This window comes from Erpetoichthys calabaricus, chromosome 6 (assembly GCF_900747795.2).
Source record: "Erpetoichthys calabaricus chromosome 6, fErpCal1.3, whole genome shotgun sequence".
Taxonomy (NCBI): Eukaryota; Metazoa; Chordata; class Cladistia; order Polypteriformes; family Polypteridae; genus Erpetoichthys; species Erpetoichthys calabaricus.
The window spans coordinates 23,784,445-23,928,623 of NC_041399.2; the positions used below are offsets into that span (position 1 = coordinate 23,784,445).

Below are 144,179 nucleotides of genomic sequence, written 5' to 3' on the forward strand. Positions count from 1 at the left end.
CCGGAGGAGGTCCCGGGGGAGGTACTGAAACGCCCATGGTTGCTTCCCCGGAACATATGTAGAAGGGGCGTCCCGGCCGGGCATGGGACCCAGCCGCCCACCACAACACACAAACAAGGATTTACTGCTCCCCCAAACGCTCACAAGTAGCTCACTGTACTTCTCTCTTTCATGGCCCTTATTTGGCCCACAGTTCCTAAATATGAATTGCAAGATGGGCCTGTCAATCCTTGATCTTGTCAACCACTATTAACCTATCGAGGTGAACATAGGTTAATTCATGCCACGCTCTGTGACACACTCTCAGATTTTCTTTTTAAATCCTATAACCTCCAACGGGTGTGAGAACCCTCACCAGTGGACAGTGGCCGTGCATATGTCAAGCACATGGAGATCTTCTTAATCGTAAGTTAAACTTTACTCCTGCAGTTTACAGCTAACCACTAACCATTTTCAGGATTTCTTTTACTCAGACTAAAGTGATTAATAAAGCCAGTTTTCCTTCTCTAGGTGCTGTGCACCTCTTTCTAGAAGCAGCAATCGACTGCGAGGATGCTGGCACGGAACCTGAGTGTTGCAGGATTCCACACATGGCTTTGCATGTGGACTTGAACACGCCACGCCTCACCCTGCATTACCTCCAAGACTGAAGCACACACTCACAACAGCACTTCAAATTAAAAAAAAGGTATGTGTTGGTTCTTTATTTACACTTTTTGACTAATAGTTAAACTACACCTTCTTCTTCTCCTTCTGGCTGCTCCCGTTAGGGGTTGCCACAGTGGATCATCTTTTTCAATCTCTTCCTGTCTTTGTCATCTTGTTCTGTTACACCCATCACCTGCATGTCCTCTCTCACCACATCAATAAACCTTCTCTTATGCCTTCCTCTTTTCTTCTTCCCTGGCAGCTCTATCCTTAGCATCCTTCTCCCAATATACTCAGCATCTCTCCTCTGCACATGTCCAAACCAACGCAATCTCTCCTCTCTGACTTTGTCTCCCAACCGTCCAACTTGAGCTGACCCTTTAATGTACTCATTTCTAATCCTGTCCATCCTCATCATGTCCAATGCAAATCTTAGCATCTTTAACTCCGCCACCTCCAGCTCTGTCTCCTGCTTTCTGGTCAGTGCCACCGTCTCCAACCCATATAACATAGCTGGTCTCACTACCGTCCTGTAGACCTTCCCTTTCACTCTTGCTAATACCCGTCTGTCACAAATCACTCCTGATGCTCTTCTCCTCCCATTCCACCCTGCCTGCACTCTCTTTTTCAAGTACACCGAGTTACTTTAATTACTAAATGATGGTGCTTGTGGGTGTGCATTACCACAGTATTATTACTGCTATAAGAGAAAGCAAAATAGGAGTGTGGCAATCCACACCATACACCATACAACTTGTGTTATCCTCACATTTGAAAGCAAATGAAGATCAGCAACACATTCAATATTATTTAAGTGGCTCTCAATTGTTTGTTTATTTTGCATCTCGGCAGCAGCTCCTCTTATTTCTCTTTTAGATTTTATCCAGTCCTCTTCTTGGAGAGGCTCAAAAAATATAAAAAACTGTGTGCCCCATACCCTTGGAAAAGCCAGAGATAATGAATATTTATATGAATGAGAGATTTTAATACATTTGCAAACTTTTGTGAAAACATGTTTTCAATTTGTCATTATGTGTTATTGAATGTAGATTGATGGACTCAAATGACAAATTTATCTATTTAAAATAAAATCTACAATACATCTTGCAGAAAGTGAAGCATCTGAATACTTTTTACATCCACTGTATATCGACAGGTGCATTTCTTCTGTTGTTCAGCCACATATAACACACACAAGCAGGTTACTGCATTGTTTGGTCATAATTATTTCTAGCTTTCTTTACGGTTGTTTTTTTTCAGATGGTTTAATTAATGGTCATATATAAAAACCCACGTCATGGTGTAATAGACATACAAAGTTGTGTGCATAAATCTAGAAACAGTTCAGTAAAATTGTATAACTGCTGACAAGGCCATGTAAACATCACAAGAATGATGTATCTGGACGGTTGGGCCGCCAGGGATTCTTTAATTAAAACCTGGCAGCAGACATATTCATGTGGCATGCTGTGTGCAAACACCACTGAAGTGTGACAAGGTAGGCAATTAAAATGGTTATGTTAGCAATGATAAAGAAAGGTTATTTTCATGCATAGCTAGATTTTCCTTATCCACTTTGATATACTGGAGTACTGTACTTGCCATTCCTAATGTTAAAAAAAAACACACTCAAGAGACATCCTTGACAAATGTCTTTCTTTTTACCCTTTGAATTCAAAAAAGCACTTAAACATTTAGTGCTATTCAGTTGTTGCTACAGAACAATATGAAGAATGTCAATTGCACTTGAATTAAACTCTGAGCGTTTTGTGCTTAGATTTAAAGCAATAAATTCATTGAGAAATTTTTGCATTATTTCATTAAATTTGGAAATTGCAATGTAGGACAGGAGTAGGGATAATCGGGAGCTATTAGTCTACATTCTGCATCAAGTGGGCTCTCGTTTACATGCTGCCCCACAGAGAACAAGAACTAAAAACTGTGATGGCTGTGTAAGTAGCATTATACAGTAAGTGTGTTAGGAAGTGCTTGAACAAATCGTACAAAAGGCAAAATCTGTGAGGCTAGCTAACACTTATTATTATATTATGTAAAGCTTTTGTGTAATACAAGTTCATTATAAGTGTGTTACTCTATCAATGATTATATTGCTGTCTGAATTTCTGTGTATTTTATATTTTATTGTTATTATTTGTAAATATTTTTTATGTCTTTATGTAGTTATGTACTGTAAGTTTGCCTCAATTCCATGTACTTTTGCGGGTGGAGCCAAAGGAGGCAGGGCCACCCTGATGTCACACCCCCAAGTCCTCACTGCAGGTACTTAAGGCAACAGAAGAGGATGCTCAGTTAGCAGGTCACTGAGTTTGCATTTGAAGTTGTGTGACTATTGCTGTCTCTTTGGATTTTCTCGTTTTGTGATATTATGTTGGTCTGTTATCTTGATCTGATTTCAGCCTTTCTGTGACTTGTTTGCTGCTGATTGCCTTTTTAGGAAAATCCTTTTTGTTCCTTTGAGCAGTTTCCTGTATTGTTATTTTTTAATCTCTCCGTTTATAAAGATTCTTTGGAAGACTTGTCTCTGCACAAAAGAGTTTCACAGGATCTCTCTTTTTAGTGAGACACTTTGATATACAGTAATCCCTCGCTATATTGCGCTTCGACTTTCGCGGCTTCACTCTATCGTGGATTTTATATGTAAACATATTTAAATATATATCGCAGATTTTTTGCTGGTTCGCGGATTTCTGCGGACAATGGGTCTTTTAATTTCTGGTACATGCTTCCTCAGGTGGTTTGCCCAGTTGATTTCATACCAGGGATACTATTGGCAGATGGCTGAGAAGCTACCCAACCAGAGCGCGTATTACGTATTAAATAAAACTCCTCAAATATATTGTGAGCACGGGGGCTGTTCGCACCCCTAGAGGATATGGCCGCTCCTCAAAAAATGCTGAAAGATTACCTTCACATTGCTCCCTTCCTTGCTGGGCTTACATATGGCTGCTTTATCAAGCGATATGCTTCCTGCACGGTGCTTCGCATACTTAAAAGATCAAACAGCGCGTATTGATTTTTGATTGTTTGTTTTTCTCGGTCTCTCTCACTCTCTCTGACATTCTCTGCTCCTGACAGAGGGAGTGTGAGCAGAGGGGCTATTCGCACACTGGCCTAGAGGATATGGACACTTCTCTAAAAAATGCTGAAAGACTACCTTCACATTGCTCCCTTCCTTGCAGCTGCTTTGTCCGGCGGTGCTTCGCACACTTAAAAGCCAAACAGCACCTATTGATTTTTGATTGTTTTCTTTTCTCTCTCTCTCTGACATTCTCTGCTCCTGACGCGCACTTCTTTGAAGAGGAAGATATGTTTGCATTCTTTTAATTGTGAGACGGAACTGTGATCTCTGTCTTGTCATGGAGCACAGTTTAAAGTTTTGAAAAAGAGACAAATGTTTGTTTGCAGTGTTTGAATAACGTTCCTGTCTCTCTACAACCTCCTGTGTTTCTGTGCAAATCTGTGACTCAAGCATGACAATATAAAAATAACCATATAAACATATGGTTTCTACTTCGCGGATTTTCACCTTTCGCGGGGGGTTCTGGAACGCAACCCCCGCTATCGAGGAAGGATTACTGTATTGTGGGACTTTCTTTGTATTTCGAACTTTTAAAGCCAGATCCCCATTTTTGGGGTCTGTTTCAGCCGAAGCCAGCAATTAGTAGTTGGGGCTTGGCTGATATAATATGTGGAGGAATATATGTTCAATTTGTAATGTATTTATGTGGATGTATGTCTCTATTCAGGGTATGTATTCTGCTCTGTTCACTTTAAATCCTATCACTAGCCAAATTAAATTTGTTGTTTAACAATAAATAATGAACTGGATTTCATGTATGTTAAATAGTTTCATACTAGTTTCTTTCTTTATGTTTTAACCAAATCTGTATCTTTGAAGGTACATATTAAATATATCAAACCCCTAAAATATTTCCACTGGCAGTCATTATTGTTATGTGAAGGTGATGTGACTTAGGTCCTGCTTTTGATAATGGAGTATCTCAGAGATTTAAAGATAGACCGTTACTGATAAGACAATTAATGATCTTTGAAAGCAACAAAGCTGGTAATATGTTTACTATCTAAGTATCACCACAAAGTCACCAGGCATGGCCTAACTCCTGTTTTATATAAACTAAGTAGTTTGGGATTCATTTATGACATGCCTAAGAGAAGGGGGTGCAATTTTTAACCTATATAGAGTGCACACTGTGCTAATTGGATATTCAGGACTTTAATGTTAAAGTTCTGGATCAGCATTAATGCTAATAAAGATCTCCTTTTGCACAACTAAAATATTGTGGCTTATTTTTTTCCACAAAGATAAGTCTCTTCTGGGCAGGTCAGTAGAAGTCTTGGCCTGCTTTACAGGTCTTTTGGAGACCTCACACAATGTATCGTTATGCTAATGACTGCAATTGACAACATCATTATTACAAAGTACATTATTATTACTTTATATTTGTTACAGGCAAACTGTTATGAATGCGGGTCTCATCGTTCATGACCTTAGGGGCAAGCTGGTTGGGAGGGAGAGAGGGCGTACCGCACAGATGGGTTCCATCCTGGGAGCGAGCAAAGGAAATGATCTATGAGCAGCAAGTGGAGGATATCACAAACCATTTCTTTTATAAGCCTCATACCATTCGTTTACTATTGTGAGTCTGATGCCTTTTGCATTTACGAGAAATGATTTAGCACCAGAAGATAATCTTTGAATCGTCACAATCTTAGTTATGTTCTTCTTTTTCTTTTTAGTTTTCTTGCTTTTCCAAAGGGTCCATTCACAAGACTGCAATTCAGTAATATGGCATATGGATTTTGGTCTGAGTTTTTTGTATTCCCTTTTCCTACTGTTTGTTGTCTTTCGAAAACTGGGAATAGGTGAAATGTGTGATGTACCTGAATTTTAAATCACATATTAATCAGATTACTAGGACAGCATTTTTTTTCACTTAAGGAAATATAGCAAAAGTTAGACCTCTTATAACAGTGCAAGATGGTGAAAAATTAGTTCACGCTTTTGTTTTCAGTCGACTAGATTACTGTAACGCACTCCTCTCAGGACTACCCAAAAAAGACATCAATCGATTGCAACTAGTGCAGAGTGCAGCTGCTAGAATCTTAACTAGGAAAAGAAAATCCCAGCAAATCTCTCCAGTTTTAATGTCACTACATTGGTTACCTGTGCCATTTAGAACTGACTTTAAAATACTGCTTATAGTTTACAAAGCCTTAAATAATCTGATCCATCTTATATTTCAGAATGTCTTTCACCTCACACTGCAAATCGTAACCTTAGACCTTCAAATGAGTGTCTGCTTAGAATTCCAAGAGCTAAACTTAAAAGAAGTGGTGAGGCGGCCTTCTGCTGTTATGCACCTAAAATCTGGAATAGCTTACCGATAGAAATTCACCAGGCTGATAAGGTGGAGCACTTTAAAAATTTGCTGAAAACCCATTACTTTAACATGGCTTTCTCATAGCTTCATTTTAGTTTACTCCTGATGCTGTGTATATTCAATTATTTATCATTATCATTTTTGGATGGCTCCGAAATCTGTACTAACCCCTACTTTCTCTGCTGTTCTTTTTCTGTGGTGACAATCTGTGTCACCACCACCTGATCAAAGCACCGTGCTGTCCCTACACTGATGGATTAAAGGCCAGAAGTCTACATGACCGTCATCATCAAGTTCTTCCATGTGAACCCTGAATACAATGAGGACTGATTGAGGTCATTTATGTTGGTTAGAATGCCTAGAGGGGGCTGGGTGGTCTCGTGGCCTCGGAACCCGTGCAGATTTTATTTTTTTTCTCCAGCCATCTGGAGTTTTTTTCTGTCCTCCCTTCCCATCGGACCTAACTTTTATTGTATGTTAATTAGTATTGCTTAACTTTATTATCTTATATATTTTGTCTTTTTTCTTTTTCTTAATCCTGTAAAGCACTTTGAACTGCATCATTTGTATGAAAATGTGCTACAGAAATAAATGTTGTTGTTGTATGTACTGGCTGAGTTCTAACCTGTGTTATACTACTTGTGAGGCTAACATAATCGAGTACGCAGACACCTCAGCAGTTCATATAATGTTGCTGATTAACAGTCTGTTCACAGAGAACAAATTATTAACAAGTAAAGTGGAACCTCGGTTTGCGAGTAACTTGGTTTACGAGTGTTTTGCAAGACGAGCAAAAATTTTTAATACATTTTCACTTGATAAACGAGCAAGGTCTTGCAGTACGAGTAGTTTGTCTGCTGAGCGTCATGTGATCACAACTGAGCTGATGGTTCTTCTCTCTCTCTCACTGCGGGATTGTGGGCAATCGTCTCCTATTCTCCGTCTGAGTCGGCCTGCCTCACTCATATAGTCAACATCTGTACGAGCGTATAGTGTTTACTACAGCATTAGCATTGTGACTGTGTGCACGCGCGCACTCGTGTGTGTGTGTGTATGTGTGCTCACGCACGCGTCTGTGCTGTGACGTGCAGGTCCCCGTCTTGCACCCTAAAACACGAAGCTGAGTCTCAGTACTTTAGCAACACAAGCTTTATTCAGCTTGAAACAGCAACAGCGTGATTATTTATACACAGACACAGCAGTCAGGCAGGGCCCTGTGCATTTATAACGTTCCTTGTTCCTTGTATCACCCATTGACGGCAGGCGTTTATAGCATGTCCGCAATCTTTTCGGATTCGCTTTTACAGAGAACTGCTACAGCGCTGGGAGACTGCGATTGCTTTGGGATGCTCTTCCGCGTGTCGTCCCATTGGGTGCAATCCCACAAGAGTTTAGAAACTCACTCACACCAGCCATGATTCTTTTCAAAGGTAAAGTGCAAGTTAATTTGTTTTATGTATTTTTACTTTAAATTTTTTTATTAATCATTTTTATATGAATAGTTTTGGGTTGTGGAACAAATCATCAGAGTTTCCATTATTTCTTATGGGGAAATTCACTTTGATATACGAGTACTTTGGACTACGAGCACGTTTCCGGAACGAATTATGCTCGCAAACCGAAGTTCCACTTGTATGTTAATGTCAAGAAACGTGATCATTGTCTTGATGTTCGATATGACCTGACTTGCTTTTTTCGGCCAAAGTCAAGTGTAAAATTGTAGAATACATGTCAGAAATATGAACTAGATAATCTCTGCGAACTGATTAACAAGACTGTAGGCATCCAATACCTAGCAGCATAGTCGATAACTGATCTTTCAGCAGGCTTCAAAAATATTCCCATGTAATTGTTCATGGTCAAGTCACAAATAACCGAAACTGCTAATATCTAAATTTATGAATCTGGAGAGGCAACTCCATGGGTGAGTATAATTGAGATCAAGGTATAAAATAATATCAAATGAAAATGAAATCCTCAAGTCACAGCTGTGGGAGGGTCCCTATGAATACATTTTTAAAAACATGTTATGGTGTTATAAATCATTCAGTGTGCATTACAAAGTTTACATTTAGAATAAAGAGTATTGTTAGGGTGTTTCCTTTTATTTTAACCTGCTTTACCCTCAAAATGACTTCCTTCAACCTTCTGAGCTCTTAACTAACTTGAGCTGAAGTGTTGTTCTTTGACAGGGTGGCGTTGTAGCAAAATGGTTCATGGCAGGCAATTACCTTGAAGCAAAATTCTCTGCTCAGTCAGGGGTGGGGGTTGATTTGTTTTCAATCTTATGTTTGTAAAAATTGATTTATTTCTATGGAATGTTGTGTGATTTTAATAAAAAAAAAAATAAAAAAAATTCTCTGCTCATTAATTTTGGATGCACTTCTTAAAAAAAGTCAAACAGAACAATGAAAATATTCCAAACAACATTTTCCAAACATCCAGAAGATCTTTCATAGTTCCTGGCGGTTCATTTCAAAGGTGCTGAGGAGTGGTGAGTTCTTGTGCTTTTGTGAATTCAATGTGCTTTGTGGTTGCTGGATTTTTGACTTTTCCCTCTGAATTTTGACTATCTGGTGAATTTTGTATTAGGGCTACTGTATGTATTGGATTGCCATATTGTTTTGGGCAAATCCTTTTGCCTTTGTGATCCACAGAGCTTTATTGCAGTTGGAGAACATTTTTTGTGAAGAATAAATCCTTTATTTTATCATTTTTCTACAAGGCCCCTTTAGTGAAGTTTTGTGAATTTAGTTTTGTGAATTTCCCCTTGGGATTAATAAAGTATCTATCTAATCTAATCTAGTGTTTAGCTGGGGTTTTTGATGGGATTTCTTTCTGTAGTGGACATTCTTAGGAGGGGCGGCACAGTGGCACAGTGGGTAGCGCTGCTGCCTCGCAGTTGGGAGACCTGGGGACCTGGGTTCGCTTCCCGGGTCCTCCCTGCGTGGAGTTTGCATGTTCTCCCCGTGTCTGTGTGGGTTTCCTCCCGGCGCTCCGGTTTCCTCTCACAGTCCAAAGACATGCAGGTTAGGTGGATTGGCGATTCTAAATTGGCCCTAGTATGTGCTTGGTGTGTGGGTGTGTTTGTGTGTGTCCTGCGGTGGGTTGGCACCCTGCCCAGGATTGGTTCCTGCCTTGTGCCCTGTGTTGGCTGGGATTGGTTCCAGCAGACGCCTGTGACCCTGTGTTCGGATTCAGCGGGTTGGAAAATGGATGGATGGACATTCTTAGGAGTGTCTTTCAGACTTACAGTACCTGCCTTGGGACTCCAAGTTCACGACAGATAGAAAGATTCTGTCATCAGATTAGATGTCCCAGCTTTGACTGTGTTGTTAATATAATTATGCTGTGAAAAACAGAATCGGTGTAGTGTACAAGTGATAGGTGGGGATGTTTTCTGTGCAGAGCAAGAACGCATTTGGATTGATAACGAAACAAAATTATAAATTGTAAATATCTTTCTAGAAATTATTATCGATGTAATGTTTATGTTTATTTTTGTTTTTGCCTCATACATTTCAACTGCTGTGTCTGATGCCGTCACAGAAGGACAGTCTGAAAATTATTTTTGAAGCATTTGTGGATAAAAATCCGAGAATTTTACTCTTTTCATTCATGAGTGATATTTTTCTGAACCCTGCTGCTTACGAATTGTACTGAGCCTTTTGGCCAATAATGCCACCCCCAAAAATGTGCCGCCCAGGGCAGACCACCAACTCCTCCCACCCCTGGCTACATCACTGCACCAGGCTAACCCATGGATCATTTAAAAAAAACTCTTAAAAGTCCATTTTTAAATTTGGCTTTTACATAGCTACATTTATTTCTACCCTTAATAAATTAAACATGTATGGAATCATCAGACTCTTCAATGAATCTGCAGTCATTATTAATCTTTACTTTTGTCTGTTGTCTATTCTGGTTTTTCTGTGCCATCACCACCTGATCAAAGTCCTGTGCAAATGCCTGTGAAGTAGGAATGAAAGTGGATACCCCAACTTGCCGTGAGACGCACTGCGCCAAATCCTCTAAGACGAAGCCTAAAAAAACCAATAAGGTTTTACTTAAGAACATTTATGTTAGGTAGAATGCCCAATGGGGTCTGAGTGGTCCTCTGGCCTGGAACCCTAACAGATTTTGTTTTTTCCTTCAGCTTAAATGGAATTTTTTCAACTTATTTTCTGCCCACCCTGGCCATCTGACCATATCATTGAACTCACTTTGAGAGACACATAAAAACTTTTTAGAGGGTATACTTCTCTTAATTACATATATATCTTATGAAAGTGTGCATTATTTATTTAGGTATACTATTTATTCATTATTACTCTTATATAATTTAAATTTGTTTTTTTTATTTTCTTGTATCAGTTTCTTTGAAATCTTGTAAAGCACTTTGAGCTACATCCTTTGCATAAAAAAGTGCAATAGAAATTAAAATTGTTGTTGTTGCTTTTTGTCTTTATGTACTCATTATGGCGCTCTGCAGCTGCACTCAGTGAAGAGCGCTATACAAAAATAAACTAATTTGGATAGAAATTGAACTGAATTTTGTGCCCAGGCCATGACGCAGCCCTCGACAATCACTACAACTGAGCATATCACCTTCTTCTTCTGCTGGTTCTATAAGCTGCTCCTATCATTACCCCCTGCAACTTTCCAACAGAGCCAAAAATGTCTTCATTGAAGAGTGCCTTATAAGAAAAAAGGGAATTGAATTTTAAAAAAGTACAGGTCTCAGGGGTTTGCGCTTTGATAGCAGTTGCTTAGTAACATGTGCCACAGCTGGTGGGAAAAGAGGTTTGGTGAGAGGAGAATTGGCTCTTTACCTTACAAGAATAGCACCGCAATCACAGTGCCACACATTTCAAGGTGCTTGTCCTCACCTTGGCCACTGCACATTTGGTCATGGAATTCAGAGGAGGCCTTCCGTTACAAGCCTTTGTCTTTCTGAAGTGGCCCCTTCCCACTCCAGTTATATCAGACTACAGCAGTTTATCATCTGAAGTAGTTTCCTTTTCAGCTTGAAAAGACTTGCAGTCCTCCCTAATTAGAAGACTCATTGCATCAACTCACAATCTTTATGATAAAGAATGGCATTGACTGTGTGATCCTTCGTATTGGGTCTCTACCAACACTTTGCATTTAGACCAGAAATGTAAAGCTTTGTCTCGATGAATTTGAAAAGAGGCTTAAAGAATGATTTTATTGTTATGAATTTGCCATTCAGAACATGTTGATCTGTGGAGATTGTGTCCATCTTAGAAGTTTACAATTTGGCTTTATGGAGTGTTGCACACGTGCGCTTGGGAGTCAACCAAAGGGACCAGGAATCGCTAATTCCACACCAGACCAGGGGTCGGTGGGGTGCACTAAACCTCTCTCTTTTCTCTCGGCAGACCAAACACGACAAATCCTTCCTGTCCCAGCCCTGAGAACATCACTTCCTGTGAACCACCTTTAAAAAACCCTCATCCTCCAAAGTTAAACAGTTCTGTTTTGGACTCTAACCTGTACACATTGTACTCTACTTTAAAGCCTTTTGCAGCCAGGTGAACTATACGGGTGTCTGCCCCAAACTTTTGTTGTGTATCCGGCTGTGTCTCTCACAGGAGTTAATCTTGAACTGTATTCTTCATTTTCTGCAGCTCCCTTTGGACTGATGTGTATCTCTTGGTTGTGTGGTAGGATGCACTGGGATTTGCGGCCTGTTCTTTCTGTACAAGTGTGGTGTCCTGTACAATGGTAGCGTTGCACAATTTCAGACCCAGGGCACCTAAAGCCGTAACCAGACGACCAGACACTGATGTTGATGACTGTTCCAAAAACAGAATTCTGGTTTATTCCAAATGTGCAAAAAATTATTTACAATAATGACTTCCAATTATATATACAGTAACATTAACAAAAACAAGAAAAATAACTGCAGGTGTTTATACAATAATGTGACTCTACAGCAAAACATGATGAGAATAAAAATCCAACAAAAAGCCTTTTCTTCCTCCTATACACAAATCATAATTAAATTATCCTTACGAATATTTACAAACTTAAATGCTCTTCTCTTTACTCTACCTGCTCAGCAGCAAAGAAGTGCCTGCAAGCCTGAAGACCAGTCAAAGAAGACCCCTGGCGATCTGGACTTCGGTTTTATATCGCCAGCCCTCTATAACTGCATAACTGAATGTGATAAGCTATAAATCCATCCATCCATTGTCCAACCCGCTGAATCCGAACACAGGGTCACGGGGGTCTGCTGGAGCCAATCCCAGCCAACACAGGGCACAAGGCAGGGAACCAATCCCGGGCAGGGTGCCAACCCACCGCAGATAAGCTATAAATATCTGTAATAAATACTAGTTTGAATTTGTCTTCAGGCTCGGCTTATCACAACAAGGCAGAAAGTGGAGACTAACCTTGGAAGGGCCCCAGTCGATCACAGGACACACTCATAGACAACCCCAGACTAATCCACAGAGATAGATTTATTATCACCAATTAGTCATGTCTGCCTCTCACACAGAATACATGAACACACAGTGGTTTGTAAGATAGCACAGCAGAGTAATGTACCACCTTGCACTCCTTGTCCTCAAATAATTTCTACTGATGTTCCCAAATACATGATTGCTGCCCAAGGGATAGATCATTCTTATTGATGTCTTTTAAAGGTTTAGTTTAGAGTTCTGCACAAGGTATCCCCTTAACCTTAACCTCTAGTTAAGACTAAAAGGGTTTAATTTCCTTAGGCTGTGCGTACATCATGTGATTTTTAGAAATCTTGGCCATGCAACTACTCCCCAGTCATATAGTATATTTGCTCAAACTGCACAATCACATGCTATGATGACTGACATGCTACCAATGACGTGAGTGACTCAAATTATACATGTACATGGTCACAATGGTCAGTTTTACCCTTTGCCATTTTATAATAAAGCTCTACCCATTCAGAAAACAATACTTCTCAAAATGTTAACAAAGAAGTGAGCCATGTTGCTGACTCTTGCTGTACTGTGCTCTAAAAATGCAACATAAAAGAAAAAAATTAATTAAACATGCAAATGGTTGGGAATAATGGATAATATGGAATATCTGTTTTACAAACAGAACTCGTGGAACATAAACTATGTAATTTACCCAGTGTGTGTATATCTACTAATTCTTTTGTCATTAGCCATTTTGCTGTATGTGTGTTGCTATATGATAGTTAGCTTTAATTAGCTTTTTGAAGTCAAAAAGGTGAAAATGAGCATAACAGTGGCAACTATATCTATCTAATATATAGCACCTTTCCTATCTATCTATCTATCTATCTATCTATCTATCTATCTATCTATCTATCTATCTATCTATCTATCTATCTATCTATCTATCTATCTATCTATCTATCTATCTATCTATCTATCCCACAATACTGAAATACAATACTCATCATTTCTGACTGCTGTTATAAGCATTCTCTTCAAAGTCAAATTCACTATGAGTTTTGCTGCCAGAGCTTGGTTAACCTGGCCTCCATGCTCTTCGTACACACAATGCATTCTCTTTTTGTCATTTCTATTGTCACCATTGTTGCCATGCACAAAGTCACTGTGAAGTTCAGGAAATTCAATGGCAACATAATAAAATTGGCTAATGAGACCGCTTACACTACAAGAAGACAACCACCTGAAAGTTTTTGATGTGCCAGCAATTCTCTGATTATAAGATGCAATCGGCCATCGCCACCCTTTTCATACTGTGCATGAACTGACAGCCAATGAAGTTGAAATTTGGGCCGACTCAGAAAATCAGTCGGCAACTTGAAATTGGGCTTAACATTGTGCCAAAATGGCAAGAGTGTATGCCCAATTTTAGCACTGTCAGAATTGAATTTGACCTTTCTTCTAGTGATCATTTGTTCCATTGTTTTGTACAAGCACTTCTCCAAATGTAGTCTGTGGAGTCCATTATGGAGTTTGAGCAAACAATCTCTTGGTTTATATTTAAAAGCGTTTACATTATAGCCTGGTATTTTCACCAGATCAAACTCAGTTCAACTGACATTACTACAGTAATAAAGTAACTGATTTGTTAGACTTCTGAACTGGTCCTGCAAATTGCCTAGAAGATCAGCCAAGATAAAACCCAAAATTATTTTCACCGCCACCCCGCTGCATGGCTTTCACACGCAATCATACATTTAAACACATATGAGAATTAGATTATAGCCAAGGGTCAGGTTCACACTCAGTGCCCACAGTGATCTGTGTTTCAAGCCTTGGGGGTCATAGTCCAAGCCGAGACAGGACATAGGCAGTGCTCCTCTAGGCCACTGTGCTAAAGGAGCGTCAATTATATCCACTAGGGTGGTCCACAAACCATTGTAAAGAGTTGATGTTTGAAGAATTTTTTTCCCACATGACTTACTGTTGTCTATTAGGGACAACTTACTTACTGTGAAATTTCGGCCTGACTGTAAAACATTTAATGGTCGCTCCATTCTGAACATTTTATTTGTATTGCCACTATGGATGCACTCTTAAGTGTGGTTCTTAATCGGTGTCATAATTAGTAAACAATTAATAAAAATGAAACTGAGAACATTCTAGTATTAAGGTGAAGATCCCAGAACATTCTAGCAGGAAGTGGAAGTGACCAGAACATTCTAATATTAAGTACTGGTTTCAAGAACATTCTAGTAGTAAGTAAGAGTTTCCATTTTTTCTTTAATTGCAGTCTACACAGAATTTTTTAGAAGCATCTGGTAATGACCATTGTCTGTATAAAGTCATTACATGTATTAGTCATAACAGTACAAGGGTGTTACTTTAATATAGGAGGTTTTGAACTATTATGGCTTAATCTTGTTTAGGATCTGACCCTGAGAATTGGTTGCTGGGATGCCTGGCCAACCCATGTTTCAGTTACAATGATATTACTTGCAGCAACAGATTTTTATTTTTAACTACAGTATATGCAGGAGTTTTAGGGAACAGTCAACAACAACAACATTTATTTCTATAGCACATTTTCATACAAATAATGTTACTCAAAGTGCTTTACAAGATATCAAAGAGAAAGTTATAACAAAAGAAAAAACAAATAGGACTAGGTACGAATAATGAATAAGTAACAAAGGGAAAATAATTAAATAAATCTATACAGTCTTATAAAACATAAGATATTTAATTAGTATAAGGGTGGCATAAGCATGACTTCAGACTAGGAAGGTCATGTTTTACTAATATGCTGGAATTCTATGAGGAAACAATGAAAGGGTGAGATCCAAGTGGTACATAGAATTTTATTTATCTTGACTTACAGAAAGGTGCCACATGATAGGATGGGCAACAAACTAAAAGAAGTGGGAGTTCAAGGCGATGTTTTTAGATGGGTGCAGAATTGGCTCAGACACAGGAAGCAGAGGGTGATGGTGCGAGGAACCTCATCAGAACTGGCTGATGTTAAGAGTGCTGTTCACAGGAGTCAGTGCTGGGGCCTTTCCTATTTTTAATTCATATAAATTAATTCGTAATTGTTTGTGATTCCATGTAGTTTCTTGCCTGGTTTCCCAGTTCTGATCACCTCGGCAGGGTGACCACCCTCGTCATTTTTCAGCGGGGTTTGGGACTGTCCTTGGCGGAGTTCGATAACCAACCTACAATTGAAGAACTGATCATAAAGCTCAGACGGCAATGGTTTGGCCTCGTCTGCAGGATGAACGTCACTAGGCTGCCATACAACCTTTTACGGTGACAGCAACTTGTCTCCTGGAAGGTTCAACGAACTACACCACAGAAAATGTGGCTCAAAATATCAAAGAAGACCTAAAGAACCAGTGACTGACCATTGACACGGCCCGAAACACCGTCATTGATCGCCAAAGACAGAAGTGTATCATAAGTGAAGCGCTGAATCCAGCAGCACCTACAGCACCGTATTGGTTGAGAGGACATCCCTCTCCCTCAGGCACCAGCTAAAGTACCCTAAGACCTAAGAACTAAGACATATAAATGATTTGGATAGGAATATAAGTAACAAGCTGGTTAAGTTTGCAGATGATACCAAGACAGGTGGATTAGCAGATAATTTGGAATCTGTTATATCATTAAAGAAGGACTTGGATAGCAGACAGGCTCGGGCAGATTTGTGGCAGATGAAATTTAATATCAGTAAATGTAAAATATTACACATAGGAAGTAAAAATGTTAGGTTTGAATACACAATGGAAGGTCTAAAAATCAAAAGTACACCTTATGAGAACTTTTATATATTAAATTGGATGAATTTCCACATTTTGAATTGCAGTAATGCACTTGAACCCTGTAAATGTGTCACTCTTTAACTTATACACTCTTAAGGGCTTGCAGTGGCTAATTTTATGTTATCTCCAGAGGAGAGATGCTAAAGAAGATTTACAACTCTAAGGTAGAAAAGGTTAAGGTGAAAAAGAAAATGAGAAAAGGTACCAAGAATATTTGTTGGAGTTTTCATCTTTTATAACCACCCTTTTTACAATACTTTTTTTGTTTATTTTACTAAAAATCCAAGTTGGAACTGTGCTATAGCTGGCAGAAATAGCCACATGGGGAGACAAAACTCTAAAGAAGACTTTGTAATGAGGATTCAGAATTATTTCAAACTAGCTGTAATATTTAGACAATGTACTGTATATATGTATGATAGGCTAAAATAAAAAAGCAAACTGTTTCTGTCAAACTGCTGTTTCTCTGTCATTCAAACAGATGGCGCATCAAAAACATTTATAATGTGGAAGGAAAACAACAGGCTTAATAATTTGACTCACAGAATCAAGAATCTATTTATAATTCTACATTCGGGATTGAGACACTAGATAGATAGATAGATAGATAGATAGATAGATAGATAGATAGATAGATAGATAGATAGATAGATAGATAGATAGATAGATAGATAGATAGATAGATAGATAGATAGATAGATAGATAGGCAGCCTTTGGGGGAGGCGACTAAGGCAATCGCCCCAGGCCCCGGGCCTGAGGAGGGCCCCACGATAGGAGATTCTTTTGTCACTGTCAGCTCATCATACAAATATGCGGGGCCTCTGCAAGACATTCAAATCCGTTATAGACTGAAATACGGTACTTGGTGTATTTCTTCTAATTCCTGTGACCGTTGCGAGCACGGAAAGAAGCTTTTCAAAGTTGAAACTTATCAAAAATTATCTACGATCAACAATGTCGCAAAACAGACTGTGCAGTTTAGCTATTTTGTCAATCGAAAAGGAACTTGCCTCAACATTGGACTACGAGGATCTTATCAGCGATTTTGCTTAGCGAAAAGCTAGAAAAGTGGACTTCCGTCTGTGACTGTCAAAGGAGCTGTTTGGTAAGTGTTCGTTTTATTACAAGTGTTCTGGTTCTCCGTAATTAAATAAATTTGCCGACTCCAGCAGGTTCGGCAGAAACGACTGTTATCTAGTTTGTTAATTTTGCGTGCAAAATGTTTCTGAATCATTAAATAAGTTGGTTAAAGGCCACTAAACCAATATAAGAACAATTACAATACGTAATGTAATCAAACGGCCAATGGTACCTACATAAGGCACCATGTTTTTTAACAATAATATGGCATACAGCATTAGAGGCGGACAAGCCCGTGAGCGTGGTGGTATGGTATATAGCCTACACTTATGGCTCTCGGCCCCGCATATGACACTCGCCCAAGGCCCCACGTACTCCTAAGGCAGCCTCTGATAGATAGATAGATAGATAGATAGATAGATAGATAGATAGATAGATAGATAGATAGATAGATAGATAGATAGATAGATAGATAGATAGATAGATAGATAGATAGACTCTACACAGAATCATTTGACAAATTCCCAGCAGACAGCAGAATTGATGTTATATAAAGCCATGAAAATGATAAATGATTTTGTCTGTGCAATAGACAAACAAGAAAGAAAGTCATACAGTAGACAGATTGACAGAAAAAAAGAAACTATAAAATAGATAGATGGGAAAATCACTATATAGAAATAGACATACATGAACGGTGTTACACACATAAATAAAACTGAAAAGTACTATGCTTTAGATCATTTGACATGAAAAGTGCTATATAGATCAATATGTAGGAAAAGGCACTATATAACAAAACAACTTGAAATTCAAAGTGTAAAAGATATGAATGCTCTAAATGATAATAGTCAGAGATACACAGACAGTTAAAAATGAAAGGCATTATATAATAGGTAGTAATAAAAAGGCACATCAAAAGACAGCATAATAAACAGAAATGGAAGACAGTAATACAGTAGACAGAGAGAAATAAAATGAACTCTAAAATAGATAGGAGAAGGCACTATATAACACAGACTTGGCTAAAGATTAAAAGTTCAGTCCCAGTCCCAGTGAGACACTATAAAGGCGTTTTGCTGTACATGTGAAGGAGCCCCAGGAGCTTCTTGATGCACTTCTGCTGTAATATTCATTGGCTGAAAGTACTAAAACAAGAAAACTTCTGATTTGGCTAAAGATTAGAGAGCGGTCACAGTGAGACATCATGTAGGTGTGTTGCCGTTGGTATGAAGGAGCCCCAGTAGCCTTTCTTTATAAACCTTTGCTGAATATTCTTTGTTTGTCCCAGAAGAAATTTGGCTTTTTACAGAATCTATTGTACTAGGGTGTTGTACCGTGTTAGCCATTATGAATGTAGAGAAAAGCCAAGCAAAATGACACCTTTTATTGGCTAACTAGAAAGATTACAATATGCAAGCTTTCGAGGCAACTCAGGCCCCTTCTTCGGGGCCTGAGTTGCCTCGAAAGCTTGCATATTGTAATCTTTCTAGTTAGCCAATAAAAGGTGTCATTTTGCTTGGCTTTTCTCTACATACAGAATCTATTGAAATAAATAAATAAGGAGGTAAATACGTAAATAAATAAATAAGCATACACACGCACACACTTTCGTCTGAACACACACCAGAATGACTACAAAGCAAGAAAATGAAAAAGAAAGAAAAATCCTGACTTGATGGTACCAGTCCCAGTGTGGCATTATGCAGATGTATTGCTGTTGGTATGAGGGAGCCCCATTGCATTTCCTGACACACTTCTGATGAATAATTAGTTGGCTGAAAGTCATCAGTGCTGGTGTGTCAGAGAGTGGATGTGCCGCATTGTTAATAATTGCACTCAGTTTAGTTTTAATTCTCTCCTTCGCTGCAGCCTCCAGGGGTTCCAGAGTTCATCATAACTGATCCTTGCCCTTGTAATTACTCTGTTGATTTGGTAGGCTTCTTGAAGTGATGTTACCAACCCAGCACACTACAGTATAGAAAATCACACTGGCCTTCACAGAGTCAGAGAAGATGTGAAGGATGTCACTTCTCACATTGTCCCCTGTGTTCTGAGGCCAGTCCAAGCTGTCACTTATGTGTACCCCCAAGTACCTGTAGGACTGGACCACTTCAGCTTAGATTCGTTTGGCATACTCACAGTCAAACATGCAGTTTAGATGGTATGATGTGGGTGAGTGAGCCCTGCTAAGGTTTGAACTCCCATCTCGGTCTAATTTCTGCTTCAACAATCCCACCCTGGAAACAGTGGACTTAGAAAACGAATGAAAATTGGCTTTAAAATTATAAGTGATTGTATTCTAAATATGAGAAACTTAATTAATTATTGGGATGGATCAAAGTAAAAAAATAAAAGCTAAAAGTAAAAAGTTTGAATTCATCTCCTGGCATAACCTTGAGTAAATTAAGAATTCATTTAATTCAAAGAACTCTTCAGGAATCTAAATTCATGAATAAATATTTAACTTTTAATTAATCTTTTCATTTAATATTTTATACAGAAGTTGAGAATTTCATGTGTGATTGAATTGACTCTTTGTTCCATAGTTAATAGAGTTTTAGTTGTTCTGAAATTTTCATTTTCTAATTTAGAAATCTTCATAATAGTCACATAGTGTGTGCCATTCACAACTAATGGCATACACACAGCAAAGTTGCCGTATCAAAAGTTAAACCTAACAGTAGAGCGATATTAATTAACACTAGGAGAGCTTATCTGACCCTGGCACATCACTTGTGTTTTGCATGTTTCAGGTTATTACTGTGCCCAGCAGTGGCACTCAAGCTGAATTGTATATATTGTATATGACTGTCTTTTCAGTGTTGTATTCTAACAACTTCACTACAACCAGTATATTGCTTTCCAGTAACCACAGAAGAGATATTAAACAAAAGATGTATCTAATGCTTTTAAATGTGGCTTTCTCCATCATAAACATTGGATTCAGAATGTATTCAGACCCCAACACTTTTTATCCATTGTATTATGTTGTAGTCTTGTGCAAAAAAACATTTCAATTATTTTTTCCCAATTCATGCAACACTTAATACTTCATAATTGTTTTTTTTTATTTTTAATAAACTTGTGAATATCTCTAAAGTCCTGTTTTTGATTTGTTATTCTGTGGAATTGATGAATTGAAATGATTTTTATCTTATGTCTAAGCAGCATAGCAAAATATAAAAAAAAGTGAAAAAGTCTATATGCTTTCTGAATCCACTGTGTTTAGCTGACTTACTGACTGTGCCAATTTAACTTTGTTTGATATAAGTGCTTCTTTTGATAGAATTGACCATACCACTCTGCTAAATTGTTTGGAGCGTTTCGAAGGCATCAAGGGTGCTGCTCCACTCTGGTTCATATCTTATTTTAATAACAGATCTCTTTTTGTCTCCATTGTTTCCTCCTCCTCTGCTACTGTTTCTTGTGGAGATGCCCAAGGGGACATTCTGGTCCCATCACTCTTTGCCATATACAGTGCCCTCCATAATATTAGGGACAAATACACCTTTTTCCTTGATTTCCCCCTCTGATTCACAGATTAAAATTATAAATCAAGCATTTCAGATGTGATTAAAGTGTACATTGCAGACTCTTATTTACGGGTATTTGCATAGATGTCGGTCACGTTTTCTACATGATCCTCTCATTTCAGGGCATCATAATGTTTTGAACAACTGGTGTCACAGGTGTTTTATGATTCCTCAGGTGTGTTTCATTGCTTTATAAGTTACCACGGCTTGCTTCTACCCTTTGGAATTTGTAGATGCCATTGTTCAACATGAAAACAAGAGCTGTGCAAATGAAAGTCAAAGGAGCCATTATGAGGCTGAAAAACAAGAATCAAGCTATTAGACACATTGGCCAAACCTTAGGGTAACCTAAAACAACTGTCTGGAATATCATTAAGAAGAAAAAACACACTGGTGAGCTCAGTTATCACAAAGGGACTGGGATGCCAAGGAAGACGTCCCTACTGATAACAGAAGAAAGTTCACAATGTTAAAGAGAAAGCCCTAAACGGCTGTCTGACAGATCAGAAACAGTCTTCAGGAGGGACTAGACTGTTAGAGACGACTATCATCAGAAGACCTCATGAACAGAAACACAGAGGCCACTCTACAAGATGCAAACCACTAGTTAACCACAAAAACAGAATGACCAGAGTACAGTTTGTGAAAAAGGACTTAAAAGAGCTTGCAGACTTCAAGAAAAAGGTCTTGTGGACAAACGAGATGAAGTTGAACCTGATCAGAGTGATGGAGTGTGGAGATCAAAAGGAACCTCATCTGTTAAACACGGTGATGAGTGTGTTATGGCCTGGCCATAAATGGCTGCCACAGGTCCTGGCACACTTCTCATCTTTGATGATGGAACTGCTGACGGCAGTGGTACAGTGAATTCAGAGGTGTATAGAAACATCTGAGCTGCTTAAGTTCCAGTAAATCCTCCAAACTCATTGTAGTTGACAACAATATGATGATCTAAACATACAGTTGATGCAACACAGGTGTTTTTCAAAGCTACAAAATGGAAAATTCTTGAATGGCCAAGCAAGTCACCCGATTTAAATAAAGGGAGGTGCATGAAAACCCGAACCATCTCCGATCGGCTGGCTCGTGTTATTTTACAGCCGGGTGCCGTCGCGATCGTGGAGCCTCGATGTCACAATGGGGCCAGCAGCCCCAACTGTGCATTAGTAAGGAAGTTGTGAGCCAGTAGGTACAGACGTGTGTGAAAGAGATTCAGAAGATGTATTCTCTGCAACAGGGGATTGGAATAATGGAGGTGTATGTGTCTACCGGTTCTTTTCAGGAAATGCAGGACATTTTTGCACAGAAGTTTCCTAGCGTAAACCCACCAGCAAAGAGCAGTATTCACGAATTGGTGAAGAAGTGGCGTAAGACTGGGTCAGTTGCAAACTGCAAAAAGAATCGGGCCCCGTTGTTCGTTTCATGTATGGGCTAAGAAAAGTATGTCGACGTTGGAGTTGGAGATGGTTTGGTTTTTCATGTGCCACCCTGTACAATCTGAGTAGGACCTCCATGTGCTGAAGAGATAACCTAAGCAGACAAGCCCCCAGAACAAGCAGGAGCTGAAGATGGCTGCATGAGAGGCTTGGCAGAGCATCACCAAGAAGAACCCCAGCACCTGCTGATGTCTATGAATCACAAACTTCAAGCTGTCATTGCATGCAAGGTTTGATTTGTAATTTTAAACTGTGGAGCAGGTGGGTATATAAAGGAAAAAGTTAAATTGGGTACCGTTGCTAACTGTATTTCCTCACTTTGCCCTGCCAACAGCATGCCTCTATAATTCTTCTACTCAGGGTGCCATAAAAATGGCACATAAACAACAGATAATTAATTTTGTCTAAGATAATACATTTAGTTTATCTCCTGCACAAGTTGAGTCTTTTATTGCATTGATAATCCTCCTATAAATAAACAAGAAAATTACACTCACAGAAGAAGAAACTGTAAGACCTAAATTAAGAAATAAGACCTAAATTATGAAATGATCTGACCACTGGTATACTTTGGGGTACAATTAGATGGCTAATGGTGCTCAATAGTAAGAGAGCAGACTTTGACCAATTTTATTTTATACCCTAAAAGTGATTTATAGGTTGAAAAAATGGAGAGTATCTCTGAAAAGTCAGTAAAAACATTGCCAAAATATAGAAGTGTATCATTAGCTTGTAATGAGATGTTATGCTCTGAGGTGCCCAGTTATAGGTGTAAAAGAAGAACTCAGATGTGATTTATTGATAGCTCATACTTTTTTGGCTTCTCTGTGAATGCCTATGGTGGTGTACCAGAATAGAGGCTACCACCCATTTTAGAACTTTAGATCCAGGAGAAGCAAAGTAGAGTTTACCCTTGTCCTTACTTGGATATTATAGTGATTGTGGAAGTTTGACAGTTCCGTCTAATTTTTTCAGGCATTTATAATGCTCATGATCATGTACTTCATTAATATCCTCATAGAAGTCCTACAAGAGGTTTGTAATTAGTCAACAGAAATAATGAACATGATGAAAAGGTTCTGAGGCCTCCGAAAATACCCATAATGCAGGCCAAGACCTTCTCTGGTCTGCTAAGAAGAGGCTCACTCCAATCCACCTAGTTCAATAACTTCTACCTGCAGGCTTAGGCCTATGTGGTCCTTTATTAAAGTCCCAAAATAAAAAAAAATGCCTCGCAAGATGGGGAAACCATGCCAACTCCATCTTGAAGAGACAATTCAAAGTGAAGATTCTTTATAAAATGAGAAATCTTATTAAAAAAGGAAAAAAATATAACAACAATCCTCGAAAATCCTAAAGAAAAACAGTTATCATATTCTTTTTGAAATTCATCTTTCTTTAAAGTCAGAGTTTTACTGAAACCATAGGCTGTTAAATAGGCCGCGTCTGATATGCCACAAGTTGAAGCACTCAGAATGAAATGCTGCAGTAAGAAAGCTTCACTGGATGCGAACATGAGGTGCAGAACACAGCATGACTTTGACAACAAAGGAAGATTAACCATAAATAAAATTAATTTTTCAAGAAATAAAATTTTTTTAAACATCCCAAAAAAGCACCATAATAGATTTAGCTTATTAAGTTAAGAAGGTTAGATTGTTTGTTGTTTTCATGAACAGGGCATTAAAGCACGACTAAGGCTTTGGAATAGTTATTCAAATATCAGTATTCTGCCAATCTCTGGTGCAACAGACAGTCCCACCATTGAAATCTTAGAATAAGAATATCATATTACATTGTTCAAAAAATCAAGGGAACACTTAATCATCCCAGTCTAACACCAAGTCAATTAAACTTCAGGGATATCAGTCTGTCCAGTTAGCCAGCATAAGCAATTATGAATCATCTTCACCTGCTCTGGTGTAAATGAAAGTGACAAGAGGTGACCTGGAGAGGCAGCAGCAAGATAACCCCCATAAAAGGGAATGGTTTTACAGGTTGTGACCACATACTATTGCTCTCTCCTTATCCTTCCTGACTAATTGTCTAGTTTTGCATTTTGCTAGTGTTCTTTTCGCTACTGGTAACATGAGTCAGTACCTGCAGCCAATTCAGGTTGCACAGGTAATTCAGCTCCTCTAGGATGGCACATCTATATGTGCTGGGGAATGTATGGGCCAGTCAATGACATCAATGACTTCATCATCCAGGAACTGCATACACACTCTGGCCACACGAGGTAAAGCATTATCCTGCAGCAGGAGGATCCCATGACCCACTGCACCAGCATAAGGTCTGACAATGGCAATGGCAGTCAGGGTACCGTTGCCTAGCACATGGACCCTCCAAGGATATGCTTCCCCAGACCATCACTGACCTACTGCCAAACAAATCATGCTGATGAGGTTATAGGCTGCATAACGTTGACCACACCATCTCCAGACACTTTCAACTGGCACATCTATATGTGCCATTGCAAGAAGGTTGGCTGTGTCTCTCAGCACAGTCTTGAGAGCATGAAGGAGATACCAGGAGACGGGTCGTTACATGAGGAGAGATGGATAGGGCTATAGTAGAGCATCAACCCAGCAGCAGGACCATCATCTGATACTACTCCATGAGGGTGGCACGAGGAAAGCCCATCATTATGCACCTCAATTGGCTTTCGACAGAGAATACTACAATTGGCATCTCCACCCTTGGCGTCCCATTCTCTTCACAGATGAGAGCACATGTGACAGACATGAAAGTGTCTGGAGATGGTGTGGTCAACGTTATGCAGCCTATAACCTCATCAGCATGATTTGTTTGGCAGTAGGTCAGTGATGGTCTGAGGAAGCATATCCTTGGAGGGTCCATGTGCTAGTCAACAGTTTTTATGATGTAACCTAACATTTTAGTTGCTTCTGTACATTGCTTAGTTGAAGAAAATGTTGTGTCAACATAAACCCTAAATTCATTTCAGTTAAACAGTTATTGCCCTTCAGGTTTTGGGGTGGATTTTTACAATATCTGTTTAATTGTTTTTGCTTCATTCACTATTTTTTTAATTCATTTTTTTTTTATTTCGATTGAACTGCCATTTGCGTGTCTCTGTGCATGGGTATACACGCCAAATCAAGGCTGGGTGTGTTCCTGGGGTCCCCAAAAGTTAATAAACAAAACACCATAATAAAATAGTGTGAATTTAAGCACCTTACAACCACAACAATTTTTCTTTTTTATGAAAGATGATTAGGTGAGCTGATGGACCACCTGACATATGCAAACAAATCACATTTTGAAAACCACTGGGCTAGATGATGAAGACAGGATATCCAAAATCCCAGATTTCAAATGTTCTGCCCCTTTACTTGCAGTTCACAAAGCTATACAGCATCCACTCATGCTGACAACTGCCCAAGTGTGCCAGTGGTGTTTCTCTTATCTATTGTCTGATGTTGCTTTTACAATGTGGCTTTGTGTTAACTGTCCATTATTTCTGTTGTGTGTCTTTCAGTACTGTCTGGCAGACATGATAATAACAATAAACTTGAACAATGGAGTTTCTTAGGAGATGAATTTCATTATGGAGCAGCACTTTGCTGAAATTACTAAAGAGGCACTGGAAAGCACTGCCATTTCACAGAATAGCTTACATGGGTTCAAAAGTCAGAAATGGCCATTGTCAATGTGAAATCTGTATCCTCTAGGGTTTTCATCTGACATCCTCAAAGGTTAATTGGCAATTTCAAGTTAGACTGTTGTGATTCCAGCACCATACCAAAGCAGTAAGGGTGAGGCCTTCTAAACTATCCACAAAAAAACAAGCCAGAATCCTAACTGGCCTGCTGAAAAATAGGTTTCACTCCAGGGGAGCCTGACCCTAGGAAACTGGGAGGCTTTGGCCTACAATATCTCAAACAAGGAGAACTGGAAAAAGAATTAGCAATGTCCTGAGATATATCAAGAATATAAAAAATAACAAATATGCCTCACAAGAGGGCGAATTATAAAACTCTTTCTTTATAAATGAAAATATTTATTAACAAACAAAAAAAAACAAAAGGTTCAAACAAAGGAGCAATAAGGAGTTGCCTAAAAGACAATCCAAAACATATAAGTAAAAAACTGAAATCGAGAGGAATAATTCAATAAATAGAAACAAAAGAAACAGGAACACAGCAAAAGCAAAGAAATAGCAATACTCACATAACCCTCTGCCACAGAACATTCAATGAACCGCAAGGAACTCAGTGTCTCAGTCTGGTTTTATGGGCTGGAGGGCGGTCCCTTAGCAGTGAGGTAAGGGAGACCCCGCCTCTTGGGGATTCACCCACAAAATACAAGGAACACAGTAGATCCCAGTTCCACACATAGAAAGTAGGTAATTGATAAATAAAAAATAAAAATAATAATACACTAAAAATATCTACTAAGTAATAAATAGGCAGAATGTTATTAAAATAAATTACCATATTGAACAATACTGTAAATTGAATGGAAAAAAAAATATATAAACATAAACTAGGGGAGGAACTCTGGCTAAAGTGCAACAGAGACCTGTGCAGATGAGTGTGCAATGAGAGGCCCGAGTTCAGAGCTGCCCACATGGGCTCTGTCCACTATTATAATAAACTGAGCTAAATGTGTTTGAGTGTCTAAGTAAGTACATGACTATATTGGCTCAATACTGATACAGAGGGCAGCAAGGCTGGACAGAAGTGAGGTACATGGTAAGCAATGCAGCTTCCATTCTTCTTTGTAAGATTCTTTTAATTTATTGTGATATTCTTCTAGTTTACTGTGATTTTACAGGTTCAAGAAATACAGGAAGATTTGCTAGAAGCACACACTTCTTTCTTTGACCGGATAATTATAATAGCATCTGATCAGTCTAGTTGCCATGTCAACTGGAAGAGCAAAGCACATTGGTCAATAGATACACTGGATGAAGAATCATTATTGTAAGACCTTCCTGATTCATAAACTGCCTCCCTTCAATACGTGTTTTGTTTATTTATACTTAGATCTTGTTAAATGAAACCTAAAAGAGAGTTTTTTTTTTATTTTACATGTATTATATCAAATTGCTTCCATATGCTACACATATTTGGGGTCCACATCAATGATATGCTGGATCAGTCTCGTAACACAGAGGAACTATATAAGAAAGGGCAGAGCAGATTCCATTTTTCTCAGGAGACTGTGCTCCTTTAATGAGGTTAGTGACATAGTTAACATTTCTATGATGTGAATTGTATACATTTAATTTGACTTGGTGTATGCTTTTTAGGTCCAGGATTATTTTTTAGTCTGGTTTTTATCTCTCTATTATAGAAAAATGGAAGGAGATGAAACCATGATTTTCTCAGGGAGACATTTTCACGTCCCACGAGATGAGTCTTTGAGCCAAAAGATTTAACCAAAAATAAAAGACAAACAGTAGATGACAAAGTAGAACATCGTAAAGCGGTACACATGCAGAGCAGGTTAGAGATAATGGAAGTACGAAAATTCGAAAGTCTCAAAAAAAGGATAGTAAAGATCACATTAGCGCAAACAAACAGAAATTATTATTCGGTGAAATAATGGAACAGTGAAAAGAGATTGAATACATTGTTCGGATTTAAACTTTAATTTGTGTTGGCATCAGGGAAAAAAAAGTAGTGTTTCTTCCCAATGAAGAGGCATATCCGCAAGAATTAAAAGATTTGTTGTTTGGTGAAAGTGAAATCCCACGAGAGAAATTCAAGCCCCGCGAGACAAGAATTTGAAAACGTCCTGCCCACATAACTACGCACACAGTTCAATCATTTCTCATTTGTGTGAACGCTATTGTCAGACACATTTCTTGTAGAGAGAAAGAAATGATATTCACTCACGGGCAGTTATACATTGCGTTGTCACAATGTAATTCCAAACACGGAATCAAAATTTAATGCAATATTGATGAAAAGGTAAAAGTGAACAGAAGTATGTAGCCATTGTTTGGCTTTAAACTTTAAGTAGGAGACTTGTAGACCGTCTAATTTGTTTTGCCATCAGGGAAAAGGAGTGTTTCTTCCCTATCAGCGAGAATTAAAAGTTTTGTTGTTTGGTGAAAATGAAATCCACATACGCGATCGATAGAGACGCGGGTTGGTGAACGAAGTGAGCGGGGGCAAAGCCCCCTAATTTTAATTTCATTCTGACTTTTTTTTTGTTTGTTTATGCAAGCTTCAAATAGCATTGCATGACCATGTCTGTTGTGTTACCTATGACATGGGAAGTGATGTTATAAATATAGCAGCGGTCACAAAATTTCCTGTCCCTCTGGACACACGTCCTATTCTTCTCAAATCTTACTGACAGTTAGCTTCTAAACGTGTAGGCCATAACCCTTAGCTTTTGAACTCAGTTTTGCTCTTTCTGGTTTTGTCCCTGGTCTTGTTCTGGGTTACAACATTTACTTGTCCTCGACTACGATTTTTGCTTCATCTTCTGATTCTTGCTTTGCTCACAATAATCTCTATTATTAAACTATGAGATCTGTAACACTAGGCTGAGGTGTACTAGGCAGGTACTGTAACATCACTTCAAGAGAAGCCCACAAAATCAACAAGCTTATTACTACAATAGGTAGTAGTGAAGGAGAGAATGAGGACAACACTGAGGGTGGTCATGTACAATGCAACACATCCACTCACCGGCATTGAGGACTTTCAGCCAAAACAAAATACAGTGGAACCTTGGTTCACGACCATAATTCGTTCCAAAACTCTGGTCGTAAACCGATTTGGTCGTGAACCGAAGCAATTTCCCCCATAGAATTGTATGTAAATACAATTAATCTGTTCCAGACCATATGAACTATATGTAAATATATATATTTTGTTAAGTTTTTAAGCACAAATATAGTAAATTAAACCATAGAATGTGCAGTGCAATAGTAAACTAAATGTAAAAACATTGAATAACACTGAGAAAACCTTGAACAGCAGAGAAAACTAGCACTGCAATAGTTCGCGCTATAGCGCTACCAACCGCTGGCTAAAAACACTTTTTTTTAATGAGTTTTAAGCACAGGGAAAAAAATGAACATTTGAAAAAATCTGTAATTTAATAAACCACCAAGAAAAGTAACTTTGCAACAATGCACACTACGAACCAATCGCTGTAAACAGAAGTGAAAACAAAATCAAGCCCAGTGCATTCTTTAACTGCCTTCCTACCTTATGAGTCCAGCCCTCTCTCTCGCTCGCGCTGCCTGTGTGTGTGCGTCTCTCTCTCTCTCGCTCTGCCTCTGTGTGTGTGTGTGTCGCACGCTCTCTTGCTCTCTCTCTTGCTCGCTGCACAGGAAATGCACAGGGAGAGACTGAACATGTACAAACCGAAAGGGAAACTGGCTTGTTCGTATACCGAGTGTGTGGTCGTGAACCGAGGCAAAAGTTTGGCGAACTTTCTGGTCGTAAACCGATTTGTACGTGTACCGAGACGTTTGTGAACCGAGGTTCCACTGTATTCAGAAAAGGTTTATAAAGAAAGGCTACTGGGGCTCCCTCATACCAATTGCAATATGCCTACAGTCGTGGCCAAAAGTTTTGAGAATGACCCAAGTATCGGTTTTCACAAAGTTTCCTGCTTCAGCATTTTTAGATCTTTTTGTCTGATGTTTCTATGGTATACTGAAGTATAATTACACTCATTTCATAAGTTTCAAAGGCTTTTATTGACAATTGTATTAAGTTTCTGCAAAGAGTCAATATTTGCAGTGCTGGCCCTTCTTTCCTTTCCAAGACCTCTGCAATTCGCCCTGGCAGGCTGTCAATCAACTTCTGGGCCCAATCCTGACTGATGGCAGCCCATTCTTGCATAATCAATGCTTGGAGTTTGTCAGAATTTGTGGGTTTTTGTTTGACCACAAGTTCTCAATGGGATTAAGGTCTGGGGAGTTTCCTGGCCATGGACGCCAAATTTCAATGTTTTGTTCCCCGAGCCACTTAGTTATCACTTTTGCCTTATGGCCCGGTGCTCCATCATGCTGGAAAAGGCACTGTTGGTCACCAAACTGTTCTTGGATGGAGAAGTTGCTCTCAGGATTAATTTTTAAGTTTTTTTAAACTTATTTTGTGGATCTTTATATACTGTATGTTTTTCTGGGTCGCAGAATTCATTTCTGACATAGTTTACTTTTGTTTTTATGTCTTATTTTGACACTAACTTTCATGCAAGTCCCCTTTATTTAGTAGTCCTGCTGTTAAGGTGCACTCTGAGTTGCTGGCCTTGCATAGTGCAACACCAAACTTGTCTGAGTTTGCAGATAATTGAAAACAAATCTCTATGGGTTTGTTGTTTTGCTCTTTAATAATATTAATAGACCCCTTGTTTGGGTCGACTATCATTTTTTCATTAAGAATTACACTTTGACAACAGGAGGCACGGATTCTCAGTTACAGTCTTTTTGCTTGTAATTTTTTGTAATTCTTCTCCTGGTCACCTCTGTTATTCAGAGTTTGCCTCCTTTAACAACAAACATAACAACTGCAGTTGTGATGTAGCACTAACTCAGACTATCAAAAAAGTGCTTAATCGTATTGGATATTTAATTTTAGATGGAAAAATGTATCATTTTTGCCTATCGATCTACACTAAATAACCCATAATGATTAAGTGAAAACATGTTTATCGAAACAAATTTTACTAAAATCAAAAAGCTTAAATCCCTCATTCATATAAAACATTCAGACCCTTTGCTGTGGCACTCCAAATTTTGATCAGGCACACCCTGTTTGTTTTAATTGTCTTTGAGATGTGTCTAGAACTTTTTTTTTTTAAATGGAGGAAAATAAAATTCCATAAAATCAAGTCAAACATAACAAAACAGAACTCATCCCCACCTGAGAGAAACAGAGGACAGCCAACAGCATGGACAAAAATTTAAAAAATTGAAAAAAACAACAAAAAGGAAGAGAGAATATCCTTTTCCCCAATATAAATACTTACTCTAAAAATTTATTAATTAGACGTTGCCATATTTTTAAAAATTTTTAAACAGATCCTGTAAGTGAAAAATTGATTTTTCCCAATTTCAAATAATGTAGAACATCAGTTACCCCCTGACCTATAACAGGTGGGCTGGGATTCTTCCAGTTAAGCTGGATAAGTCTACCTGCTAGTAGTGTGGTGTAGGCAATTACAATCAAGTTGTGCTTCTCCACTTTAAGTCCATCCGGGAGTCCACCAAACATGGCTGTTGATGGGTTAGGAGTGATTGTGACCCCAAGGCTGTCTGGTAGGCATTCAAAGGTTTGTGTCCAACATGATGTTAATTTGGTGCACGTCCAAAACATGTGGCCCAGTCAGGCTGGAGCTCGACTGCAACATTTGCAGGTTGGGTCTTGCCCTGGATTCATTTTGGACAATTTTAATCAAGATAAATATAATCGATTAAATATTTTATTATGAAAGATTGAATGCTAACATGTATTCTATTCATGGCTGCCTTCCACTCCTTCTGTAAGATGTTAAGTGAAAGGTCCTTTCCCCACTGTACACTTGGATCTTTAAAAGGAAGAGACTTTAAAAGTTTTTATATAATGTTGAGATGCTTGTCTGAGTCTTCAAGACTGTTCAGTGCTTTTCTGGAATAGAAATGGGTGGGAGGTGTGGAAAATTAGGTAGGGTTTTTCTGATTTGAAATTAGTGGAAAAATTGTGAAGCTGGGAAGTTAAATTTGAAGTGTAATTGTTCACAAGATGCAAAAACATTACCTATATACAGTTCTCTAAGTGTTTCAATCCTGGACGTTTTCCAAAGATTAAGTACTGTGTATGTTGAAGAGGGTAGAAAAAAGTGATTATCATGAGGAGGTGATATACAGTACCTTCTGCAAAGCACTGAATTAAGGGCCTGAATCATCGTAAAGGTCTACAGAGTTCCCTGGACTTTAAAGCTTTGTCTTTGTCCTGACATGCAGTGTGAATTGTAGGACCTGATATGCACGTACATCCATGACCAGTGTCAGTGCTAGGTTATTTTGCACCCTAGGCCAAGCTAATTAGTGCACCAACTGACTGTCTGGTAGCTAATCCATGCAGCTGGATTTGCGATTAGAAAGACACAAACCCAGTTAATGCAGTGAAGATTGCTGGTACCCAAAATGTTTTGCTTCACCACTGCATGTCATGACGCATGAGTTGCTGTCTTGCACCCCAAAACATGAGGCTGAGTCTCAGTCCTTTAGCAAAACCAGCTTTATTCAGCTTGAAACAGGAACAGCGCGGTTATTTATTTTAATGTGATCTGCCACTCTCCTATACACAAACACAGCAATCAGGCAGGATCAGGCCAAGTTAGTGGCCAAATAATCCTGTTCCCTGCATTTATAATGTTCCTTGCATCACCCATCGACGACAGGCGTTTATAGCTCTACCGCGGTAGGCTCAGATTTGCTTTAGCGGCAGGCCGCTAAAGCACTGGGAGCCTGACGTTGCCCCGGCAAAGGAGAAGCTGTCTTCCACAGACACAGCAATCGCACTTCGGGATGCTCTTCAGCGTGTCGCTCCGTTGGGGAAAGTCCCAAAAGAGTTTAGAAACCTTACAATTTAAAATTAAATCTACAAAACAATAAAGTGTGCAGAAATCAAAGGGGTCTGAATATTTTTGGATTCCACTGTACTTGTGAGAATTGTCTGCTTCCATCAAGCACATGTTTTGGGATGCCCCAGGCTTAAATCTTATAAAATGCTCACTTCTTTAGCCAGTAGTACTTGGATCATAATAAGTCCTAAGATCTGAGCAGCTCTGTTTAGGAGTAACACGTGGTCGAGCTCGATAAACAGCCCAGTGATAGATTGTAAGCCACAGAGTACGCAAGCCAATTCATCTTCCTCAGATGAAAGAATCCTAATTTGTCTATAATAATACAATGAAAAAATGATGTTCTGTTTTACTTAAAATTAGAAAAATTTAAGACATGAATTTTTTTAAAATAATCTGATTACTCTTTGTCAATATTTTCCTCAGTTGACTGAATATACTAAACTGCTGCTAGCCTCCTGGCAATTTCAAATTTATTTTTCACATTTTTGCGCTGCCTCTTCCTCCCAGTGAGTTAGTACAGTCAGAGGTGAAAACCAAGCAGTGGTCTGTGTGCCCAGTTGCTATTAATGCACCTTTGCTTAGCTCACATACTGCATAATTACGGTTTTACCAAATCAATAAATGTTTGCTAATTGAGGCCACAAACACAAATAAACAGGTACAGTGTTGGTCAGCACTCAATGTGTAGAAATGGACAGCTTATGGTTAATTGGTGTAGTTTGGAGCTAATAAAAAATTTTACTAGAATTGGTATGCAGAAAATTAATTTCCATGTGTAATAATGGTGAGAAAAAATTGTTTTCTTAATTAATTGGTTACTTTTTAGAGCAAAAGACTGTCATAAGGGTACAAACTGGCTGTCACAGCATTAAAAAGTGAAACCTACTTAACAAGTGGACTGAAGGCTGTCTGTGCTTAAGAGAAGACCCCGGTTTCCCTGAAGATGAATATTCAATCATTGAAGGCCCCCACTTATGAACTCTAGGACAATTGTACTGTCTTATGGTGTTCTCGAGCTGTTTGTATACAGTGGATTTAGAAAGTGTTTTGCAATAGTGCAGCCTAACAAATTGAATTTTAGAAGTTTTTAGCAGATATATTAAAAACTAGCCTCTTTGCCTGTCGAAGACAGGCTATAGAATACATTAAAAATTATTTGGTATTTCAAGTCTCTTGCCTTCACCATTATTCGTGTCTGAACTTCTCTTGACCGGCACTCCTGCTTCTCAGACTCTCTCATTTCAACGTGCCCTGCTTGTCTCCTGTCCTCTTTTTAACTACTAACAATGGCAGACAGGCCCGTATTATGCACTGTGAAAACATCATTTGTATTCCTGCGAATACTCCAGTCTTTGAAGGCGACTCTCAGCATGCCTCCTACACCTTTACCTCTCCTCATGTGTCTGAACCTCTCTTGACCTGCACTCCCTCTGTCAAACGCATTCTTGTAAAGCTTGCTTCTCAGACACTTTCATCTCTAGGCACTCTGATCACCTCCTGTTCACTTTTTGACTACCAGTAATGGCAGACGGGCCCTGTGAAAACATCATTTGCATTCCTGCGCATACTTCCAATCTTTGTAGGCGACTCTCAGAATGCCTCCTATGCCTTTACTCCTCCTCATGTAACTCAGCCTTTGAGGCCTGGCATTTCTTCTGTTGATCACGTCATCAAAGTTAAATCGACCAGTCAAATTACTTGCAGGGTATTGTGCATGCGCACAGACGATAGTATTTTATTATATTGCAGATAAAAAACTAAAATATCACATTGGCAGAAGTATTCAGACCGTTTGCTGTGACACTTTAAATTTGGTTCAGGTGCATTCCATTGCATTGATCATCATAAAGATTCTTCTGTATATTGAGGAGATCTCATAAAATGTTCTATGCTTTTCCAACCAAATTCTTAATTTTGACACCTTTTCTCTCAGTTGTATTTCATATCTCCTTTGTGTTTAAACATCTGTCATAAAGTTGATTCTTAAATGAAATATGAAATGAGAAGCTCTTTCAAGTCTCATAAGGCTTCAAAGGTCAATCTTTGAACAGTAAAGTTTTCCTGTGAGAGATGGTTTATAGACTGGTTTCTCCTTCGCTATGCTAATGATACCCCTGGTGTTCACGGTTTTGATTACTAGACATGTCTTAACATCAAGGGAATAAATACCTTACTAGTAAATTCATTACAAGATGCCCGTGTACAGTATCTAGGATCAGGCCATATCTGTCAGAGTGTGCAGAATGACTTATATTCCATGTATTGGTCCAGTCACATCTTCACTACTATAACTCTGTACCGGTAAAAGCACCTGTATGTGCAACCATGCCACTAAAGATGATCTTCTTATATAATACGCTACTGTGGCTGTTCGTTTGTCTGTCCACCTCTACATGACACCAAATCTCAATCCAGACTCTTTTCATGTGTAGAGCCTAGCTAGAGGAATGAGCTCTCCATGTTCACTTGAATTATTGACTTCCTCACTGTACTCTCTTATTCCATAAATATCTGCATCATTCATAATGGCTTTGATGAAAGATGAACCAGTCTTGTGTTGTTTGGTTTGTTTCAGAACTTTTCACTCGTGATGATCAATTTTGCAATGCCCTGTAGTACTTATTTCAAGATAGTCCCCACCCAGACTGATGTTCACTCGATTATGTTGACTTCTTTTGTAAGTCACTTTGGATGAAAGAGTCTACTAAGTGAGAAAATATAAAATGGAAATGGAAATTCATTTCAGGAATGCATATCAGCATTTGCTATATTCACAAAAAAAGTTGTGCTATTGACTTTGTTAGAAACCTTAAAAAGTCTTCTTTGCTTCTTTCTAATAAATTATATTTTGCTGAAACCTGACCTTCGGGAATTCAGTTTGATGAAAGAGAGAATTTTGCTGTTCCCTTTAATTTTCCTATAGGTGTATGGGGTCATTATCATCATGTGTACAGAGCAGAGTGAAATTCTTACTTGCATGTGGTAATCAATTTTCTTTGAGTAAGTTGTCATCTTTTGGCGGGGTAGTTTTAATTGGTCACTGCATCTGTGTGATGCTTTATGGTACTTTCAGTTTCTAGCAGCAGTATGTTTCTTTTTGAGATGGCATGGTTGGTGTTCTGTGATTTCAGGTTTGAAGATCGCTATTAACATTTGTGCCCTTTATTTACAACGATCCGCCCACCAGGTCCAATTCTAATTGCACTTTGTCTGTTGGTCACGGAATTACAATATTGTCAGGTACTACTACAGGTACTATACTTATGTTATTGTACAATACCCAGAAGGTTTAGCCAAGGTCCTCTGAACTACGAGTGTTTATGGCTTTGACTATCATTTTGTCTGCCGTAATCAACTGTGGAACCCCGAGAGATTAGTTTTCTACAGGAATGCTGCTGACAAGTGTGTTTTCTGCCTGATATTCATATCTCAGTTATGAAGGGCATTATATTGTCGTAATTTATTAATGTTAGAGAATGAAATTGCTATTTTTAATGTGTTTTTAATTTTTCTGTTTATGTATCTAAATGTTGTATGGCTTAGTAATTTATAATTGAAAAATCATAGTTGTAAATTTCAAAGCACTCCAAGCCTGAACTTACTGAAAAGCAATATATAAAAATAAATGGTTTTGAACTGAATTGAGCTTCTGGCTTGTTATTGTCACCTATTAGTTAGAAAGAGATCTTTGTGTAATCTGATACTTTATCCATTGATCCTAGGTCCATTTTATTTTGCCTGTAATACTAAATTAAACTTCTTGGATGACCCCATCAATGGCCCAAAACTTAAAAGTCATGATGGGCTGCTACATTTCCAGGAAACTTGAGTCATTAACACTGACTGATGTTTCACGAGGTCTAGAACATTAGAACAATCGTCACGAGAACAGGCCATTCAGCCCAACAAGCTTGTCCATCCTTCTTGCCCAGATTCTCTACAAAAATAACAAGTTGAGATCTGAAGGTCCCCAAGGTCCTACTGTCCACCACACTTCTTGGTATTTTATCCCATGTGTCTACAGACTGCTGTCACTGTCCTGCTCCACTGACAGACTGAGGAGATCATACCTCCCCCACACTATGCGACTCTTCAATTCCACCCGGGGGGGTAAACATTAACATTATACAAAGTTATTGTCTGTTTTTACCTGCATTTTTATTACTCTTTAATTTAATATTGCTTTTTGTATCAGTATGCTGCTGCTGGAGTATGTGAATTTCCCCTTGGGATTAATAAAGTATCTATCTATCTATCTATCTATCTATCTATCTATCTATCTATCTATCTATCTATCTATCTATCTATCTATCTATCTATCTATGATGTCTATGACATCTGCAAAAGAGAAGGTCTGAAAATTGAAAGTACACCTAATGAGGATTTAGGAGTCATACTGGACTTGACACTATCAGCTTCCAGACAGCGTGCAGAAGCCATTAAGAAGGCTAACAGAATGTTAGGTTATATAGCATCTTTATTTGTAGAGTACAATTCCAAGGAGGTTATGCACTGGTGAAGCCTCTTCTGTAGTACTGCGTACAGTAGGCTACAAAAATGACATAGCAGCGCTATATAAAGTCCAGTGATGAGTGACGAGGCTCATTCCAGGGCTACAGGGTATGAATTATGAGGAAACATTAAAAGAGGTGAGCCTTTTCAGTTTAAGCAAAAGGAGATTAAGAGGAGACATGACCGAAGTGTTTAAAATTATGAAGGGAATTACTGTAGTCCAGTGGACTGAGACTGTTAGTTTCAAATGAGTTTATCAAAAACACTGGGACACAGTTGGAAACTTAAGGGTATATTTTGCACAAAAATTAGTAAGTTTTTCTTTACACAGAGAATCACCGAAACATGGAATAAGCTACCAAGTAGTGTGGTAGACAGAAGGACTTTACGGACCTTCAATGCTCTATGTTATTTTAGAAGAAGTAAGTGGAAAGGACTGGCAAGCTCTTTGGGGCTGAATGACCTGTTTTCGTCTAGGTTGTTCTATTGTTCTAATATATTAATGTAAATGTGCAAACTAATCTGCCCTTTAGTGCCCAACCATGTCCATATGTTCTAATTTATTTTAAAGTAACAGCCTGGATCTCCTCTTCTAATTTCAATCATGATTGTAATCACTTCAATCACGTCAATCATCTCTATTTGCTCAAACTAAAAAGTTTAAATTCCTTCAAACTTTCCTCATAGCTCATATCTCTCAGTATGAGAAACGGCCTTGTTGCTTTCTTCTAGACTTTCTCTTGCGTTACCACTGTATGTCTTTTTAGTAACATGGAGACAACGCATTCTAGGTGAGGTCTTTATATAATGTAAGTGTAACCACTCTTGACTCCACACATCGTGATATGTATCTTAACATTGTTTCTGTACACCGTCTTGATGTGGAGAGTGATGAGTCTACCATGATTCCTAGGTCCTTCTCATAACTTTACCTTTAAGTTATAGATCTACGACACATCCACTCTACGACAAATCTCTCCAAGCTTGAATCTTGTCCAAGTCCTTCTCTATCAATTTAGATGATTCCAGATTATCTGCTCTTCCATCTGCAGACTAAACCAGCTTATTGAGTATATTCATGTCCAGATTGTTTATGTACATTAAAAAGAGCATCGGCCCCAGCAATGACCTATCAGGGATAACTACTTCTGAAAAAGTTCCCCCTAACCATAACACATTACTTTTTGTGTTTGAGCTAATTTTGTACCCACCTACACACCTTAAATTCCCACTTCTAGTATACAAAACTTCTGAGACTGATTAAGAATGCTAGGAGTTGGACATTAAAAGTCAGTTTCAAAAACCATGACCAATTCAAAAGTGCGCTGATCAATGGTAAATTCAGTTGGGTAATGGAAAGTCTTCTGTGAAGAGAGCTTCTAGGGGGTTTTAAAGCAAAGTGCAATTTCTGCAAAACACATTTAAAAATGTAAAGAAAAACAGTGTATAAGTTAGTCAAAGACACCCAAGAACTCTTGCTCAGAACCATGAACATGCAGTTGGATAAGTACTGCACTCGGCTCCAATTTCATAAAAATCTGAATTGATAAGAATCTGAGCATCAAATGTTTCTTGAGACAGTACCATACATCAGTTATGTGTCCTAACATTTGTAAAAAATCAATTTTTGTCCCTGTTGTGGTGTGAAATTTTCCATGCAAGTTGATAAATATTTTGTATGTCTTTATTTGTAACTTAGGCAAAGCAATAATATTAGTATTTCATTAGTGAGAAGCAGTCATGTTTACCCCGTAGGACTAAGTGAGGAGAGTGAATTTTATGACAGGGTTGGGGGAAGTGCCTCAAACAAGTTTGGTAAATGATTCTCCGCAGGGCGCTCTCAGTCAACCACAACAGGAAAGCCAGACTGCCTAGCTGGCAAACTTCACACCTTAACAAATGGTTTTTGGGGACAGGTGTGAAGGTATTCTTTGCCCCATTGGTCTGAAGTATGGCTGTTTGGAATTGGCTAATATCAGAAGCCTTTAAGTACCATGATGCCCTATTGCCTGCAGGGTTTGGATAGAAAAATCTATAAATTTGCTTGCTTTACCCCTCTCTCTCTCTCAGTCTGAACTACTGAGGAAAGACCATCTCACACACCATGAACTGAAAAGGACAACACAATGAAGAGCACAGCTCGGCAGCCATATTGAGACAGGCATGTAGCCTGTTCTGAAGAAGGCTGACCGAAAATGGTGCCTTAGCTAGAGACACTTTAAGTAACAAACAAGTCTGTGTGCCGCCTGAAACTACACATCAGCATTTATCAGGTTGTATGGTTGCCAATTTTCAAATGAACTTTGCATATTGTTATCATTATGAATATTATCAATAATACATTATTTAAATTGTAGCTTAACTCCTGTTTGTGTTTTACTACACCTAATTGCCTGAGGTTATAAATGTAGAAGGGAAGATGGGGAGAATTATTTATGCTACAATACCTTATAAACAGTGGTAAGTCTGGGAGATTTGAGGTATTCTCACAAAGAACTTGTCGTCCCTATCTGGAAAGGGAAGGGTGATCCACCAGATTGCAGTAACTACAGGGGGATAACACTGCTCTCGGTGCCGGGTAAGGACCTTGCTAGGGTCGTCCTCAATAGGATCCATGATCACCTGCTCACCTATCAGTGACCAGAACAGTCTGGTTTTACACCTAAAAAGTCTACCATCGACCGCATCCTGGCACTGAGGGTTCTCATGGAGCGCAAACACAAATATCGTCAGAGTTTCTTTTCAGCCTTTGTTGATTTTCGCTAAGTGTTCAACTCAGTTGATCGAGCTGCCCTGTGGGACATCCTGAGGGTTCGCGGGAACCCCTCGAGGTTGCTAGATATCATGGCTGGCCTGTACACTGGTACTGTGAGTGCTGTGCAGAGTGAAGGCAGGACCTCTGCGCTTTTACCAGTTGATTCTGGGGTTCGTCAGGGGTGTGTTCTTGCTCCTACTCTGTTCAATGCTTGTATGGACTGCGTGTTGGGCAAGGTCGTGGGGTCCAGCAGCTGTGGGGCATCTGTTGGTAAAGAAAGATTCACGGATCTTGACTTTGCTGATGATGCTGTGATCTTCGCGGAGTCAATGGAGGCTCTGATTGGGGCATTCGAGAGACTGAGTGAGGAGTCTGAGCGTCTGGGCTTACGAGTGTCCTGGATAAAAACCAAGATCCAGGCCTTTAATGACCTCTTGGGCACAGCCATCAGCAGTGTGTCTGTTTGCGGAGAGAGTTTCGACCTTGTTGAGAGGTTTACTTACCTTGGCAGTGACATTCATGTCTCTGGTGACTCTTCCTATGAAGTCAGTAGACATTGGGAGAACATGGGGGTGATGAGGTCGCCCCCAGGCCATGGGGTCACCCACGTAACACCTGGCTGTGACAGATGGAGGGTCATTTCCGGAGGGTGCGACTGGACCGTGTATCTGCTTTGGGGGTTGCAAATTGGGATCCCGAGTTGTTTCGTCATGTAGTGGGTGCAGCAACGCACTGTACCAGTGCATGCTCCCCAACTTGACTTGATAAAGGCTACACATTAATAATGCAAAAGGGGAAAGTAGAGTAATATATTACTCTACCAAGACAAAACAGTTCCATATTTTAGATGTGATTGGTTTTTCATTGCAGTGCATTATGCAGCCAACTACTTTGCACATTCTTGTAGAGAGCACCTCGATGCTGTATATACATTGATGGGCTATACTTAATTATTAGTCACATCATCTGTATTGGTCTGACAAATCGGGTGTCCTGTGTCTGTGAAGCTCATACCTATTTCAGTGTGAATGCTGGCCAAATAATTTGCTTCTGTAAATCTGCTTCTGTAAATTATAATGTAGCTGTCAGTAGCAAAAGTATTAGCACTGTCAGCAGAGGCTCAGGTCTAAGGCACCTCTCCCTCCTCAGGTTAACTAATGACTGGAAACTGACTGAAACCTCTCTGCCCCTTCATCTTGCCAGCAGGTCATAGAGATGTCTTTGTTTTTGAAGACTCGGTTGTTTTGCGCCATAAACTTTCTGCCATCTGACTGGATAGTCTCTGTGTCACTTTCCCTTGCACTTTTAGATTTAGATAATAAATGGAGAGTTCCATAGGTGTCTGAGAAGCACAAGAAGAGGATATTTGGGAAGGCAGTGAAGCATGCTGGGGTAAATGACATTCCTACTACACAGTATGTAAGCCCAAGAAGGATGGTCAGCCATTACTATTACTATTTTTTTGACACCAGATTATTTTGTAAAAAGCTTCACCATGTCATGGTTCTTTAACCTCTGATTGCTTTAATAAGGGCATGAAGGTGTGTGTTGTCTTTGTGACATGGTAAAAAAGTCATTCAAGACTGAAAAGAATTTCCTTTATTGTGCAGTATGCTTTTCTTTATTTTTGACCTCCGGTATAAAGTCTTCTCGCTTTAATTTTTTAACAAGACCTGGTTTCTGATTTAGGCTTTGGTAAAACACAGGCCTGATTCTTGGTTGCAAACTTTGGCTCAATTTCAGATTATGTCTCATCTCCGAATTCCTATTTAAATAAATCTTTGTGCTTATCTCTTTAAAGGCACAGCAGTTGCACTTAGTTCTTACATTCACTAAATTAGAGAGAAAAGTATTCTGAAAAGTATCTCCAACAGCAAATCATTTTATAAGCATAGTTGTGGCCAATATATATAGACAAAGCCTTGGAGTTAGTGGCCCAAAACTTGTTTTTACACTACGAATATATATATATATATATATATATATATATATATATATATATATATATATATATATATATATATATATATATATATGGTAATATAATGGTATATATATAAACCATTAGTCTGTGTTTGTTTTAAAAATGACTAAATAAATACAATACACCTTGCCAGTTTTATGTAAGGGTCTTAAACTGAAAACCACATTGTAGAAGACTTTTGCTTATCTGTAGAAGGCAGATAATTATATAAACGTAAAAATAGTGTTACTCCTGCACCTCTCCTCAGTATCTTTACATGACTTCAGCACTCTTTCCATACTTGCTTCTGTAACGTTCCTTCAACGTCTCTTCTCGGTATCCTCGCATATCTCAACTTCTTTTGCCTTATGTGCTCCCTCAGCATTCCTCCTACGTGTTTCCTTGGTATCCATATGTGTTTCAACCTCTCTTACCTAGTACTTCCTCTCGTGATTGTGTTACCGGAAAACCTGTTTTTTAGGCTCTGTTACTTCAGGGTGCCTTGCTCTCCTCCTGTCTGAATTTTGATGACCTGCAATGGTAGACCAATCCCCCCATTTCTCACTGTGAAAACATCATTCATATTCTTGCAAATACTTCCCGTCCTTGAAGGTGACTCGTTAGTATTTAGAGATCCAATGTCGCTCGGTAAGTAATTAGCTTTGTTGATGTTGTTGAAATGCTCAATTATAACTCCTTTTTTGTAAAAATGAAAAAAAAAATCACAATCAGGAATTCATCTTTGCACCTCTAATGTATCGTGTCATCTCCCCTACCACTGAGCAACCACAGACAAAGTGACCAATCAGATCAAAACCACACTGACTAATCAGACCAAAGCAAAACTGACCAGTCAGGTTGCTCGGAGAGACTAAACACATACACACACACAGAGTAGCATTTTATTATATTAGATAGATAGATAGATAGATAGATAGATAGATAGATAGATAGATAGATAGATAGATAGATAGATAGATAGATAGATATTTGACTTTTTATGGAAACTCAAAAAATATGTAAATAAACAAATGCATAGATATTACAAGAATCAAACATACTCAAGAATTACTTTAAAAAAATGAAAGTCTCTGACTTGGCTAAAGATAAAAAGAGCAGTCACAGTCACAGTGAGGAATTACAAAGGTGTAGCTTCAGTATAAAGGGTCTCCAGTAGATCATCAGATCCTACTGCTTTGTACTGCTGGACAGTGAGGGTAATCTTATGTTCTTTTATATATACTTACCTCTTTTTTTCATTACTTCAGTGCTATGTGTAGCATTTTCATAACAATAAAACATGGACTCACTGAATTAATTGACCCATTGTGCCCAGGTCAGAATTTTGGGAGGACTATCCCCAAAACTGGCCTCATTCTTTGACAGTGCTGACAAGCGCGTACACACTGATAGGATAGCTTGAACGTCCAGAGAAAAACCTGGAAAAATACCTGGAGCCCATGCCACTTCCACACAAACAGTGCCCAGGACAAGATTCAAACCCAAGACTTTGTTGGACCACAGGGGAAAATTTGGCTTCTTGCAAAATCTCAATAAATAAATAAATAAATAGCTGAGTCTGCCCTTTTAATTAGCTTGTTAATTTGGTGGGCCTCTCTTGAAGTGACGTTACCAGCCCAGCACACCACAGCGTACATTGCACTGGCCACAGACTTGCAGATTATGTAAAGGATATCCCTACCCACATTATAGAAGTGCAGTCTTCTAAGAAAAAAATAAGTCCACTCTGCTCTTTCTTATATAATTCCTCTGTGTTATGTGTCATATCAGCTGCAATTAAAAATAGTGCAGAAGCGCGGTGGACGCTGTGGGGGCATAGGGGAGAAGCCGCTTATGTGACGCCCTGTCTCTTTTTTTCCTTTTGTTTTGGAAAGTTTCTTGGAGAGAAAAATAAAAGCTTCTGTTTTGACCCTAAGTGCCTCTGATTTGACAATTATTTACACAATGCAGAGAAAGGCGGATTGCAGTCGATTACATTTGCAATATGTCACTGTTATAAATACTATTCACACATCTAGTATATACTGTATATATATATATATATATATATATATATATATATATATATATATATACACAGTAAATATAAAGAGTGCTTTTCAGCCAATGAGACGTTTCTGAAGACACGAGTCTAAAACTAGACTGACCAAGATGACGACACTTTCAATTAAATATAGGCCAGGCAGGAAGAGGTGGGACCAGGTGAATGGACACTGGAAGTGACGTCAGAGGTGGTATGGTTGACAGTTATCTGGTCCACAGAGGGGAGAACAGAAGAAGCCTTACTGTACAGTGCCACCCTTTGCATTGGCAAGGAATCACCACCACCAGAGCCTTTAAGCTGTCCCCAATGCACATGTGTGACAATTGATGCATGTGTGTGTGTTAAATCTAAATAGTTAAATCTAATGTTACTAATGAGAGTTTTTCAATTTTTACTGAGCTACTTTTACTGGAATAGAGACTTTTTTGTGTTTCTATTGTTTATTTTACAGCAATTTACTAGCAACATGGATATTTATAGTGCTGTACTGTAAATTATACACAGTATACAGTACATTACTGTATTTATGGACCATTTCTTATTGTAGTATTCAGTATTTACTGCAGCTTCGCTGCCAGTTATTTACTGTAAAACATACATTGAATTTTTTATAGTGTACAGACTGCAGAGGTTCTTGGTTTATCCTACTTTAAAAACTATTTTTGTAATGAACATAAACAGAATTGCTAATTAGTGAGTAACATAGCTTGAAATATCTATTCCGGGGCACAAGAAACAAAGAAAGATTGTACGTTTAATGAGATTACAATTAACGATGTGATAAAAACTTCAGATTTTGCATCAAAAAGATGGTGTAATGGGGATTAGAAAATAATGAATAGTTCTCGACTGAGAATTAAGGAAAACGTTAAGTTTATTGGATAAAAAGTTAACTACAAGGGCTGATTGTAAAGTAATGAGATCTGATATACTGTACCTCTCACCTTTTGGGGTCAGAGCGCAGCTCAGCCATTGGAGCAAATTTCAGGTCAAGGGCCCAACAGAGTAGGATCCCTTCCCTGCAGTAACAGGATTAACCCTAACCCTAATTGTTATCTCTGACCATGCCCCTCTAGTCTTGGAGCTAAAATCATTAAGCCCCTCACACTCACCTCGCAGATGGCGTCTTAACCCTCTTTAATTGGCAGACGAGAACTGCACAGAATTTATATCCAAACAAATCAGCTTCTTCCTAGAGACAAACACGTCCACAGAGGTTTCTGCAGGAACACTCTGGGAAACTTTAAAGGCCTTCTTAAGAGGCCAGATTATTTCATATCTTTCCCATAGAAATAAATTAGAAACCAAGAAAGTGTCAGAGCTAAGAAATGAAATTACTAGAATAGATGAAGAACAAGCCAGGCGTCCAAGTGAAGCTCTTCACAGGAAAAGGCAGGCCCTGAATACAGAACTTAACATCTTAACAACTAAAGAAACTGAACAACTTATTTATAAGTCTAGACAGCATTACTATGAACACGGAGAAAAAGCTAATAAGCTTTTAGCTCAACAAATTCATAAACAAGAAGTTCACAATGCAATACCAGTAATCACCAACAAGAATGGAGAAGAAATCATCGACCATAATAAAATAATGCACACATTTAGAGATTACTATAAGTCTTTATATTCCACCGAGCCCAAAGAAGACAACACGCAATCTAATGCATTTCTGGATAATTCACAAATACCACAAATAGATGCTTTAAGTGCTGAGGAACTGGATAAACCTCTAACGCTAACAGAATTACTAGACGCTATAAAGTCACTACAAAGCGGGAAATCATCAGGCCCTGATGGTTACCCCGTAGAGTTTTATAAGAAATTCTCCACTCAGCTAGCTCCACTCTTATTGGTAACATTTACAGAAGCTAAAGACCACCAAATACTACCTCAAACATTTCGACAAGCATTAATCACCGTCTTTCCTAAACAAAATAAGGACTTGTTACAATGTGCATCATATAGACCAATTTCACTCCTGAATAATGATGTTAAGATACTCTCAAAAATCCTAGCTAGAAGGATGGAGAAAGTGCTGCCCTCGGTAATATCACAAGATCAAACTTGATTTATTAAAGGCCGACATCTATCTTCAAATCTCCGACGCTTGTTTAATGTTATATATTCACTAGCAAAATCAAACACCCCAGAGATATTACTATCATTAGACGCAGAAAAGGCATTTGACATGATCGAATGGAATTACCTTTTCACTGCATTGGAGAAATTTGGGTTTGGCCCGAATATTTGTGCTTGGATCAAACTACTGTATACCAGTCCAGAAGCTTCAGTTTGTATTAATAACATTTGCTCAGACTACTTTAAACTAGAACGTGGTACCAGACAAGGATGTCCCTTGTCGCCACTGTTGTTTGCAATCGCTATTGAACCACTGGCGGTTCACTGCCGAAATTCTTATCAGATAAAGGGGATTGTCAGAGAAGGACTGGAACAGAAAATTTCTCTATATGCAGATGATATGGTCTTATATATATCGGACCCAGAAAACACTGTCCCTGCTGTTTTAACAGCACTAACAGAATTTCAAAAGATATCTGGTCTTAGAATTAATCTGAATAAAAGTATACTCTTTCCAGTGAATTCACAAGCATATAATATTAAATTAGACACCCTACCTTTTACCATAGCAGATCAGTTTAAATACCTAGGGGTAAATATCACAAGTAAACATAAAGCTCTTTATCAACAAAATTTTGGCGTCTGTATGGAAAAAATTAAGCAAGACTTGCATAGATGGTCAACCCTTCATCTCACTCTAGCCGGAAGAATTAACATTGTTAAGATGAATATCCTTCCTAAACTTCTCTTTTTATTTCAAAACATTTCAATATATATCAATAAATCGTTTTTTAAACAGTTAGATTCAATAATAACCTCATTCATTTGGAACTCAAAACACCCACGTATCCGAAGAGCGACCCTACAAAGACCTCAGGCAGAAGGTGGCATGGCTTTACCTAATTTTCAGTTTTATTACTGGGCAGCAAACATACTAGCCATAAAAACCTGGACACAAATAAATGCACATACACAGGCTTGGTCCGCAATAGAAGTAAAATCCTGTAGTACTTCTTTATATTCCCTGCTCTGCTCTCCAATAAATGAAAGTTATCGCAAATATACTAATAACCCAATTGTGCTTTACTCACTCAGAATATGGAACCAAATTAGGAAGCATTTTAAGATGGAAAATCTTTTATCAGTGGCACCTCTGCAAGAGAACCACCTCTTTCAACCTTCGCAAGTATATTCAGTTTTTAATACCTGGAAAAGTTTTGGGATTAAAATGCTCAGAGATCTTTGTATAGACAACATATTTACATCTTTTGAACAATTACGTTCAAAATTTAACCTCCCAGCTACACATTTCTTTTACTATCTTCAAATTAGAAATTTTGTTAAACAGAAATTGCCCGATTTCCCCCACCTTGCACCCTCCACAATGCTGGAAAAAATACTGCTCAATTCTGAGGAAACAAACACTATTTCCGCAATATATAAAATCTTATTAGAGTCCCTACTTTTCAAAGATCCAAGAGGACATTGGGAAGAAGATCTCTTAATCAATATATCAGAAAAGGAGTGGAAGGTAGCAAAGCAGAGAATTCACTCGAGTTCTATATGCGCAAAGCATAGAATTATTCAACTAAAAATTATATATCGAGCTCATCTGTCTCGCTTAAAACTGTCCAAAATGTTTCCAGGCCAGGATCCAACCTGCGAGCGCTGCAACAAAGCTCCTGCATCACTGGGTCACATGTTCTGGGCCTGCACCAAACTAACATCATTTTGGACAAAAATTTTTAAGTGCCTTTCAGACAGCCTTAGTATCACAATCCCTCCTAACCCACTAACAGCTGTGTTTGGTGTCCTTCCAGATGGACTGGAATTGGAGAAGGACAAGCAAACGGTGATTGCATTCACTACACTCTTGGCACGCAGACTTATTTTGTTAAATTGGAAGAATCCTAATTCTCCTCTTATAAGTCAGTGGGAAACCGATGTTTTATATTATTTGAAATTGGAAAAAATCAAATTTTCAGTTAGAGGATCTGTACAAAATTTTTTCAAAACATGGCAGAATTTAATCAATATTATTTTAGAATAAGAGAAATAACTATTATTGCATTTAACTCCCTTCTCCATCTCTTATTTATATAGATATTTACTTCTCCCCTTCTTTTGTCTAATGTTGCCTTATTAAAAAGCTTAAAGAAATTTTCCTTTAGCTAAGCTCTCCTTCTCGGGGTGGGGTTTGATTTGTTTTCAAATTTGTTGGGTTATAAATTGATCTGTTTGTATGGAATGATAACAATGAAAATTAATAAAATAAAAATATTAAAGGATTTGAACCGGCAACCTTCCAGACATCAGCGTAGATCATTAGCCGCCACTCTGCCTTACAAAAAACATGGGACTGCTGTGCAGGTGACTGTGAACGGCATACATTGACGTGTGTGAATCTGTGAACCTGCAGTTGCTCCGCCATTTTCTTCAGTATTCTGTCACAGCAAGTGGAAGCACCTTGTATGTGTCATCATGGTGGATGAAGAAAATGTTCCTGTGAGGGTAGAGCAGAGGTGTGTGATTGAATTTTGCATTAAGCTTGGGAAGAGCGGTAATAAAACTCTTGAAATGTTACGGCAAGCATACAGTGATGAAACAGTTAGCCGACTTTAAGGTCAGCAACATGCAAGTGAATAACAATATGCCTTTGGGGATTAAAGATTTCTGTGAAATTTCTAGGCTCCCATATGGCATTTATAACACCTGTAGTTGCCATAGGAAGCTAGATGTAATTAAAGGCTTGGACAAAATTCATATCTTGGAATTATTTTCACATAACTCATTGCACAGCTACTCATGAAGAGGGGTTCCCTCTCAGGCAGGATAGAGGGCAACACAGAGCTTATAGTAGACACAGAAACGCTAAGAGATTGGAGTTCAAACTGAATAAATATCCAATGTTCCAACAAATTTAAGCAATCTCCTGAAATTATAAATAATGTATCATAATTTCCTGTAATTTACAGTTGGAATAAATAGATAATGATGATTGGTAGCACTTAAAATCTGTTGTGGGTTAGAAAGGTTGCTTCTAATTAACTTTAATATTTTCTTTGTATAGTTCATTCTCTAGCTTTCATATTAAAATGAACGGGTCTAGGCAAATTTAATAAAATAAAATAGGTAGATTTTTCTTGTGTGTTGCCGACCTTAAAGTGCTTCTTGACCAAAATACAGCAGCGTAGCTAATCATTTCATCACCGTATGCTTGCTGCAACATTTCAGGAGTTTCATTACCGCTCTTCCGAAGTTTACAGCAGGATTCAGTCACACACCTCCACCCTACTATCACAGGAGCGCCTTCATCTGCCATGATGACACATAAGAGGTGCTTCCACTCGCTGTGTCAGAACGCTGAGGAATACGAAGGTCCAACTGCAGGCCATTCACAAACACCTGCACAGCGTTCCTATGTGTACCTCCCTGTAAAAGAAACAAGGACAGTCTCAGTACTTTTCAATCAGCCTTACCCTAACCCTAACCCTAATTTTTTCTACAAGAAGTGGTACAGGTGTGACAGTTAGGACTACATATTGGGTTAAAAAGGAAGGATTCACATTGCCACCAACATTTATGAACCTTATACCTAAGGCCAATGCCACCATTAAGGCGAATTAGGCATTCACCCAATTGCAGATCATAAGGAGGGGAAATCCCAGTTGCACGGGTTGGTTGGCGCACTAATAAGCCTGGCTCAGGATGCAAAATAACCTCACACCGGAACTGCTTATACTCCAAGTGTGTAAGCGTGCTTTCTGTAAAGTGTGTATTAGTGTTACAGTGAAAGGTTCAGGTGTCCATGATGGTTCAATAATACAAATAATGGGGCTATAGACTGCACATGTTTATACCTCAAAAAATGTTCCATAGTCCCTCAACATTTTGCCATTTATTACTCCTTAAATTAACTCAGATATAAAATGTGCCCAAACCCGCTCATTTTAATATGAATCAACTGTATAAAGAAAAGATTAAAGTTAATTAAAAGTAACCTTTCTAACCCGCAACAGATTTTAAGTGCTCCCCATGATTATCTATTTATTCCAACTGTAAATTACAGGAAATTATGATACATTATTTATAATTTCATAAGATTGCTTAAATTCTTCGGAACATTGGATATTTATTCAGTTTGAACTGCAACCTCTTAATGTTTCTGTGTAATGTAACCTGTAAATGTTATAATTTATATATTAGAAGCTTAGCCCTCTATCCTGCTTGACAGGGAACCCCTCTTCATGAATAGCTGTGCAATTAGTTATGTAAAAATAATTCCAAGATTTGAATTTTGTGCAAGCATTTAATTACATCTAGCTTCCTATGGAGACTACAGGTGTTAAACCGTGACATTAAACTTTAATGTATCTCAAATATGCAGGTTTCAAGAAAGTATTTAATTTAGATTTTAAATGTATCCCCCAGGTCCCATCTCAGCTCACTCTTATCAAGGTTACACAGCCATGCTTTTTAATTTTTTTCTAATGCAATTTAATCCATTCAGCATAGGAAATTACCTCATTGCACTTTTCTGAACTTTTTTTTCACAAAGACACAGTATTTGTCTTGTACTACAGCATGATGGCCAGGGCTTCACACAGTAATGAGAAACGGTCTCACAAATCTTTCATACAGGTTCAGCCTTAGCACTTATGATTTATAATCTGTGGCAGTGGTCACAGAGCGTATGGTCAAATACCCTCTGCTTTGAATCACGTAATGTCTGCATGCTTTTATTTGGTGGGAGGGAAGATTAGAAAAATATTTTGGAAGATTTATACAATACCATCTCAATTAAAATATTTTGCAGCTCTTCGAGGCATGATTATAATAAAAAAAATGATAAAAGTAGGATGTAACAAAATGCATTAAGATTGAAGAAATAAAAATGCAACGTGTGTGTGCAGTGCAGTAGCAGCTGTGAAAGGAAAAGTAACAAGGAAGCTTTTTGGCAATGGCAATGTGTGAAGGCAGAGGGCTACGGAGAGTAAAGGAAACCAAGAAGAGCGAAGGGTGATAAGCAATATTACCAAAAAAATAAAGTATAAGGGGAAAAGATTAAATCATTTTCCAGTTACAAATATTTAGATCAGTCGCTCTTCTGATCACAATCATTTCAAGTCATGCATTTATTGGCAGGCCTGGACTTGCTTCTCGTGTAGGTCAGTAACTTTTGTTCGTAGATTCTTCATTGCTGTTGTGTCACTATCATGCGCATTGTATGAGGCACCTCGTTCTGACCATTCTCACTTCACACATTTGTTTGTCATTGATTCATATTACTTTGGAAATTTGTTTGTGTTATTACTCCTGAGTTTTATTGAAAAAGATATTATTTATTGAACATTTGTCATGTTTCTGATGGTGTGAAAGTCCTGAAATAACCATAACATTTCATCCTGTTCATAGTTAAGCCTGAAGAAATTTAAATTAGCAAGGAAGGTGTGACAGGTAAGGGAGCTAAAAAGGGCCTAAAGTTGACTACTTAGGCCACCCCACCCCACTTCCCCTTTTTTAGAATATTTTACTCATCATTATTCTTATTCTTATTGCCCAGTAGTGTGGGCAAGTCTGTTACAATTCCAAGCACTTTACCAATGCTCCCTCGCCAAGTCAGTGGTGGTCTACAGAAGGTATGGAATAAAACACAGCTGGTATGCCAGTCTGTCTGTTATCTTCTTTCCTTTCTGCTTTTCCAGCCACAGATCTTTCCCTAAGCACTGTCTTTGATGATGACACCCTCTTGTCAATGGTCACTACTGGAAAATTGGTGTAACCTTCGATGATTCCCATTTTTTAATCAACAGTCCTGTCATTTCTTTATTCATAAAATTCACAAGATATAACTCTTCCTCACAACTTGTATCAGTCAATCCATTGTTTAACCTCTTGTTCCATGGTGATTGGACTACTCTTACTGTCTCCTGGCAGGACTGCTAACCATTGATCTTCAACCATTCCAGATCATGCTACGTTCAGCTTCTCATTTGACTCACAATACTCCTCTTCTTTGCTCCAATCCATTAGCTTCCAATTTCAGCAGTGATCCAATTTCTAAACTCTTGTCTTGACCTACAGGACTCTCTACAATTTCCTTCCGCAACACTTCCAGTCTCATCTTTGTTGTGCTTCAGCAGTCTGCTGACTGTACAGTACTTTCTCTCACCATATGCGCTAAGATTGGGTGATGCAAGCTCTTGATCCCAAGGTACAGATGGAGTTTCCCAAGACCAAGTCACACAGAAGTCATGTACAGTTAAGTTTAAGTTATATAACTCACTACTTAGGCCTGGAGTACTTTGTACACTTTTGGTCTCCATATTTCAAAAAACACATAGCACTAGAGAAAGACCAATGAAGAGTGAGTTGGCTGATTCCAGAACTACAAGGTAGCTGTGAGGCAAGGTTGAAGGATATGAATCCTTTCAGTTTAACCAAAAGAAGTGAAGAGGTGATATGATTGAAGTGTTTGAAATTATGATGGGAAATAGTATAGCGGATTTCAGCTATTACTTTAGCATAAGTTCTTCACGAAAACAATTGGACATGGATGGAAACCTGATAAGTGGAAACTTGGCACAAATGTTAGAAACTTTTCCTTCACAAAAACAACAATAGACACATGGAATATGTTACCAAGTAGAGTGACAGGGACCTTCAAAACTATTTTGCAAAACTTAGTGGAAGAGGATTGTCAAGCATTGTTAAGTTATCAAAATTGTTGAAATGTTCCAATATACACTTCTTGTTCTTCTTCTTCCTCGTCATCTTCTATGTGGAGTCAATGTGCATGATCAATTTTCTCCAAACAACTGTTTCCTGCATCTTCTCCATGAAACAGATCTTCTTTTACTTTATCCATCCACCTCCACTTTGGCTTCCATCGCTTTCTCTTACCTTGTAGTTGTACTCCCATCACTCTTTTCCACACATATTCATTGTCTGTCCTCATCACATGTCCACACCACTTCAGTCTATATTCCTGTACTTTCTTTGATATCTCTCTTACTTTTGCTGTACCTCTGTCTCATTTCTTGTTCTTTTAAGTAACTCCACACATCCCTCTCAACATTCTCATTTCTGCTACATCTAATGTCTTCTCCTGCACTCCCATTACTGCCCATGTCTCAGCTCCATGTCATTGCTGGTCTTACCACTGTCTTAGAAACCTACCTCTAACCTTTGCCTTAATTCTTCGAACACGCCATACTCCTGATACCTTTTTCCAATTGTTTCATCCACACTGCACTCTTTGGTTATCTCTGCATCTAATATTCCATCTTGGGCTACCACTGATCCTAGATATTTAAACTTATCCACTCTTTTTCAATGGCTCTGCCTATGGGTTAACTTGGTGGGGAGAGCTATGCAAGAACAAAGTAGTTTATACTGTTGTATTGTATTTCTAAGGTGGCCATGATAGATTGGCCGTCTAACTCTGTGAAGAGGATTACTTGTGTTCTGTTTTGTGTATTGTATTAAGTCCATTTTTTGACACCCATTGCATGCCCAACCTATCTGGAAGGGGGTCTCTTTCTAGATTGCCTTTACTAAGATTTTTTTCCCCAACAAGGTATTTTTTTGGGAGTTTTTTCTTATCTTCTGAGAGAGTCAAAAAACACGGCCTGTTAAAGCCCATTAAGGCATTCCTTGTGTGAATCTGGCTATACAAGAAAAAAATGTTGCCGTTTTTGCTATGTTTCTTCATTCTTAGATTTTTAACACTTGTAGAATATAACTATATTGTTAATATATGGTTTGTTCTGTTTGCTTTTTCTGTTTTGTAATTGTATTTGTTTCTGGCTTCTTATGTTTTTAAATATTTTGTAAAGTGTCCTTGAGTTTGAGAAAGATGATTAATAAATAAAAATTATTACTATCATTTACTATTATTATTTACTTTTATTCAGTTCAGTTTATTTTATTATGTAGACTTCAATTTAGAAGCCTGATCTTTGTGTAGTTTTTATTATAAGAAATGCATAATACAATTAAAAATCAACCACTCATCCTAAGGGTGGACTATAAATGATAAGGTTGGGGATTTATAGGGCGAGGAGAAACCAAAACAGATAATAAATCCAAGGTCAGGAAAATAAGGATGATTATTTATAATGGAATTGCATGTTATATAAAACAGAATGCGGGGGGATTAAGAAGAAATGGGTGAAGAAACAGTTTAATACACAACACAAAAAAAGTAACCAATGTCAAGAAAGTCAAGGAGGTGCAACCAGGTTACTGCCAACCTGGGAAATAAATCTAAAGACTTCAGTAGCAGCAACAAGCTGAACAAACAAAGGAGGCCACCCTGGAGAAAAATAGAAGGATATACAAGTCATGAAGCACAATTTAATGTTGTGAGAAGTTAATAAATAAAATTCACTTATCAAACATTTCATATATTGTAAGGAAAATCTCTCTACAGTAAATTAAAGAGTGCACCAAATTGGATTAAATTTAATGTGGAAGTTGACAAAAGAGTAAAAAAAGAAAAAAAGTAGTGATGATTAATTTATGAATATACATGATGGAGCATTCATTGTCAAAGTTTACTGCCAAGTAAGTAAAAATGGTGTCTCAGCACTAATTTACTTTGTGGTCAATGAGCAAGTGAGTGTCTCGCACATCATTAGTTTAGGCTGTTACATTAATTGCTTAATCAAGGCTAATGTGCAGAAATGCTAAACATCAGGAAACTAGCACAATAAAAAAATGTGATCTTAATAAAGACATTAACTCCCAGGATTCCCTGAACACATGATGATCAAATGACCATTGTCTGTCTGACAAGGTTGGGACAAACTTAAGTTATTTTAGATGAAGTACTGTGTCTCTCATTCAACTTCCATGTTCAGCTTTTTGAAATTTGTTGTTCTTCGATGTTTCTTTGGATTCAGTGTCAGCTTTTGTCACTTCATTGCTGTTGTTACATGAAAGGTCATTATAGTTTTGCCTTTGTATATTAGTTTTTATTTCTATATTTCTTCTGACCTTACTTGGAAATTCAGTTTAGTTTTAGTTTTCCTTCATTGTGTATTTTTAGTTTTAATTTTACAAAGATATTTCAATTTTATTTTTATATATATTAGTTTCAGTTTTAGTTTTAGTAATTATGGAGCTACTATGGAGTTTAGTTTTTGTGTCATAATGAGACATATCTATACACTTAACGGGTTTGGTTATAATATGAGCTTAATGTTAGTGGAAGCTTACTACACTTCACGACACAGTTTACTATTTGGTTTTGTTTTTGTCTGATAAAAACAAGCATAATCAATATCAGGTACTGAATATGGACAATTGTACACAATTTTATAATTTTTAATGTATTTTCTATGTCATTTGTGCTGAACAAATCTGTGCTGACTGTTGGCACTTTTTTCCTTTTGCTTTTATTGCTCAGAATGGGCCAATTTGTAATGAAATTTAGGTGAATTTTAAGGTGTGAGGGTTTTTTTTACTCTAAATGTCTACAGCACACAACATATCCTGCTCCAACGACAATGTGCTTATAATGAATGCCTTCAATATTGCATTCAAAAATCTCAAATACTGGGCTTTGGTATTTTCTACCATACATATTAATCTCTGATTCCATCTCAGGCACAAACAATTTATAGATAGAATTTTGCCACCTGCAGGCCTGAAAAGATATCAAAAATCAGAAAACAGATTCTACTGTGTTGTGACAGGTATAACCATGAAAATCACAGGGACTTAGGAAGAACAGGGGGGTATTTTTTGTACGTGGATTACTCATTTAGCCGGATGTAATTGTTGACGATTTGGCATGTTCCTGGATCTGTCGGGTTTTCGAAACTCTTGCTGGATGTGTTGTCATAGCAACACATCCAAATCCTCAAACCTGCTCGGAGCAGGTTTCTTCTATGTAAACAAGGATTAGCTCACACACTTAATCAGTGTGGAATTCATTCAGCCATGACTTCGCCGTACATGAATGAGCGACCAATTGATATCGGTACGCAAATTATAAGAAGAGAATTTCATATAGAGAGGGTTTTGCACGATCAGCAAGATCCTTTATTGCTCCCGGAGGAAATTCTTTTCGAAAGATAATGCTTTAGCCGAGGGGGAATATTGTACCTCAAAAATTTATTAGGACCTTATTTTCGAAGTCAAAGTCGGCGAACTCGGGCTCTCACAACAACACAGACAGTAGGCATTGCTTTGAGGTTTTTTGCAAGCGGCACTTTTTTATATACTGTAGGCGATGTGGAACATCTATCTAAAAGTGCAGTTTGCCAGGCAATTCGTAAAGTCTGTTTGGCTCTGAAATATTTCCTTCGGGTTTTCATTGTGTTTCCTGGACGCCTGCGTGTGCAGACAATAAAAGAGGCGTTTCATGCCATTGCAGGTAGGTAATACACAGGCTAAAACACCCACAGTTCCATAAAGAATCTCACAATCAGCCTAACATTCTCATTACCCAGGATTTCCAAATGTGATTGGGGCACATGGGACTGATCAGAATGGAGTTTGATTTGGAAAATGTACCTCTCCTCCTTATGAATAATCAGACACAGTGGCTTCATCAAATATTTGACCTTTGTCAATATCTCGTTGGTCAGACACAGGTTCTAGGGATATGACATTCCATGCAACTGACCCAACAAAAAAAGAGGGCTGTATGGAACATACATATGGCACACATTGAGGACAAATATATGCAATGACCATCCTTTACCTGAAATGAAGTGACCACTGCATCCTGCCACTGGTTCTGAGGAGGAGCTTCCCCCTGGAATGTCCTCAGAAACAGGGCGATGGGCATTTTGCTGGAGAGCCAACTCTTCTGCAGGGGTTAGGTCTGGACCGCGTGGACCTCCACCTGTTTTTTTGCTTGTCTGCCATCTTATTAGCTTTAAAATTAATTTTCTTTACATTATATATGATTCTTTATGTCAACAATTCTTTAAATAGTTATATACCAATATTTACCAGTTTGAAGTATATTCTTGTACTTCACTTTAACCTGTTCCCGTGTTCTCCTTGTGCTCACGTTTGATCTGGAATTATGACATATTAAATAATAATTAATCTGACACATAGGAAATGAAACGCTGCTTTCAGTAAGTACAATGCACACGCGTTTAATTTGTCGGCCACTTTTTGCCAGCCGTCTTTTCTGGTTTGGGCTGCTTTTGCAGTGTTAACCCTTGTGCATATTAAATCTTGAAATCCTTCTAGTAACTAACTAACTAACTAATTAACTAGCTAACACCCACACCCACACACACACACACACACACACACACACAGCTTGTGTGAAAAAAAAATGCGCCCGTTCTTTCGTCATTTTGTTGCAGCCTATCAAAGACTTGCTGATCATGTTTTCTAGACTCAATATATGTGGGCTTTTCACTCAGCGTGGGCGCGCACATTCATCTAATTCATGATTAGATCCAGCTAGACTAATCTACTGCTCAGCTGCGTTTGAAAATCTGACTTATCCCAGATGAGTTTCACCGGCATTAACTCATCCAAGATCAGGCATCTGATCTCAGATGATTTAAGCGCCGCACGGAAAATACCCCCCAGGGCTGTTAGGCTTGAATCAGTTTGCTGACCCCAACTAGCTGTATTGAGGGAAACAAAGAAAAACAAACATGTAGTGTGAAGGTTAGGGGAAGTGAGACTCGAATAGCCCATGCATAAGAACAGTAAACCCATAATGAGCAGAGCAAGAGTAGGTAATAAGAGTATGGACAGCCACAAAATGACAGACAGCATCTGAGATTAAGAACAATATACTGTATACATTATCTAAACCTGTTTATCCAGAGCAGGATCACAGGAAACCTGGAGCCTACCAAAGCAGGTTTGGATGCATGGTAGGAAAAATCCTTGGTATCCAATAGGTATGATATGGCTAATGTTAAGAACAAAAAGAATATGATATTTCAACTATCTATTTTGAGAGAGAGAGAAACATTGAAAAAATGGGGAAAGATATTTTAAAACATAATTCTGTTATTAGATTATTTTCACAATATCTGGTATTAAGAGTGATGTAAGTTAACTAAAAAAGATAAATTGATAAATAATAGCATAAATACAAAACATACTATTATGTTTAGCTTTTCATCACTTGGCAGACTGTCTTTGCCTACCTACCTGTAGTTCAATAGAGACATTGCCGCCTCAGGAATTTCACAAAGTTTGTATTGCTTCATTAAGTGATGTTTTTAAAGCAAAAGTGATTGGTCAGCACCAATATGCTGATCTTGTATGATGACCTTGTCAGTCTCTCAATCAGTGCCATTTTATTTTCAAAAATCGATAGTGGTCTGCCCTACACTTTCTCGTGTACTCAGATATGGGGATGGATATTTGAGGAATAAACCACAAGACAATGATTATATTATGTACATTAAAGAACCATCAACAACAAATCAAGTATATTGAGCAATTATTATAAAAGTAAAGTAAATTTTTCTTTTTAGATTCTATTATCCATCCATCCTTCCTCTTCTGCTTATCCGAGGTCGGGTTGCAGGGGCAGCAGCTTGAGCAGAGATGCCCAGACTTCCCTCTCCCCGGCCACTTCTTCTAGCTCTTCCGGGAGAATCCCGAGGTGTTCCCAGGCCAGCCGGGAGACATAGTCCCTCCAGCATGTCCTGGGTCTTCCCCGGGGCCTCCTCCCGGTTGGACGTGCCCAGAACACCTCACCAGGGAGGCGTCCAGGAGGCATCCTGATCAGATGCCCGAGCCACCTCATCTGACTCCTCTCGATGCGGAGGAGCAGCGGCTCTACTCTGAGCCCCTCCCGAATGACTGAGCTTCTCACCCTATCTTTAAGGGAGAGCCCAGACACCCTGCGGAGAAAACTCATTTCAGCCGCTTGTATTCGCGATCTCGTTCTTTCGGTCACTACCCATAGCTCATGACCATAGGTGAGGGTAGGAACATAGATCGACTGGTAAATTGAGAGCTTTGCCTTACGGCTCAGCTCCTTTTTCACCACAACAGACCGGTGCAGAGCCCGCATCACTGCAGAAGCTGCACCAATCCGCCTGTCGATCTCACGCTCCATTCTTCCCTCACTCGTGAACAAGACCCCGAGATACTTGAACTCCTCCACTTGGGGCAGGATCTCGCTCCCAACCCTGAGAGGGCACTCCACCCTTTTCCGGCTGAGGACCATGGTCTCGGATTTGGAGGTGCTGATTCCCATCACAGCCGCTTCACACTCAGCTGTGAACCGATCCAGAGAGAGCTGAAGATCACGGCCTGATGAAGCAAACAGGACAACATCATCTGCAAAAAGCAGTGACCCAATCCTGAGTCCACCAAGCCGGACCCCCTCAACACCCTGGCTGCGCCTAGAAATTCTGTCCATAAAAGTTATGAACAGAATTGGTGACAAAGGGCAGCCCTGGCGGAGTCCAACTCTCACTGGAAACGGGTTCGACTTACTGCCGGCAATGCGGACCAAGCTCCGGTTGTACAGGGACCGAACCGCCCTTATCAGGGGGTCTGGTACTCCATACTCCCGGAGCATCCCCCACAGGATTCCCCGAGGGACATGGTCGAACGCCTTTTCCAAGTCCACAAAACACATGTAGACTGGTTGGGCAAACTCCCATGCACCGTCCAGGACCCTGCTAAGGGTGTAGAGCTGGTCCACTGTTCCACGACCAAGACGAAAACCATACTGTTCCTCCTGAATCCGAGGTTCGACTATCTGACGGACCCTCCTCTCCAGAACCCCCGAATAGACTTTTCCAAGGAGGCTGAGGAGTGTGATTACTCTATAGTTGGAACACACCTTCTTAAAGAGTGGGACCACCACCCCGATCTGCCAATCCAGAGGCACTGTCCCTGATGTCCATGCGATGTTGCAGAGACGTGTCAACCAAGACAGTCCTACAACATCCAGAGCCTCAAGGAACTCCGGGAGTATCTCATCCACCCCCGGGGCCCTGCCACCAAGGTGTTTTTTGACCACCTCGGTGACCTCAGTCCCAGAGATGGGGGGGCCCACCTCCGAGTCCCCAGGCTCTGCTTCCTCATTGGAAGGCATGTTAGTGGGATTGAGGAGGTCTTCGAAGTACTAACTTATTTATTAGATTCATGCAATTTTTTTAATTAAGTCTTGCCATGTTTTAAAGTTTTGGACAGATCATCTAAGTGAGAATTCAACTTTTTTCCAATTTGAAATAATACAGAATGTCAGTTACCCATTTGAGTTAGTGAAGGTCGGTTGGGATATTTCCATTTAAGTGAGATATGCTAGTAGTGTCATTTAGGCAATTACAATCAATTTGTCCGTATCTAGTGTCACACACGTGCGAATAGGAGGCAGCTGAAGGGCCTAAAGGCTAGTGGTAACACATCTGCCCAGGGGGCGGCGGGGTGCACTAACTCTCTTTCTAAGTCTTCTGCAGACATTTCCTGGGAAATCCCACCAGGAACTGCTGGCTCAACTTGGGACACGTCGCTTCCGGCCCCGGCCCTGAGGACGAAATCACTTCCGGCCCCAAGGACGACATCATTTCCTCCAGACTTCCTATAAAGCTTCACTCCCTTCCTCTGGAGTTCAGTTCTGTTTTGGACTCTGACTTGTAACCATTACTTGCTTGAAAAACCTTACTCTTTTTTGCAGTCAGGAACATATTATACAGGTGGCTGCTCTAGACCTTTGCGATGTCCGGTGTCTCTTCTTCTCACACTAGTTTAAATTCATTGGGCAGTCCACCATCTATAGCTATTTGTTTAATTGTTTGCCTAGGCTTTTTGATATGCATTTAAAGATTTTCACCCATAATGATGTTAATTTGATGATTTCCTCGAACATATGGCTTAGTGATGCTGGAGCTAGATAGATAGATAGATAGATAGATAGATAGATAGATAGATAGATAGATAGATAGATAGATAGATAGATAGATAGATAGATAGATACTTTATTAATCCCAATGGGAAATTCACATAGATGGTAACATTCACAAATTGGATTTTACCCTGGATATATTTTTGGTCAATTTTCAATGATATGTGTGACCAATTAAAGATTTTAAGGTGAATTATTGAGTAGTGCTTATCGAGATAAAGTGTATTCAGTGTATGGCTGACTTCCCCACTTCCTTTTCTCACCGTACTCTAGGATCATTGAAGGGAAATTTCTTTGAGATGTTTTTAAACATTCTGGAGATGCTGTTTGAGTCTTTAAGACTGACCAGTATTGCCTCAGGAATAGAAACAAGTGGAACATTTCTTTTAGGTTTAAGTTGTCTAGGTTTCTTTAAAAATTCTAATTTGAAAATAAAGAAAAAACTGTGTTACTGGAAAGTTAAATTTGAAGTGTAACTTCAACTGATAAGATGCAAATATGTTATTTAAATACAGTTCTCTAAGTGTCTTAGTCCCGAGTGTGCAAGAGAGCAGATTGAAGGGCCACCAACCAGTTATCTGGTTAACTTTTTTAATGCATGAGGGGTTGCTCTTACTAAAGGTATGGTAATAAGTGACTGCACGGTGGAAGACCAGGTCAGTTGGTTACAACAGGCCCTGCAGCAGGATTTTAAAAAAGTCCTGTTTGTCACTGGAGACACCATTCCATCCATATGGCAGATTTGTGACAAAAGATGCATAAAGAAAGCACTTCTATTATCTCAGACCTTAAACCCATAAAATAAACTGTTTATCCTCCTCAGCATTGAGAAAGCAATATAGTAACATGCAATACTGTATTGGGGATGCTTTAACATTTTCTGCTGACAGATGTAAGATTAAACATCTGAAGCCTGACAAACTCGTTGATCTGGATAAGAGTGAAGTTTATTCTGGGCAAGCTGAAAGGCTAAGCAGGACCTTAGAATGTTTCATATAGCCAGTCTGTTTGCAGCTTATTCTTCCCATGGGAATCAACCATAAGCTTGTGTGTTTTGAGAAACTGTAAAAGTGTTAGCCGTTTTGCTAATGGACAGTAAGCCAGGTGTGTATGCTTAATTTGGGCAAGAAGTGAGGAGGGAATGGCTGCCTTTTGTTAGAATTTTTTCCAAAAACAATTCAATTTTCAGTTCAGTCTTGTGTTTAGTTTTAGTTCATTTAGTACTTTCATGCAAAAATGGAGTGCTTGGATGCTGCCTTTCTGACACATTGAGAAAATCTGCTGACACTTAAATGCAGTTGCTGTCTGCTTTGCTGCTGGACACTAACCAAGGAACTCTGCCTCCAGCAAGAAATCTTTCTTTTCACGTTATGATTTAGGATATATACTCTGTAACTAAAGAACTATCATCTTGGAAATATCATAAAGACTGCATGAACCCACCCGGGTTGTATGCAGCAACTTTTTACATTGCTTATATTTGCTACTATTGGTGATTATGTAAATGAATATAATTTTTAATTTAAAGCTTAAACTCAATGTCTCTGTCTATCACTACTCTTTCCAAGTGCTGATTGATCATTGTTTGTCTAGCTGCGGTCCCTTAAGGGCATGAAGTACGCTTTCTGAAACTGTTTGTTGGAGGTAAACTGGATTGAAGTAAAGGAGTAAAAATAAAAGGCAGCCCGCCATTAGGGCTGAATACAAGGGGTACAATAAGAAAAAATAAGACGGGTAAATTGTTTCGGTTAATAATTACACAGCTGGCTTTGACGTTTCTCCCAATCCCACATTAAGAACAGAACTTTTTCTGTTAGGTGCATATGTCTTGGGTGATCTGATAAAACAGATGCTTTACTTGCAGAGTTGCAAATCTTTTCTTGTCCACAGACTTTGAACCGTTAAATCACAAACAATAATCCGCTCAGACTGTGACCAACACTCCGTTACTTAAGTTCCAGCAAAATCCATAGCTTGCCCTGCGTTGGGCTGGCGCCCTGCCCGAGGTTAGTTACCTGCCTTGTTGGCTGGGATTGGCTCCAGAAGACCCCTGTGACCCTGTAGTTAGGATATAGCAGGTTGGATAATGGATGGATGGAAAATCCATAGCCTAGTCACTTTTATTGTCGGTCACTGCAGTAGTTCTGTGTAGTGCATGCTGAGTGTTGTTTCCTTAGCCAATGCTGTATGCTGATGAGCACTGCTAGAATACTAGAATCTCTTTACACAGAGAACCATAAGAACGCAAGTAGTGTGGTAGACGTTAGGACTTTAGGGACCTTCGAAACTAGATTTGATGTTATTTTGGAGGAATCAGGTGGATAGGACTGGCACACTTTGTTGGGCTGACTAGTCTGTTCTTGTCTAGATTGTTCTAATTAGAGAAAGCTTTTACTGTTGGTTTTTAAAAGTCAAGAATAACAAATTAATGATATTTTCCCCAGATGAATACAACCTTATCAGATTCGCTTACAAATTTCAAATTTGATTTTTTAGTGCTAGCCAACACACAGTACTTTTTAATTAGTAGAGTTCTGAAAGGTGCTCTGAAATACTGATCATTTTTTTTTCATACTTGTGCTCAAAGAAATCAAAGAGAAACTGGCACCAGTCCAGATGAGGGAATGCATATGTGTAATTTTGTTAACGTTGACTTTTAAATTGCTATTGCTATTCTGTTCTTCTCTGACTTATATTAATAATGAGTAGCTTATCAACACACTAAGTAATTCTTAGTATGTCAATATGCAAAACATTTCCCAAGTGCAAATAACTACATTTTGTAGGTAATTACTTTTTCTTACAGCAGTAATCTGTTTGAATAATGCAACTGAGTGAAATAAATCTGATATGTTGTTAAATATGGGAGCTTAGAAGATAATAATGCACAATTCCTCACATATACTTAAGGTGTTTTGTTTTCAGCTGCTGGAGATGTTTTTGCTGTTCTAGCATGATTAGATACTCTTCATTTAAAGGCAGTATGATTCAGAGCTCATTTTACTTTAAATCAGGTATGGCTGGCTCTTTTCGAGCCAGAATTAATAATATCAGTTTCTAGTGGCGCCATGGTCAATGTTGTCTTATAGAACATTTTCAGAGGTACTGCAGTTTCCCCTCATATCTCAGAGATATGCTCATTACATTCATTAATATTTTTAATTGCAGCTGATGTGACACATAACACAGAGGAATTATATAAGAAAGAGCAGAGTGGACTTTTTTTTTTTTCTTACAAGACTGCACTTCTATAATGTGGGTAGGGATATCCTTTACGTAATCTGCAAGTCTGTGGCCAGTGCAATCTACACTGCGGTGAGCTGGGCTGGTAACATCACTTCAAGAGAGGCCCACCGAATTAACAAGCTAATTAAAAGGGCAGGCTCAGCTATTTATTTATTTATTGAGGTTTTGCAAGAAGCCAAATTTTTCCCTGTGGACCAACAAAGTCCTGGGTTTGAATCTTGTCCTGGGCACTGTTTGTGTGGAGGTGGCATGGGCTCCAGGTATTTTTCCAGGTTTTTCTCTAGACGTTCAAGCTATCCTATCAGTGTGTGCGTGCTTGAGAGCACTGTCAAGGAATGAGGCCAGGTTTGGGGATAGTCCTCCCAAAATCCTGACCTGGGCACAATGGGTCAATTGATTCAATGAGTCCATGATTTATTGTTATGAAAATGCTACACACAGCACTGAAATAATGAAAAAAAGATGTAAGTATATGTAAAAGAACATAAGATTACCCTCACTCTCCAGCAGTACAAAGTAGTGAGAGCTGATGATCTACTGGAGACCCTTTATACTGAAGCTACACCTTTGTAATTCCTCATTGTGACTGTCACTGCTCTTTTTATCTTTAGCCAAGTCAGAGGCTTTCATTCTTTTAAAGTAATTCTGGAGTACGTTTGATTCTTATATCAATGCATTTGTTTATTTACATATTTTTTTGAGTTTCTGTAAAAAGTCAAATTTCTATCTATCTATCTATCTATCTATCTATCTATCTATCTATCTATCTATCTATCTATCTATCTATCTATCTATCTATCTATCATGCATATCTTGCTCCATTCAAGTTCCCCTCCAATGCCTACACAACAGTAAATTTGGTAAGTTGTTACTTGATAGCCGCTTGTTAGCGTTACCTTTTTTTTATTCGTAAAATTTAAAGTCAATCTTATTTTCTAAACTTTGTTTCATAGACATACACCATGAAACCTCTATCCAGATATTTTAAGAGTTATAGTAAATTAACTGCTATAGTGATAAGGTTAACACTGGCCAATTTGCTGTGTAAGTTTACAATTGACTGACATTTTAATCAAGGAAGATGTGTATTTAAATGACTGTATGCAATACTGGCTAATTTTCATTTAAAAAATGTAAAAAGCTAAGCTACAAAATAGGGTGGGCCAGTGAAAATAGTGGGTGTACACAGGGCTACCTGGCCCTATAATGGAGTCATGCCTGATGTCATGGCTGCTGGGTCCTGCTTCTAGCTTCATATTCCCAACAGTCATGCATTAAGGTTGTGTAGGAGTTTTGTGACAATCACAATTTCTTTGTCACCAAACAATGAAAAAAATAGGTGGGAAGAAAAGCCAAAAATTGCAATAGGCCAAAAGTTAATTTATAATAGAATATCTATAATAATCAAATCCCTATTGTGGAAATTCTCTTAAATAACAGACAGGGTCACCATTCTGTTTCCAAGATGGGCGTCCTTTATTACAACTGCTATGTATCTATCTGAAGTTACATGTATTCAATTATTATTTTTCATGTCTATGTGATTTTAGTTGATTTCATATGTGATTGTGTAACTGTGTACTGCCCCTTTAAATGTAGTTATGTTCCTTCTTCTTTGTGACTGGATCTCCAGGAGGTGGGGCCACCCTGACAACTCCACTCATGAGGCTTCCAGCTGGGTATTTAAATTAGCTGAGAAGGCTCGGTAGTTGGGAATCATTCATTTGTAGATGTTTCTGGGAGTATTGTTTTCTATGTTAGATTTTTGTTAAATGCTTTTTTGTTAAAGGATTCAGATTTTTGACTTTCATTTTGTGACTTGCTTGCTTAGAATTTCTCTTTTGAGCTTTTCTTTGCATTTTTGTATTTTTGCAATATACATCCTTGATTTTAAAGTGCCTGTTTGCCCTTTAATCATTTAATAAGTCAAAGGTTTATGATTTTCCCTCCTCTTGTAGGGTTTTTGTCATATATTTTTGGGATATTTATACTTGTTTTGCCAGTTTCATTTGAAGCCAGCTGGTAGACGTAGGGGACTAGTTAAAGTCAGGTGATTTCTAGTCTAGGATTCTAGTCTTCTCCTTGGCTTGTTTTCAGAGTCTTCACATCTGTTTTACTTGATGGAAACTGCATTTCATAACAAGAACAATTTTTTTCACTATGACTAGGCTGCATAATATGGAGAAGAACTGTTGCTGATCAAAGTTAGGATCATTTCCATAATATCCTTTTGAAAGACCTTTGTTTAAACCAATCCACATAATGATAAAATAGTACAATCCATAACACACCCTATATCTTTTTAGATCTAAATATCCCAAAAGAGTTATATAGATTAGATCTTTGGCAAACATCTTATCATTAGGAACTATCCATCCAACCCGCTATATCCTAACTACAGGGTCCCCGGGGTCTGCTGGAGCCAATCCCAGCCAACACAGGGCGCAAGGCAGGAAACAAACCCCAGGCAGGACACCAGCCCACCGTGGGGCGCGCACACACATACCCACACACCAAGCACACACACTAGGGCCAATTTAGAATCACCAATGCACCTAACCTGCATGTCTTTGGACTGTAGGAGGAAACCCACGCAGACACGGTGAGAACATCCAAACTCCACACAGGGAGGACCCGGGAAGCGAACCCAGGTCTCCTAACTTCCAGGCAGCAGCGCTACCCACTGCGCCCATTAGGAACTACATACATATATATAATACTGCAGTTAAAATTTTTAAATCATTATGATTTCATCATCTCTATGGTAAACAAATAGAGAGAAATGCTACAGAAAGTACAGTAAAGGTGAATTCAGAAACACTTTACACTCTCACACAGAGTTTTTCCTAATATGATCAAATCTTGATTGGAATCTCTGAACACATTGTTGCTACCTGACATTCCTCTTGCCCAGAGTAGGTATTCAAGAAAATACAGGACGCAATGAATACTCTTTTTACAGTTCAGTCCAAGTTTGGAGTAAATTTGGACATAGGTTTTGGGAAGCACTTTCCTCTTCATTTCAGACCATATATATATATACTGTACAGTATATATAAAATGCTAAGATTTGTGTCCGTCTGTCACATGATTACTTGAAAATCACTGGAGCTAGAAGCTTGATCTTGGTCTTAATCAAAAGCTTATCACATGACATTGTGAGGTTTCTGAACTCTTTTGGGATACCACCACCCCAACGGGACGACACCCCGAAGCACAATTGCCATGTCTGTGGAAGACTGCTTGTCCGTCGCCGAGGCAACCACAGGTTTGCAGCGCTGTAGAATAGCACCATGGAAATAACTACGAGCCGGTCGAGATCACGCTATAAGCATCTGCTGCCGATGGGTGATGCAAGGAACATTATAAATGCTGGGAACAGTATAACTTGGCCACTAGCTTGGCCCCAAACCTGCCTGACTGCTGTGTCTGTGTATAGGTGAGTGGTGGATCCCGCAACAATAAATGACTGTGCTGTTCCTGTTTCAAATGGAATAAATCTGGTTTTGCTAAAGCACCGAGACTTAGCCTCATGTTTTGGGGTGCAAGACAACAACTCATGCGTCATGACCTGCACTGGTGAAGCAAAACATTTTAGGTACCGACAATCTTCACTGCGTTAACTGGGTTTGTGTCTTTCCAATGGCAAACTGCTAAAGGGTGACATTGCTGAAAGAAAAAGAACAGCAGTGGCAACTGCCGAGTGTGAAACACATTGCTGTGGCCACTCATAGGAAGAAGAAGAAGAACTCAGCAAGATCTGCTGAGTGTCAAATAGGGGATAATGTAAGCATGTACGACCAAGACAGACAAATGCCTATGCTAACTGACCTGTGCTCCTGCCATTACATTAAATTGATCGTTCTGATCGCCAAATACAGTGCTACACACTATGATGGCACAACATTTCCTGAGCTCTGTCAAACACAGGAGATTTGTCATTGACAAAGAATGGGAAACAACATAAAAAGACGCTGAAGCATATAGTAAAGTGAGACGTATGACTGAATATACAGCTATTGAGTAGCTGGTTGTGATAGTCTGGGTCGGTTCCACTCTTCCTGGTTGCTTCCAGAGGCCTCTTGAACCCAGAACTGTTGATAGAAATAAACCAAGATGAGCTGTGGCAAAAGAGAACACACGCAGCCAGCTAAGACTTGGTGCAAAGTGTTCAGTGCTCTTATTAAAACAATAAAATAGTGTCTAAAAGTGTAATGCAAGTTCTTCAATGAATACATCTACTAATATATAAAAAATCCTAAGCCTAAAAGTGCAACAATTTTGTGCAATGATTTTATGTGATGTTTTTATGTCACTATTTTGTCAGGCTTTAAATCAGGCTTATTTTAAAACCTACATATATATGTTTGGTATCATTCTTTTCAGAATTTATCAAACTTTAATGTGATGTTGTTAGATTTTCAGATTCTTATTCTGTTTTTAAGTTATAAACTAAAATATCAAGAAAGTCATGGTTTTTGTCAGTTAAAACGAATGGATCGTTTATTTAGTCTTTTATAAATACTCATCGAGCATAGTAGACCTCAGTTTAACAGAAATACTCCAATCGGTTAAGAGAGTAAATATTTTATTCTAATTTCATGATTTTTACTCCGTTAAATAATAATTAATTTGTCTTTTACATATTTATAGAATTTCGTGATTTTTGACTCTAATAAAAATTTTTCTTTTGTACATTTACAGATTTTACTAATATTCTGGCCACAACTGGGGGTTGGGCGCCAAAGGCACCAGGGGGCTTGACCCCCCTAGTTAATCCAATAAAATGTAAAAACATGGAAGTTAAAATGTCCATAAATACATTCAGTAAAAACAACATTAAAATTAAGGGCAAACATCTTCTTGAAACTTCCAGCCTTGGTGCCTTCTTTCTAAAACCAACGTCTTCTCAGCTTGGATTCCTCAGAATGAGGAGATGTCGACCAGCAAGCGCAGACAACCCATCACTGTTCACAGAGCGCCGTGCTGAGTTTTGCTTCTTGCTCCCTCCATTCTGCAGTCCATCAGACTTGCACTGGAGCCTCCTGGATCATTTGGTCACTCTTGCTTCAATGAGTGCTAAGGAAGAGTGGCCACACATCCTTCCTCTAGAGCGTCTGGCCACTCTGCTCACGAGGTTTACATTCCTGACTACCTGCTTTACCTCTTATATTACACTAACTCTGTCCCATTTCTTCTCTTCTCTTTTTTTAACCTTCATTCCTTCCTTTTCTTTATTTATTTTTGTCCTCCCTTCTCTGGGCGGAGTGGTGGCTCTGAGTCTAGGGATCTGTGCCAGCAATCGGAAGGTTGTCGATTCGAATTCCATAAATGCCAGGAATGACTACTCCATTGGGCACCTGAGCAAGGCCCTCAACCTGCAATTGCTCCGTCCTGGGTATGACGTTAATCTGCATCCAGCCCTGCAAGCAAGTCCTCCTTGCAACTTGCAGGGAAAATTTGAGGATTGGAGGCAGGATTGGCACTCCAGCCACTGTAAAAACCCTCACACTGTTCAGTGTTGTGCTGAGGTATCACCTTTTGCACGGCTGCACTCGGATCTCAATCAGGGTGGTTCACCGTGTGGTGGGCTGTAATCAGCACATGCTTCCATCCCACTCTGCCGTTCAGGCTCCCTATGTACTGTTTGATAACGGGCAGGTACTGTCCTTCACCTACTCCGAGGTGTGAATGAGGCACCTGACTGATCCACTCACATTTTACGCATGGACTCCCAATCAGCCAAGCAACCCAATCAACCCTGAAGTGGCTCCATGATACAGAATGCAAGAAAGATAGCAAAAGAGAAATGCATGTTGACAATCAAGAAGATCATCACATACTGAGAACGTCTGCCCATATGCAAACATTGCTTCTACATTCTTCAATGTTTGGTTGAAGAGCACTTATTACAAAATTTAGATTGACAATGTGATCACTGTGTGGCAGCATGTTTTCATTCTAAACACAAAATAAAATTCTGCTTGCTCTGTATGAACTACCAGAACTAATAAAATGCATTGTAGCTTCAACAGGATCTGCCAGAAGAAACTCCTTACAGCACATATGACGTATCGACAGCTCCTTATCTTCAACGTTGAAGGGAGCTTCTACTGATAGTCCCAAGGATACGTTGTATACGTTTTCACTTGTTTTATTTTAGCAAGGGAGCTCTGCATTTCCCACTAGAAATATAATAATAATGCTAAAGTTATAAATGATATACTGTGTACTGTGTCAAATGAGGGCGGTGCAGTGGTAGCGCTGCTGCCTCACAGTTAGGAGACCCGGGTTTGCTTCCCGGGTCCTCCCTATGTGGAGTTTGCATGTTCTCCCCGTGTCTGCGTGGGTTTCCTCCGGGCGCTCCGGTTTCCTCCCACAGTCCAAAGACATGCAGGTTAGGTGGACTGGCGATCCTAAATTGTCCCCAGTGTGTGCTTGGTGTGTGGGTGCATGCCCTGCGGTGGGCTGGCTCTCTGCCCGGGGTTTGTTCCCTGCCTTGGCTGGGATTGGCTCCAGCAGACCCCCGTGACCCTGTAGTTAGGTTGTAGTGGGTTGGATGATGGATGGATGTGTCAAATGAACACTCCTCTCGTTCAACACTGATAAAGAAAAAATAGAGCAGATGCAAACTTAATAAATGGTCAAGTAAAGAAGACACGTGTACATTAAAGGGTCAGACTGGTGCTCTTGAAACCTTAACTTCTAATGTGTAAGAGCACATTTTAGACTTTTTTTATTTCATGCTATATGTTATATCCTGTAGAGATTTTTACACTTGAGAAAGTGAAAAATTGCTTCTTACAGTTAACAATATATCTAAGAATCTATTGATTGTGTCACTCGAATTTTGATCGAGAGTAATGTAGACATTATGAAAAGTCATCCTCAATGCACAGACTGTTCTAATGATGCACTGTAGTGTGTCCCACAGGACTTCCCTCAAGAGATGAAATAATGCAGACATAACTCAAAAGTGGACAGCTGTTACTCAGCAAAATATGGCTGATTAAAAGAGTGCTGGGATTATTTTTATACTTTTTATTGTACACTTGTAAGATGCAGTTCTGCTGTAAATTAGCAAAAACTGCCCATGCAGTCTCTCTCATCTCCAAAGTGTGTGTAGTATTCAGAAGAAGGTTCTAGGTGGGCATTACGTTTTAGCTAATTAAATTAACATTTTTCTCTTGGACGTTTATGGGGAGCTAAAGCCTTTCATGGCCATGCCAGATGTAGTATAAATATCAGTCAGAGTATGCCTAGTGTGATGGACTGCCACCCACTAAAATGTAGAGTAAAATTATTTATGTGTGTATATCTTTCACAAAAAAAAGAACAATTAACAGCTTAATTGAAAATGAGAAATTAATAAATATTGACAGTTTTAGTTAAACTTGGTGTGATAAATGCTGGTTAATCAAGAAGACAGAAGGAATTTCAGTAGACTGTGTAATCCAATTTGGAAGTCAATGAAATCTTCAAGCAAGAACACTTTAACAAGTGCCGTTTAAAAGGCACTCAATTATTCCATCTTCTGTCAAGACTACCGTCAACCCAATCAATCACACTGATTGACTGTGGTAACTAAATATTATGAAGTGAAGGTTTTTTTTTTTATTATTGCAATAAGGATACCTGCATATTTATGATATATATGACTATAAATGACAGCACTCAGCAATTGACAGCATCCTTGTCCTCCATAGGTCACTATTCATTGCTGTGAAATCAGTTTTACTGGGGCTCAGCTTCTCATCTTTGTAGCACTTAGGCATGTTCTTTGTGAAAGACTCCAACATTGGAAGTGTATATTGAGTACTTGGAAGTGTTAGTTCCTGACAAATATGCATTTAAATAGACTACCAATGATCATATGGGGGGCGTTAAAGAGTAAAAGAAAGAGGGATCTTGATCTGTTCTTAAGGCTGGCACCAAACTGTGCATGAAAAAGAGATTTGTTGTGGGTTCCAGGTTACAGATAAGGCCAAAAAATTCTTGTATGTACCCACCATTGTTGGTTTTGTTCTGAATTTGGCAGGGAGGACAAAGACAGAGCTCGGTAAACATGATTATTAACTTTGTGGACTTCCAGAAAACATTGGATGGTGTCCAATGGCCATTGACATTGGATTCAGGAAGTATTCATACCCCTTCAGTTTCTGCACACTTTATTGTGTAGTAGATTTAATTTTAAATGATTACATTTGCTATGTTTTCCCGTCAATCTGCACTCAATACCCCATAATGACAAAGTGAAAGTGTGTTTTCAGAAACGTCTAATGATGTATTACAACTCAAACTGAAATCTCTCATTCATATCATTTTTATTTTTTAGAAAATTTGCCGTGGCACTCCAGATTGTGGTCAGGTGTGTCCTCTTTGTTTTAAATCTCCTTGAGATGCATTTAGAACTTGAATGGAGTCCAACTGGGCCAAACTGAATTGATTAAACCTCATTTAGAAAGGCAGAGACCTGTGTATATAAGGTCCCACAATACACTGCATGTCAGGGAAAAACCAATCCATGAAGTCTAAGGAACTCATGGTAGACATCAGCAGGCAAATTGTGATGAGGAGTGGATCAGGGTGAGAGCAGAAAACCATTTCTAAAGCTTTGAGTGTTCCCAGGAGCACAGTGGCCTCACCACTACAATTGTGAAATACAGTAGAAAACGTTTCAAACCACCAGGACTCTTCCTAGAGTTGGCCATCTAGCTAAACTGAGCACTTGAGCAAGAAGAACCGTGGTCAGGGAGGTGACCAAGAACCAAGTAGTCACTCAAACAGAGATGGGAGGACCTGTTAGAAGGACAATGATCTCAGCAGTGTTCCATCAGTCTTGTGTTTCTGGTGAAATGGAGAGACAGAAGCATATGACAGCTTTTAAAGGAATCTGAGAGCTTGAGATAAAAGATTCTCTTGGTCTGATGTGACAAAAATTGAACTCTTTGGGCGGAACACCAAGCACTATATCTGGTGAAGACCAAGCACTGCTTATCACCTGCCTTGTACCATCCCTAGGTTGAAGCATGGGGTGCTTCTCATCGGTAGGGACAGGGAGACTGGTCAGAATTCAAGGGAGGATGAATGCAGCCAAATACGGAGAAGTCCTTGAAGAAAACCTGGTCCAGAGGAGTGCCTCATATTGACCGGACATTGTTTGGAGTTTGCCCAAAGAGATCAATTTTTGTCTCATAAAACAAGAGAATATTTATCTTGATGCTGCCAGAGTTCTTTAAATATTGTCAAAAGCATTTACTCAAGAAAGGCTTCTGTCTGCAGGTAAAGCATTGTGGTGGCAGGGCAGCGACAGGGACAAGGAGACTGGTCAGAATTGATAGAATGATAAATGCAGCCAAGTACAGAGATTATTGAAGAATCCTGCTTCAGAGTGCAGATGACCTTAGACTGCGGCAATGGCTCACCTTTTATCACGACAATGACCTGAAGCATATAGCCAAGACAATGCTGGAGTGGCTTCAGTTCAAATCTCTGTCTTTCCTTGAGTGGCCCGGCAATAAAGCTCACAGAACATCTGTGTAGAGGCCTGAAGATGGCAGTGTACAGACTCTTCCCATGCAGTCTAACAGAGGATCTTCTAAGAAGACTGGAATAATCTGCTCAAATCCAAATGTGCAAAGCTTGTAGAGACTTGCCCATGATAGATAGACAGATAAATACTTTATTAATCCCAAGGGGAAATTCACATACTCCAGCAGCAGCATACTAATCCTGGGAGCGAGTCCACATAAAAGAAAGTGATAGGAGTTAACAGTGAAATAGAAGACATAAAGCTGGAATTGCTCCCAAATGGGCTTTTCCAAAGTAGTGAATTAAGGGTCTGAACACTGATATTGTAAGAGCCAATCTTAGAAAGTTAAAGTTTTGAGTTAAACTCATATTAGTGTTTGCTTAATTTGAACAGAATATAATTTTCTTTCATAGTCATAGACAATGGTATACCCTTTTACCCCCTGTAAGTTAATAAGAGATAGAACTTTCTTGCTATAAATAAGATACAGTGTGTTAACACTAGAATTACCAGAGCCTATGAAAAAACTTATAGATCCGTCCAACCTTAAATCACTTTGCATCTTTCCATCAGCGTCTTTTGTCCTGTAAATGTGTCGATAAGCAGCAAGCAGCCTGCTATCACATCCCCCACCGCCGCACATACTTGTTCTGGTATATTTGTACCTTTTGTGAAAGTGTTTATTTGATATTTGGAATTCAGGCTTAATACATTATACACTTCATGTCTACATTTTGTCAATTATTACTAAAACATGAAAAAAGTTTATGTTTTAACGATGTGTTTACTATACATAGTTTGTTGTAGACACGGAACACACATGAAATGCATGTGTTCCAAATAACGATATAGTATTTATAAAAGGTGTCATTTTGCTTGACTTCTCACTCTATACAACTCCAAGCAACTGACACGCAGGTAAACAGACTTGAGCTGAGAAAACTGTGCGGCGGTGGGGGATGTGATAGCAGGCTGCTTGCTGCTTATCGACACATTTGCAGGACAAAAGATGCTGATGGAGAGGTGCTAAGCGATTTAAGGTGGGATGGATCTATGAGTTTAGCTTTAAACAGAACTTTTCTTAAACAGGAACTTTTTTACTGCAGTAAAACCTTGAATTGCGAGTAACTTAGTTTACAAGCATTTTAAAAAACAAGCTAAATTTTTAAATAAATTTTAACTTGATAAACAAGCGAGGTCTTGCAATACGTATAGTCTTTATACACTTTGTCAGCCGAGCGTCACGTGATCACAACTGAGCCTATGTTTCTTCTCTCTCTCTCTTGCCACAGGATTGTGGGTAATCGTCTCCCATGCTCGGTCTCAGTCAGCGTGCCTCATTCATATAGTCAACATCCGTATGAGCATATACTGTTTACTATAGCATTGTGACCACGTGTGTGTGCGCTGTGACATGTGAGTCCCTGCCATGCACCCCAAAACACGAGGCTGAGTCTCAGTACTTTAGCAAAACCATCTTTATTCAGTGTGAAACAGGAACAGCACGGTTATTTATTGTAGCGGGATCTGCCACTCTCCTATACACAGACACGGCAATCAGGCAGGGTCATGACCAGGTTAGTGGCCAAGTAATATTGTTCCCTTGCATTTATAATGTTCCTTGCATCACCCATCAACAGCGGGTGCTTATAGCTTGACTGCAATCTTTTCAGATTCGCTTTTACAGCAAACTGCTACAGTGCTGGGAGACTGCGGTTGTTTCGGGACGCTCTTCCGTGTGTCATCCCCTTTGTGGGGGAATCCCAAAAGAGTTTAGAATCCTTACAGTACGTAAAGCATTTTTTAAAATTTTGTGTCCATTTGTATAGGTTTGTATTGGATAGGTTTCCTTGTTAAATTTGCAAAAAAGGAAAAAGATTCTAGTGAGCTAACAGATAGCAGGGATTCCGTTAGTTAGAGTGAAAGTTGTCCTATACAATAACCCTCCTCTCTCTCGTCTCCCTCATACCAGCCACGATTCTTTTCAAAGGTAAAGTGCATGTTGATTTGTTTTACATATTTTTACTTTTTATTTTGTACTTATAATTTTTATATGAATATTTTTGGGTTGTAGAACAAATCATCTGAGTTTCCATTATTTCTTATGAGGAAATTCGCTTTGATATACGAGTGCTTTGGATTACAAGCATGTTTCTGGAACAAATTATGCTCGCAAACCAAGGCACCACTGTATATCAGTTTTCTCCTTTTCGTGTGAACTGTTTTACTTTGAATTTTTACTAAAGCTTTTAAAAACGAAGATATTTTGTCTGTGGAATCATTTTAACATGTCAAGCTTTTGCTGAATCCCATTTGCAAACTGGAGCTGCTGAACTTTGGTAGTTTTGGGTAAATGCAGCTATAGATATGAGAGATTTCAGTTTCTAAATTTGCATTTAACTTTGTCTGTATGTGTTATTAAATGCAGATTGATGGGCAAAAGTGACAGCATTATCCAATTAAATCAACAACTCAATAAAGTATGCAGAAAGCAAACAGGTCTGGATACTTTCTGAATCCACTTTAAGCAAAAGAAGATTAAGAGGTGACATGATTGAAGTGTTTAAAATTATGAAGGGAATTAGTACAGTGGATTGAGACTGTCTGTGGTGGGTTGGCACCCTGCCCGGGATTGGTTCCTGCCTTGTGCCCTGTGTTGGCTGGGATTGGCTCCAGCATACCCCCGTGACCCTGTGTTCGGATTCAGCGGGTTGGAAAATGGATGGATGGATTGAGACTGTTATTTTAAAATGAGTTCATCAAGAACACGGGGACACAATTGGAAACTTGTTAAGGGTAAATTTCGCACAAACATTAGGACATTTTTCTTTACACAAAGAACGATAGAAACTTAAGCTACCAAGTAGTGTGGTTGACAGTAAGACTTTAGGGACTTTCAAAACTCAACTTGATGTTTTCTTGGAAGAAATAAGTGGATAGGACTGATGAGCTTTGTTGGGCTGAATGGCCTGTTCTCGTCTAGAGTGTTCTAAAACATTCTAGAATCCCTGTTTGTGTTTCAACTTTCCCAGCATGCACTGCACTGAACTTTACAAGATTCAGAGGTTTGGAGTGAGCTTCTGGGAAGAGGCCTGTCTGTTACTGTGAGGAGCCAAGTGACCTTCAAGTGCTTCTGGGGTGTGTATACTCCTGATGTGCATGAAATACCTCCCCAGGTTCATCTTAAAATGGAGCTTCGTCTCCTCAACCAGGAGAACAGGAAGTCAGGTACATAGGAACAGCTCTCTTGAATTAGCGGAGGAGGAGAAGGTCAACAACTTGAGAGAAGACAATTGTATTCAAGACTGTTTGGTCGATTGACACCTTAACACTTGATCTGTACAACTTTGTTCTTAGCCGGGGGTGTGAAATGTTACCTCCCGTTAATCATGCACAATTAAATTTCAGAAACTCCAGCAGCATGTAATCACAGCAGTTTGTTTTTTTTTTTATTTTAATAAATAATGACATTATGGGATGCTCTCTAATCTTTATTCCACATATGAAGCTGCAAAGCCATAGAAATGTAGAGAGCTTGGATGTGATTGCTCAGAAAGAACTTCATTATGTTTGGGCTTGTGATGAACTGGAGCCTGAACCAGGCAGAAAATGAGATTCTGTGAAGGCTCATAAATACAACTCAGGTTTTGTTTTAACAGATTGCCTCTGTCAGTCCCCTAAAAAAAACGTAAAGTTCAGTTGCATGGACAAATGTCATCCTTTTTTTATGAAGTAGGATACCCAGTCATTTATTTTAATTTCCTCTGTCAACCTGCAAATTGCGTAATTCAAATTTATTCATCTTACTTTTTTGGCCAAAGGTTGATTTACACTCTCATGGAAAATTACAAATAAATGTAGGCATCCACATCATTTTTCAAAATTTTCATTATAAAAATTACACTGCCAACATTTGTGTTGTCAGAAAGTAAAAAATATACCCATATTAGTCCCAACTTGGGGCTATGCAGAATGGTTTAACCACAAGTATGATCATTATACTGTGTGTCATCTCTATTGATTTAGGAGTTTAAGTGTGCCAGTCGTACAGAATAAACAGCACCATGGCACAGTGAATGATAGCAGAAAAAGTATTATGGAAATCAAACACTATTTTTTATCCAGAAAAAACAGGAATTACACAAGGTATTGTACGCTATAGGGCTCTAATAACTGTGCCGTCTTGAGACAGCTCTCTGTAAAGGGAATGGCAGTCATATCAATAAGGAAGTTAGTTTAAGATTACTTTCCAGTCATATTCAAATGATGTCATTAACATTTGCAGTTTTTGTAATATACTGCGATTGCCATTCTCTACAGTCTATTACTAGGGGAACAAAAGACATGCAGCCTCATCTGTCATTTGGGCGCTTGTTTCCTTCTTTCATGTTAAATTGTCTTTGAACGCTGCTGCTTGCTTAACTGCCGACCATACAGTATAATGCAGGCATTGATAACACACATAATAGGCCTTGCCGGTTAAGGAGACAGGCACTTGTGTGGTTTTATAGAAGACTGAAAAAGACTTACAGGGTCATTATTATTGTTGATGTACAGTAGTGTGGTGAGAATAATGGATTATGTTCTATAATGTGGCTTTCTGGTCATTAAAAGGCTAATTATGCAAATGGGAAATAGAGAAGAGTGAAAACAAACAACTGTTCTAGGCGGGAGAGTTTAATTTCTTATGTCAGTGTTGATAAACATGCTATCCTCCACACTGGAGGTTTTAAATGTTAGTGCCATGTAGCAAGAAACTGATTTATGTATTTATTTAGAATTAACAGAAAAATTAGTAGGAGGTCAAACTTTTACTTACTGGGCCCCTATGCTGGTTGCTACTATAAAAGGTGCCCCTTCAGTCTCAGCTTTTAAATGCAGGCTGAAGACTTGCTACTTCAGTTTAGAATAACCTGACTAGAGATGCTGATTAACAATTGCATCTCTGTTGTTAGTCATTAGTACTAAAATATGTATATGTTGTGGCAGATGAGCGGGGAGCTTGCCCCACCGGGACACCTGGAGAATGGAAGGACCAGGAGAGAGGCAGCCGCCCAGATCATTCCGGAGCCATGGAATGCAGCACTTCTGCCACACCAGGAACTGCTGGTGGAAGAGGAACTGAAGGCACCTGGAGTTCAGACAGCACTTCCGCCACACGAGGAAGTGCTGCAGGGAAATCATCAAAGAACATCTGCAGCTCATCCGAGTGAAATATAAAAGGGGCCGCCTCACTCCATTCGAGGAGCCGGAGTCGGGAGACAGAGCTTGTGGGAGAGGAGTGGAGGTAGTTGGAGAAGAGAGGACTGAGCATTGTGTGGTCCTGTAAAGCAGAAGAACAATAAACGTGTGTGTTTTTGGACTTGGGTGTCCTGAGTCTCTGTCTGTAGCCGGGCTGATTTCCACAATCTATAAACCATTACTAACCCTCCATTATTTTTCTTTTCTGTATCTTCATGTGGTACTTGGTGCCCCTGCTCTACTGCCAAGTTTGTCTGCCCATGGAGAAATCATCTTAGATATTGGAGTACTGGAATCATCAAGTAGAATGATCTTATCCTTAGGGGGAAACTTGGATTTTTACATAAGCTCTTCAAATAAATAAATACATAAATAGGCACATAAGTAATTATTAAAAAAATAATTATACACATACACACTTTGGTCTGAACATACACCAGAATGACTATAAAGAAAGAAAATTAAAAAGAAAAAAAAAGTGAGGCATTATGAAGACGTATTGGTATAAAGGAGCCCTAGTCGTGTTCCTTGACACACTTCTGCTGAATAATTCGGTGGCTGAAAGTCCTCACTGTGGGTGTGTCAGTGAGAGGATGTGCAGCATTGTTCATAATGGCACTCTGTTTTGTTTTAATTCTCTCCTTAGCCACAACCTCTAGGTGGTCCAGAGTGTGTCTCATAACTGAGTTTGCCCTTTTAATTAGCTTGTTGATTTGGTGAGCTTCTCTTGAATTGATGTCACCAGCCCAGCACACCACAGTGTAGAAAGTCCCACTGGGCAGAGTTATAGAAGATGTGAAGGATGTCACTTCCCACATCAAAGGAAAGCAATCTCCTGAGGAGAAAAAGAGCCTTCTTTGCCCTTTCTTATATGGTGCCTCTGTATTCTGAGATCAACCTGTCATTAACGTGGAACACCAGTTACTTGTAGGAATGGACCACTTCTGCATCCACTAACTGAATAGTGACTGGGCATAGAGGCTCTTTGGTGTGGCAAAGGTCAATAAACAGTTCCTTGGTTTTGCTGGTGTTAAGTTGCAGACATTCTCAAACTTCTCCACCTGACTCCTCTACTCTGTCTCGTCCCCCTTATCAATACACCCCATAAGTGCAGAATCGTCTGAGAATGTCTGCAAGTGACATGACCTGGTGTTATCTTTATAGTCTGAGGTGTAAACAGTGAAGAGAACAGGAGACAAGACTGTTCCTGGCTGTGCTCCAGTGTTGCTCATACAGTCTTTGAGTCTCACAAACTGCGGTCTGCCTGACAGATAGTCCATTCTCCAGGACACCACAGGCTCACCCACCTGCATGTCTCTGAGTTTACACCTTAAAAGGGACGGCTGGATGGTGTCAAAAGCACAGAAGAAATCAAAAAACATAATCTTCACACTGCTGGGGGTAGATGGTAAGTTGGCCAATGTCTCCATTACTCTGTTTGGCTTGTCTGATTCCTTTTCTAAAATCTGACTGTGGTTCTACAATTAGCTGATGTACAGATATTGTCATTTTTTATTTGTGTTAATTGCTTTCTACTTTGTTTTGGATGTATTTGAACAAATCTGTATCCTTATGTTCTAGCTCTGAATTTAATTAGTGGTATAATCTATACTTGCATTTTACCTTGAGAGTTGTCACGACGCTCTGTGTCTGCACTTGGTGAGGAGTGCTGTGCAAGAACAAAGTCGTATATATTGCTGTATTGTATGTCTGAGGCGGCCATGACAGATTGGCCATCTAGCTATGTGAAGAGGGTTACTTGTGTTCTGTTCTGTATTGTATGTTGTATTTACCACATTTTTTGACAACCATTGCACGCCAACCTACCTGGAAGATTGTGTGGCTCTCTGAATTGCCTTTCCCATGAGTTCTTCCATTTTCTCCCTACTTTTGGGAGTTTTTTGTCTTCTTAGGGAGTCAAGGGTGGGAGGGCTGTCAAAAATGGGGCCTGTTAAAGCCCATTGAAGCATTCCTTGTGTGATTTTGGCTATACAAGAAATAAATTGTTGTTTTTGTTATGTTTTTTTATTCTTTGATTTTTAACCCTTAATCCACCACATACTTGGGGGGGTTAATGCACCCTCGGATACCAAATACTTTTTTGCTGCACTTTTTAAGGAAATGTCACAATTTACCAAGAAAAAGTGAAATTTTAATGGAACGCATATTTTTTTCATGCAAAGAGCATCACAATTACTGCAACACTGATCATTTTACACACTGCCAATGAACTTTAAAAACTATAAAAAACACTACTGCAACAATCTATTATTATATGTACAAGGTGCAACTGACGCCATTGATGTAATTCAGTAAATCACAGAGCCAACTGCGCTTGAACTGGCTGCATGCAAGCACACAGAGGCCAACGCTGATGCTGTCAGGCTAGTCTAGTGCAGAGGCTGAATCTCAGGGACAGTGATGCTTCAGTGCTGCCAGGGGCGGCAGTGGCCATGAGCTGGCGTCTCAACGAATGTATGGCACTGACTGACCAGCTCCGGCATGCTGGTCAATTGCACTTGGAACCGACTATAGCTGGTTGCGGCGTTCAACGAATGTACATCGCCAAATATACTTGGCTCCAGCATGTTGGCAAATTGCATTAGTAACCGACTATAGCCGGTTTAAGGGTTAACCCTTGGAGAATGTAACTATATTGTTAATATATGGTTTGTTCTGCTTGCTTTTTCTTTCTTGTAATTGTATTTCTTTTCTTATGAAATAAATTATTGTTGTTGTATCTGTTACCCCCATATAAATAAGCCAAGCTCACAGGGCCAAGTGACTGGCATCCACAACTCCAGATCTGCTTCTTGCCAGGCAGAAAGTCAGGTTGATGACAAGATCTGATGGTAACAATCTGAAATATTACAACTTAAGAGTACAACTGTTTTCAACCGCCAGATCCTTTTAGCTATCCCCACTGACTTTGGCATCAATGGGACTGTTCTCAGGGAGTTTGGTCCTGCCATGTGTCCTGGCATGGAGAGATGTCAAGGGTGCACCTGAAAAGCATGGGGATGCCCCAAAGAACTGGTGCTGGCCTGCTCCTCTTCACAATTCCTGATACGTGTCCTGAGCACAGTTTGCTTAACCCTTTATCTTATTGGTTCTCATCTTTGGCTTGAAAATTTCGACTTAGTGACCTCTCCCGATTCCAATTCCACTCTCATGTAGTCAGTAGATTCTGTTAGTGTAATCATTCATTGCTATTATTGCACATTTGGCTTTATCCAATGACAAAATCAGGATACAGCTCAATTGTTTCCATACACTTTTTTAGAATTGACTTAGAATTCACTTGCTGGGGATCACACAGTAAGACAAGGTGGAAAAATATTAATCTTCTCGAAACTGGTATTTTGTGCTTTCTTTACAAAGTGACACAATCAGTTTATGCAGATGATAGTCTCTTTCTTTTTTGCAGAACCGACAATGCTTCTTTATCATGACAATACCCTTCTGCTTACCACGATCTAAAATTACAGGCAGTCCTCCCATCTGCCATTTACTACCATATGCTGTCCCACCTGAGTGTTTGAATCTTGATTTCTTGTTCGGTGAAACCATGGTAACCCTGAAGGAAAAACAATTTAAACCAGTTATGGGCAGATTAACAGAAGTCTGATTGCTGACTCGTGGTCGTTTCAAGAAACACTTGCCTGTAAGAAGTAAAAATAAGACCAATGATTTTCTTTTCCATTCCCTCAGGATCTTCTGCAGAATTTTGACACCAGTGATATATCAAAAAAGTATATACTGTAATTCAGAATCAAATATAAGGCAGAGACACAGGAATCAGTTCTTACCCTGTTCTTCAAACTTTACTACATGAAAAAGTACAAATGAATAATGAAAAATAAAACTTACAACAGTTTTATTTTTATCTTTTTTTCTGCTTTAGATATTATATTTGGAAAAGTTTACAGACATAGAAACACGAGCCAATTTTTTTAAATCAAGCAGTGTCTTTGATCTTCCAGGCACAGCTGCCTCCTGCTCCTTCTGGTGACAGCCACAGTTAACTTCCTGAATGTTTTATGTTCTGCAGGTGATTTTGAAAATAGAACAAAAAGAGTCTTGATAATCAAAGAAACTGATTACAGCTAAGTAACTTACTGTATATTTAAGTGAGATGTCTATTTTATTGTTAAAATTGTAGCTCTTATTCTTTGGTTATCAAAATCTTTCAAGCTACAGTACAATACAATACAATTTATTTTTGTATAGCCCAAAATCACACAAGAAGTACCGCAATGGGCATTAACAGGCCCTGCCTCTTGACATCCCCCCAGCCTTGATTCTCTAAGAAGACAAGAAAAAACTCCCAAAAAACCCTTGTAGGGAAAAAAATGGAAGAAACCTTGGGAAAGGCAGTTCAAGAGAGACCCCTGTCCAGGTAGGTTGGGCGTGCAGTGGGTGTCAAAAAGAACAATACAATACAATACAATACACAGAACAGAACAAATCCTCGATACAATATAAAAATAAAAATATTACAGTATGGAGCAGCATTTAACAGTAGATGATATCCCATAATATGACTTGGATTTGTTTAGAGTCCTGGAGACCGCAGCCATCAAACTGCCTCCCCCATTTGTCCATACCACAGCTGAGACAGCGCTGGGTCAGCTAATCCGATGAAAGGACCCCTCTTTCCCACGATTCCTGCGATCCTCCATCAGGGATGACTTTACCTTAGGCAGGCAAAACAACTTGGCAGGTGGGCCATGGCACCAAGTGCCACATTTCAGTACCGAGAAGAGAAACAGAATAGGTGAGGGTTAGTAACAAATTATAACTATCATGTTACTTATGTTTTAGTGCTAATGACTAACAACAGAGATGCAGTCTGTACAGTTAATCAGCAGCTCTAGTCAGGGTATGCTAAACTGAAGTAGTGAGTCTTCACCCGGGATTTAAAAGCTGAGACCAAAGGGGCATCTCTTATAGTAGCAGGCAGACCATTCCACAGTTTAGGGGCCCTGTAACTAAAAGCTCGGCCTCCCACTGTTATTTTATTAATCCTTGGAATCATTAGCAGACCGGCATCCTGAGATCTTAACATGCGCTCTGGTTTGTAAGTCATGATAAGGTCAGACAAGTAAGCTGGACCTTGGCCATTTAATGCTTTATATGTTAAAAGGAGGATTTTGAAATCCGCCCTAAACTTAACCGGGAGCCAGTGTAAAGATTTAAGAACTGGAGTTATGTGTTCGTATTTTCTTGTTCTTGTAATATTTCTTGCAGCCGCATTTTGGATTAACTGGAGGCTGTATAGAGAACAGTCTGAACATCCAGTGAACACAGCATTGCAATAGTCAATCCTACTAGAAATACATGCATGAATTAATTTCTCAAAATCATGTTTATTTAGAAAGCACCTTAATTTTCCAGCATTTTTAAGAGGGATGAAACATGATTTGGACAACTTTGCAATGTGCGCTTTAAAGTAGTTCAGATTTGTGTGCTCCAGAGACAATCTCAGGTTTTATTTATGGTTTGTAATTCTGAATGCATGCAGCTGTTGTGAGTGCCATGGAGGACAAACGGGCATCCCAGCTGGACAACTGCATGACCTCTTGTCAAGATGGAAAGTGCCAGAGAATGGACAAGCAGAAGCCGGAGGCCAGGAGCAGTTCAAACCCACATACATTAGGCGGTAGTTGTCCACTGGAGGTATCCAAGTTTGGACACACAGGGGTTCATGGGAACTGGAATCTGGAAGTGCAACCCTGTCAGGGTCCCTGGGTGCCACAAGAGGGCTCTGTCACTCATCTATCCGCTAACACCTTCCATCTTGGCAAGAAGTCATGCCGTCATCCAGCCGGGATGCCTGTCTGTCCTCCATGTTAAGCTGTATGATGAAAGGTTAATCTTGTTCAGCTCCCAATAAGACACAACTTTTTTTTTCGGTAAACCGATCATTTGGTTAATATAGATAGTCAGTGTGTCTGTATAGTATCAGTATAGTAAAGTATAGTATCTGTAGCAATATAACAGTAAGTAAGCTTGATGCTATAGACGTTTTGGTGTCGGGCGATATGTCTCGTCAATGTCGTAACAGCCGCGATACATTCTGCTATATCTGTGGCGAATATACACTTGCGCCTCAGAGACGTTGGATGACTGCTCTTGTGAAGAAAGCTTATCATCTGTATTTCGGCTGCAAAATTGGTGATCAAGACAAGGAATGGGCACCTCACATTTGCTGTACAGCATGTGCTGTCAGTCTGAGAGCCTGGCTCAGAGGCACTCTAAAGACGATGCCATTTGCTATTCCGATGATATGGCGAGAACAGAAAGACCATGTGACAGACTGTTACTTCTGTTTGACTAAGGTGTCTGGTTTCTCTGCCAAAAACAAGAAGTCAATTGAATATTCTAATCTGCCTTCAGCAATGAGATCTGTGCCACATTACGACAGTCTTCCAATTTGGAAACCACCAGAGGATTGGACCTTAGACAAACCAGATGAAGAAACTGCAATGCAGGGTACTGACAATGACATTGACCCGGATTTTGAACTGTGCTCATCAGGCGATCTACATCTGATAACACAGTCCAAATTAAACGATTTGGTCAGAGATTTGGGTCTGTCAAAAGCAAAAGCCAAGCTGCTGCGTTCGAGACTGCAGGATGTAAACAAGATGATTACATCTTGCCTGAAGAAAGGGCCTGAGTTGCCTCGAAAGCTTGCATATTGTAATCTTTTTAGTTAGCCAATAAAAGGTGTCATTTTGCTTGGCTTTTGTCTACATTCATAATGGCTAACACGGTACAACACCCTAGTACTATGTATATTTTTAAAAAATATATTAACCCTCCCCTCCTTTAACCGTCACCTTATCGTGGTGGAGGGGTTTGCGTGTCCCAATGATCCTAGGAGCTCTGTTGTCCGGGGCTTTATGCCCCTGGTAGGGCCACCCAAGGCAAACTGGTCCTAGGTGAGGGATGAGACAAAGAGCGGTTAAACAAACCTCCTATGAAGAAAAACAATTTTGGACGGCGTTTTCCCTTGCCCGGACGCGGGTCACCGGGGCCCCACTCTGGAGCCAGGCCTGGAGGTGGGGCTCGATGGCGAGCGCCTGGTGGCCGGGCCTGCACCCATGGGGCTCGGCCGGGCACAGCCCGAAGAGGCAACGTGGGTCCCCCTTCCCATGGGCTCACCACCTATGGGAGGGGCCAAGGAGGTCGGGTGCAGTGTGAGTTGGGTGGTGGCCGAAGGCGGGGACCTTGGCGGTCCGATCCTCGGCTACAGAAACTGGCTCTTGGGACGTGGAATGTCACCTCTCTGAAGGGGAAGGAGCCTGAGCTAGTGCGCGAAGTTGAGAGGTTCCGGCTAGATATAGTTGGACTCACCTCGACGCACAGCTTGGACTCTGGAACCAATCTCCTTGAGAGGGGCTGGACTCTCTACCACTCTGGAGTTGCCCCCGGTGAGAGGCGCCGAGCAGGTGTGGGTATACTTATTGCCCCCCAACTTGGAGCCTGTACATTGGGGTTTACCCCGGTGGACGAGAGGGTAGCCTCCCTTCGCCTTCGGGTGGGGGGACGGGTCCTAACTGTTGTTTGTGCGTATGCACCGAACAGCAGTTCGGAGTACCCACCCTTTTTGGAGTCCCTGGAGGGGGTGCTAGAGGGCATACCTTCTGGGGACTCCCTCATTCTGCTGGGAGACTTCAATGCTCACGTGGGCAATGACAGTGAGACCTGGAAGGGCGTGATTGGGAGGAATGGCCCCCCTGATCTGAACCCGAGTGGTGTTTTGTTATTGGACTTCTGTGCTCGTCACGGATTGTCCATAACGAACACCATGTTCAAGCATAGGGGTGTTCATATGTGCACTTGGCACCAGGACACCCTAGGCCTCAGTTCGATGATCGACTTTGTGGTCGTGTCGTCGGACTTGCGGCCACATGTCTTGGACACTCGGGTGAAGAGAGGGGCGGAGCTGTCAACTGATCACCACCTGGTGGTGAGTTGGCTTCGATGGTGGGGGAGGATGCCGGTCAGGCGTGGTAGGCCCAAACGTGTTGTGAGGGTCTGCTGGGAACGTCTGGCAGAGCCCCCTGTCAGAAGTAGCTTCAACTCCCACCTCCGGCAGAACTTCGACCACATCCCGAGGGAGGTGGGGGACATTGAGTCCGAATGGGCCATGTTCCGTGCCTCTATTGTTGAGGCAGCTGACCGGAGCTGTGGCTGTAAGGTGGTCGGTGCCTGTTGTGGCGGCAATCCCCGAACCCGCTGGTGGACACCGGCGGTGAAGGATGCCGTCAAGCTGAAGAAGGAGTCCTACAGGACCCTTTTGTCCTGTGGGACCCCGGAGGCAGCTGATAGGTACCGGCAGGCCAAGCGGAATGCGGCTTTGGTGGTTGCTGAGGCAAAAACTCGGGCGTGGGAGGAGTTTGGGGAGGCCATGGAGAATGACTTTCGGACGGCTTCGAGGAGATTCTGGTCCACCATCCGGCGTCTCAGGAAGGGGAAGCAGTGCAGTGTCAACACTGTATATGGTGGGGATGGTGCGCTGCTGACCTCGACTCGGGATGTTGTGGGTCGGTGGGGGGAATACTTCGAAGACCTCCTCAATCCCATTAACATGCCTTCCAATGAGGAAGCAGAACCTGGGGACTCAGAGGTGGGCTCCCCCATCTCTGGGACTGAGGTCACCGAGGTGGTCAAAAAACTTCTTGGTGGTAGGGCCCCGGGGGTGGATGAGATACGCCCGGAGTTCCTCAAGGCTCTGGATGTTGTAGGACTGTCTTGGCTGACACGCCTCTGCAACATCGCATGGACATCAGGGACAGTGCCTCTGGATTGGCAGACCGGGGTGGTGGTCCCCCTCTTTAAGAAGGGGGATCGGAGGGTGTGTTCCAACTACAGAGGGATCACACTCCTCAGCCTCCCTGGAAAAGTCTATTCAGGGGTCCTGGAGAGGAGGGTCCGTCGGATAGTCGAGCCTCGGATTCAGGAGGAACAGTGTGGTTTTCATCCTGGTCGCGGAACAGTGGACCAGCTCTATACCCTTAGCAGGGTCCTGGAGGGTGCATGGGAGTTTGCCCAACCAGTCTACATGTGTTTTGTGGACTTAGAAAAGGCATTCGACCGTGTCCCTCGGGGAATCCTGTGGGGGGTACTCCGAGAGTATGGGGTACCGGCCCCCCTGATAAGGGCTGTTCAGTCCCTGTACGATTGGTGCCAGAGCTTGGTCCGCATTGCCGGCAGTAAGTCGAACCCGTTTCCAGTGAGAGTTGGACTCCGCCAGGGCTGCCCTTTGTCACCGATTCTGTTCATATCTTTTATGGACAGAATTTCTAGGCGCAGCCAGGGTGTTGAGAGGGTCCAGTTTGGTGGGCTCAGGATTGGGTCACTGCTTTTTGCAGATGATGTTGTCCTGTTTGCTTCATCAGGCCGTGATCTTCAGCTCTCTCTGGATCGGTTCGCAGCCGAGTGTGAAGCGGCTGGGATGAGAATCAGCACCTCCAAATCCGAGACCATGGTCCTCAGCCGGAAAAGGGTGGAGTGCCCTCTCAGGGTTGGTAGCGAGATCCTGCCCCAAGTGGAGGAGTTCAAGTATCTCGGGGTCTTGTTCACGAGTGAGGGAAGAATGGAGCGTGAGATCGACAGGCGGATCGGTGCGGCATCCGCAGTAATGCGGGCATTGCATCGGTCTGTCGTGGTGAAAAAGGAGCTGAGCCGGAAGGCGAAGCTCTCAGTTTACCAGTCGATCTATGTTCCTACCCTCACCTATGGTCATGAGCTATGGGTAGTGACCGAAAGAACAAGATCGCGAATACAAGCGGCTGAAATGAGTTTCCTCCGCAGGGTGTCTGGGCTTTCCCTTAAAGATAGGGTGAGAAGCTCAGTCATCCGGGATGGGCTCAGAGTAGAGCCGCTGCTCCTCTGCATCGAGAGGAGTCAGATGAGGTGGCTCGGGCATCTGATCAGGATGCCTCCTGGACGCCTCCCTGGTGAGGTGTTCCGGGCACGTCCAACCGGGAGGAGGCCCCGGGGAAGACCCAGGACACGCTGGAGGGACTATGTCTCTCGACTGGCCTGGGAACGCCTTGGGATTCTCCCGGAAGAGCTAGAAGAAGTGGCCGGGGAGAGGGAAGTCTGGGCATCTCTGCTCAAGCTGCTGCCCCCGCGACCCGACCTCGGATAAGCGGGAGACAATGGATGGATGGATGGATATTAACCCTGCATTAACAATAATATCCAACAGATATCTGATAAGTGTTTCTTATTTTGAGATTTATCCTAGACCAAGTCACACTGCGACAGCACAAATTACAAACTTATTATTAACCAAGTATAAGTGACCAATGAGGCTAGAAATTGAAGCCCACCTATGCTGACATGTCTACCTACTTAGAACGACTTTTAGTGAGTTACGCGGAGTTCAAAATAACTTGAAATTGTTGGGAAGCCTTTTCCAGCAGGTACAGTAAACAGAAAAGACGTGGAAGGTTTACCATCGGCCTTGCCACACAGCATATTGCATGTCTTATATTTTCCTTAATATATTGTAGCAAGCCCATTTCCAAATGTATTGTGTATAAGTTTCTTTATACTTCCGATATACAGCAATTTTATAAATATATATTTGTCCACATATGAAGGGAAGGTGTAAATGACTGTTTAATTTTAGTGTTTAGTAGTACTAGTGTATATAGTTTTGTTTTATATAGATAGTCATGAGTTTGTTTATTAATGACATTAAAAAATACATATTGTAGGTATATTTAACTTTGAAAATATAATTTATAGTGAATTACTAGTCAATTGTTAGCATGTTTATTTCTGTATGTTATGTAAAGAATATTTTTATAATCATTTTAGACTTCATAAGGAATTCTGGATCCATCAGTTTGTACTAGATACACAGTACAGGAAAAGAAATTTATGCTGTGAGATTGCAGTCTTGTGAAATTTGCTTTGGAACTGAAAGTAATTATATTTTTGTGCTACTTGTTGCAGTTCATTTATTTATTTTTAGGTTGAAACAGTCTGGTAACACAGAGGAACTCTATAATAAAGGGCTCAGAGAAGAGGGCAGAACAGGCTCTTCTTTCTTAGGAGACTGTGTCCTATAATGTGGGAAGTGACATCCTTCACATCTTCTACAACTCTGTGATGGCCTGTGTGAATTTCTACACTGTGTTGTGCTAAGCTGGTAACATCACGTCAAGAGAGGCCCAACAGATCAACAAGCTGATTAAAAGGTATGCTTAGTTATGGGACACAGTCTGGACCCCCTAGTGGTCATAGAGATAGAGAGAATTAAAACAAAACTGAGTGACATTATGAACGATGGTGCTCATCCTCTCTCTGACCAACACTGAGTATTTTCAGCCAACAAATCATTCATCAGAAGTGTGTCAGGAAACGTGATGGGGGGTCCTTTATACCAACAGCAATATATCTGCATGATGCCTCGATGGGACTGGGACTGCCAAGTCAGATGTTTTCTTTCTTTTGAATTTTCTACCTTTTGGTCATTCTGGTGTGTGTTGTGGAAGAATAATTTTAGGGTAACAAAGCTTTCATCTTAAAGAAATAGTATAAAGGGTTAATAAATGTCAGAAACCTTTGCAGGCATATCAGGAAACCCGATAAAGGTCAAATGAACAACAAAATGTACTGAATGATGGCTAAGAAATTAGCAGATGTCCTGTAAAGCAACCAGAATGGACAGTTGTAATATGCACAGAAATTTCAAGGGTGGTGGCTGAACTCAAAGGTATAAGAAGACCCAGAATATAATATAACAGACTTTTATTTTATATAAGTCATTTGGGTGGGCAGAGTGACGGCTCAGAGGCTAGGGATCTGCACTGGCAATCAGAAGGTTACCAGTTTGAATCCCGTAAATGCCAAAAGTGACTCTACTTCGTTGGTCTGTTTAGCAAGGCCCTTAACTTACAATTGCTCCATCCTGGGTATGACGTTAATCTGCACCCAGCCCTCCATGTAGGCCCTCCAACCTGCAGGAAAAAACATGGGGGTTGGTGGCAGAATTGACACTCCAGCCTCAATAAAAAAAAAACTCACAATGGTTCCACTCCATCTGAAGTAGTGTGGTACTGAGGTGTCACCCGTTGTATGGCTGCATTTGGGTCCTAATCTGGGATCCTGAATTGGTTTGTCATGTGGTGGGTGCTGCAATGCGCTGTATCAGTAAACCAATGGACCAGCCAGAGTAAATGCATGCATTGATAGACAGTGCATGTAAATTCTGTAGTTTATAAAATGAACCTCTATTCTTTGTTTCTCAGATCATTCTGACCAGGCTATAACAGACTGAATGCTCCCTCTAAAGTATTTTGCTGAGGAGTAATTAAAAGATACCATGAACAGCTTTTCTCCTGCCTAATTACTGATTTGTCCTGTTATTGGATATTTCTTTCTTTAAAAAGATGTTAAATTTCTACCACAGTGTTCAGACCATAGTATGGATATATAATATTATTTACCCATCTACTTAATTTATTTAATGAGTCTCTTTAAAAAGTCAAATTTTTCCCTGCTGACAACAACATTCTGTCTTATCGATGTATGTACTGATTTGTATTGATGGCTGTTCTAGCCTTGGATTTGAGTCATTGAACTGAAGGAGTATGTTGAGGTTTGAAGGACAATATAACATAGCTGGTCTCTCTACCATCCTGTAGACCTTCCTTTTCACTCTTGCTGATACCCGTCTGCCACAAATTACTCCTGACACTCTTCATCACCCATTCCACCCTGCCTGCACTCTCCTTTTCACTTCTCTTCCACACTCCCTGTTACTCTGTACTGTTGATCCCAAGTATTTAAACTCATCAGCTTCGCCAACTCTACTACTTGCATCCTCACCATTTCACTGACCTTCCTCTCATTCACTATTATTCCATTATTATCTGAGATGCTTCTTGGGCAAAGATGCAATTTTATCTGGTATCATTGTGTTACCCTTTACAGATAAGTTGTTTTTTTTTAGTTACTTTTACAGATAACAGCCCTTTACACATTTTCTTCAGTAACTTTCATTTCCTTCTTTCCTTTCCATCTGTCACTTTCATTTCCTTCTTCATAAACAAGTATACTATGGTGAAATTATGTTCTAGTACTGAGCTTCTTTCATCGAAGCACCTAGAAGTAAGCCACACAAAATTCTTTTGAAACATCCAGTAAGAATATACCAAAAATCAATGGAATAAGGTGCTGTGGATTTACGAGAAAATTCAAACATAAGAAAAATGGCATGGAATTAGCGAGCCAGTTAGCAGCATGCAAACATCCTGACACTACTCAGAATAAAAAGAATGAAATGGACGGGCATAGCAATTAATAGACTGAGGGACTCAATACCACAGCAGGATCAGAATCTGTACAGCAGAGCAGGTACAGCGAGTCATTTATGAATTATTTCAAGATTGCAGCACTAAATGAGAAAGGCTACAGTAGATTTTCATGTGTGATATGAATGTCATGATTACAAATTTTCCAAATGCACGGAAGCAGTTAGAGTTCTTCTGCTACCTTCTTTAGTTTGTATGTTAGCTGTAATTTAGGGATTCCTCTAAGTGAGAAAATGTCAATATTTGTGACTTAAATTTTTAGTTTGGTTTTAATTACCTTTGTCCAGTTAAAGTGGGTGTTTCAAAAGTATTCAGGCATTATGATATCACCCCATATTGATGAAGGTCTTCAGTGATGTGCATGTGAATGCAATTGTTTGACTGTAACTCTCACCAGCCAAAACCACATCCCCACTCCTCTAATTTGCTTCCTTCTTCTTCTTCTTTTGGCTGCTCACATTAGGGGTTGCCACAGCGGATCTTCCTCCATATCTTTCTGTCCTCTGTATCTTGTTCTGTTACATCCATCACCTGCATGTCCTCTCTCAGCACATCCATAAACCTTCTCTTAGGCCTTCCTCTTTTCCTCTTCCCTGGTAGCTCTATCCTTAGCACCCTTTTCCCAATATACTCTGTTCTGCACATGTCCAAACCAACGCAATCTCACCTCTCTGACTTTGTCTCCCAACCATCCAACTTGAGCTGACACTCTAATGTCCTCATTTCTAATCCTGTCCATCTTTGTCACACCCAGTGCAAATCTTAATATCTTTAACTCTGCCACCTCCAGCTCTGTCTCCTGCTTTCTGGTCAGTGCCACCGTCTCCAACCCATATAACATAGCTGGTCTCACTACCGTCCTGTAGACCTTCCCTTTCACTCTTGCTGAATCCCGTCTGTCACAGATTACTCCTGACACTCTTATCCACCCATTCCACCCTGCCTGCACTCTCTTTTTCACCTCTCTTCCACAATCTCCATTACTCTGTACTGTTGATCCCAAGTATTTAAACTCATCCACCTTCACCAACTCTACTCCCTGCATCCTCACCATTCCACTGACCTCCCTCTCATTCACACACATGTATTCTGTCTTGTTCCTACTGACCTTCATTCCTCTCCTCACTAGAGCATATCTCCACCTCTCCAGGGTTTTTCTGCAATATGAGAGTATTTCAAGAAGTACTCACAGGCTTGAATGTTGAGAAATGGAATAAAGATTTAGTCAAGTATGACTTCTTTATCTATTTCCAATTATCTCCAGATTTGACATCATACTATAACTATAAAGATGGTCATTAAGTGACATTTTCAGAAAAACAGGAGACCCATAGTGTGTTACTTATTCATTAATTTTATGATAATGCACTTGGGTGGCAAAGCTACGGGAAGCCTGAGGAAATAATCACACAAGTCACTGGTAGAAAGGAGAGGATAGTGGGAAAGCTGAGGAGTTGGTCTTTTAAGTGGACTGAGACACTCCACCACTGTACTGTGAGGAGGACATCTGGGGATTGAAGATGAAGAAAAAGAAGATAACAACACTCCTCAAGTGAGGCATCATAAATGTGATACTGTGACAAAATAACTAACCACCTCCTAGCTTTCTTTTTTATTGCCTCTAAGGATGAATATATTAATCTAAAATAACTGCCAATTGTTCAGTTCAATACTTTTTCTTTATTTTAGCTATCATTTACAAAAAGGAAATATTTTTAAAGTAAATTACTAATAGTGTTAATATACTGTATTTTAAAATAATTTATGATATACTTCAGGGATAAATATTGTAGAAAAGGTGCTATATAGGCGCCTGACCCGGCACAGAATGACACAGAGGCACATATAAAACACAAGGGCTTTTATTTTTCTTCACCCGGGGGCGCACATCTTCCCCGTGACCCACAGGCAATACACAGTCCCAAAAGCACTCTTTTCCACACCAGCAATTCCTTCTCTACTCTCCCACCACTCCTCCTTAAGCGTAGTCCTCCTCCTCCCGACTCTGGCTCCCGAGTGGTGGTGGCTGGCTCACCCGGAAGCGTTCCAGGTGCTTGACCACCTGGTCCTAATTGCATTTCCGGGTGGGGCTGCAGATTTGACCAGCCGGGCTGCAGACTCCATGCAGCTCCCCCTAGTGGCCATCCGAGCCCCCAACCAGGTTGTGGAGGACTCCATCTCCCATGGAGCCATGCACCAGGTTGGGGAATCATCGTCCGCCAGGGAGGCTGCCACCAAGTGTCCCGGGGGAGGTACTGAAGTGTCCATGGCTGCTCCCCCGGAACAGATGCAGCAGGGGCGTCCCTTCCGGGCATGGGACCCGGCTGTCCTTTACAATATATTACAATATCTTGTACTATGCTGAAATATATAGCAAAATATATTAATTATTGCAGTATGTTATTTCCTAAAATATTTAAATATATTTTTTAATATATTTTTAAAATGCACAGAATAATATACTGTCAGATATATTTTAGAAAATATATTTATACGATGCTATAAAAACTAGTTGCAACATACTGCACAATATATTGTAACAACTGAGGGGGTATAAGAGATGACATGACCTCCTAGTTCAAAACTAAGCAGATTCACTGGCAAGACGTGTTTAGTTTTTTCCAGGTAAAACAGTAAGGCAAATTAATAAATGATCTGTCTGAAGCATAGATCTAAACACACAGGATATTACATGTCTTATGCAAAATATATTTGGAAAAAAATTTGTTACAATATAGTAAGTGAATCATATGCTTCTTTACTTTTCAAATATAATCTTAAAAATGTGTATATAAAGTATTGGGGGGGGGGGGGTAACTCAAAAAGTAAAGGCAATTTGAAAATTATAGGGTAACCGCAAATGAAAGAAGGTGATGCAATACAACACATTTGCAATGGCTCATGGGTAATTCTGAAATTAGTCTAGCTGAAGTGAGAACCAAGGTCAGTACAGAAGTGAAAACAATTTGACTCAATGAAAAATTTATGAATGGTTAGAAAGGTTTAAAGTGGGAATGACAAATGTGTCCAACAAAGCTCTGTCTGGTCGACCATCAGCAACGCACACACAAGCCCACGACATGGCGAATTGCCTTCATCAGAGAAGAACGGCGTATTAAGTTGTCCACTGTTTCTGCACATTTGGATACCAGTTATGGAACTACACATGTCATAGTGCATAATGACTTGGGGTGCCATAAAATTTACATAAAATGGGTACATAAACAATTTACTGACCTGCACAACCCAACATCCTCAAAGGGATTTCAACATTTTTTGCTTCCTCTGCCCAAAGAAATCTCACTATATTGCATTGTTCAAAACCACAAGGGAGCATTCATGTTCATTTGACCTTGGCTTCAACTAGACCAGGGGTGAGCAATGTCGGTCCTGGAGAGCAGCAGTGGCTACAGGTTTTCATTCCAATCCAATTGCTTAATTATAAACCAATGCTTTTCAATCTCAGACCTTATTTAATTTTATGGCTTGTTAGTCTGCAATGTAAGGTTCTTGTATCGTAGATTTTTTCTTTTAATAATAATAAAATAATTCTTTGCATTTATATAGCACTTTTCTCACTACTCAAAGTGCTCAGCAATTGCAGGTTAAGGGCCTTGCTCAAGGGCCCAAAAGAGCAGAGTCCCTATTGGCATTTACAGGATTTGAACTGGTAACCTTCCGATTGCCAGTGCAGATCCCCAGCCTCCAAGGATATCATCAAAATGATCTGAAGCCTGTCACATTTTCTATTAAGTGTTTCAATAAATCAAACAGTGCATGATGAACACACACAGATGTAAATCGAAACAAGCTAGATGGTGAACTATAATAAGGAGCCATTAAAACAATGAATGCAGCTGTTTAAGACTGAAATAAACAATTAAGGGTGGGGAACGTTAGCAAATGAGACCACTAAAAATGAAGCTTCAAAATGTCACTTAAGCAATAAGTGGCTTCATCAGCAGTAACTGACTTCTCATTAAGAAATTGGGTTGGAACAAAACCCTTCAGCCACTGCAGCTCTCCAGGACTGACATTGCTGACCCCTGAACTACACTAATGGCAGAGCACTGTGCTGTGCATGTTTGAATTACCCATAAGCCATTGCCAATATTTGTTTTGCATTAGCTTCTATCCATTGCAATTATTGTCATTTTTAAATTGCCTTTACTTTTTGATTTACCATCGTACGTCTATTTGACATTATGCTGAAAGATACACCCTCATATTTTTCTGGTATATTGCAATACATTTCATTTTTGTATGTGATTTTTCTGTGTGAAACTATAATTTGTCTATATATCTGTTCTACTGGAGCACCATAGTATTCATGACTACATAATGTTAATTGGTGCCAAGCTCTTCGTTCCAGAATATTACAGTAATCCCTCCTCCATCGCGGGAGTTGCGTTCCAGAGCCACCCACGAAATAAGAAAATCCGCGAAGTAGAAACCATATGTTTATATAGTTATTTTTATATTGTCATGCTTGGGTCACAGATTTGCGCAGAAACACAGGAGGTTGTAGAGAGACAGGAACGTTATTGAAACACTGCAAACAAACATTTGTCTCTTTTTCAAAAGTTTAAACTGTGCTCCATGACAAGACAGAGATGACAGTTCCGTCTCACAATTAAAAGAATGCAAACATATCTTCCTCTTCAAAGGAGTGCATGTCAGGAGCACAGGCTGTCACAGAGATAGAGAGAAAAGCAAACAAGTCAATAGGGCTGCTTTTAAGTATGCGAAGCACCGCGGCACAAAGCTGTTGAAGGCGGCAGCTCACACCCCCTCCGTCAGGAGCAGACAAAGAGAGAGAGACAGACAGAGTTTGTTTTTCAATCAAAAATCAATACGTGCCCTTTGAGCTTTTAAGTATGCGAAGCACCGTGCAGCATGTCGTTTCAGGAAGCAGCTGCACAAAAGATAGCAACGTGAAGATAATCTTTCAGCATTTTTAGACGAGCGTCCGTATCGTCTAGGTGTGCGTACAGCCCCCCTGCTCAATCCCCCTACGTCAGGATCAGAGAAAGTCAGCGCAAGAGAAAGAGAAAAGTAAACTGGGTAGCTTCTCAGCCATCTGCCAATAGCGTCCCTTGTATGAAATCAACTGGGCAAACCAACTGAGGAAGCATGTACCAGAAATTAAAAGACCCATTGTCCGCAGAAACCCGCGAAGCAGCGAAAAATCCGCGATATATATTTAAATATGCTTACATATAAAATCCGCGATGGAGTGAAGCCGCGAAAGGCGAAGCGCGATATAGCGAGGGATTACTGTATAGTGTTCTATACATTACCATTACTGTCACATTGCCCACTGACGAACTGCTTTTTCAAACGATCAAAAAGATGAAAGTCCTTAGTTGTAAGCTACAGACTGTAAGGTAAGTGGTTTTAAGTTCCCATGCTAAATATTGTAACAGCACTCAACTCATACTCTATCAGATGGTGGTGAATTTTAGTTGGATTTTGCCCTTGGTACACGGAATGTGAATGACCCTATGAACATGTGTTTGACTACAAGATGTCCAGGTATCCATCCAACTTTCTAAACCACCTGTCTATGGGAGAGTCACAGAGCAACTGGAGCCTATCCCAGCATTCATAGAGTGCAATAAGGAACCACATGTTCTAGGGCCATTTCAGCAACACTAATTCACCTAACCTGCATGTCTTCGGATTGTGGGAGGAAACTGGACCTCATGGAGGAAACACATAAAGATGTGGGGAGAACATGTAAACTCCAAGCTGGAAACCACCAGGGACATGCAACCCAATATCCTACAAGATGTCCAGGCATCCATCCAACTTTCTAAACCACCTGTCTATGGGAGAGTCACAGAGCAACTGGAGCCTATCCCAGCATTCATAGAGTGCAATAAGGAACCACATGTTCTAGGGCCATTTCAGCAACACTAATTCACCTAACCTGCATGTCTTCGGATTGTGGGAGGAAACTGGACCTCATGGAGGAAACACATAAAGACGTGGGGAGAACATGTAAACTCCAAGCTGGAAACCACCAGGGACACGCAACCCAATGTCCTAACTTCAAGGTTCCTTACAGCATTACCCCTGGATCACCATGCCACCCAGAATCCCGCCATCCTCCAGATTATGTTCAATAATAATCTCTGATGGTCTTGAAACATAGCAACAAATAGTCTATTAACAAAGATTCCTATTCAGATAAGTTGTATAAACTCTGTATTTATAGCGAGTAAATTCTCCACCTTATTTCTTGATATATTTCATCTTCAGTTGCAAAATCTCATTCCTGCAAGAAAGGTAACTTTAATTAATTCAAATAAACCTCCTCAACACTAAACCTGTGATTTAATGCTCCATTATTAGGAATTATGCAGTATAATGTGCATACCTAGGCAGAAATTATCTTAAAGCATTCCTTCTGAAACATTTCTGTTTCTTTAATGAATATTTACAGTAGTGACCTCTTAAGAATGTGCTTCAGTTTGTCTTTGGGTTAAACTCCCATTGTTGGCTTCAACAAAAGAACCCTGAGCATGCATATTTTTGTCACCTTAAGCTGCCTTTCCAATAATCATTAATATTTATTTCCAGTAATACCAGATCTTTAGTTTCAATTCTTATTTACAATATAACAACATTCAGTCTAATTAACAAATAAATATCCATTGATGCAGTTCACATAAAACAAAGGTAATTTGCAATAGACATTGGTGAGCTGGTATGTCATTTTCCAATAGTTGATGTCTGCTGTTCAAGTCTACTCTGATGATACCTCGGATTTCTCCTTGAAATAATGGAATTTAGTTAACTGTTTTCTTACAAAAGGTTCCAAGTAGCTTCCACAACACAGCTGAGTCACTTATGCATCCACGTGAATTGAACAGTTGAGTTGTACAGCTGCAGTTGCTAGTGATGATTGCTGACAATATCAATTAGTACCATACGTGAAAAATAACCCAAGCAAATACATTTGTGATGTGTTTAAATTGGACAGACGCATACTGTAGGACAAGGTGGGCACTGCCTATTCTGCTAGGCTTCTTGGTGACAGACAAGGCCTGTAAAAACTGAAAACGTAACAGTGAAGAGATCCAGCTTCACCTATCTCCCAATCTATATTCCAAAAGACAGCTGAAGTCTTCATACCATGACCAGCCTGTATGTCATCTGATAACAAAGGTGTAAATCAGAGTTGAACTGAATTCTTTGCAGAGGCCCCTTTCAGACCACAACACTCCAAATAGACACTAAGCCCACACAAAGAGCTATCATTCAATGAGTGACAAATGTGATGGACAAAATAATGCAGCTATGAGTAGGCGGAAGTTCTGTGACAGGAAGAGACTTTAATTTTTTTAAATTTTGATATACTTTATTAGTCCCCGAGGGGAACTTGTCTTTTTGCATGACCTTTGGAGGTCAGAGCACAGGGTCAGCCATTGTACAGCGCCCTTTGAGCAATTTTCTATGCCCTTGCTCAAAGGCCCAATAGAGGAAGATCCCTCATGGAAGTAACAAGATTTGAACCAGTAACCTTCCATATACCAGTGCAGATCCTTAGCTTCAGAGCCACCACTCCGTCTGATAATTCAATCACAAGGGATTACATCTTCATTCAAAAACTAGCTGCCCTCAGCTCTCTGGGGAAATCAGCTTTCACTCTCCAAAATGAACTCTTGCACCATCCGAAACCTAAAAAGTTGATGAGCTGCTGTCTATTTGCGGACCTGAAAACTGAGAACCAGTCCGCCAAACCAAACATGGGACCCAGTCTGAGAGGACTGAGAAGCAACTATTACTACAAGAAGGGAATTTCAGCATCTAAACTCTTGTGCCAGAAAGAGTAATGCTTTTCCCTATGAAGTTACAGACAATGGGCCACATCACAAAGGGAAATAGTGCATTCAAGTGTAAGAAGAATCCTCCACTTGAACCACGGAGCAACAACAACATCATCACATCACCTGGTATCATAAAAATGTTTATTTGTGCCAAGAATCCCGTGACAGATGGTATGGCCTCCAACTACAGTTTACAGCAGTAGTGGAAAATTATTTATATTTGAGTGATAATATATTGGTAGCTACAGGAAATGTTAAACTATACTCAATGATTTGAATATTACAGTTAGAAAGGGGACGCTATATTTATAATGCCTTAAATACATCACAGAGATCATATAAAATTTACCCAAAAATGCTTAGAGAAACTGCTGATTATATATTGTTGTGACTTGGGAGTCCCAAAAGCACTTAGGTCCCAAAATCACTTCAAATGTTTCCCTCTAGAGGTTGAAAATACTGTCAAAACCCCGACTAGACATAGAAAGGGCCTTGAAAAATCTTTATAAAAATAAAATGTTTATTTTTATCAAAAGTACATGATGTCCCTTTGATTAAAAAGGGATTGCCTGAACGGCAAGTAACTCACAGCAAACAAAGTCCCAATACAGAATCCAAAGGCATAGCCAAAAACAGAGCACAGTTTCAAAAATTAAAGAAAACATGAGAAAGCAATAGCACAAAGCACAGAAAACACGAGACACTCCACTCCCTACCGTGTTCAAAATGAACCAGCAGGAGCTATGGAAGGCTCTCCCATAAATAGAGTGGAGGGCTGCTCCTCACAGTGATTGGCAGGTGGCCCTGCCCCTTGGGGAACCACCCACAAAACACATGGGATATAATCTAGGTTTTTACCACTTTCAAATAAAAACAAAGAAAATGTACATAATTAATAAAAGAAACGTAAATACAAATAAATAGATTAAATTAGACAATACAAACAAAAAATACCACTTTGAACCCCAGCCAGAAGAATGTGACACATGTAAAAATCTTTAAAATAAAATGTGCAAAATACCACGTAATGCATTGTTATCAACAGGTACAGTATTTATTCAGATAAAGCAAGCACAACAAAGTTGCCCTGGAGGTATTCACATTAGTTTTACGAATGTTTTACTGGATGTGGCGGACAGCCGGGGCCCTTGCCCGGCTGGGACGCCTCTCCCTTGTATGGCCCGGGGGAGCAAGTCTGATTAGGACAGTACCTGCTAGATGGCAACAACCCTGGGTTGCAGCAGTGCCTAGAACTCCTGCAGAGTTTCATGGGAGTTGGAGTTTGGTCCAGCCCTGTTGGGATCCGTTCATAAACAATAGGTGCTCATGAGCTGACCTCAAACACTAAAGAGTTTAAAAATTTACAAAAATAAATATTCTTACAAACAAAGGTCAATATACAAGGATAAACAACATGACACAAGCCTCACAAGGCTTACCTACACCTAGATTATTCACCCTAGCTCCCTGGGGTGATAAAATGCACTTTGGGTCCATGACAGTGTGCAAACTTTTAGTCATAAAAACAGTGAGTCTCGGGGGTGTTCAGAAAACAGAAACAGTAGGAAGTCAGTGCAGGGAGAAAGCACCGAAGAAGTCAGGCGGACGCCCCGTGATGGAGATCGCTGTGGAGATCAGGAGCGATCGGGGCTCCTAGGGATCCCATAGACCACTAGTTTATTTTGGGTTGCACACTTTCGGGCAAGGTTATGACTCACGGTTCTATTCAATAGAGAAGGGCTGCAAACAGTTTGTGAAGTGTATCATAATGGGTCGTCATGGGCAGTTTAAGCAATTGACATTGCTCTGTGATTCTCCAAAGGGGAACCCTATGGCTGCCAACGGCAAATCTCCAACAGGGCACACTATTACTGTCAACAGCAATTCTCCAGGGGATATCAAAATCGATGTAGATTCTCCAAGGCATACCCTTTCCAAATCTGAGGGTCATTATGGACTGGGTTTCGAGGACACTAAGACGAACAAAATTGGGTCACAAGAAAATAAGTTTAAGAACCACTGCCCCACTATTCCATATTCTATTTCAATTTAAACGAATTTATGATGTACAAAGACAAGTTAAAATTAAACACAGTTTATAAATGCTCCTAGAATTTAGATGATTTTAATCTTACAATGTGCAACAATTATGTATCTACTGCTTGCAACATCACCCTAGAAACACTTCTAAAACATAATTATCTATATTCTGTTTTAGTATCTACAGTATATACTGTTTATTCTATTTAAGTGAAAATCAAGTCTGTTTATTTGGCTTTTATTTCTCAATTTCCAATTAACACAGCATATGCTCTAGTTATTCCATGCAAGGTATCACACATCAAGTTTTTGAAGAAATATGTATTTTATCAGAAAAGGTAGAATTATAACATGTAAGAAAGTGAAATGCTTTATCGTTTTTAATATCAAGACTTGATCTTCATTTAGACAGCATCTTTAGATGAAGGTGATATAATATAACACATTTTGTAGTCCACTGCATAATTTCAATAAACATAAATGCAGTTGTTGCATGTGGAAAAAGTAAGCGCACCTACCTAAAATTAGAAGCAGTGGTACCAGGTAAAGTGCAAATGATTAGAACATCACTAGAGAAGATCTTGGCTGAACCTGACTTACTTTAACCTCAAGAATTTAGTTTAGTCTGCTCTTTGTTGTCAAAGTGTGTGTTATCCCCATGCTGAGATCAAATTAGCTCTCTGAGGCCTTCAACAAAATAACATCAAAAATGCCTATGACTCTGAGATATAGAAAGATCCCCAAACAATGGGAAACCAACCATTCTGCTGTCCTGAAGATCATCTACAAGTTGAGAAGATTTCAAATAACTGCCAACTTCTCCGGGCCAGGCCACACCAGCAGGTTCAGCTTGAGGGCAGAATGAAAGACACTGAAAAAACCTCTCTCAGAATTTCATGACTGGACATACAGGTAGCTCTTTCCACTGTTGATTTCAAAGTGCATGAGTCTGCACAAATTAGATCTACATGGGAGGTGTGCCTGGGGGAACAACTTTTCTGTGCAGAAAGAACATCAGTTCAAGACTAAAGCTTGCCCATGAGCACCAGTCAAAGACTAGGACTTCTAGAACAATGTGCTCAGGGCAGAATAGGCAAAGAGAGAGCTATTTGGCCACATCACCAAAGAAAACCAAAGACCGCATTTGACCAGAAGAACCTGATACCATCTGTAAAGCATGGTGGTGGAAATGTTATGGTTTGGGGCTGCTTTGCTGCACCAGGGCCCGGATGACACACCAACATAGACGCCTATATGATTTTTTTCATTGCGCCAGAGTTTTCTTAAGAATAATATAAGACTATCTGTCAGATAACTGAAGCTCAAGGAAAAATGGACCCTGCAACATGGCAATGACCCGAAACATAATAATAAATCCACCAAGTAATGACTTAAAAGAAAGAAATGGAAGGTTTTGGAATGGCCAAGTCAAAGCCCAGAAATGAATCCCATTGAGATGCTTGGGGGGGGTGAAGGTTTTGAAGTGGACCATGTGCTCATGACACCCCTCAAACATCACAGAACTGAAGGAATTCTGGAGTAAGTGAGAGTGGGAAAAACATTCTAGCTGTCGATGTGTGAGACAGTGCTAGATTGTTATTAGGAAATGCCAACTTGAGGGGGCAATACCAGCTATTAAAGCCAAGGGTGGATTTACTTCTTCTATAGATGGAAATGTCATATCCGTTGGTTTTTTACTTTCTCGTATACAATGTATAGGGATAATATTTTTATCAGCCAAAAATTCAACCTCAAGATTTTGATGAAACTTGACGTTTTAGACCTTCCTGAGTCCGATTTACTTTCTTGTAGGGAAAGTTTTGTAATCGTCCAAAAATTTGATTTTGAAATTTTGATGAATCTCGACATTTTAGACCTCCCTTAGTCTGAAAATACCATTTTTGGAATAATGTGCGTGTGTGGGTGTGGGTCTGTGTGTGTGTGTGTGCGTGTGTGTGTGTGTGTGTGTGTGCGTGTGCGTGTGCGTGTGCGTGTGCGTGTGCGTGTGCGTGTGTGTGTGTGTGTAAACACGATAACTTGAGTACGCTTTCACTTAGGTCAACCAAATTTTGCATACAAGTATTAAGTACAAAACAGATTTCTACCAACTTTTCAGCTATTTCCACTAACTGGAAGTAGTACTTTATTTATTCATGTAGCTGCAGAGTTCGATTTATTCAACTTTACTTTTATAATAACTGTTCAATATATTAATAATTTGATTTGACTTGTTGTTGATGGATCTTTAATGTACTTAATATAAAAATATATTCATTGTCTTGCAGTTTAATCCTCGAATATCCATCCCCATATCTGAGTATACAAGAAAGTCAAGGGGAGACCACTCCAGATTTTTTCATTTAATAAACTAATACAAAATCAAATGTCCATTTTTTAATTATACCATTTTTATCTATAGATTGTGTTTTAGTGAAGATCAAATCTTGATATGTCCACAAATGTTAAAAAAAGAAAAAAGCATTATGGGGTATTCTTGCTTTTTTGCACATGCATTTATTTTTCACTGTTAAGCTCAGACAAAATGCATTACAGGAAGGAAATAGGACGATTACAAAATAAATCATTGAGAAGGAAAAGGTGAACAGATTCCATCTAATAATAATAATAATAATAATACATTTTATTCATACAAGGCGCCTTTCAGAGAACTCAAGGACACTGAACAAACAATAAATAAATAAAAGACACAATTATAAACAACTTAAAACATCAGAAAATCTAAAAATTAAAACCAAACAAAATCACTATAATCAGGAGGAAAAAGAAAAAGCCATTTTAAACAGATGTGTTTTAAGTTTACATTTGAAGGATGAATATGATTTGATATTTCGGAGATCCGCAGGTAATGAATTCCAGAGCTTGGGAGCAGAACGGCTGAAAGTTCTGCTCCCCATGGTGGTTAGACGGGCAGGAGGGACAGTCAGATGGGTGGAGGAAGAGGATCTAAGGTTATGAGATGGAATGGCAGTATGAAGAAGGTCAGACAGATATGGAGGGGCGAGGTTATGGATGGCCTTAAATGTTAATAGCAGAATCTTAAAATCAGTACAAAACTTGATCGGGAGCCAATGAAGCTGCTGCAAGACTGGAGTAATATGGTGAATAGATGAGGTTCGAGTGATGATACGTGCTGCAGAATTCTGGACTAACTGAAGCTTATGAAGAGATTTATTAGGGAGACCAAAGAGGAGTGAATTGCAGTAGTCCAGCCGAGAAGTGACAAGACTATGAACAAGAATGGCAGTGGTATGAGGAGTGAGGGAGGGGCGAATGCAATTAATATTACGTAGGTGGAAGTAAGCAGACCGTGTGATGTTATTAATGTGACATTGGAAAGATAGAGTACTGTCGAGGATGACACCCATACTCTTGACCTGAGATGATGGGGAAACAACAGAGTTATCAATAATAAGAGAAAGATTATTGGTTTTGGATAATGATGATTTTGAACCAATGAGAACCTCAGTTTTGTCACTGTTTAATTTAAGAAAATTCGAAGAAAACCAGGATTTAATTTCAGAAATGCAGTCAATAAGCGAGGGTGGTGGAAAAGAGGAGGTGGGTTTACCAGCAAGGTAGAGCTGGGTGTCATCAGCATAACACTGAAAATTAATATTATATTTGTGAAAAATATTGCCAAGGGGAAGAAGGTAAATAATAAAAAGAAGAGGCCCCAGGACAGAGCCCTGGGGCACACCAGAAGTAGCAGCGGTGGGTTGGGATGTGAAGGTTTTAAGCTGTATGAACTGAGTGCGGCCTGAGAAGTAGGATCTAAACCAATCAAGTGGAGTGTGAGTAATGCCAATCAAAGATAATCTATTAAGGAGAGTGGTATGACAAATAGTATCAAAGGCCGCACTCAGATCAAGGAGGATGAGAATAGTGATTAGACCAGAGTCAGCAGCCATAAGGAGGTCATTGGTAATTTTAACAAGTGCCATTTCTGTACTATGAAGGGGGCGAAAACCAGACTGGAACTTTTCATATAGATTATTGTGAGATAAGTGGGTGTGAAGTTGGATAGCTACTATTTTTTTCAAGAATTTTGAAGATAAAGGGCAAGTTAGAAATGGGGTGAAAATTATTGAAATTAGTAGGATCAGCACCAGGTTTTTTTAGTATTGGGGTTATAGCAGCAGTTTTGAAAGATGAGGGAATAATACCAGTAGTAAGAGAAGAGTGAATGATGGCAGAAATAAGAGGGACTAGAGAGGGGAGGCAGGCTTTAACCAGAACTGTAGGCAGGGGGTCCAGCTGACAAGTAGATGACTTGGATTTGCAGATGAGATCTGAGATTTCAGAGGCAGTGGGAAGCTGGATAGAAGAGAAAGAGTGAATAGGTGAGTGTAATCCAGAAGGAATACAGAGAGGATCTGGACCAAGGTGCTGATGTATCTTTTGGATTTTCTCATTGAAAAATCTATCCATTGTCTAAACCTGCTTATCCAGAACAGCGTCGCAAGAAAGCTGTATAGCCCATTGCAGGGTCAACACAAACACACATACACATACACACACATACACACAAATAACAGGGGCCAATTTAGCATCGCCAAACCACCTAACTGGAACCACCGGAGGAATCCCGCATGAACTGGAATAGTTCCCTTCAGTGCAAAATAAAGTAAATTGCTCAGATATGTAATTTAAAGTTAAAAGCACATTTCTAAAATCAACATTACTACTGTATAGTTGTTTGAAACCTGTTTGGAGCGGTCAATCTGTGGTTATTACTGTCTGACCCAGATGTCTGAGGCCTTCACGTGGTTTCTCTTGCATCTTCCAAGACATCGATACAGGGTTAACTTGTAAAATATAAAACTGACCCAGTATGATGAAGATACTTAAGATCCGTTCCCATATCTCATCCAGGTGGTCTGGGTTTCTTCTTCAACTCCATGGCTCAGTGGTTTGTTCCAGACTCCCACAACTCTTTGTGTAAAAAAGTTCTTCCTGGCCTCAGCCCTGAATGCTCGTCCCCTTAATTTCCACTGGTGTCTTCAAATATGTGGTTCACCATTTAGTTAATAGAATTCTGTTGGATTTACTTTATCAATGCCTTTGTGTGTTTTGAAGATCTAAATTAGGTCCCCATGGAGACTGAATGTGCCTGGTGTTTGAGCACCAAGCAACATGGGGTCAGCTCCTGCCTTGTGCCAGCTGAGGTCAGAATTGAATCTTCACTCCCCTGCACAATGCATAACATAACTGAATCTAAAAATGACGGATATGCATTTCTTTAGTTAGTATTATTTTTCATTTCCTCTAGCAGTGTGAATAAAGCTTTAGTATTAAAGAACAGAATGACAATGTAGAACTATTTTTACAAATGGTAAATGCAACTACTGCCGCACAGCCTCTTTCAAGAGAATGTTAAAGCAATTAATTTTCTTACACTTTCAAGATGTATTCATTTTCACTGTCACATGAAAGCAGAATATTCTTAGAAGAATTGTAATGCTATAAATTAAAAAACGGGAACTGCAGGATGAGGCAAAGTTTTTCTGCATAGCAACATGCGAGAAATTACCAAATAAAATTATTCTAACTGCCCAGAGTAGTGTAAATGCAGATAACTGTATATTGCATATAAGCGCCTCCTTTACCTTTGATTTCTGAACATTAGTTATACATTGCTGATATGGTGATGATATCACTAAAGTACCATGTCTGCCTTTGGTTTCCATCCATTCATTTTCTATACCTAGCAGAATCAGGAGCAGAACAGCAACCGACCTTTGACAGGCTACCATTTGTGCCCTCACCACACTCACTGAGCAAATGGTTAGGAACATTCTACTAATTCTGGGTAGAGCCTCCATTTGCCTTCAGAACAGCCCCAGTACTTCATGGCATGGATTCCACACGATGTTGGAAACATTCCTTTGAGATTCTGGTCCATGTTGGCATGATTGCATCACATAATTTCTGCAGATTTGACAGCTGCACATTCGTGCTACAAATCTCTCGTTCTACCACATCCTGAAGATGTTCCATTGGATTCAGACGCAATGTATAGAAAGACCACTAAAAGACACCAGACTCATTGTAATGTTCACAAAGCCAGTTTGACACAACCTTTGCTTTGTGACATGGTGAATTAGCATTCCAGAAAGTAAAAGTAAGAGCTTTTAGAGTTTCTGATTGAGTTACAGTTTAAGAATTCTGAGTGATGTATGAGTTGACTTAGCATTTTTGTGAAAACATCTCAAATATTGAAATCCTTCACCATGGCTGTTCATCGCTTTCATTACATTTTTCATCAGTCTGAGTTTTATATGAAGAGGAGGCACAAATATCTTTATTGGGTCAATAAGCAGTTTATGTGACACACTTTTCTGTCCTAGAAGAAAATTCTTATGGGTCGCCAGTTCTTCTTATAATAAGACTTTTGAGAATGGCTATTCCATTTGTACATTAAACAACAGTACCTGGTATATCTGGGCTGCATTCCAAGCAGCAGTGCCATTACATTTAGATCACCACAGATGTTTCAAATGAAGTTGTTATACTGTTTATGTTCCCTTGACAACTCCATGTTTTCATAGGTTTCTTATATGTGTAATGCATAGCCAAAGCGTATTGAAGGGTGGACATTTTTGTTTTGTAACAAGACAGCTTTAGGGCTTAACAGTGTTAAATCAAAAGGAAGACACCATTGGTGTGGGTCATGTTCACAAACAAAGCCATGAAAAACTCATCAATGTTAGTGCCGAAACAGAGGATGTCAAGCTGTGGAAATAAAGTCATCAAATCATCTTGGCTACTCTGAAATGTAGAAAGTTTCATACCTGGTGACAACAAACTCCATTCTTGTAGTCTTGAATCAAGTAGTTGTGCTCCCAGACCAGGGACCTCATGCATAACGCTGTGCGTAGAATTCACACTAAAGCATGGCGTAAGGACAAAAGTGGAAATGTGTGTATGCACAAAAAAATCCAGATGCATAAATCTGTGCGTTCGCCAACTTCCACGTTCTTCTTCTACATAAATCCTGGTCAGCGTGAAAAGTAACGCACGTGCACGCGCCTGCCCCCACTCCCCAACTCCTCCCAGAATTACGCCTCTTTGAATATGCAAATAACCCTTAAACTCAGCGTTTTGTGAAAGACAATGGCAAAAGCACAGGGAAAAATAATAAACAACAAAAGGAAGTTGATCGAGTGACATAGAGTGTCGGAGCAACTCAAAAGCTCAAGTTCACAAAGTCGCACAGTGCCCGAAATTAAAAAGAAGTTGTCAGATATCAAAGTCGGCATGAAAAGGCGAGTTGTAGCCCATCGTCTGAGTGTCATATGAAAGCTTATTAGGGTACAGAGAAAAGAAAAAAAATAGGGTCACAGTGAGAAAAAAGCTCGAAATGTCAACTTTAATCTCGAAATTTCCACTTTAATCACGTAGTTTATTTTGTCATTAAAATAAAACATCATAAACTTTATCTTTAAATCATTTAATTGACTAGTTTTTCAAATACCATCGTAAGTAAAGTAGCACGTTAAATGTTTTGTTTTGTATGTGTTCTTCTATGTGCTCTATGTGTGTGAATCACTAAGTGCTTCTTAAACGGGCTTTCTCTTCCTCCGACAGGACACAGAATCCATTACATTCGATATATTACAGCTCTCTGAATAATTAAAATACTGAGATGTATACTTGATATTTTCAATATGATAGGAATTAAAGCATGTATTAAACATGGGAACACGGTGGCGCAGTGATAGTGACGAACTGGTGTCCCGTCCACAGATTGTTCCTGCCTCACGCAAGATGCTTGCTGCGATGTGCGTGACCTTTGATGAAATACTTTATTGCAGCAGTACTGTCTCTTTCAATCGTACTAACCTCCAATTCCTGTTCTTCCTTTTCTTTCTACAAATACCTAATCACCACACAATCAGCTCAGATGTTAAGCAATCTGAAAGCTGAGAATGCCGATTCTTCAAAACTTTTAAGGAACATTGAAATATCTTCGTAGTACATGTTTAATTATTCTATCCATCTATCCTTCTAGTGTCGTGCCAGCACCAGCAAGAATACAGCGCGAGGCAGAAACAATCCCTGAACTAGCTAGTGCTGTAACACCACGTCCTCACATGTTTAATTATTAACAATATAGATTATTTAAATAATGTTAACATTTTATCTGTATAATGTAATAAATATATTTTGCTGCATTTCATCTTAAAAATGATATCGTCATCGTATGTAAATATGCGCTTTATAAAGTGGCTCAGGTTGTGCAATATTATAACTGTATCACAAGTTTACAGTGAGGTAATTGTACTAATAAGTACAAACAGTTCTACAAGGAGCACTTGATGGACTGATTGAGTGCATTTAGAGTTCTTGGGATGAAACTGTTTCTGAACCGTGATGTCCCTACAGGAAAGAATCTGAAGCGTTTGCCATATGAGAGCAGTTCAATAGACAGCATGGCTGAGGCAGCATGTGCTTGATGCTGTATACCAATAATTCTCTTTCTGATCAGATTGCACACTCAGATACAGTGGGATAAATAGTCTGAGTGGTGCATTGAGAGTAACAACGCTAAAGCAGCTATGGTATTTGGAATAGTTTGGCCATTCCGTGGACCATTATATTGTTACAGGTTAACTACAATCAGATGCCTTAAACTAATAAACAATATGCGGTTAATTTCAGTTTATATGATAAAGCCTTGTCAGGGATGTGGATCTTAAAAAGAAAGGGAAACCACACTGGAACAAAAGCACTGCTTTGACGCTGGATGCCACCAGTTTGAAAACCGAGCGGAGAACTTGTGTACGCCAAGCATTTAGCTAGCGTGAAAATGTGCGTGACTTTACAGCAAGTTTAGGTTTTATACATCGCTATTTGAGTGTGGAAACAGGAGTATGCAACATTTTTGTGTGTACGCACCGTTTATACATGAGGCCCCAGGTTCATTCAATTTGGACTTTGTTACCAGAGGAGGCTCACCAGACTGGATCTCTGTCAGTTAGAGCATTGAGTTGTCTTCATCTGCTTCATTTAGGCTCCATGTCTCCAGTAGCCTCGTTACTGCTGTCCTGCGGTACTAGTCTTAAGGCTGAAGGCACATTGGGAGTATTTGATAGATTTTTTAATTTTAATAGAGAAGCCAGAAACATTAATCAGACAGAAGTAACAGTCCATCACGTGATTCTTTTGCTATCGTCATATCATTGGGACAGCGAACTGCACTGATTTCTGAGTACATCTGAGAAAAGCTCTCAGATCGACACCAAATGTTGCACAACAAATATGAGGAACCCAAGGTTTATTATGTTGAGTCTTAATTTTACCATCAAAGCAGTGCTCATACACATTTTAACAAGTGCAGCCATGCTAAATCTTAGAGGCTACAGCATATACTTGCCAAAATGTGACAGAATATATCGCAGCCATTGCAACATTACCCAGATATTTCTGCTGTAATATGTGAAGTGTGGACGATAAATGTTAAGTATACACACTGCACTATGCCTATTGAACATGTGCATCTGCACACATGCAAACTGATATCACAGTAATGCAAAGCATCTGTCATGTCTAAGCCAGGGGGTTCAGATTCATGTTTATTGTCTACTTTGTTCATTTTTCATTCTTTTTATGTTGATTATCTGCACCTTTCTTTATTTTTGATTTTGTCTATGTATACACGCTGCCTGTGGTATGTTCCATGTGTTTTTGGGTGTCCCCAAGAGGCAGGGCCACCTGCCAATCACCATCTGGAACTGCCCTTTGCCTTATAAATCCAGAAGGTCTCCCACAGTTCCATGCGGTTCATTTTAAATGTGCTAAAGATTTGAAGAGTTATTGTGGGTTTTTTTTTTTCCCACTATGCCGATGTGTTTACTGGATGTGTCAACCCCATGCTGTGTTTTTCGAATATGTTTTGGATAATTTTATTATGACTTTTTGTGCCATGGATTGCCTTGCTGGCAACTCCTTTATGCCTTTTGTGAGTGTGAGATTCATAGTGAGTGTGGTGGACTGATCTCTAACATTCAAGTTGATTATAAGTTGAATATTTTGTATGTCTATATTTGTAAACTAGACAAAGCAAATGTAATATTAGATAATAATAATAATAATAATAATAATAATAATAATAATCCATTTTACTTATATATAGATAGTGTTTCAGGAGGCATGTTTTACTTCATTGATGACAACAGAGGTGCTTTGATGTTTACCTAACCAAACCCCCACCAGCACTCCACCAAACTTTAGAACTAACTCAGGATGAGGAATTTAAGGTGAGCGAGATGGAGTATCAGACCAACTTGGCAAGGGAGACTGTGTTTGGACTTACAGCCTATAACCATCCACCTCAGGAAAGCCATAAATTGACTTAACAAAACAACTGGCGGATGAGTTGTACCTGAGTGAGCGCTTCCTTTGGTAGATGGCTTAGGAGGGCACAGAACAACTAATTCTATTGGGCTAAAGTATGACTGTTTACGATTGGCTTTGAATCAGAGGCCATTCTGTAATACAACACCCCACTGGTTTGTGTCTTATAGTCAGAAATGTATAAAGTTGAGGTCACCTTGCCTTTACCTCTCTCTCTCTTTGTCTCACCATTTGGCCATGGAGAGAAAACCATGATGAAAAAACTGTATCTTGGCAGCCATTTTGAGACAGGTGTATGGTCTGTGTCAAAACTTCATTCAAAGGCCATGTGGTTGGGAATCAAGCTAGACTGAGGAAAAACCGAGAGTCACCTATAGATGCAAGATGCACTGCTACTTAGGCTGTAAGGGTATGGTTTGCCAATATTCACAAAATACTCTGCTTCGCTAAATGTGCAAGGTAACTCCTGCCTGTTTATTTACTCAGTCTAATTTGCTGAAGTTACAGATGCAGAAGGACAGGTGAGAGAAAGTGTCACAGTACTTGAACAAAGAGTGGTAAGTGTATGGGATTTTATTATGGCGTACACAATAAAGAGTATTAAAGAGTATCAAAGGGGAAAATAGGGTCACCTTAGGACCTTACATAAAAGCATTTTTAGTGAACATAAACTTTATTTTATAAAGAATCAGTGTGTGTCCTTTCACCTAGTCGCGGTTTGATAGTAATAGCCCCTTCTAGTGGGCAGCTCTGCAAGTGCTTTTGGAACTTATTGAGATTTATGTGCTTTAGGACTCCTAACTCGTGACAGCATCCATGTATGCAAACTGCTTTTATAGCTTGTCCTGTCAGCCTTCGTCTTGACTAAGTATGGCCATGTATGTCTAAGCTTACAGCTTACTTCACAGACAGCGTATTAGCAGACTTAGAATATGAGCGGAACTCACACAATAAAAGGTTTTATGATGGAAAACTGTAACAGCGATCTTTGTGATTAGCATGCCAATATCCATAATAATAACCCAAACATGTTCAGGAAGCAAAATATTCAACTGTCCATTATTATTATTGAGGTCATTTTGTAGGTTATTTTTGGTTGAAAAGCAAGAAAAACTGTGTTATAATAAGGATAATTGCTGGGTCCAGTGTTCTAAATGGGAATAAATACAGTAGCTTGAAATAAGCTGAGCTTGTGGTTGATATTTAGTTACCATGGGAAAAGTGTTTAATTTTTTATAAAAGCATTCTTAACTCCACCATCTGCTGTGTCAAACACTGGTAACATTTATGATTTATGATTGTAACCCCACAGTATTAGATAATAAGTTATTTATGACTGTGAACTTCACCATGGTGTAACATCAAAGCGGCAAAGGGAAATCGAAACCAGCAATATGTGAAAGGATTCCTTTCCGCAGTGTCCCGCTTAACACCTCTGGACTATTAAATTCTGTACCACAGAAGACTGCAGGTTGATCCTTTGCTCTTGCTTAATGGAACCTTACAATAAACATTAAAAAGTCATCATGAGAGCATGTACAAAAACATATCTGGCCTTTTACCAATAATTGGGTAGATTTGTTGTGAAATCCTTATTTCATGGTTTAAGTGAGACACAAAGGGAGCTTTTTCTGTGGCCCTACAAAGTAGTCAATGTTGAAAATTAGTAACATACTGTATGTGTGCTTTGCAATGCTGAGAATGCAACAATGAACAGTTAGATTAAATAATCCAAATGCAATTATTCTAATGCAGGTTTAAAGGGAGTAGTTATCAACAAGTTTCCAAAGCCAGTTTCCATTGACCAGGGTCTTCTAGTCTGGCTAGGCCTTTTCCTGTCTCTGCCTGGCATTGCACCCTACACTCATATAGCAGGTGGGGAGCTCACAAGATGGCTGTTTTGAGGGTTATTGTTTTGAGGTGCAGGAATGATGAGTCTTGAGATAAAAGTTGGGGAGTCAATCAGGTCGTCCTGTTTAATTCAACAAAAAAGTTTAACCAAAATAAATGCTTTGTGGCATTTAGGCGTCTTGCCTTTGGGTTTCCAAATGAACAAAAAAAGCTTGGCTTTAGCATAACATGGTGTATAATGGCCGTAATTTTTGTTTGTTTTTAAAAAATATATATTGTTGAAATTAAATGGGGACAACTGGGTTGGCGCACCATCAGTTTCCAGTGGTGACTTGCTGTTCCAAGTGCTTGCTGCGCTCTAAGACAGAATAGCTGAGCACAGGGTTACCATTTTCTATGAAATAAAAAGGATATCTATCTATCTATCTATCTATCTATCTATCTATCTATCTATCTATCTATCTATCTATCTATCTATCTATCTATCTACAGTAGGAATTTTTATTGATTAGCAATCAATAAGACAGCCATCCAGAAGGATGCCATAATAATGTGGTTGTAGATGCGTCTTTTCCAGGTTCCCAAAATTGAGCAGCTACTGAGTTGGGAAGGTAGGATCCAGCATAAGTCAAGTGCATAACAAAAGAAAATTCTCAGTCCAATAATGTTCATTTTTAAAGTTTAGTAAAAATTCTAAAAGGAATAAATCACAAAAAAATTCAGAAAAAGTTATTATACACACAGAATACAGGACAAAAGCAAAAAAGGGCTCATTCTCTGTTTTTTTTACAATCTTAGCTTTCTTCTGTTAAACTTCAGTTACTTTCTGTACTTAAAGGTTCTGTACTTAAAGGTTGTTTTATTTCTCACCTTGCATAGGCTTCACTTACATTTAGTATGGTTTGAAACTGTTAGCCCTCTGTGCCTTACCAACTACAAGATAGATCGTAAACTGAAATAGTCTGTAGTTAGAGGGACAAAAAATAATTACAATATTCCATTTATAATTTAGCTTGTGGGGGTTATAATAGAACCTCTCATTGACAATACTAAGAAAATACTTCTCAGTTTAACATAACCTAACTAACAAATGGCTCTTACAGTGGGATTTTAAAAAGAAAATTTAACTTGGTTTATCTACCCTATATATATAAAATCCCAAGCCTAAAAGTGCAACGATTTTGTGCAACAATTTTATGTCACGTTTTTTGTCACGATTATTTTAAAACTTACATATATATGTTTGGTTTCATTCTTTTCAGAATTTATTGAACTTTAATGTGATGTTATTAGATTCTGTTTTTAAATTATAAACTAAAATATCAAAAACTCATGTTCTCAGAGATGAGACTTTATGCCAACAGATTTAACCAGACCCAGGGCCGGAAATAATGACAAAGAGTAGGACAGCTGCTGTCCAGGCTTTTAAATGTTCAAAGTGCCGTGCGAGATGCAGATCACACGGCACGGCAGCAGCAGCCACAGCAAGCCAACAGCTGATTGAGCACAGAACAGGTAAAAAAAAAACTATTTGTTTCCCATTGTTTCACCGTTTAAGAGGGGGTTTCGGAGGAGCGACTGTGTCAGCCCCCCTCTTCACAGCACGAGCAGCAGAGACGTGAAGTGGCTGGCACGTAGCACAGGCATTTGGCAAGCAAAGCGAGCAGGGGGTAAGCCCCGTAGTTTAATTATCAGTTTTGCCTTCAGCAATGCTGGTAATTACTCAAATAATTCGTCAAGGCTCTTACTTTAAGTTGTAGGAGGTTGGTCTCTGGCCTTTAGATTTATATCAAGTGTAGCAGTTGGGGGCGCTATCGCTCCCTTGAACCCTCAGGTACCACTCCAAACACCAGGTAAAAGTACAATTATTATTCTTTTTATTATAAATACATGCACTACGCACCCTCCACTCCACACTACTCATACAAATACCAATTCTTTAATTAATCAACAATAATACACACTCCTCCTCTCCCAGACACTTAGCCACCCTTCCTCCCAGCTCAGCTCAGTGTCTGGGCTTTCCCACAGTCCTTTTATATCTCCTGACCCAGAAGTGGTTCCAGCCCAACAATCCATAAGTCCTAATCACTTCTGGGTCAGAGTAAAAGTCCTTTTCTTCAACCCGGGAAGCACGTCATTCCTTCTGGTCATGTGATCATGATGCACTTCCGGGTTATAGGGCATATAGCACTCTGTAAGCCTCCCTACAGCAGCAACTGGTGGTCCCCATGGTATCCAGCAGGGTTGTTTATAAAAATTACAATGTCCATAATGCCCTGCTGGAATTTGGGGACCTTCCATGCTGCTGGGAGGGCTCCACCTGGCGGCCTTGGGGTGTGGACCGGAATATTTGGCCGGCCATCCCTCACACAAGGTAACTGAAGCACACTCATTTTAAGACAACTGTATATATACAGTATTAACATATAAGACTGGATGCAGATAGACTAGACAGACAAATATATAGGCTGGCAGTTTATTGGTATTCAGAGCTGTACTTCATCTTGGCACAGATAAACAGTTTTACGATACCAAGTCTTTATGGATGATGTCTAGTGTTATGTGGAGTAGTTGCTTTGTTGTTACTCCTGGTTCAAGTGGTTGATTCTTCGTGCATTCTCTTTTCTACGCGATCCTTGTCGGTGAGGTGCTACTGCTTCTCAGCTTACCTTCTGTGGTCTTTTGTCATTTCACAGGGATAAGGGCAATACTCATTCTGCCCCAAGACGTTAGATGTTGAGGTTCCGTCTGTTTGGTTACCTTTGAATGTCCAGAACTTAATTTGTATCCGACCACTTTCTCTGTCAAAATACCAAATCATTAGAAGAAACATCTTCACTGCACGATGATTGCACACATCAGTAGCCAAATCACAAAATGGAATGCACGCTTTAACTGCATGAGTAGAAATCATTGACTTCACTATTGCTTCTGTTTTTCTGTGTGCACTTGAAATGTTCAACTTTAGAGAACTTGTACAATCTGCTGATTTATAACTGCTGGGATGTTTTACCCAATTAAATACTAAAGTCTGCACAAATGATCTCTTCACTGAATCCAGGATGCACGATGAAGTCTGTGATCTTTGACAAGCTACTTTTACTTCAGACATTCTTTGTATGTTTGTCTGTTTCCGCATGTACCTTTGTTTGCAACTGAAACAAATGAGTCTGCACTATAAACAGTACATTTCATTTCAAATTCATTACGGCCATTTTGAAAACAGCGATATATTTTGTTTTACGTTTCTCCTTAAATTTATTAGGTTTTGTTATTTTTACAGGAATCCATCTCGCTTGCACTAGCACTTCAAAAGCAGTTTACAGTACCTAAAGGATGCTCAGATCTGCAGATCACGCCACACTAACCCTGGCCGCTGTTTGGTTTGCGTTCGCTTTGTATGGACAGAACCAAATTCTAGGCAGATTGTACACCACTGGGATGCAGAAGACTGCATCTCCCATGACCCCTTGAAACTGTAAACAAACTGTTATCTTATCATCCAGATTTTCATCATTTTTAATGAAAACCTGAATAATTGTATTTATTTTTTTATGGAAATCCACCCAGATGCTTATTCGACTAACGATAAAGAGGACCTGTCTGGGTAAGAAAGGACATATGGTGACCCTGACTGAGCATGAATGTCCCACAATGGACTGTTGTGTTGTCCAGTATCAATTCCTGCTTCTTTCCACAGTGCTGGTGTGATGGGCTCTGGCAGCCTGTCCCCGTAATGGACTGAACAATTTCAGAAGAATGCTAAAAAGAAAAATAAACGTTCTTTGCATACAGAAAAAATATGGGCCTTTTTAATTTTTACAATGTCTTGAAATCTGCTTTAAATAAACTTTAAAATAAATTGACACATAACGAGGTATAACTAGCCTTAAAATGCAACGTGTTATATCTCAAATTAATTATGTGTTAATAAGCTAATGTTGTTAAATGTGGATGAACTGTAGAGTTTTGAGATGATTAAATCAAAATGCAGTCAGTATCGCTTTATGTCACACACCCTTCACTCTTTATAGTGTTGCCTTCACCAACTCAGCTGATAATGTGTTTGTTATAGGTGAGGTAATGAAGGCTTTTGCTATATCATATGTAGTTTAATGAATATTCATAAGAGCCATGCCTGGAAATATTGAATTGCAGATGCTGGTGGGATATTCCCAGCTCCTGCAACTTTGCATAAGAAAACCATCTAGAAAGAAAAGTTTCTGCTTCTGCAATTGTCTCAAAATTAAAGATATTTTTAGTTCTACTTGTCATCGGTATACAGTGAATTTAGAAAGTATTCAGACTCCTTCACTTTCTGCACACTTTATTGTGGTGTACATTTAATTTTAAATGATTAAATCTGTCATTTTTGTTCAGCAATCTACACTCAGTAAGTGATAATCACAAAATGAAAACATGTTTTCAGAAAGATTTGCAATTTGTTAAAAATCAAAAATTGAAATTTCTCATTCATTGAAGTACCCAGTCATTTGCTGTTGTGCACCAAATTGTGGCCAGGTGCATCGTGTTTGCTTTAATCCTCCTTGAGATGTGTGCAGAACTTGACACACCAGTGTATAGGAGGTCCCACAACCCACACTGCACATCAGAGCAAAAAAAATAAAAATAAGACAAGAAGTCCATCAAACTCTCTGTAGATCGCCGAGATGAAATTGTCGTGAGGCATATGTGACAGGTGTCTGGTCACACTTACAGGTAATCTAACCTAGACACCATTAAAATATCCGACTACGCCACCCAGTTTTATTAAGAGAATGGGAACTCTTGAAATTTACCAATAATAGCACACAGGTTTCTTTAAATTGGGCTGTGAGTAAACACACAATGAAAGACACCACAGTAATTTCAGGAAAAGCAACAGTAACTTCTATTACACAATGTACACAATGTAAAGTACATTAAAAAGATAAACGAACATAAAAAAAATCTAACAATATCAGGAACGAAATTCCTTTTTTTAAAAAAGGAAAGCACACAGTCCATACTCTAAAAGTCCATTAAAAACAAGAATTGGAGGATACAACCTTTAGTGGTGCAGAGTCCAGTCTGCACACTGTGTTACCCAAACACTTAATCGTTCAACTGTCCATGGATGCACTCTGTTCACCGGACACTCGTTTCCCAACAGAAGTTTTGTCAAATCATTGAATCCCTGTCAGCATCTCTTCGTCGTTCTATTTTTCCACTCTGGGCTCCTTGTGTTGCTGCGACCTCCGCACGCCTCCCTTCTCTTCCGCCAGCTTTGCTCAGTCCTTTCATGCTGGACCCTCAACCTTTATCTTCTTGTGGAGCTGTCTCTTCCTCCCTGGATGTAAGTGTTGCTGTCCTTGTGCCTCACGTTGTACCCTCATCTGCCTGCAAGCCCCTGTGCTCTGTGTGAGTGTCTTGGCAGCGTTCTCAATGGATCGTCCCGTGCCTTCTCCTGCCCAGAAGTTGAAATGTCCTTCAGTCCCTGCCTAGATCAACAGGACGATGGATTAAACAATGACACATCCAAATTTCCTGGGTTTAACAAATGGTGTAAACACAAGTTAACAAAATGTATTGTTACCAACTATCAATAAGTACACATATGCTGATTAGAAACCAATATTCTCAGACATGTTCATGTCTAAGTCAGGTAAATAGAAACATTTTCCAATGTAAAAAAATGTAAAAATGTAAAAAATGTAAAAAAAATTTAAATGTAAATTTAAATGTAAAATTTTAATTTAAATTTAATGTAAAAAAGCAGTTCTTTTATCACAATTTTTTATTGTTTGTGTATTTAACCAATTAAAACTTTGCAAGACAGCAAATACCTACAGCATATCCTGTAGACAGCCATCACAATAATCAGTAACAGGATTACCCAGGTAATGTGCCTTTTAACTTCTCACCCCAGTCCCAACAATGGGTGACTATTGCCTCTTCATCTATTGTGTTTTAAATGTACTATTTACATGTTCCTTTGCATAAGGGAGAAATTAAACCACCCAGTGTACAAAAAATGTCCCCTTCTGACACATAGATCAGGGAAAGGGTATAACATCATGGGTTCCCAGGAGCGCAGAGGCCTCAAGAATTGTGAAATAAAAACAGTTGAGAAACCAAAAGGCCTCTTCCTAGAGCTGGAAGTTCAACAAAACCAAGTAACCAGTCAAGTTAACAAGAATCCAAAGCTCACTCTAACAGAGGTTCAGACGTCCAATGCTAAGACGGGAAAACCTGTCGGGAAGGACGGCCATCTCAGCAGCACTCCATCAGTCAGACATTTACGGCCGAGTGGCTAAAAGAAGTGGGAATTCACACTGCAGGGTGTAGGTGGGTGAAAAATTGGCTTAAACACCTAATGCAACAGGATGTGGTGAGCTGAACTTTTTTTGTTTTTTTTAATGTTGCAAGTGCTGTTCTTTTTAATATAAATAAATGATCTTGATAAGAAATATAAATGCCATGCTGGTTAAGTTTGGTAATGATACTAAACTAGGTGGGATTGCAGATTACATAGAATCAGATTAATCATTACACAGGCAGCCAGCTGGACAATCAATATTCAGACTTGGGCAGATTTGTGATAGATAAAATTTAATATAAGTAAGGTTTGAAACTTGAATGTATGCCTTATGAGAAGGAGCTAGGAATCATTGTGAAGTCATTAACATGGAATCGGTTCTCGAGGAAAAGAAATCTGACAGTTTAAAGGATTCTGAGAGCATACAGAAAAAAAGATTATCTGGTCTTTTGCGTTAAAAATTGAACTTTTTGGCAAAACTGCAAACTCTACATCTAGGGAAGATCAGGTACTTCTCATCACAATACAATACAATACAATCCATCCATTTTCCAACCCGCTGAATCCAAACACAGGGTCACGGGGGTCCGCAGGAGCCAATCCCAGCCAACACAGGGCACAAGGCAGGAACCAATCCCGGGCAGGGTGCCAACCCACCACAGGACACACACAAACACACACACCCACACACCAAGCACACACTAGGGCCAATTTAGAATCGCCAATCCACCTAACCTGCATGTCTTTGGAATGTGGGAGGAAACCGGAGCGCCCGAAGGAAACCCATGCAGACACGGGGAGAACATGCAAAATCCACGCAGGGAGGACCCGGGAAGCGAACCCAGGTCCCCCAACTGTGAGGCAGCAGTGCTACCCACTGCGCCACCATGCCGCCCATACAATACCGTTTATTTTTGCACAGGCCAAAATCACACAAGAAGTGTCGCAATGGGCTTTAACAGGCCCTGCCTCTTGACAGCCCCCCAGCCTTGATTCTCTAAGAAGACAAGAAAAAACTCCCCAAAAAAAACCCTTGTAGGGAAAAAATGGAAGAAACCTTGGGAAAGGCAGCTCAAAGAGAGACCCTTTCCTGGTAGGTTGGGCATGTAGTGGGTGTCAAAAAAAGGGGTCAATACAATACAATACACAGAACAGAACAAATCCTCAGTACAGTATAAAAACAAAAATTTTAGAAGTACAGAGTAGAATTTAAGAGTAGATGATATCACATAAGAAGATTTGGATTTGTTTAGAGCCCTGGAGACCTCAGCCATCAAGCTGCCTCCCCCATTTGGCCATTCCACAGCTGAAATAGCGCTAATCCAATGAAAGGACCCCTCTTTCCCATGATCACCTGCCTAATACTATCCTAAGTGAAGCATGGTGGTGGCAGCAACTTGCCACTGGGTTTTTTTTCTCATTGGCAGGGACAAGGTGACTGGTCAAAATTGAGGGATGGAAGGATTATTTATTTTTTCTCCATTTCCCGCCTCTACCACACAATTAAAGCACAAGCGCAGTACGCAAAAGCACACTTTTCTTCTTCCTTTTTCTCTCTTCGCCTCCACTCCTCCTTCAGCAAGCTTTGGACACCTTCTCCCGACTCCTGCAGTAGCGGCAGCTGGCTCCTTTTATAGGGCACCAGGAAGTCTTCAGATGCTCGATGACCTTCTTCTGGCAGCACTTCCAGGTGTGGACGAAGTGCTGCCACACAGGGCTCAACAGTACCTGCAGCAACCCTTGTCAGTGCCCATGGAACCCAAAAGGGCTGCACCAAACTCCAACTCCCATGGAGCGCTGTGGGAGTCCAAGGTACTGCTGCAACCCCATGGGCTGACATCTATCGCTCCAAGGGAGGTAATGCTCTGAATATGTCCTCTCCCCAGGTCCCTCCGGTATAAAGGTGTCCCGACCAGGTAAGGTCCCTGGCTATCCGCCACAGTACATAGTTGTTGACTTTTTACCACGTTTGGTTCCAGCAGTCTCTTGGCCTTGGAACCCCTGCAGATTTTGTTTTTTCTCCAGCCCATCTGGAGTTTTTTTCTTGTTTTTTCTGTCCTCCTGGCCACCTCACCTTTCTTTCTTCTGTTACTCAATATTGCCTAATCTTATTTTTGTTTCATATAAACTTTTCTTTCTTCATCTTGTAAGGCACTTTGAGATACACCATTTGTATGAAAATGTGCTATATAAATTACTGCTGCTGTTGTTGTTGTTGTAGGACAGTCTGGTATATGTACTCAAACCTGACTGTATGTATAGTACTGTATAACAAGTCCACATTGTTTGTTTTATATTCTGTTTTATCATCATTCTTAGCACATTGTATGGATTTATCTTTTTTCTGTAAATTATTTTTTTATTTTATTTCACTTCGTTTTTACTGTTGCTTACACAGATGCCAAACCTTTAATCATTTAACAAGTTCTTTTTTTGTTTATGTTATGTTACGTCACTTGTGTGAGCCTCTCCCAGTGCTCATTGTGTTAACTGTGAGAGGAGGATTAGTACCGACAAAATCTGAGTACTCATATGTTTTCTGTTTAAATTTTTCAGACTGTTAATAAAAAAAAGGAGGTTATCTGGATTCAAAGACAGAACATATCAGTACAGGACGTGTGGTGAACACCAATTATAAAGGGATAACATAAAGTCACATGCGATCGCATTCACTTTCTTTCCTCCCTCATACTGCGTGATCAGCTTCGTTTTTGTGTCCAGATCAATTGCCTTTTTTTTCCGGTAATTGAAAGACAAATGTAACTGAATGTAGTCGAAACCGCTGCAGGTAATAAACTGAGATCGAGATGAATGAGTCACGGCATATGGAGCTGGTGTGGCGAAAGCTGTCATTTGCCCATGAGATGCGATAGCGGTCATAAGTCAAATGGTCATAAAAGATTGTAAGTTGACGACTGCCTGTATGCTTAAGCGAAAGATGAAAAGAAAGATTCTGGCAGGAACAAGATGTCCTCGGGAGGTGACCATGTGATGATGCGGGTTCAGCTCCACGCTCCCATCGGCTGTTAGAGAGCCCTTGAACCCAACACCGTCGGTAATATTACCGATGAGCTAGACAGTGAGGCAATAACAATGGAGCAAGGAGATGGTTCAAAAGTGCAGAGTGCTTTTATTTAAAGTATTCCAAAACAAAAGTGCAACTGTGCAAAGTTCAATAAATAAATAATTCATTAAAACAAGTGTCATTGTGGAGGTTAAAAATACAAAAAAACAATCCTTTAAAACGAGGTTAAAACGTACTTCAGGAAGCAGTCTTTAAAAACACTATGACAAGCCTGGTGCTTCTTTTCCGTTAGCGTCTCACCTGCTTCTCCCATGCAGGCCCTGCAATAGGCGAGATGCTCTCACTGCAGCTGACCTTCTGCCTACTTCTGCTACTGTCAGTCGCCTTTCCGATCTTGGCTCCGGTCGGCTCCCCCTGACAGTGACTTGGGAATTCCTCCAACGGCCAAGGCTCTCACGTTGAGGACACCACATCCCAAGTCCCGACTCCTGCTGCCTTCCGCAGAGAGTCTTCCGCCTTCCGGCCACTCCCGTCCTTCATACTAAACTCTGCAGGAGCGACAACAACTACTATGCCCTGGGTGTCAGCCTAACACCCAAGCTGTCTGCTCAGCTGCCGTGAGCCTGCTCTCGTTCGCTCACTCATTCACAGCGGCGCACGCTCTCTCTCACTTGCTTACTTGCTTGTTTCCTTCCTTCCTTTTGCAACCTCCGTCTTTCTTTCCTTCTCGTTCCCTTTTTTCCCCCCTAACCATCTCGGGCTTCTCTATATATGCGGAGAGGACATAGCAGCTGCAGCACATTAGCCCCATCAACAATCACGGATGTGGGCAGTACCTCACCTGTACACTTAGGCGAGAAACACCCACACCGCAGATTGCCCCGAGATGTTACAGCCACAAACACTACGCCCCCTCGCTAAGCCGCGAGCGCGGTGATTTAATTAACCGGCCTTTGCTGTAAGAGCTGTGGACCCATATCACCACAGACCAATAGCTAAGCAAATAGCAAGCTGCATTTAAATATCCATGACTCTTCTCAAAGTGTTACTTGTTAAAACTGAGCTGAGCTCTTAATGTTATTAATGTACCAAAAGCAAGAAGCAAAGCAAGCATGTAACCATACACCCTGGATGGATAGCAGCTCTTTTTGAGACGGCTAGGTACCCAATGTGCCTAGATATTAGGTAGCTCTTCCAATCTCGTATTGCACTTCTAAGCCGATAGGTCTTTGATTCGGTGTAGTTTCTGGATGGATGTTGATGGAGGGGCAGAGCCAAGCAACTGCTCACATGCCCCTATATTTAAGCCAGCACTGCTCTTTGATAAGTTACACTTTGGAACAATGGGGTCTCGTAGTTTAGGGACCAACTCCCTTCTCATGCTCTGGCCATATGCCAATCCTAGCTAAGTACAACTTATGTTTTTGAACCTTCTAGCAATGAGCGTTCTGCCTCTGGTCCTGGGCTAGGACAAAATGTGTCTCTTGTCTTTTCCAAGTCTGGAGCCTCTGCTAATGTAGCTGCTTATGAAGCCACTATTTCCTCTTTTCTCTAGTCTTTTTTGGTTCTGTTGTCAGCAGAGCAATCACAGCAATCATACCATTTATTGCATTCTAAGGTTTCTAATAAATATTTTATCATTGTCAAAATACAAAACAACACACCACACAATTTTTAAAAGTCCACCCCATATCACTTGTTGTCTTCTCCTCTGTTTGATATGTACAGGTATATCTCACATATTCTTTTCTGAATCTGATTTTTTTCATCCTTCCCTGTCCCTAACAATAAGATCACACACAGCCCCCTTCTTTAATTAGTTAATGCCGTGCAGTAGTTCTAAGTGGTACATGTCAGATGCCTCCTGGTTGAATGGTTAACCTAATAAAACAACTCTAGATGTACCACAGGGACTTGTTATCAGCAAATTAAGAACAAGGTGAACTAGAGTTCTTCTAATGTGAATGGTGTCATAAACCCATTCTTTCTTCTTGTTGTAAAGAAAAAGACAGAATGGATCTGTACTGAACCAAGATGTAAGATTAAAAATTGTGTTCACCAAAATGCTAAGTCTGTTGTATGACTGTAGCCTTGGAGGGGCCTATACAGTACAACTGAATCATCATCAGAGCCATCTTCTTGGGAGCCATGGCTGTTCATGGGAAATTGTGGTAAAAACAATGCCCAGAAAATAAAACATCCATGATTGTACTCAGTAAAATTAGCCAAAATACTGCTTGCAGTAAAGAGCAAATGCAAGAACTTCTACATCAGGCCACAATGGTGGCATTTTGTTGGCGAGTGCCTGTGGTCAGGTGACTAAAACGCAGCTTGATTCCAATGAGAGTATCAACACCTGAAAGTTAATTGGTGTGTGTTGGGTGCACTACAATTTGGGTGAAAGGTACTGTATGGGTGGGACAGATCCAGATATACTAGACTATGGTGCCCAGACTCTGTCCTGGACATGGAATATTGGAGCAACTCTTTTCTATTGTAAAGTGTTAGGGTAAGGCCAGGGTTGCTGCCCTGGCTCAAGTTTATTTGTCTATTTAACCTTTTTGTTATTATTTTCATTCTGTTTTTAATCTTTATTGATATGGTGATTATTAATTTTGTCATGTTTTATGGTCTGGTGATGCCACCTATTTGCAGAATAACAGCATGAAGGAAGTGTGGGATGGGATGAAGATCATCACTGGCTGCAGCTCGAAGTGGGGTGCCACCATCGAGAGAGACGTGAAGAGAGCAAACCAAATGAACAACTTCTTTAACAGGTTTGACTACCCTAACCCACTCTCACTCTCACCTCGGAGTACTGCACCCTCCACCCATCCTTCTGCTGATACCAGCATAGGAGAGACATCCCCACCCACAATTACAGCAGCGCAGGTGAGCAGAGAGCTGAGGAAACTTCGTGCCAGCAAAGATCGAGTATCGCCACAACTGCTGAAGGCCTGTGCGCTGTAGCTGGGGAGTCCTCTACAGCGCATCTTCAACCTGAGCCTGGAACAGGGGAGAGTCCCGAGGCTTTGGAAAACATCTTGTATCACCCCAGTCCCAAAGGTATCACGGCCTAGTGAGCTGAATGACTTCAGGCCTGTCACTCTGACATCACATGTGATGAAGACCATGGAGCGGCTGCTGCTTCACCACCTGAGGCCACAGGTCCGTCACGCCCTCGACCCTCTGCAGTTCGCATACCAGGAGAAGGTGGGAGCAGAGGATCACTCTCCCACTTGGACAGAGGCAGTGGTGCTGTAAGAATTATGTTTCTGGACTTCTCTAGCGCCTTCAACACCATTCAACCTCTGCTCCTTAGGGACAAGCTGACAGAGATGAAAGTAGATTCATACCTGATGGCATGGATCGTGGACTATCTTACAAACAGACCTCAGTATGTGCATCTCGGGAACTGCAGGTCTGACATTGTGGTCAGCAACACAGGAGCGCCGCAGTGGACTGTACTTTCTCCAGTCCTGTTCAGCCTATATACATCGGACTTCCAATACAACTTGGAGTCCTGCCACGTGCAAAAGTTCGCTGACGACAATGCTATCGTGGGCTGCATCAGGTGTGGGCAGGAGGAGGAGTATAGGAACCTCATAAAGGGCTTTGTTAAATGGTGCGACTCAAACCACTTACACCTGAACACCAGCAAAACCAAGGAACTGATGGTGGATTTTAGGAGGCCCAGGCCCCTCCTGGACCCCGTGATTATCAGAGGAGACTGTGTGCAGAGGGTGCAGACCTATAAATACCTGGGAGTGCAGCTGGATGATAAATTAGACTGGACTGCCAATACTGATTCTCTATGCAAGAGAGGACAGAGCCGGTTATACTTCCTTAGAAGACTGGCGTCCTTCAACATCTGCAATAAGATGATGCAGATGTTCTATCAGATGGTTATGGCGAGTGCCCTCTTCTACGCGGTGGTGTGCTGGGGAGGCAGCATCAAGAAGAAAGACGCCTCACGCCTGGACAAACTGATGAGGAAGGCAGGCTCTGTTGTAGGCATGGAGCTGGACAGTTTGACATCTGTGGCAGAGCGACGGACGTTCACCAGGCTCCTGTCAATCATGGAGAATCCACTGCATCCACTAAACAGGATCATCTCCAGACAGAGGAGCAGCTTCAGCGACACACTGCTGTCACTGTCCTGCTCCACTGATAGACTGAGGAGATCAATTCCACCCGTTAGGGGCTTTATGGGGGTGGTGGGCGTGTAACGTTAACATTATTCAAAGTTTTTGTGTGTTGTTACCTGCATTTTTATTACTCTTTAATTTAATATTGTTTTTGTATCAGTATGCTGCTGCTGGAGTATGTGAATTTCCCCTTGGGATTAATAAAGTATCTATCTATCGATCTATCTACCTCTGTGTGGTAACAAATTTCAGTCCAGACTCTCTTCATGAGACAGGACATGCGAAAGAGGCAGGTATAGAAGATTGGAAACCAGAAGTGACATCAGATGTCTTCATCCATCAAGATTCCACTCTGCAAAGGGAGGAAGAGGAGCAGCAGTTAGAGACAGCGGTAACCCGTGACTAAGAATGGAATTACCATCGAACAGGTCCTGAAGTTGTCCCCGGACATGTGTGACAATGGCAATTTAAACACTGATGTCCATTTGTTAATGTGTTCATTCCTACATGAATTCTCATGATTTATTAGTCTTTTGCAGCTTGTACTGTAAGTTGCAGTTGTATAATCTACCCACTTTCATAATACATAGCATTAAATAAAACACAAGTCTAAGTTAGCATCCAAGTAAAAAAAAAGTTTGTATGGCTAATGTAGAAAATGACTTACACATGCCTTTGCTGAAGAAACAGTTCTGTCTCCTAATACATATGAAAAAAGGCTAAATGATAGGTTTCAAAGGAATGTTTCAGTTTATTCTGAAATAAATACAAATAATAGTAAAAAATAACTAATGTCAAAATGGGCATTGCTATATAAAGTTAACAGAATTCCATCCACCTCTTATTTCATTTTCTAGCACATACTTATGATATTGTAGAATACCCATGATAGCCTGAAGTCAAAACTGTGACTTTGTCTGATTTTGACTGTGACTTTGTCTCTTATATCTTGGAGGCTCCAGAGGTTTATTTTCTCCAGAATGCTATTGACTTTAGAACTATCAAAAGAGCTGCTATGTAAATTATAATAATAATAGACTTTACATAAGGTGCCCTAAAGAGGAGACACACTTGAGACATTGCTAAACCTAGAATAAATCCCAAGTAAGGGGTCCAAGTAAAATGAAAATTGTCCTCAAAAAAATAGGTAGGTTATAGAAAAGGAGTTTTAATAACAAGACAACAATATAATAAGTGCTTCCTTGTCCTATTTAAATACCCATAGGATCCCAACATATGTTATTAAGGTGGCTCTTCAACTTTCTGGCTATAAAACTATACCTAAATACAGTACATTATCTTATCTGGTCTTTTTTCAGCAGTGCCAGGGTAACTACTGTGACAAGAGAATTTTTAAATAAAGGACCAGAAGAAGAGTCATGAGCCAGAAAAAAGGGCAAAGATTCATAACCAAGAAGTCAAACCCAAGTTGAAAATACTATGGAGGATAGCCAAGACCTTTCCTAGCTGGGATGCCTCTGTAATGGTAGGACCAGGTGAGAGAGAGAGTGTATTCAGGGCAATTATCTCCCCTGGAGTGGTAGATGGCAGCCCCCCTGGCTTGCAGTGATACCTCAGATTCTCACAGGGGTCCACGGGAGTAGGAGTTTGGGACCGCCGTGTTGGGTTCCATGGGTGTCGCCAGGGGATGCTACAGGGACTGCGGAGCACTTCATTTTTGGGCTTTCGCCTCACCTGGAAGTGATTCAGGACCACGCTAATAGGCCACCGGAAGTACTCCTGGGTGCAACATAAAAGAAGTTGGGAGGAGGAGGAGGATGACAATGAAGCTTGCTAGGAGGAGTGGAGGCGGACCAAGTCAGAGTAAAGGAAGAGAAAAAAAGACAACAAAAGAAGTGCTGAGTGCTTTATTATTGTGCTTATTATGACTGTGCTTATTACTGTGGGAAACTCTTGCTTGAGGAGTTTCCCGAATAAAAAGCATTTGTGTGTGCTGGACTTGTGCCTTACGTCTGTTTGTGTTGGGTTTGGGGAGCTGGTGTGCCTCCTGGTGGCCACAATACATAAATAAGAAGTTGTTTACAGTTATTCTTTTGTTATTTTTCTGCTGATTCAGTTAGCTAGGACGTGCATTTCATGGCCTGTATACTCATGATACTGTGCTGTCACAGCTGCCAACTACAGGGTCATTTCCTTAGCAACGTGGCAACAACCGTTCCACAAAATGATGAACCCATGATAAACAAAATGGTATTGTGGAAAAGGTGGTAAAAAAATCAGCTTTACAATAACACTTCATGGTCCTAACTGGGTTAAAAATCTCAGAGTGATACAAATTTATTTTTACTCTTAGGAGTAGGTTAGGAAACTATACTTAACCTAACTAGGATTTAGGAGAGCTCATGAGTTGTCCTAACTTATTAGTAGTATGGAAATTTTAGTATATACGCTGAAAGCGCAAGAGGTCTCTGCTTCATCTTAGAGAAGCTAACAACGTAGCTTTCCAAGGTTAGAATGTGGTAAATGAGTAACAAAAACCCCTCCAGAAAGAGTGAATAAACTGATTGGAAAGCCCATACACCCCTCCCATGAAGTGGTGCTAAGATCAATAGGACAATCTGCTAAACACCCCTATTAATGAATAAATGCTCAGAATAATGGGAGAATCGACATGCTTCAGAAGTTACTGGTGGTGTTAGTTGATTGGAGGACGTGATAGAGTTCTGCACATTAAGAGTTAGAGGATGTGATGTATTAGATAAGGTGATGTAATTAGAAAAAAAGTGTAAAAGCAAATGAATTGTTTAATTGATTGCTTATTCCATAGACTGAGACATAGGCACATAACTCTACAAATAAAGAAATGTTCTACATTTTTATCTGGACTCCATAACTACCTTCTTTGAAGATGGAGGAACGTTTTTTCCATGGAAAGAAAATGTCATTCAGGCTGAGATCAATACACACATCCCAGGAAAGGCGGAATGTTTTGGAAATGCTAGACAGTAATTTACTAGTAATAAGATGTCCATCTGATAGAGACGGAATAATATTTGTAACAAGTCTTGTATATTACATGATCAGCTTGCAATTTTATTATGATAAATACTTCCAGCTCAGTGTGCTATTACTGTTTAGTAAACTAGGGATTTTGCAAGAGACTCAAATATATTTATCATATTTAATACACCACGCACCTTTGGAGCATAGTGAATGTGGATTTATTGTACTTTATGCTGATATTTACATTGTTTTATTTTACATGGTTATTTCTTACATTTGCTCTTCGTGTTACTCGTGCCTTTGTCTATTTGTTCATCAGTAACATAAGTAATTTCCTTCAGGATTAATAAAGGTTTTTCTGATTCTGATCAACACATCTACATGGAGCAGCCATGTACTGTCTGCTAAAATTAAAGTGTCGTTAACGTTATGATTTTTGGTCACAGGGATAAGGCTGCTTTGCAATGCCAATGAGTTTGGTATGTCACAATCAAACATTTCCTGAATTGTGCACCAAACTTCAAACACGCTTACAACATGTCAGGTAATATACAGATTATATAAATTCTTAATATGGCGCACTGTACAGACAGGAAAAAACAATTTAGTTATGCTTTATAAGTGTAATTAATGCATGAGTAATAATAAAAATAAGAGTAACTGAGTAATAGGTACCGAAACTAAAGTGTTAGCAATAACACTACCTTCATTTTCAGCCTTCATTTTCCATTGTAAATTTTATCTTATACCTTGTATACAAATCATTGTTGATTTGGCAAGCAGCTTCTAAGACTGGCAAATGATCAGTGATTCCAACGTTCAGATTTTGTTAAGTTGCCGAACAGATGACTTCAACCCTTTTGAAAACACTTTCATCAATGTTATTTGTCACTTTTTAGGCCAGTGTGTGATTTCAAAGGTAAAAACATTTATTTTGCGTCACACATTTTTATAGTAAACACCACCACAAAAGTCTTTCCAAGCACACAGCTACTGTAAATAAAGCTTATGCATTATTGTGGCCGAGTAAATAAACCACAAAGATTCACCAAGGAGTACCGGGGCACCAACCGGCAGCCCTGTTTAATGAATAACAAAATAAAGTAAAGGGTGCACTGCAGCACATCGTAAAAGATGGTGTAATAAATAAATAAATAAACAGCCCCAACATAGACTGTCTGTCTGGAGCGGGTTACCAAGGGTGTAACACAGGAGCTCTGTCTTTTGTGAGACTTGGTCATAAATGAGACACCACCTTCTGGGGCCATCTGACTTTATGCAGCCTCAAGTGGAAGGGGTGGAGCCTGCTCTGAAGACAATGGGCGGGGTTATGTGCCCTCACTGGGTGTCTTCACAGAGCTGTGGTTTAAAGAGAAGAGAAAGTTAGCGACAGCGCCTCCTCTTGTTCTGGATTGGTATTGCATTCCGTGGGTGAGCCAGGAAGATAATCCCCAGTCGCACATGTGTCATAATATTTTTATATATAATTTTCCACAGAGGGGAACTAAATCCGCAGCAGTGAGATTTACTGTCCAACACTATGTACTTGTGCATGTGTGAATTTCCTCATAAAAATAATAAAGTTTATTTAATTATGATAAAAATTGTATAATCAAAACAAGTTATCATCATGATCATCATTTTCACACTGTCTAAAATAATGAGGGTCACAACAGTAACATGCTGACCAGACAACACTATTGCCCACAATTTCTTCAAACCACCTCCTGGGGAATTCCAGAACACCCTAGAGGGTAGGGTGAGAGATACTGTATAGTCCTTCCAGTGTGTCTTTGGTCTGCTCCTTTCTTCTCACATTGGACCATGCCTTGTACACCTCATGTGGGACACACAGATGGAGTAGTTCACTCCATTCCCAACCCAACTCAAATAGATCATCTTCAACTGAAGAAGCAATGATTCTACTCCATGGTCCTCTGGTATTGCTGAGTTCCTCATCCTTGTCATGACAGCGATCCCAGCAATCCCTCACAGGAAGTTCATTGTAACTGCTTGTATTTGTGATCTCGGACATTACCTTCAGCTCATGACCATAGGTTAGGATGGGGGTGTAGACTATAAATCAAAGGTATTTTCACCACCATGATCTGAACATAAGAATATAGAAACATAAATATTTAACAAATGAGAGAAGACCATTCAGTCCATCAAGGCCATTTGTTTAGCTAATAGTTAAAGTGTCCCGATATCTCATCCAGATTCTCCTTAAAGGTTGTCAAGGTTTCTGCTTCATCTCCATGTCTCAGTAGTTTGTCCCAGAGTTTCACAACTCTTTATGTGAAGAAGAGCTTCCTGGCTTCAGTTTTAAATACACTTCCACTTAATTTCCACTGATGTCTTCAAGTATGTGATTCACTCTTAAGCTGAAAGAATGTTGCTGCATCTTCTTTATCAAAGCCTTTGAGGATTTTAAACACCTGTATGAGGTCCCCATACAGCATCCTCTGCTTGAGACTAAATAGGTTTAATTCTCTGAGTTGTCACAGTAAGGCTTATTCTTAAGTCCTGGGATGCACTTGGTTGCTGTCCCCTGCATCAGCGCTGCTATGTCTTCCTTGTGGTGACCAGAACTTCACAAAATACTCCAGACACAGACTTACGAGTGCATTATGTAATCTGAGTATAACGTCCCTTATCCCTTATGGTACTACAGTGTCTTATGGTACTACGTTTGTGAATCTGTTGCTGCCATGCAGATCTATCCATCAATCTCACAATCAGCTCATCTCTCATTTTTGAATAAGGTAGTTAAACTTTTCCACTTGAGGCAGCTGCTCAAACCTTACCTGAAGTGGACAAGCCACTCTTTTCCTGGAAAGGACCATCATCTCATATTTGGAGGTGCAGATTTTCATGCCATCTGCAGTCCATCCAACTGTGAATCATTTCAGTACATTATGAAGTTCACAGTTTGATGAAACTAATAACTCAACATCATTTGCAAACAACAGAAATCTAACATTTCATTTCCAACACTGGGTACTTTCCAAGATCATACCAAAATATATCGCCATACTTGACGGGCACTACATGCACTGCAACATGCGAAATGAAGATAAAGAAGGACAGTTGTCTTGCTAACCCCTCTTCATTCTTAACCACTTTGTATTCCGTTGGATGTTTTCACTTCTCAGCTCTCCTTTGTGCAAGCATAGATGTATAGACATTCATGTCTAATAGCTTAGTATCTACACTGACAAATTTTCCCTCATCAGCTCAAAGGTAGCTCACCTTAAAGGATTTAATCTATTACTCATCTGTAGAAGGCAGATAGAAAAAGACTTCTTCCCACTAGAGAGTCCGATCTGTCTTTGAAGCCTAGGTATAGTCCATGCAGGCCTCCATGCAATATTCACAGGAAAAGAGGCTGAAAATTCATTCACGTGTAGTGGTTTTCAGTTATTGTCAGCTCACCTTTACCAAGATTAATTACTGATGCATCATGGTAAATTCTGTTCCCCACACTTGAGGATTGCTTGAGTGCTCCTTTCTTTCAGTTAGCATAAAACTAATTGTATCTATAGGAAATTATTTTAAGGTTATTGTGCTGTAATGAGGTTCTGATGTTGCCCGACGGAAAAAAAATCAAGTTTTGCTTTGCTTTATGACTAGCACTAACACATACCTGTAAATTGTATTTTAGAAGATGGCCGTATTTACAGGGGTCATAAGAAATGACTAGGAGATTATATAATTGAAGCACTAAAAGGATTAAAAATGCTAAAAACAAAGAAATTGGCAAGATAATTATTGGCCTGAAGTCTCAGCCCTTCTCTCCAGATTTCTTTGTAATGGCAGGAGACCTCATATTAAACATTCTTTCCTTATCTGAGACCAGTCAGATGAGGCAGTTTCCCATTTCCCATACTTTACCATTGGTTTTATACATCTTAGTCAAGTTAGCATAATAAAGGTAAATTAATTGAATTATATGTTACATGAGTTGTGCTGCTGTCATGTATCAGCCAGCGTTTCTCCCCAGCTGGGATTCAAAGTCGCATTTCTTTACCCATTTTTGTTTCATTTATTTATGTTAATTTTTCTCTTGTTTACTATATGCATTATTCTTTGTTTTTGTCTATGATTATGAAATGCCTTGGTTATGTCACATATGTTTTGTGGGTGGTCCCCCAAGAGGCAGGGCCACCTGTCAATCACCGCCTGTTAAATCTGGAGGGTTTCCTGTAGTTCCTGGTGGTTCATTTCAAATGTGTTAGGGAGTGGAGTGTTTACTTGTGTTTTGCTGTGCTTTGTAATTTCTGCCATCAGTCAGTCATTTTCTAACCCACAGGGCACAAGGCAGGAACAAATCCTGGAAAGGGTGCCAGGCCATCACAGGGCAAACACACACACACAGAGACACACCAATCACACACTAGGGTCAACTTAACATCTCCAGTCCACCTAACCTGCATGTCTTTGGACTGTGGGAGGAAACTGGAGCACCTGGCGGAAACCCAGAAAGAACGTGCAAACTCTACACAGGGACAACCCTGTGTAGCAGCTGCACTACCCATGCAACACCATGCTGCCCTTGTAACTTTTGTGATTACTGGACTTTTAAACCTGTGCTCTGTTTTTTAATTTGTTTTGAATTCTGTACTGGGACTGTGCTTGCCTTGCCTTCTCAGGTAATTCCTTTTGTGCTCTGTGAAGCTTCTTTTGCTCCTGAGCATTTTTGTTAAAAGTAAATCCTTTCTTTTATAAAGATTCTTCATGGCACTTTTTGTTTTACAATTAGGGTTTTGGTGATATCCACACCAAGTAGGCAATTTTGGAAGTATTTATGGGGCGTATATGCTTTTATAATTCCCAGTTCACAATAGCTTCCTGTTTAAGACAGGTGGAAATAAAAGTAATCCGTAACTGTTTCCTGTGCAACTATTAGAATATTTTATAATACATCTAGCAAAAAAATGCAATGCATTTTTCATTCCAACAGATGGCGCTTCACCAAACTTTGCAGTAAAAAATGCAGCTTATTTGTCATTCCAACAGATGGAGTATCACAAACATTAACACTGCTTTTACGAATCCCATACCAAACGGCATATAATAGAAACACAGCAACCAGACTAACACACCGATAAACAGACGTCACAGACATTTGTCCTTTCATTAAAGAACATAAGTGAATTTCCCCTTGGGATTAATAAAGTATCTATCTATCTATCTATCTATCTATCTATCTATCTATCTATCTATCTATCTATCTATCTATCTATCTATCTATAAGTTTTTTGAGGAGTCTTATGAAGAAGGAACATAAACAATAAATTGCAGAACAAAGTATGTCATCCTCTTTAAATGTCAAAGAAGACAGGAGGACATATGGTCTACCATACCTTGCAAAAATCTTTTTCAGATAATGTGCTCAAAATATTATCAAGCTGAGACTTAAAAATCTGCTAAGTGCTGCTGTCAATTATATCACTTGGCAGCTTACTACAATTTTATATAGTTTAAGATCATTTTATTCTAAAATTTTGGCAAAACTCTGTCTGTAACTCTATTCCCTTGATGAAAGGAGGATTTATAAGTGCATCCACTGAATAAACTCACTTAACACACACAGTGTCTTGTTAGTCTTTGCCTAAAACAAAAACATTCAACTTCTCCAATCTTTCCTCATATCATCAAAAAACATCATACACACACACACACACACTGTATAGTTTTTTCCACTCCATGTGGCATCCTTTTTTTGTTATTAATTAATATTTAGATTTGTTTTCTATAAGTTACTATATATATATATATATATATATATATATATATATTTTTTTTTTTTTTTTTTTCTTATACAATACGCTACCGTGGCTGTCCATTTGTCTGTCCAGGATTTTAAATCTCCTGTAGCTCACAAACTGTTTGACCTATTGACCTGAAATTTGGTACACATATACTACGTCACCTCTACTGTCCACTTTCAGGGTGATGATTGACCTCCAAGGTTATTCCTCTTATTATTTTTATTTTAATTTATTGTAGAATCAACTCTCAACAGCAGCCAGCAGGACGACCATGTGGCACATACGCACGGGCACTGTTCTCATCTCTACCACCTTCGCCGTCACATGCCCTACCTCTTCATATCTTAAATCATTCTTGAGGCAGATTGAAAACTTAAGTGCTAGCTTAAGTGAAAAATTAAAGAAAATGTACTAAGTAATTGCAACACAAACACTGACTTAATCAGTTTTAACGTGAAAAGATGCTGATGAAAGAAAGATGAACTGCTCAGGGAGCAGCAAGTGCATCAACCTCTGAGCAAATGAAAGCTAAACGTACAAAGAAAGAGCATGAAAACTAGGAATGCTCAAGGCAAGAGTATTCACTGCACGTTATCGTGCAGTGTGCCATTACAGATATTGTATATATTGTGACAGATCACCAGAGTCCTTACCTGGCCAGGATGTCTTCTTAAAGGAAGGACAGGGAGAGCTGATATGCAGAGGTCACTGCCTCCCCTGGAGCACTGGATGGTTTGCAGCAGTGCCTCGGATTCCTACAGGGCTCAATGAGAGTTGGAGTTTGGCACAGCCCTGTTGGGTTCCATGGGGACCACCAGGGGGAGATGCAGAGCCCTACTTTGTCAGCCTTCCACCACACCTGGGAGTTCTTCCAGGCCTTGCTAACTAGCCATCTGGAATACTCCCAAGTGCAGCATAAAAGGAGCAGCCTGCCTTCATTCAGAGAGCCAGAGTCGAGAGGAAAAGGGACAAAGCTTGCTGAAGGAGGAGTGGAGGCAGAAAACAAACACCCACCCACGCACACACGCACCCACACAACCTGACACACACACACATACACACACAGAAAGAAAAAAGGAAAGTGCTGTATTGTGCTGTTTATTGATCATTTATAATATGCTGTGCAGGTGGGTCATGTTTCCCACGTCAGAATAAAAAATGTGTGCGATACAGAGGCTTGTGCCTGATGTCTGCCCCCTAGTGGCCAGAAGTGGCATAGTCGGCATAATTTCTGGCCTTATGCAAGGCAGAGATCTGTTTTAAAAATTTCTTGTGGTAAACCCAGACACAGCAGCACAACAGAATGCACATGGCAGTGCAGCAGCATGCACTGTAGCCGCCAACAAGGAGGCACGGAACTACTGCCCGCACACCTGTACTGGGGAAATGGAGACTCAGGCAGATTGCAAACAGCCAGGTGCATGCTGTTGTCTGTGGCAAGGAAGTCGACGTGGGGTGTAATATGGCCGTCCAGAACAGTGAAGGGGGGCTCTGCAAGGAGGTAACTGTAGAACACTGGATCACTGCGTTCTGTGAATGTTTTACGTCCTTTGCATGCACGTATGTTTGTGGCCGATTTATAACCCCAAACAGGATGATGATGATGATGATGGCAAGAATTGTTCACCCAGGGGAGTTATGAGACCTGCCGCCAGGACCCTAGGGAGACTGGGACAGAGGGAGGCCCTTAATGTGACTGGAGCCTCAACAGGGAATCAAGTGTTTACGAAGGGAGTAGGGGTGGTGAGTGGCCGAGCCATATTCCCTGAGGATTTTTCGATCCTTTACTAGGGCACTACCCCTTTATGGACCTCGATCACAGGTTGAAAAGTGCCAATTTCTATTACAATTGAGAATATTTAAACAACTTGATGCACACATTTTAATATTTCAAATATTTGAAGCAAATATTACTGTTTATTGTGTACTTTTACCTCATGAAGTGAATCATTACATTTTTTATGAGCACATTTTTTTTTTTTTACAAATATTATTTTGTAATTATTTATTATGGACGTGTGTTATTTTACTACAATCCCTGTATTGTACGAGTAGGCGCTCCAAGAGGCAGTGCTACTGCCCTCAGCCTTTATATTCACGTTGAGGAGATATGTGATTCAGATCATCATTGGGAATTGTGGAGTTTGCATTATCTTGCTAATTTTCCGGATTTTTTCTTTTGATTTTGGACTCTGATTTTTGGATTGTAGGTTGGACTTTTCTAGGCATGCACTTTTGTCGTATTTTCTGCTAATTTTTCCTTGTTTTGCCATTATTTTTATATTTATGTTGTTATGCAATAAATTCTTAAAATTTGGAGAACAATGTCTTTGTCCTTTTAAGCCAGAGGTTTATGGTTATCTGCTCTCTTGAATGGCATTTCTAATTATTTTGAGACTTCTGATACTTTAAAGCCTGTGCCCATTTTTGGGGCCATGAAGACCAAAACCCCTGTCTGTTGAGATTGGGGTCAAGCTTTCTGGTTTTAGTTCTATTTCTTTTTTTTTTTCAACTTTATTGATTTTATTGTAATCATTCCATACAAATAGATCAATTTTTACAAAAAAATAGGATTGAAAACAAATCAACCCCCATCCCTGAGAAAGAGAGCATGGCCAACGGACTAAAACTTAAAAATAGTAAAAATAAATAAATTGAAGCGTTTAATAGGCGGGTACAGATAAATGGAGAAGAAAAAGAAATGGGGAGGGAATCTACTTCCTCAGTGCTTTAAGAGCTTATTCTAAAATATTATTGATTAGTTCCTGCCAGGTTTTGAAAACATTCTGCACAGATCCTCTAAGTGAGAATTTGATTTTTTCCAATTTCAAATAATATAAAACATCAGTTACCCACTGACTTAAAAGAGGAGAGTTAGGATTCTTCCAGTTTAGTAAAATAAGTCTGCGTGCCAATAGTGTAGTCAAGGCAATCACAGTTTGTTTGTCCTTCTCCACTTTAAACCCATCTGGAAGAGCACCAAACACAGTTGTTAGTGGGTTAGGAGGGATTGGGACACCGAGGTTCTCTGAAAGGCTCTTCAAAATTTTTGTCCAGAATGATGTTAATTTGGTGCAGGCCCAGAACATGTGACCCAGTGAGGCTGGGACTCGATCGCAGCGTTCGCAGGTTGGATCTTGCCTTGGAAACATTTTGGACAATTTCAAGCGAGACAGATATGCTCAATATATAATTTTGAGTTGAATAATTGTATGCTTTGCGCATATGGAGTTCGAATGAATTCTCTGCATCTGCATCTGCATTGCTACCTTCCACTCCTTTTCTGATATGTTGATTGAGAGATCCTTTTTCCATTGTCCTCTTGGAACTTTGAAAGGGAGGAACTGTAAAATATTTTTATATATTGCAGAAATGCTGTCTGAGTCCTCGAAACTGAGCAATATTTTTTCCTGCATAGAGGAGGGTGAGAGATGGGGAAAATTGGGCAGGTTCTGTTTGACAAAGTTTCTAATTTGAAGATAGTGAAAGAGATGTGTTGCTGGAAAATTAAATTTGGAATGTAATTGTTCATAGGATGCAAAGATGTTGTCTATATAAAGATCTCTAAGCAATTTAATCCCAAATATTTTCCAGATATTAAAAACTGCATATGTTTGCGAGGGTTGAAAAAGGTGGTTCTCATGCAGAGGTGCCACAGATAAAAGATTCTCCATCTTAAAATGCTTTCTACATTGGTTCCATATTCTGAGTGAGTGAAGCACAATTGGGTTATTAGTATATTGGTGATAACTTGCATTTATTGGGGCACAAAGCAGGGAATATAGAGAAGTACTGCAGGATTTTATTTCTATTGCGGACCAGGCCTGTGTATGTTCATCTATTTGTGTCCAGGTTTTTATAGCTTGTATGTTTGCTGCCCAGTAATAAAACTGAATGTTAGGTAGAGCCATGCCACCTTCTGCCTAAGGTCTTTGTAGAGTCGCTCTTTGGATACGTGGATGTTTTAGGTTCCAAATAAATGAGGTTATGGTTGAATCTAATTGCTTAAAAAATGATTTATTGATGTGTATTGGAATATTTTGAAATAAAAAGAGAAACTTAGGAAGGATATTCATCTTAACAACGTTAATTCTTCCACCTAGAGTGAGATGGAGGGTTGACCATCTATGTAAGTCTTGCTTAATTTTTTCCATACAGACGGCAAAATTTTGTTGATAATAAGCTTTATGTTTACTTGTGATATTTACCCCTAGATATTTAAACTGATCTGCAATAATAAAAGGGAAGGTGTCCAATCTAATATTGCATGCTTGAGAATTCACTGGAAAGAGCACACTTTTATTCAAATTAATTCTGAGACCAGAGATCTTTTCAAATTCTGTAAGTGCTATTAAGACTACAAGCACAGTGTTTTGTGGGTCTGATATATACAATAGCATATCATCTACATATAGAGAAATATTCTGTTCCAGTCTTTCTCTGATAATCCCCTTTATCTGATAAGCATTTCGACAGTGAACTGCCAGTGGTTCAGTGGCGATTGCAAATAGCCGTGGTGACAAGGGGCATCCTTTTCTGGTACCACGTTCTAGTTTAAAGTAGTCTGAGCAAATGTTGTTAATACAAATTGAAGCTTCTGGATTGGTATACAGTAATTTGATCCATGCACAAATATTCGGACCAAACCGAAATTTCTCTAATGTAATGAAAAGGTAGTTCCATTCAATCATATCAAATGCTTTTTCTGCATCCAACGACAATAATAGCTCTGGGGTGTTTGACTTTGCAGGTGAATATATTACATTAAACAGGTGTCAGAGATTGGAATCTAAGTGTCCGCCTTTAATAAATCCAGTTTGATCTTGTGATACTACTGAAGGCAGCACTTTCTCCATCTTTTTAGCTAGGACTTTGGAGAGTATCTTAACAGGTCTGTATGGTGCACATAGTAATAAGTCCTTGTTTTGTTTTGGAAAGACGGTGATTAATGCTTGGCGAAAAGTTTAAGGTAGAATTTGATTGTCTCTAGCTTCTGTAAATGTTGCTAATAAGAGGGGAGCTAGCTGAGTGGAGAATTTCTTATAAAATTCGACAGGGTAGCCATCAGGGCCTGCTGCTTTCCCACTCTGAAGTGACTTTATAGCATCTAGTAATTCTGATAGCGCCAGAGGTTTATCCAATTCCTCTGCAATAAAAGTATCTATTTGTGGTATCTGTAATGTATCCAGAAATACATTAGATTGTGTGTTGTCTTCTTTTAACTCAGTAGAATATAAGGATTTATAGTAGTCTCTAAATGTGTGCATTATATTTTTATGGTCAATGATTTTATCTCTGTTTGTGTTGGTGATTGCTGGGATTGTATTGTGAACTTCTTGCTTGTGGATTTGTTGAGCTAAGAGCTTATTAGCTTTCTCTCCATGTTCATAGTAATGATGTCTTGATTTAAAAATGCATTGTTCAGTTTCTTTAGTTGTTAAGAGGTTGAGCTCTGAATGCAGAGCCTGTCTTTTCCTATGAAGAGCTTCACTTGGACACCCGGCATGTTCTTGATTTATTCTAGTAATTTTGCTGGTTAGCTCTGATACCTTCTTGGTTTCTAATTTATTTCTGTGGGAAAGATATGAAATAATCTGTCCTCTTAAGAAGGCCTTTAGAGTTTCTCATAGTATTCCTGCAGAGACCTCTGAGGATGTGTTTGTCTCTAGGAAGAAATTGATTTGTTTTGATATAAATTCTGTACAGTTCTCATCTGCTAATAGAAGTGGGTTAAGACGCCATCTGTGAGATGAGTATGTGGGGCATAATGATTTCAGCTGCAAGATCAGAGGGGCATGGTCAGAAATAACAATAGTGTCAAACTTGCAAGATTTAATCACAGGCAATAAATTATTTTCTACAAAGAAATAATCAATTCTTGAGTAGCAATGATGCACTGGTGAGTAGAAGGAATATGCTCTTGAGTTTGGGTTTAGAAACCTCCAGGGGTCTGATAAGTTGTGGTCAGTTAAAAACTGTGTAATTGTCTTTGCAGTGTTAGATGTCATCCCCCCTGTGACAGGAGTCCTATCTAAGAGTGGATTTAAAACACAATTAAAGTCCCCAGCCATTATAATTTTATGAGTGTGCACATTGGGAATGGATGCAAATACATTTTGCATAAATTCCTTATCATCGACATTGGGTGCATAAATATATATCAAAATCACTTTATAGTTAAATAAGTTGCCCATGACAATCACATATCTCCCTTCAGGATCCGATACTACATCTGATGCTACAAATGAGACTGTTCTATGTATGAGAATTCCCACACCTCTAGTTTTCTTTGTAAAGCTGGAATGGAACATTTGGCCACTCCAGTCTTTTTGCAGCTGGAACTGATCTTTGCTTAATAAGTGGGTCTCCTGTAAAAATACTATTTTAGCATTTAGACCTGTTAAGTGAGAGAATACTTTCTTTCTCTTTAATTTGTGATTCATGCCTTTAACATTCCAGCTCACAAAGTTAACTCTCCCATCATGGAGACATTGATTCTGAATTTTTGATGTTATTTTGTAGTCTTAAATGGAAGTGAGACAGCTTTAATCTTAATTTCCAATTTTCCCACGAGTTATTGCCATGCAGCCTATTGTTACATTGGAAGTTATAATTATAAGGATTAAAAGGATAGATTAGATATAGCTTGCTCTCTTTCTCTACCCTCCTTACCCCCCCCCCCCCGCCTCCCCCCCCCCCCCATTTTGCCTCCCCACGTGAGGCTGGACCCCACTTCACAAAGTCCCAGTCCTCTGACATACCTAGAGACAGAGCACGTCCAAAACAAAACAAGCCCCCCAGCAGCGGCATTTGAGGATTAAAAAGTAGATATACTGTATCTATTGCTGATAAAGTCTAAATACTATAAGCATAAAATATAATCATCAACAGTCTTGAAATATTAAGACAGTAAACCCAGGGAATGGTGTCAGTTCTATTTCTGAGGTCTAGACCAAGTGAAGTCCTGGTCTGGATTTTCTTATTTTGAAGCCTGTATCCTTTGTTGTTATTTTTTCTGTTATTTTTGTCATACCATGAACAATAATTCGCTTGCATATCACAGTTCTCACTTTCCAACTAATATCAATTTAGCAGAATCGAAATTTTGTTTTGATCTAGTCACCACACTAAGAAGAATTTTCATTCATCATTATTATAATTTTATTTGCTCAAGCAGTTGCCAAGTTTTCTCTTCTAATTCCATAAACTGGATACATTTTAACAAAAATTATTAGCACTACCTCCCACTGTTGGGCTCCCTACAACCCTTAAAATTGGATTAAATGGATTTGGTAAATGGATGAATGGATAAATAGATAATTA

The 144,179-nt window shown here is 39.7% G+C and overlaps 1 long non-coding RNA gene across 1 annotated transcript; it reads right to left on the minus strand.

The window, feature by feature from the left end:
- Positions 1-1,121: 1,121 nt before the first annotated feature.
- LOC127528448 (uncharacterized) lies at positions 1,122-91,978 on the minus strand. The gene is made up of 2 exons (XR_007935344.1): positions 91,875-91,978; positions 1,122-1,186 (listed from the first exon to the last, which is right to left on the minus strand). It is a non-coding gene; the product is annotated as an uncharacterized LOC127528448 (long non-coding RNA).
- Between the last annotated feature and the right edge of the window lie 52,201 nt (positions 91,979-144,179).